The sequence below is a fragment of the Catharus ustulatus genome, chromosome 23 (genome assembly GCF_009819885.2).
Source record: "Catharus ustulatus isolate bCatUst1 chromosome 23, bCatUst1.pri.v2, whole genome shotgun sequence".
Taxonomy (NCBI): Eukaryota; Metazoa; Chordata; class Aves; order Passeriformes; family Turdidae; genus Catharus; species Catharus ustulatus.
Genome location: NC_046243.1, coordinates 1,668,945 through 1,798,296, shown reverse-complemented (window position 1 = coordinate 1,798,296; position 129,352 = coordinate 1,668,945). Strand labels below are relative to the sequence as shown.

The 129,352-nt window shown below is 52.7% G+C and overlaps 13 protein-coding genes across 13 annotated transcripts; 1 reads left to right on the top strand and 12 right to left on the bottom strand.

The window, feature by feature from the left end:
- Window positions 1–551: 551 nt before the first annotated feature.
- Window positions 552–8,608, bottom strand: THRA (thyroid hormone receptor alpha). Its single transcript, XM_033078893.2, has 9 exons — window positions 8,418–8,608; window positions 7,027–7,246; window positions 5,431–5,492; window positions 3,780–3,880; window positions 3,553–3,700; window positions 3,042–3,247; window positions 2,102–2,248; window positions 1,747–2,005; window positions 552–1,092 (listed from the first exon to the last, which is right to left on the bottom strand). Exons 2-9 carry the CDS (start codon window positions 7,077–7,079, stop codon window positions 842–844), a joined length of 1,227 nt encoding a protein of 408 aa, XP_032934784.1. The 5' UTR covers window positions 7,080–7,246; window positions 8,418–8,608; the 3' UTR covers window positions 552–841.
- A 9,931-nt stretch (window positions 8,609–18,539) lies between these two features.
- On the top strand, window positions 18,540–35,757 carry MED24 (mediator complex subunit 24). The gene is made up of 25 exons (XM_033079083.1): window positions 18,540–18,942; window positions 21,158–21,240; window positions 21,713–21,751; window positions 23,092–23,165; window positions 24,203–24,426; window positions 24,862–24,973; window positions 25,450–25,600; window positions 25,817–25,930; window positions 26,535–26,582; window positions 26,731–26,813; window positions 27,136–27,222; window positions 27,512–27,623; window positions 28,186–28,328; window positions 28,862–28,899; window positions 29,512–29,594; window positions 30,778–30,956; window positions 31,060–31,159; window positions 31,494–31,669; window positions 32,232–32,496; window positions 32,657–32,838; window positions 33,073–33,166; window positions 33,479–33,578; window positions 35,002–35,079; window positions 35,197–35,345; window positions 35,440–35,757. Exons 1-25 carry the CDS (start codon window positions 18,813–18,815, stop codon window positions 35,554–35,556), a joined length of 2,961 nt encoding a protein of 986 aa, XP_032934974.1. The 5' UTR covers window positions 18,540–18,812; the 3' UTR covers window positions 35,557–35,757.
- Window positions 35,758–38,694: 2,937 nt separating this feature from the next.
- On the bottom strand, window positions 38,695–40,447 carry CSF3 (colony stimulating factor 3). Its single transcript, XM_042779916.1, has 5 exons — window positions 40,432–40,447; window positions 39,864–40,024; window positions 39,401–39,508; window positions 39,122–39,268; window positions 38,695–38,874 (listed from the first exon to the last, which is right to left on the bottom strand). The coding sequence occupies exons 1-5, from the start codon at window positions 40,445–40,447 to the stop codon at window positions 38,695–38,697; spliced, it is 612 nt and encodes a 203-aa protein (XP_042635850.1).
- Window positions 40,448–42,716: 2,269 nt separating this feature from the next.
- Window positions 42,717–48,054, bottom strand: PSMD3 (proteasome 26S subunit, non-ATPase 3). The gene is made up of 12 exons (XM_033079239.2): window positions 47,865–48,054; window positions 46,804–46,994; window positions 45,938–46,075; window positions 45,620–45,756; window positions 45,349–45,539; window positions 45,066–45,169; window positions 44,287–44,401; window positions 43,947–44,066; window positions 43,768–43,871; window positions 43,408–43,563; window positions 43,264–43,314; window positions 42,717–43,168 (listed from the first exon to the last, which is right to left on the bottom strand). Exons 1-12 carry the CDS (start codon window positions 48,034–48,036, stop codon window positions 43,091–43,093), a joined length of 1,557 nt encoding a protein of 518 aa, XP_032935130.1. The 5' UTR covers window positions 48,037–48,054; the 3' UTR covers window positions 42,717–43,090.
- A 1,900-nt stretch (window positions 48,055–49,954) lies between these two features.
- LOC117006387 (gasdermin-A3-like) lies at window positions 49,955–53,443 on the bottom strand. The gene is made up of 9 exons (XM_033078797.2): window positions 53,218–53,443; window positions 52,867–53,062; window positions 52,445–52,610; window positions 52,279–52,372; window positions 51,848–51,901; window positions 51,450–51,604; window positions 51,109–51,259; window positions 50,328–50,401; window positions 49,955–50,188 (listed from the first exon to the last, which is right to left on the bottom strand). The coding sequence occupies exons 1-9, from the start codon at window positions 53,435–53,437 to the stop codon at window positions 49,955–49,957; spliced, it is 1,344 nt and encodes a 447-aa protein (XP_032934688.1). The 5' UTR covers window positions 53,438–53,443.
- Window positions 53,444–55,935: 2,492 nt separating this feature from the next.
- LOC117006389 (gasdermin-A3-like) lies at window positions 55,936–59,753 on the bottom strand. Its single transcript, XM_033078800.2, has 10 exons — window positions 59,519–59,753; window positions 59,186–59,381; window positions 58,767–58,932; window positions 58,601–58,694; window positions 58,086–58,119; window positions 57,970–57,989; window positions 57,576–57,730; window positions 57,234–57,381; window positions 56,453–56,526; window positions 55,936–56,315 (listed from the first exon to the last, which is right to left on the bottom strand). Exons 1-10 carry the CDS (start codon window positions 59,736–59,738, stop codon window positions 56,079–56,081), a joined length of 1,344 nt encoding a protein of 447 aa, XP_032934691.1. The 5' UTR covers window positions 59,739–59,753; the 3' UTR covers window positions 55,936–56,078.
- A 5,149-nt stretch (window positions 59,754–64,902) lies between these two features.
- On the bottom strand, window positions 64,903–68,461 carry LOC117006262 (gasdermin-A3-like). Its single transcript, XM_033078638.2, has 8 exons — window positions 68,195–68,461; window positions 67,845–68,040; window positions 67,428–67,593; window positions 67,262–67,355; window positions 66,436–66,590; window positions 66,091–66,241; window positions 65,311–65,384; window positions 64,903–65,175 (listed from the first exon to the last, which is right to left on the bottom strand). Exons 1-8 carry the CDS (start codon window positions 68,412–68,414, stop codon window positions 64,903–64,905), a joined length of 1,329 nt encoding a protein of 442 aa, XP_032934529.1. The 5' UTR covers window positions 68,415–68,461.
- Window positions 68,462–72,331: 3,870 nt separating this feature from the next.
- On the bottom strand, window positions 72,332–77,009 carry LOC117006261 (gasdermin-A-like). The gene is given in 11 exon segments (XM_033078637.2): window positions 72,332–72,568; window positions 72,707–72,780; window positions 73,488–73,638; window positions 74,924–75,105; window positions 75,285–75,335; window positions 75,717–75,810; window positions 75,883–76,048; window positions 76,295–76,490; window positions 76,642–76,896; window positions 76,899–76,979; window positions 76,982–77,009. Coding segments are annotated over 11 exon segments (1,515 nt in total).
- A 3,290-nt stretch (window positions 77,010–80,299) lies between these two features.
- Window positions 80,300–98,601, bottom strand: LOC117006260. The gene is made up of 27 exons (XM_033078636.1): window positions 98,367–98,601; window positions 98,015–98,210; window positions 97,599–97,764; window positions 97,430–97,523; window positions 97,000–97,053; window positions 96,621–96,775; window positions 96,271–96,421; window positions 95,622–95,695; window positions 95,252–95,484; window positions 91,090–91,193; window positions 90,740–90,935; window positions 90,329–90,494; window positions 90,163–90,256; window positions 89,729–89,782; window positions 89,331–89,485; window positions 88,986–89,136; window positions 88,199–88,272; window positions 87,829–88,091; window positions 83,668–83,771; window positions 83,317–83,512; window positions 82,900–83,065; window positions 82,734–82,827; window positions 82,300–82,353; window positions 81,902–82,056; window positions 81,557–81,707; window positions 80,774–80,847; window positions 80,300–80,636 (listed from the first exon to the last, which is right to left on the bottom strand). The coding sequence occupies exons 1-27, from the start codon at window positions 98,584–98,586 to the stop codon at window positions 80,400–80,402; spliced, it is 3,831 nt and encodes a 1,276-aa protein (XP_032934527.1). The 5' UTR covers window positions 98,587–98,601; the 3' UTR covers window positions 80,300–80,399.
- A 1,751-nt stretch (window positions 98,602–100,352) lies between these two features.
- On the bottom strand, window positions 100,353–105,530 carry LOC117006382 (gasdermin-A3-like). The gene is made up of 10 exons (XM_033078791.1): window positions 105,456–105,530; window positions 104,369–104,598; window positions 104,016–104,211; window positions 103,594–103,759; window positions 103,428–103,521; window positions 103,041–103,094; window positions 102,644–102,798; window positions 102,299–102,449; window positions 101,518–101,591; window positions 100,353–101,380 (listed from the first exon to the last, which is right to left on the bottom strand). The coding sequence occupies exons 2-10, from the start codon at window positions 104,586–104,588 to the stop codon at window positions 101,144–101,146; spliced, it is 1,347 nt and encodes a 448-aa protein (XP_032934682.1). The 5' UTR covers window positions 104,589–104,598; window positions 105,456–105,530; the 3' UTR covers window positions 100,353–101,143.
- Window positions 105,531–106,882: 1,352 nt separating this feature from the next.
- On the bottom strand, window positions 106,883–112,074 carry LOC117006259 (gasdermin-A-like). Its single transcript, XM_033078635.2, has 9 exons — window positions 111,840–112,074; window positions 111,494–111,689; window positions 109,796–109,961; window positions 109,632–109,725; window positions 109,138–109,185; window positions 108,744–108,898; window positions 108,399–108,549; window positions 107,619–107,692; window positions 106,883–107,484 (listed from the first exon to the last, which is right to left on the bottom strand). The coding sequence occupies exons 1-9, from the start codon at window positions 112,057–112,059 to the stop codon at window positions 107,212–107,214; spliced, it is 1,377 nt and encodes a 458-aa protein (XP_032934526.1). The 5' UTR covers window positions 112,060–112,074; the 3' UTR covers window positions 106,883–107,211.
- A 5,851-nt stretch (window positions 112,075–117,925) lies between these two features.
- On the bottom strand, window positions 117,926–121,635 carry LOC117006258 (gasdermin-A-like; the record flags this gene model as incomplete). Its single annotated transcript, XM_033078634.2, is given in 8 exon segments — window positions 117,926–118,277; window positions 118,413–118,486; window positions 119,193–119,343; window positions 119,536–119,690; window positions 120,362–120,455; window positions 120,528–120,693; window positions 120,946–121,141; window positions 121,296–121,635. Coding segments are annotated over 8 exon segments (1,449 nt in total), but the record flags the coding sequence as incomplete, so codon positions are not given.
- Window positions 121,636–125,417: 3,782 nt separating this feature from the next.
- On the bottom strand, window positions 125,418–129,000 carry LOC117006383 (gasdermin-A3-like). The gene is given in 11 exon segments (XM_033078792.2): window positions 125,418–125,654; window positions 125,792–125,865; window positions 126,573–126,723; window positions 126,916–127,068; window positions 127,284–127,327; window positions 127,708–127,801; window positions 127,874–128,039; window positions 128,286–128,481; window positions 128,633–128,887; window positions 128,890–128,970; window positions 128,973–129,000. Coding segments are annotated over 11 exon segments (1,479 nt in total).
- Window positions 129,001–129,352: the final 352 nt, after the last annotated feature.

Genomic DNA, 129,352 nt, shown 5'->3' with positions numbered 1-129,352 from the left:
GGAAAAGTTGGGGGGGTTTGGGGGGGGGGAGTGACCCCCCCCCAGTGTCCTGCAGCGCCCACCATCTGCGGCGCTTGGCACAAAATCGTCTCCTCTCAGCCCAAAAAAAGACAAGAGAACCCCCAAAACCCCAAATCTGGCCCCAAATTTGGGGATAAGGGGGGGAACACAGGGTGGTCACCCCAGCCGGGGCAGACCCAGTGGGCTGGGGGGGTTCCACCAGCCCTGCACCCCAACGGGCTGGGTCCCCCTCGCCACTGCTGTGCCCCCCTGTGCCCTCACCCTGCTGTGGGGGTGGGGGGCGTCCTGGCCCCCACTTTGCTATGGGGGGGTCCTGGCCCTCACCCCACTATGGGGGATGAGGGTCCCAGCCCCTGCCCTGCTATGGGAAGGGGGTCCTGGCCCCCACCCCAGCCCCCCAAATTGCTGCCCGGCCAAAAGTGCATATGGCCACGGCCCCCCAGCCGAGGCAGCCTCTCCCTGTGCAGCCCAGAGCCCCCTCCTCTCCTCCCTGCTCTTTCTCCTCCTCCTCCTCCTCCTCCTCCTCCTCCTTCCAAAGTGCAGTTAGTTTAATATTTTAGCCTCTCAGGGAGGGAAATAAATGCTTAAAAAATAATAATCTACGAAGAGAAGGACAATAAAGGGAACGCTCGACCTCGGGGCCCTTCCCTGTGCAAACAAACAAAATTCGTCAAGTCCTGGGGCGGGAGGGGTGGCTGTTGGGGGGCACAGCAGGACCCCCACCCTGGGCACAGCATCCCCTTGTCCTTACAGGGGGACGAGAAAGATTTGGGGGGGGCCAGAATGGGGTTGTGGGGGCACAGGGTGGGGGGTGTCAGCCCTACACCTCCTGGTCCTCGAAGACTTCGAGGAAGAGGGGGGGAAAGAGCTCGGTGGGACACTCCACCTTCATGTGCAGGAAGCGGCTGGCGTGGCAGGCGCCGATCATCCGCAGATCCGTCACCTTCATCAGCAGCTTGGGCCAGAAGTGGGGAATGTTGTGTTTGCGGTAGTTGATGTAGTGCTCAAAGGCCAGCAGATACGTCTCCTGGCACTTCTCGATCTTCTCCACGCAGATCAGCCCCGTCCGGTCTGCGGGAACCAGGGAATCATAGAATGGTTTGTGTGAAAAGCTCTCCCAGTTCCACCCCTGCCATGGCAGGGACACCTTCCCCCACCCCAGCTTGCTCCAAGCCCCCTCCAACCTGGCCTTGGACACTTCCAGGGATGCTGCTCTGGACACCCTATACCAGGACCTCACCACCCTCAGAGAGAGGAATTTCTTCCCGATATCCTATCACAATCTCCCTCTTTTAGTTTAAATCTGTGTTGTCCTGGCATTCTCTGTCCATGGAAGAGTCCCTCTCCCAGCCCAGCATTTGCAGGGATTCTCCCTCCCACAGGGCTGAGTGTTGGGGTGCCCACCCCACAGACCCACATCAGTCTGGCATGGGTCCCCAAGGGACCAAGAGCCAGGGTACCAGGGACTGGGGTGCCCACCTCACGCTCCTGGGACCCCTCCCAACCTGGCTCAGCTGCCTGAAGCTCTGGGAATTGGGGTGCCCACCCAAAATCCAGTTTCCCGCCCAATGCACCTTGAAGATGTTGGGGGGCTCTACCATCAGGGTGCCCACCCAACACCTCCCCAGGACAGTGAGAACTCCAAGCACTGAGGTGCCCACCCAACACACCCTCCGATTCTCTGTGCACTGGCGTGCCCACCCCATTCCACCCATCACCCATTACCTGAGGACATGAGCAGCACAGCCTGGAGCAGGGCCACCTCGGTGTCATCCAGGTTGAAGGCAGAGAGGGACTTGCCCAGGTCGAAGATGGCATCGGAGACGACGCCGAGGCCGCCGTTCTTGAGCTGCTCACGTTTCACTGCCATCTCCCCGCTCAGCGTCAGCGTCTCGCTCTCGGGGTCATAGCGCACGGCCGCCCGCAGCGACATGATCTCCATGCAGCACCCCTTCAGCAGGATGATCTGGTCCTCGCAAGGCAGCTGGGGGGACGTGGGGGAAGTTTTGGGGGGGTTTGGTATGATTCAGATCCTAGGCAGACCACACCAGACCTCCCCAAGTCCCCAGCCTGCTGTTACCTCTGAAAACATGGGCAGTTTTTTGGCAAAGTCGACCACGCGGGTGATGGCCGGGGTGATGATTTTTGTAAACTCGCTGAACGCCTCCAGGTCGACTTTGTCCCCGTCGGGCATGGAGGCCATGGGGGACTGGCCGATGTCCTCAGGCTGTGGGGGACATGGTGGAGGTTTGATGTCACCACATGCCCCCTGGGACCACCATGGTGGCACTGGGGAGTGTGGTGTGACCGTGTCACCCTTGGGACCCCCACAGCAGCTGGGGTGTGGTGTGACCGTGTCCCCCATGGTGGGCAGTGGGGTTTGAGGGTGCAGTGTGACCCCCATGGTAGGCAGTGACGTTGGCAGTGTGGTGTGACCATGTCCCACCCTGGGACACCCACGTTGGCATTGGGGGTGTGGTGTGACCATGTCCCACCTGTTGCCCCCACAGTGGACACTGGTGTTAGTTGGTGCAGAGCGATTCTTTTCCTCCCATGACCCCCACAGTGGACAGTGCGGTGTGACTGTGTCCCCACTCTGGGACCCCTATAGTGGGCAGTGGTGTTGGGGGTGTGGCGTGACCCTGTTCCCCCTTCCTGGAACTCTGAGGAACCCTGATGTGACCTTGCCCCACCCTGGGGCTCCCATGTCACCGGGAGCTGTCGTGGCAGGGCTGGTGCAGCAGCCAGGAGAGGGAGCTGCATGACAGGGACAGTGACAGGGCCAGTGGCAGGGCCAGGGCCATCTGCGGGCACAGCTGTCCCCTTCGGTCACTGCTCACCCCCGAACCCTTTGGGGGTGACTTGCTCAAGGACACTGAGCGATGTCCCAACCCCCCTCGACTGCCCAAGGACACCTGTGACATCCCAAACCCTGGCACTGCCACCACGTGTGTGCTGAGTGTGCGAGTGCTCAGCAGGGGCTGAGATGGTGACAGAGTCCCTCCACTGCATCCCCTCACCAGGAATTTCCGTTTCTGCTTCCAGTGGCTGCCCTGGGCATTGGTGCTGCGATGGGCTTCTGTCACAACGTGGATCAGCTCCCACTCCTCGGCGCTGGGGTTGGGGCGATGCTGCAGGGACTTGATCATCTCCTCCTTCCGCCGCCGCTCCCGGTTCTCCTCGATCAGCTTCCGCTTGGCTACCCGCTTGGAGTCATCCAGCACCACTGCCGGGACCCCCGGCATCAGCTGGGATTCCTCCATCCATGCACCCCACATTGACCCCCCAGCCTCCTCCTGTAGCTGTTCTGGGCACACCAACTCACCAACCCACCTCCCAAAACCCCCCCACCATCATCTGAGATCCCTCCAGTCAGTCAGACCCCACATTCCTGCATCCCACCCAACTGCTGCATCACTGCTGACATCCCAGCCTGCTCCTGCAGCTGATCTGGGTACCCCAATGTGCCCCATGGTGCTGGGACCCCAACCTGCCCCACCAGCCGAGCCCCTCCACGCCCCCCCAACTCACGGTCCATGGCCATGCCCACGGAGATGCACTTCTTGAAGCGGCAGAGCTGGCACTGGTTGCGGGTGATCTTGTCAATGACGCAGCACCCATCGTATTTGCAGGAGTAGGTGGGGTGCAGGTTCTTCTGGATGGTCCGACGGAAAAATCCCTGGGGAAGGCACAGGGGGTGACACAGTGAACCCTCCTGAGCTCCCCTGAGACCCCAAGCTCCCCCTGCCCCGGCTCACCTTGCAGCCCTCGCAGGTGATGCAGCGGTAGTGGTAGCCGGTGGCCTTGTCCCCGCACACCACACACTGTTCATCTTTGTCCAGGTAACTAGGGATGTACCCTGTGGGGACCCCCAAGTCAGGGACCCCCAGGGCACCCCAGGGCAGGGCCCCCCACAGCAGGGTACTTGTGGGTTGCTCCATGACAGGGATTCCCATTACAGAGACCCCCAGAGCACCCCATGACAGAAATTTCCATGTCGGGGGCCCCCAGGGCACCCCAAGTCAGGGATTCCTGGAGCCCCCTGTACCAATGACCCTCCCACACACCCCATATCAAGGACCCACCAGAAACCCTGAATCCCCCTGCACACCCCCAGAAACCCTGACTCAGTGTCCCCTCTGAACACCCCACATCAGAGACCCTTGGCACATGCAGCACCAGAGACCCCCTACACACCCCATGCCACAGATGCCCAGCATGCCCTCCCCACTCTGTGCCTCAGTTTCCCCTCTGTCTGCACCCACCACTGTCTGCCCCGGCATGGAAAGTGTTAATGCTGGGGGTGTGTGGGGGGTGCCCGAGCCCCCCGCACCAATAAAGCCCCCATTATCCCATTATCCGGCTGGGGACCGGCAGCGGGGGGGTCCCCGTCCCCCTGGCACACAAAGACCCACTGTCCCCGCCGTTGTCCGGGGTCCCCCTGCCTGGCAGCTCGGGATCAGTCCCCCACCAGAGTCCCCTCAGCCTCCCCACCACCACCGGCTCAGGGAAACTGAGGCACGGATCATCCATAATGCACGGATGGTTCCCATCCTGAGCCCCTTGCGTCCCTCCCTGGTATTTTGGGGGGCTGGAAGAGGAAATCCCCGAAGGGTGGGAGAGATGGGGAGGGGGCTGGATCCTGGATGTACAGAGCACCCATAATTCGGGGGGGCGTCCCCAGCACCCCGGAACCCCCGCATGCACCCGGGATCCCACAAACCCCGGCGTGGGGACCCCTCTGCAGGTGCTGTTTGTGGGGGTCCCCGGGTGTTCACTCCCTCAGGGAGCCAGGCGGGTGCAGGGGAGGGGCGGGAGCCGGACGCCCGGGTTCCCCCCGGCCCCCCCGCCAGGTCCCGCCGGCGCCGGCCGCTCCCCGCCGGGGAATGGGGCAGGGCGGGGGGCAGCGCCCGCGGGGCCCCCCTTATCGCCCACCCCAGGGCGCTGCCGCCCCGACAGCACCGCCCCGACGGGGCGCCCACGGGGACGGAGGGGACTGGGACCCCGGGAGACCCTGCAGGGATGTGGGGTGCGGGGGGGTGGACATGGGAGCGGGATTTTGGGGTGCCTGGGAGACGTGGGAACCTCGGGCTGACACACCGGGGGTGTCCGTGGGACCCTGGCAACGACATGGAGCTCGTGGGGTGCACACAGGGGACAAGGGGTGTCCGTGGGACACTGGGGTCCACAGACGTAGGAATCCTGGGGTGCCCATGTGGGGACAAGGCGTGTCCATAGATTTTGGGGGACCCAGGTGACACATGGGGTGTCCAGGGGCTCCCAGAGTGGCCACCAGGGATGCCTGCAGAACCCGGCGAGCACATGAGGTATTTGGGTGACCCGGGGGTGCCCAGCAGGGCCATGGGGTGCCCGGGGGGGGAGTTCAGCGGGTGCCGCGGGTCCCCGTACCTGACATGCTGCTCTTCACCAAACATTGGCTGCTCTTTCTTTTGCGCTTCCCATCCAGCCACCTGCGGGGGTGGGGGGGGGGACAGGCTGGGACAGTGCCCACGGATTCCCGCTGCCCCCCCAGATTTCCAGGAGCCCCCCAAAATCCCCCTCGGAACCCTTCTCAGCCCCCGCCCCGGGGTCCCAACGCGGCGATGTCACAGGTGGGGTCCGGGATGGGGGGGCAGCAGAGAGAGCCCTGGGGACCCCCCCACCCATAACGCCCCTCCTGGGACCCCCCCTCCGGGACACGGCACCGCCCCGGGGGGGCTGGGACCAGGCGAGGGGGGGGGAAGGAGGGGAAGGGAAAGGGTGGCGGATGGGGGAGGGGAAGGGAAAGGGTGGGGGGGTGGGGGTGGGGCGGGGGAAGGGTGGGGGAGGGGCGGGTGGGGGAGGGGCTCATTCACAGTCAAAGACAAAATGTCCTTTTGGCTGAGCGGGGAAGTGACGTCATCGGGGGCTCAGCCAATCGCGGGCGGCGGGGGTCCGCGCGCGCCCGTCCCCGCGGGGGGGGGGGGGATCGAGGCTCGCGGGGATCGGCACCTGCGGGGGGGGGGAGGGGGAGCCCCCCCGGGGACCCCCCCATCCTCCCAGGGGGGCTCCAGCCCAAGGTGACCCCCGGGCTGCCACCCCTCACCGGGGGCTCGAGATAGCCTGATGGTGGGGGGGGAATGAGGGGAGGGGGCGGCTGGGAGAGGCAGGAGTGGGGGGGACACCATGGGGGGGGCACGAGTGGGCACATGTGGGCGTGGGGACACAGGGACACCTGGGCATGGACACACCTGGTGACATGTGGGGTGCAGGAGGACACCCAGGACATTGTGGGGATACCCAGAAGGTGAGGGCACAGCGACACTTGGGGACATGTGGGGTACAGGGAGGACACCTGGGGTACGGGGATGCACGGGACATGGGGACACGCGGGTTTGGAACATGCATGGGGACGCGGTGGGCACAGGGACACAAGGGACACCCAGGACACAGGGACACGGACACACACGCAACCACAACGGGACACACAGGGACACATGGGACACAGACACATACACAACCACAGAGGGACACACAGGGACACAGGGGACACCCAGGGCACAGACATACATGGCCATGCAGGAACGCATGGCGACACACTGAGCATGAGGACAGCAGGGACACAGCAGGCACAGGGACACAAGGGACACCCAGGACACAGGGACACATGGGGCACGGACACATACATAACCACAACGGGACACACAGGGACACAGGGGACACCCAGGACACAGGGACACATGGGGCACAGACACATACACAACCACAATGGGACACACAGGGACACAGGGGACACCCAGGGCACAGACATACATGACCATGCAGTAACGCACGGCGACACACTGAGCATGAGGAGAGCAGGGACACACCAGGCACGGGGACACAAGGGACACAGCGAGCACAGGGGTGCCAGCAGGTATGGGGACACTCGGGCACAGAGGGCACAGCCAGCTGCAGGGCACGCAGGGATGTGTAGGGACACTCCAAGTGTCCCCCGCGTGTCCCTGTGCTGGGCTGGGGGCTCACCGGGTGTCCTCTGGCTCCGACAGCGGGTCCAGGGTGCTGGGCTTCTGTTCCATTCACCGCAATTCCATCAAGGAGCGCTCAGCACCGACCGAGGGGGCTCCGGCGCCACGCGGGGGCCACGGCGGGGCAGCCACGGCGAGGGGGCCACGGCGGGGGGCTACGCCGCGCACCCCATGGTGCCCCTCAGTGCTCAGCACCGCGCAGCATCCCGGGCCGGACCCTGCGGGACAGCGCTGTCAGCACTCCCGGGAGGGGACAAGGGGACCAGGGAGACACAGAGGGGAGCCCCAGCGAGGGGTGTGGAGCCATGGGGTACCCCCCCAGGAGCTGTGGCTACCGGGGAGGGCTGGGTGTGAGTGTGCAAGAACGTGTGAAGCGTGCAAGGGCGCCCAGGGCTGGGCAAGGGCATGAGGGACGTGCGAGAACACAAGGAGGGAGCGACGTGCAGGGTGTGTGCGACAGCACCGGGGCTGGGCCAGAGGGCACAGCGGGGTGAGAGTGTGCACAGGGGGGAGAAATGCACACGTGTGCAAGGCTGTGAGAGAATTAAAGGACTGAAAGAGTGTGCAGGGTTGTGGAAGAGCGTGCAGAGATGTATGAGATTATGCACAGGTGTGCAAGTGTGTGTACAGGTGTGCCACGCTGTGGGAGAGCATGCACAGGTGTGCAGGGCTGTGAGAGTGCGTGCACAGATGTGCAAGAATGTGTACAGGTGTGTGAGAGCATGTAGAGGTGTGTGCAGAGGTGTGCAAGGCTGTGTGAGCATGCACAGGTGTGTGAGAGCATGCAGAGGTGTGCAAGGCTGTGTGAGCATGCAGAGGTGTGTGCAGAGGTGTGCAAGGCTGTGTGAGCATGCATAGGTGTGTGAGAGCATGCAGAGGTGTGCAGGGCACATAAGAGTGTGTGCACGGGTGTGCAAGAACATGTACATGTGTGTGAGAACATGTAGAGGTGTGTGCAGCGGTGTGCAAGGTGGTGTGAGCATGCACAGTTGTGTGAGAGCATGCAGAGGTGTGTGCAGAAGTGTGCAGGGCTGTGTGAGCATGCAGAGGTGTGTGCAGAGGTGTGCAAAGCTGTGTGAGCGTGCACAGGTGTGGGTGGGTGTGCAAAAGAGTGCCCAGGGGTGCAAGGCTGTGTGAGAACATGCCCAGGGCTGTGAGCGTGCAGCAAAGCACAGGCACACAAAGCACAGCCCCCCACCTTTGGGGCAGGCCTGGGGGGGCCACCAAGAGGTGGGGATGGGGTGCAGAGGGCAGCCCCTCACCATCCAGGGAAGCCAGGCTGAGCCCTGACATGCTCATTGCACAGTTGAACGCCCCCAAATCTGCGGCTGGGGGTGACTTGGTGACCTATGGGGTAGGGAGTGACTTATGGGGTAGGTGGCGACTTACGGGGTGGGAGGCGCCGGGGGTCCAGGCGATCCCTCCTCTGCGAGCTCTGCTGTGGCAAAGACACGTTGTGGGGGGGTCACGGCACGGGCAGCACCGGGGGGCACCCCCCGACACCCCCGCGGCGCCCAGTGACGGGGACACTGAACCACGACAGCGGTGGCACCCCCGGCTCGCTGCTCGTGCCCAGCCCATTCCACATCCCACGGATAACCCAGCACCCATCCAGCAGCGGGGAAGGATGGGGGGCTCTGCTCACAACCCCCCCCCACCCCGTGACCCCCCGGTGACCCTCCCGGCGCGGAGGGGTGTGAGGGGCGCGGGGGGCCCGCAGCCCGCGCCGGGGGGCGGGGGGGCCGCGGCGGGCGCGGTGCCCAGCCCCGGGCTCCTCCGCTCCGCGCGGGGACAGCAGAAAGTAGGTCACGTTTGTCTTGGCCGCCACAGAAATTCCTCCGGCGGATTTAAAACGCGGCGGACGGGGCTGGAGGCCCCCCCCGACACCCCCACGCTACGGGGTGCTCCGGCTGGCCCCCCCCCCCTTGCTGCCTCCGCACTCCCCCAGCCGAGGACACCCCCGACCAGAGAAGGATGGGGGGCGAAGGATGCTGCACCCATGGGTGCACAAAGCACCCCGCGCCCACGGGGGGTTCGCACGAGGGGTCCCTCAGAACGCCTGAGGAGGGGGCGTAACCTGCACCAGCCTCTTCAGGGAAACTGAGGCACCGCGTTCCACAATGCCGGGGTACACTCCCCGCCCGCCTCGGGGGGCTCATGGAGCCTGGGCGCCCCTCGCCGCAGCCTCAGGCCGGGTTTGGGGCTGGCGGTACCTATAGAGCTAGGGGCTGCAGCAAATGTTTGTTCCATATGGGAACGGCGCGCGGAGAACTTCCAAGTATAGGCACTGGCAGGGATCCAGAGCTGCGCGGCCCCCGCCGGGCACCGGCCCCCCCGCCGCCCCCCGCCCCTCTCCCCCGGGACCCCGCGCGCCGGCAGAGCCCCGACACGCTCGGTGCATGTGTGGGGCTCGGGGTGCATCGACGTCGCGGTGAAAGCGCTGTGGGGTGGAAGATGGCGTGTCCCCAAAGCCATTGTGCGGTGGGTGGGCTCGGCCACCCCGCCTCAGTTTCCCCATTGAGGTTGCTTGGTGGGTGTAGCCCCAAACGAGAGAGGCTCAGGGCTAAAAGCCGGGGGACGGCGGCGTTAGGTCGGGGTTTGCCACCCCAGCGAGACCCCAGCAGGCCCCTGACACCCCCGGCATCACCGGCACCCTAGGATCACCCTGCGGAGCCTGCGGTGCCGCTCCAGGAACCGTCACTCGAGGAATCCCGGGCGCGCTGGGGCGGCCCAGACAGACAGACAGACACGGGAGGCGGCTCTTCTCCTCCTCCTCCTCCTCCTCTTCCTCCTCCTCCTCCAGCGGGACACGTGTGATGAGCGCAGTCAGGTCTCAGCCCACCCTGCGCCGCCGGCACCCAAACCTGCGCGTCCCACCTGCAGCACCAGGTGCTGGGTGGGTGCTGGGTGGGAGCGGGGTGGCAGCCAGCGGGAGCCCCCCCCGGCTCCCCCCGGCTCCCCCCCAGCCCAACCCCACGCCCAGGGGAGCGTTTCTGCTGAGTCGGGTGGTTGCAGGCGGCTGAAAACAACCCGGGGGCAAAGTCCGGGGCTGGGCCGACGGCGGGAGCCACCTCGCCCCAGCGGGGGCAACCAGCACCCCGCTCTCCATGGGCTCCACTCCCCGGGATCCCCGGAACGGGGACCCCAAGCAATGGGACGCCCCTCCACAAAGGCACTGACCGCCTCCATGCAGCCGGACATGGGTGCCGGATACCAGGCCCGCCCCACGGAGCCACTGCCGTGTCCCTGCCCCCCAGCACAGATGGGCTCCGGGGGTCCCAGCACCCCCCCAGCCCAGCTGCCAGCCGGGTCAGGGAGGTGAGGGCCTAAGCGCTTTAGCCACGGTGCCAATTAGTGTGATTAGCACGGGCTGGGGGCAGGGCAGACCCGCGGCCACTGGCCAGCGATGCCCGGCCATGTGGGCACCGGGGCATCACGGTGGGCACCAGGGCAGCGTCTCGGTGGGCACTGGGGCAGTGTCACAACAGGCACTGGGGCAGCATCACGGTGGGCACCAGGGTGGTACAGATCTGTCACTGCCTGAAGAGCCCTGGCTGCACCGGCTGGCAGGACTGTGCCGTGGGAGTGTGGCCAGGCACAGGGCACCTGCCGTGCCACGGCTGGCAGCACCCGGCACGCGCCGATGCCCGTGTGTGAGGCTGTGCCAAGTGCCACACGCGTGTCTGCATCTGCTGCTGTAAGCTCCTCACACACCTGTGCCAGTGCCCTGCACACCTTGCCCAGGTCCACGCAGTGCCCAGTGCTGCGGGCACGTGTGGCAGTGGGGACAGTGTGCTGTGCTGTGCCGTGCCGTGCTGTGCTGGGACGCTGCAGGAATCCCAGGCATGTGCAGCAGCTGGGCAGCCCGAGCAAGGGGATGCCACGGGCCTGACATCAGGGCAGCCCACCCAGTGCCACAGGAGCCCTGCATGGTGCCCCCTCCCCACACATGTGGGGTGTGGGCTGTGCTGTGGCACGGGATGGTTGAGCCTGGGTTCGTGTCCTTCCTGTGGCTCATAGCTCAGAGAAGTCACCACTCGTATGACAGCTGGTGACTGCAGGGCTGGTGACCTGTCCCAACACTGACTGGGCACCCAATGTTGTGGCCTTGAGCCCCTGACGGGTCCTGTGTCCAACGGGTCCTGCATCATCACAGTGGGGACCTGCACCACGACTTGCCCCCAGCCCCACACAGCCCCAACAAAGCCCACAGGACTCACACTAACACTACATCCAACCAAGGCCACACTGGCCGCTCCTTCCTGCAGCGTCTGAGCATTCAGCGGTGCCTCCTTTTCCCTGTCCCACCTCTGTTTCCCATCCCACCAGAGCTGCCTGGCAGAGGAAGAGCCTCACTCCCGTAACCCCAGCACCACGTCCCATGTGCCAGCACACAGGATGTGGCTCATCCCCATGTCACTGCTTGCCCAGGCCACTAAGGTCACCCAAGAGGGACCCCCGGAGCACCTGGTGTGTGCTGAGTGTGCCCAGTCTCAGCTCTTTGGGGTGGCTGTGGGCCCTGAGCCCCGCGGGGTGCCCCTGGCCCCAGGAGGTGTGCCGAGACGCCGGGAGCTATTCTCAGCCCTTGGCACGGCCTGGGACGTTTCTAAATCGGGGGCTCCGGTTCACGTGCACGGGGACGGGGGGGAGGCTCCTGGGTCCCTTCCCCGGGGCCCCTGCTTGAAGCGGGGAGGTGCCACCATGAGGTGCCCAGCGCAGGCACCGACGAGGGGACACAGGGACAGGCACCGGGACATGGGAACGGGCATCGGGACACGGCACCGAGACCGCCCGTGGAAGCCCGTCCCCCTGAGAAGAGGACACGAGGGACAGTCCTCGCAGTGTTCCTGCAGTCACCCGACCCTGTCCGAGGGTCTGCAGCGCGGGGGACATCCCGAACGGCACCGCCCCTGGGGGCCCGACCCCGCTGCGCCCCCCGCCCGCATCCAGCCTGAGCGGGGCCCTGGGAGCGCAGCCCGCGCCCGCCTTCGCCTACACCGCATCCCCCCTTCTCCTCCTCCTCTTCCCCCCCTAGTTCGGAGGGGGACCCAGGCGTCCGGCCCCGCCCCCACGCACCGGCGGCTGCGCGGGGTCCGGCGGGGCCGGGGGTCCGTGGGATGGGACCCCCGGGGCGGCCCTGCCGCTCTTTCGGTCTCTGCTGCCCCGGGAATGCGCTCGCGGGGCGAGAAGCGGAGCAGGGGGGTCCCGCTTCCTGCAGCCACCGCCCGTCAGGAGGGGTCTGGGGGTGCGTCCGCAGCCCCCCCGTTCTTGCTCCGCAGGGTGCGGGACACCGGGGGTTTGCAGCCCGCGCTCCCCTCGACGAGAACCCGTCCGCGGGGCGAGCACGCCGCAGCCCCCCGAAGGTCACGGCCGCGGGAGGGCAAGGGGTGCCGTGGAGAGCCCCCACGCGAGGATCCCGCTCCGCGGGGCGCGGGGCCCGCACCATTGCGGGGGGCACACGCAGCCGCACGGCACTGCCGGGGGAAGGGGGGGACGCGCCGCGCCCCCACCCTGCGCCAAGACCCCCGGGCAGGGGAGCCCCCCCAAACCGGTTCCACCGGGGTTTGCCCGTGCTCCACGGCGGCCCCAGCCCCCCTAGCGCTCCAGCGGAGCCGCGGGGGTCCCCGGTGCTGTCGGGGGTCAGGCGGGGTGAGGTGCAGCCCGGCCTCACGGTGCGGCTCCCGGTGTCGGTGCCGGTGGCAGTCCCGGGCGGGGGGGTCACGGCTGAAGGTCGCGGTCCCGGGGTGACCTTGGCCGTGGCGCCCGCCCGCCCATGCCTCAGTTTCCCCGCATCGCACAGTGGGGACACACCAGAGTCCGGTTGGGATCGCATCCCTAGCCCCGGCGGCGACACCGGACCGGGGGCAGGATCCGCCCCCCGGGGTTGGGGTGGGGGACACCCCGCGGGACCGCGGGGCGCCGTGCAGAGGGGAGCCCCCGCCACGCCCCGCGCCCCGCTCAAGGCAATGCCCGTGGTGCGGGGCTCGAGGCACCCCCCCCGCCCCGCCGCACCGGGGACGCCCCCCCGCTGCCCCCGCCCTAACCGGGAGCGGCCGAACCGCCCCCCCCCCCCCCGCGCTCTGCTCTCGGCGCAAAAAAAAATAATTAAAAAAATATTTTAAAATTCAAAAATTAAAAAAAAAATCGCAGCATTCCTGCCGTCCTGCGGAGTGGGTGCGGAGGAGCGGCCACAGGGGCCCCTAAAACCCTCACGGACACCCCACGGCGCCGTCACGGCCCGGCCGTCCACGGTTCCACCCCCCCCTCTCCGCCCGCCGCGACAGGGCCACGGCCTGCCCACGGCCCGGCCCCGCGACCTGCCCACGGCGCGGCCCCGCGCCCATCACCGCAGAGCCACGCCGCGGCCCGGACCCCGCCACGCCGCCACGCCACGACCACGGGGGGGCCGCGGGGCCGGGGGGCCACGGCCGGGGGGGGCTGCCCCCGTGGCGTGGCGTGGCGGACGGGGGGCAGCGCCGTGCCCCGCATGCAGCAGCGGCGGGTGCGGTGGGGGTGGGGGGCGCGGTGCCCCCCCCCCCTCGCCCCCACGGGGGAACGCGGCCCCCCCGCCCCACGCCAAACGCCCGGATTTTCCAAGAAAAAAATCTTTTCCCGTGTTTTTTCCTCGCGGTTCGCGGCCCCCGAGCTCTCCGCGGGTCCCGAGCCTCTCGACCCGATCGCCCCCTACCCCCCCATTCCACGCACCGAACTGCGCCCGTGCTCAGACCGGGGGGGCCCGGGGGGGCGGCGGTAAACAACCGAGGGACGGCGGGGCCGCTCGGGCCGGCGGGGCCGCTCGGGCCGTACCTGGTGGCGACGGCGGCGGGCGCGGAGCGGCGGTGCGGGGTGCGGAACGGGGCTCGGAGCGGCGGTGCGGGGCGCGGAGCGGAGCGGAGCGGGGCGCAGCGGCGGCGGCGGCGGCGGACGAACGGCGCTGGCTCCTCCCTCCCCCGGCCCCGCCGCCCGCCCGCTCCGCTCCGCCGCGGCCGCAGCCCCCTCCGCCGGCCGCAGCCGCTCCCTGCACCCGCCGCGCCCGGCCCCGCGTGGGGACCCACGGGGGAGCGGCGGGGTCCGGGCGTACCGTGGGAGGGTGACCCCGGGGTGGGGAGCGCGGGACACAGGGATCACGGGGTGGGGACGGTGGCCGTGGCTGGGTGTGTGATAGGAGCGCTGAATGTGCCCACGGGGATGTGACAGCGACAACGAGGACGGGGGGTGGTGAGCACAGGGTGGGGGGCTGTGTGAAGGAGGGGGGGGCTATGGGAGGTGCCCACGGGGGTTGGGGATGGCACACATAGGGAGCTGAGGACGGTGCCCACAGGGTCCCCGGGATGGTGCCCGTGGTGGGGTGAAGCTGGTGCCCGCAGGAGCTTGGAACGGGGCTCACGGGGATGTCCTGACAGTGACAACGGGAATGGGGGATGGAGACCACGGCGTGGGGGGCTCTACCGAAGGGGGCCGGAGACGGTGCCCAGGGAGGCCCAGGGGGATGCCCGTGGCAGGGTGGGGATGATGCCCACAGGGACTGGGAACAGCACCGACGAGGATGCTGTGACAGTGACAACCTGGTGTCCACGAGGGCAGGGGACAGCACCCGCAGGGCACTCTCGGGGATGCTGTGATAGTGACAGTGGGGACAGGGGAGGCTGCCCACAGGATTTGGGAACAGGAGGGGTTGGGACGGTGCCCTCGCTGGGGGGAGATGGGGTGGAGATGATGTTCATGGCGATCTGGGACGGTCCCCACGCGGGTTGGTGACACTGCCCACGGGGCAGAGGGCAACTCCACACCCCGAGGTGCCCAGCCCGGGGAGGGGCACACACCACACACGGGGATCCCACCCAGATCCGCACCGCCCCGGGCAGGATCCGGCCCCGCAGGACACCCGGCACGTCGGGGGGCCCTGCCCCTGCGCCCCCCGGGGGATGTGTGGGACTGGCGAGGACGGGGGCCGTACCCCGCTGTGGGGCCGGAGCCAGAACCGCTGTAGGGTCGGGAATGCCGGTGTGCACTGGGAGCATGGGGGGATCACTGGGGAGGGCGCTGAGGGTCGCCCCCCGGAGCCCCCCGACCCGCCCGTGCCACCCCACCCCCTTCCCAGCAGCCCCTGCTCCCAGCCCCCCCTTTTCCTCCCCGGACTACACGTCCCGTCATGCCCGGGCTTAAAGCGGCTCTGCCGCCCACCCCCGCCCCGCAGCCCGGCCCTGGGACCCCCGGGGGGGTTCAGCCTGGCCGCCCCCCACCCCCCAGCCCCGTGGGTACCCCCCTCCCTGGGCTGCACAGGCGGTGCGGTGACACCCAGGGGAGGAGGGGGATGGGGGTCTCCCGGGAATGAAGGCTTCTAGGAGAGGAGGGTCCCCAAAGGATGAAGGTTTCCTTGGGAGGGGTGTACCCTGGGGATGGTTTCCCATACTCGGGGAGGGCAGGCAACACCCAGGGAAGGGGGGGTCCCCAAGGGCCAGCGGCTCTCAGGGCACTCACGGTGCTGCTCAGAACGGGGACAACAAGGGGACAGGGCTACCTGGGGAAGGGTGATCCCCGGGGGATGGTGGTCCCCAGGTAATCAGAGTCCCCAGGGGATGGTGGTGCCCAGGAGATGGGGATACCCCGAACATGAAGGACAGTGACACCTGGGACTGCTGGTGGGTGCCCCACAGACCCCGACGGACCCCTGGACCTCCCGCTGCCCCTGGTCCCCACAGGCCTGTGGTCCCCATAGCCCCCATTAATCCCGCGGTCTCTGTATCACCCTGGGGCTCTCATTTGCACGTCTGGTGGCCCCAGCGTGGCGGGGCAGCAGCAGCGTGACGGCCCCCCCGTCCCTCCCCGCCTGTTCCGTACACTTTATCCTCAGCAAACACGGCACGGCCACGGCCCCCCGCAACAGTCTGCCCGCGATAAGGCTGTGGCCGAGCTTGCCTGCCCCCAGCCCATGGGGCTCGGCCATCTCAACACCACCTCATGTCCCCAGATCCCCCTGCCCAAGGCTGCCCGGCAGCCCCCACCCCAGTGGGGAAACTGAGGCAGGGCTGGAGCTTGCCTGTGGCCCCTGTGGAGCATGGACAGGCACCTCTCACACTCATCACCAGCTCCCTGTCTGCTGTGAGGTGTCCCCAGTGCCACCCCAGGTCTCTCTGCATTGCCCCAGCAGGGTAGGGACCCCGTGCCCCGTGGCAGACCCTGACTCGGGGGGATTTGGGGTTTAGAGGGGCTGTGCTGTTCTCGGGGTGCAGGCAGTCGGTTGGAACATGCTCATTAAAATTCATCCTGCTGCTCTGCGGCAGAGACACTAAATATAGCCCCAAGTCAGCAGTGATGCCCCCCGGACCCCCAAGAAGAAGGGGATGACACCAGGCACCTCCATCCCCAGCATTTCACACCCCCATGGGGCAGCACCCACCACTAGCCAGGAGATCCAGACGGCCCCACGGGGGTGTCCCCCCACCCCAGATCAGATCCTTCATCCCCCACCAAACACCAGCCACCAGCCATGTGCCCCCCAGCAGGATGCAGCACCAGAGGTCCCAGCCATCCCAGTGACCCCGTGGGAAGGGGAAGCCCCCCACGCTGGCCCCTGCTCGCCCCTCGCCTGCCCCCGGCGCTGGGAACGGCCCCAGCCCCTTCCGGCCCCCCCGGCCCCGGGCCGGAGGCAGCTGTGCCGGGGCGCCCTGCCAAGGCGCCGAGGCTTCGACGCCTTCCCCCCACCCGGCCGCCCCCACATCGCCCCGGGGAGCTGCGACCCCCCGAGCACACCCTGCACCCCACCAGGGCCAGCACCCCCTGCCCCCAAAGTTTGGGATTGCTGTGCCAGGGGGGTGTCACCTCCCAGCCCCTCCTGCCTGGGGACCCCCGTGGTGTCTGTTCCCCCGCCAGCTGTGGGAAGTGAGCCCCCCCTGCACAGGAAATCCCTCCTCATGGATAGGGCTCGCCCCCGGTGGGACCCCCCCCCTCGCTGCCGGGGTCTCCCCCCCGCTGCCGGGGCCTCTCGCCGGCTGGGCAGCCGCTTGCCCGCCTAATCCCGGCCCCGGCACGGGGGGATTTGCTGCGCCCCGGCCCCATGAATGATTAACCGGGGAATTAAGGGGCCGCCAAGGCCCCCCCGAGCAGTGGGGGCAGTGGGTGACTGAGCTCTCACCCCAGCCCCCCTGGGGGCCTCGCCCTGCTCTTGAACCTTGGGAGTTCCCCTGGGGTTCTCCCTGGGGAGTTCTGGGGGTGCTGAGAGTGTTGGGGTGCTGAGGGTTTGGGGGGCGCTGAGGATGTTCTGGGGGTGCTGAGGCTTGGGGGTTTTGGGGTTGCAGGTGGTTCTGGGGATGCTGGAGGTGTTGGGAGGTTGCTGGGGGCATTCTGGGGGGGTTGGTGTGCTGGAAGTACTGAGGGTGTTGGGGTTCTGGGGGGCTGGCTGTTGTGGGGGGGCTGCCCCCCAGCCCTGCTCCCCATCCTCCCATTGCCATGGCAACGGCTGGCACCATCCCTGGGGATATTTTTAGCTGCTGGTACTGCAGGGAGGGGGTGGGGGGCAGCCCGGGCCCATGGCTGTGACACGTGTGTGCACACGCGTGTCTGCAGCACACGGCCGTGCCCACCCGCGTGTGCCCACCCCTGCACGGGTACCTGTGTGCACACCTGCCCGGGGGTTCTGGTGTCTGCACACGTGTGCAGGAACACACACGTGCACAGATTCACACTCCTGTGCATCCACACGCATGCAGACACCTGCCTGTGTCACACACAGCCCTCAGTGCACACCTGTGGGTGCACACCTGTGGGTGCACACCCACACACGTGCACACCTCTGTGCTCACACACTCGTGTGCACACCTGTGCCCACGTGTGTGCGTGCATGAACACCTGTACATCTATGTACACACACGTGTACACACACAATCCCGTGTGCATGCACACGCTTGCACACCTGCACACGAACACAGACGTGCTGGAGACCCATGCTGCCACCCCAGAGCCTTTGCACACTCACCCTTTTGCACCATGCTTGTACATCCCTTTTTTTCACGCTCACCCCCCGTTTGTACATCCCGTTTTTACATTTACCCTGGTTTTACGCAACTCATTTTGACATATACACAATATTTACACCCTCCCCCGTGTTTGTACCCCCCCACCTTTCCACACCCCTGCTATTTGCACACCCTCCCCCGTTTGCACACCCCCGTGTTTGCAACCCCTCATTTTCACACCCTCCCTTGTTTGCACACCCCCCCTTATTTGCACACTCACCCCCGGTGTTTGCACAGCCAAGTCCTATTTCCACACTCAGCCCCGCGTTTCAACACAAACACAATCCCGTGTTAGTCCACTCTCCCCTGTTTGCTCACCCACACGGTGTTTGCACTCTCACCCCGGTGTTTGCACACTCGCCCCCCGTTTCCACCCACCCTTTGCACGCTCACTCCCGCCCCCGCCCGCCCCGGCCCCCCCGAACTACAACTCCCATCACCCCCCGCGCCCGCCGTGCCCCGCCGCCCAATCAGCGCGCTCCTTGTTGGCAGGTGCCGCAATGGCGGTGCCCAGGCGCTGAGGGCGGCGCCGGGCCGCGGTGAGGGGCGGTGGGATCCGGCGGGACCCGCGGGCACCGGACCTCAGGGGGCTGCGGGGGGCTCCGGGGATACTCCGAGCTCCCCCAGGCCTGGGGAGCAGGAAGAATCCCAGCTGCGCCCCTCCGAAGCCGCTGGGCCGCTTCCCCGCGCTGCCCGGCCCGCTGTGCCCCGCCCGGCCGGGTCAGGGCTCCGTCCCCCTCGCCTTGAGCTGTCCGTCCGCAGGGTGACCATGAAGGTGGTGAACCTGAAACAGGCCATCCTGCAGGCCTGGAAGGAGCGCTGGAGCGACTATCAATGGGCCATAAACATGAAGCGGTTCTTCCCCCGTGGAGCCACCTGGGACATCCTCAACTTGGCAGGTCGGGGGGAGGCAGGGGGTTCCCCCTCCTTGCTGGGCACATTGGGCTGTTTTGGGGGTCTCCACGCGGGTATTTGGGGCGCCAGTGTTGCCTCCTTTGGGGTGTAGACAGGGGTGTTATGGGGGTCCCTGTTGCATTTTGGTTCCCCCCTTCCCACACTGCTTTTAATGCCAAAATGCCCATTCCCAACCATGTCAGCCCATTCCCAACTGTTCCCTCGCCCCTTTCCCACCTTGCCAGCTCCGTTTTGGGATCATTCCCTCCTTTTTCCCCATGGGATGGTTCAAGGGTCAGCACAGCCTGGCTTTTGGGACAAGAGAAGCAGCTTCAAGTTGAGCCAGGAGAGAATTAGGTTGGAAATTAGGAAAAATTTCTTCATTGAAAGGGTGGTTAGATGTTGGAACAGGCTGTGGTGGAGTTACCATGTGGATGTGGCTCCTGGGGACTTGGGTTAGTGGTTAGATGCTCTTGGAGGTCTTTCCAGCCTTAATGATTTCCTGATTCTAGCTCTGCACAGGAGCCAGGTGCTGCTCCCAAGGCTGCTTCCCAGCCCAATTCAAGGGCATTTCACACAAATCCTGCCAAAGGCTAGGACTGGTTTAAAGATTTGCCAGGCTCACCTTCTAATTATAGAAACTTGGTGCTGGGATTTTCCCTGTGCAGCAAGTCCCTGGATAAATAAACAGAGCTGGGGGTTGCTGCTCCAGGGGCTTTAAAGGAACCAGTCCCACACAGACATCAGCTCTCACTCCTCTGAGCGTGGGGATCTTTCCCCTGTGGATGTTTTCCCTCTCTCTCCATCCTCCCATTGGATTTTCTGTCAGTGTCTGTTTTTTGTCACTGCTGAGCTGCCCCTGCTGGGTTTGTCATCTCCGAGGTGTGGCTGGAGGGGCCAAGTCGAGCTGTGGCCGTGGGGAGATGGATTTGCTCTGGATGGATTTGCTGGGGGTGGGGGTGGTTGGCTCGAGGGCCAGTCCTGCTGCTGCCCAGCTGGTCCCTGGAGCTCCCTGGTATCTGTTCCCACCCTGGTGGCACCGGCTCCTGCTCCACTGGCAGCAAGGCCTGCAGGGTGCTTGGCTTGGGCTCATCTGTGTATCCCCAAAAACAGACGCAGAGATGATAATTCCCTGTTATTTCTGCAGGAACGAGTTTCTCCTGGCCCACATTTAGCCAGGGCTCAGTGGCTTCTTTGGGGCAGCTCCTCTGCCAGGAGGGGAAGGAGCCATGTCCCCTTTTCCTTTTGGGAGCCACATGAGCAGGATACTGGCCCTAACTCTGTGCACACAGAGAGAGCTCGTTCCCAAAGTCCTGATGGCTGGAACAGCAGCTCCCTTCCTCACCACAGCCCCTGAAACTGTCTTTTCCCAAGCTCATGCCTTTCAGCTTGGAAGTACAAAGGAGGGAAAGCTGGCACGAGCTGCCAGGATCACGGCAGGGCCTGGCAGATCGCTGCTGACATGTCTGCAGCGGGGAGCAGCATGTGGCTGGCTCACGGTGACACTCTGGGATGGGCTGGGGAGGGGACGGCTGCCACCAGCCTTCTGTCCTCATCCCAGACGCTGTTGGCCCAGGATTCAGCCTTGGAGCGAGACCCAGGGAGTCTCCTGCTCCTGCACTCGGGATCTGGCAATGGCTCCTCCTCCTTGGCTTTGGGGCGACAACTTCCCACCCGGCTGCTGCTCCCCCTGTTACATCTGGGTGCTCTGACCTACTTGCAGCCCGCGCCGCAGCCCGGGGCCTGCTCGGGGAGGTGCTTCCTGCACTCTGCCATGGTTCAAATGGACAATTAAAGGCTTGGCTGAGCAGATGGGACGGGCAGAGCCCCTCAGGCCACTGAGGGCCAGACGGGCAGGGCTGCGCCCAGTGCAGGGGACTGGTGCCCCAAGCTCAGCCCCAGGTGCCTGGGCAAAAGGCACTCGGTGGAGGCTGCAGGAGCCTTCTGGCAAGAAGTGGGAGGGAGGAGAATGTGGAGAGCAGCAACAGCAGCAGTTTCGGGGCTGGAGCACCCAGAGAGAGCTATATTAGCAGGAGGCTGTGTGCTCTGCCTGAATTATTTACTGGTTTGTGCCCGTCAGGGATTAGAAAGTTGTGGGATTCAGTGAAGGAGTTGCTGTGGTTGGTGCAGTTGGACTTTGCCAGCTTCCCTGTGGGATGAGGGGAGAACAGTGTGTCTGTGTGTCCCTGTGTGCTGACCTGGGACCCTTTTTCCTTGCAGAGGCTCTTCTGGAGCAGGCCATGATTGGGCCGTCCCCAAACCCACTCATCTTGTCCTACCTGAAATATGCAATCAGTTCCCAGGTAAGGACTTGCTGGTGCTGCTGGGGGTCACCTTGCAGCTTCAGTGAGCTTGGGCAAAGCAACTGGGGGTGTTGGTGGTGGGCAGGCACCCCAAATCCCCCATCTGAACCTCTCCTGGGCTGGGGCAGGCAGTGCAGGGCTCAGCACGTGCCCTGGGCAGGAATGTTTCCATAAATAGCCTCTGCCATCGCCCAGGGTGGGAATTCTGCCCCCCGAGAGGCTCTGCGCTCGCTGTGAGCGCCACGCTTTCATATCCTGGCATTTAATATCGCCTAAAGTTTGTGTGAAACACATCAGCGATCACCTAAAAATGTCTGTTTGGATTTGTGCCGGGTCAGCGCCCCGGCCCCGGCCCTGTCTGTGGTGACAGGCAGTGGGGCCATGCCCTGACCTTGCCGTTCCTCAGCAACGAGCACGGTGCTGGCACCCAGCCCCCGTGACACCGCGCTTGTTTTGGCTTTCTGTGTTGTAGATGGTGTCTTATTCCACGGTGCTGACGGCCATCAGCAAGGTAGGGCTCTGCCAGGTGCTCTCAGAGGTTTCACTCTTTACCCACAACCCCGCGAATCCCTTTCCTTCCCACAACTCCCACCAAATATAGGTCAAGTGGAAAGCGACGTCCTGGGCTGAGTCAGCAGCGGGCAGCCAGCGCAGATTAGCGCCTGAGCCTTTCTGTGTCCCCCTGGGGATGGGCTGCCGCGGGTCCCAGAGGGTTTTTGGGGGTGTGAGTGCCTGGTCCCTCTGCCCTGGGGGGCCTGGCAGGCTCCCGGGCTGTGTGTAACCCCATCCCAACCGCCGGAAACCACATCCCGCTGCAGCCGGCGGTGCTGGCAGCGCTGTGGGGATCGGAGCTGCCCGTGGAGGAGCTGCCAGGGCCTGGGCCGTGCGGCTGCAGCCACACACCAAGCTCAGCTGTGGCTTCCCACGGCTGCTGTGTCCCTGTGCTGCTTAAGGGGGGACACTGAGCACCCTGCATGGCTGCCTGTGCTTGGTGTTGGGAAGCCCCTCATAGGCTATGACAGACACCCCACTCTCTTCCTTGTCAGGGTCACCTCAGGCACCCTACTCAGGGTGACCAAAAGAGAAATTACTTCAGGGAGAATGATTTCCCTTGTTGTTGTTATGGGGGATGGGAGAAGAACGCCGCTGGCATAAAATTTTGGGGGTCTGCAGGCTGAGCTCGGAGCTGTGCTGTGAAGCCCTGGCAAGGTGGGAACCCCTCCAGCGGTCCCAGCGCCGATGTCGGGGAGGACAGGGCAGAGCCCAGCCCAGCTCTGCTCCGAAGGGCTCGGGCTCGTTGCTGTTACCCGGTGCCGAGTCGCTGCCCGTTCGGAGGGGCGGGCACAGCGCTGACCTTGACAGCCGAGCCTTCCTCCTTCAGCGCAGCGTGGGTCCAGCGCGGAGCTGCGGGCAAGCTCCGGCCCGGCGGGGCTCCCCATCTGCTCCGGGAGGAGGCGGGGGAGCCGCGCTTCTGCTGCCCCCCGCCCCCAGCCCCGCGGCCGGCCGGGCTGCTGGCGCTGCCAGCCTCACCCAGCCGGGGGTGGGCAGGGGGCTGGCGTGCGGCCACCACCACCGAGCCAGGACAGCGCAGCCCCGGCCTGAGGCTGCGGAGAAAACCCAGCCCCGGCCCTGCTGCGGCGGCCTCACCGCCTTTCGCCACCCCGGGAGGGCACGACCTGGCCGACAGACAGTCCTGACCTACTTCTCATTCAAGTGGCTTCTGGGCAGCTGCCAGTGGGAGTGTCCTGCGGCCGCAGAGCCTGGCCCGGCCCTGGAGGAAGGGCTTGAGCTTGTGTCGGGAGCTGTCGGAGCAGCCCCCATCTGCAGTCTCTCTGTGTTCCCCTGCTCTAGTTCGATGACTTCTCCCGGGATTTGTGTGTCCAGTCGCTCTTGGAGATCATGGACATGTTCTGTGACCGCCTCAGGTACTGTGTGATGTTCCAGGGCTACCATCCCTGCCTGGCTGTGCCATGAGCAGAACCAGGAGCCAGTGGAGCCTAGGGGTCCTGTCTGATATCAGGATACTCAGGGTTCCCTCTCCAACTCTGTGTCCATTACCAAGTTGCTGCCACGTGAGTGCCAGCACAGGGACAGTAGAGGGAATCCAAACCCCACGAGCTTTGTGAGAAGCTGTCAGAAACCCCCCTATTCTGGGAGAAACCTCACTGTTGTTTTCCTGCCCACTTCAGGTGGATGGGGTGGATGTAAGACCCATGGTCTGAGGGTCTCTATTTCCTTTCCCTCTGCACCTTCCCAGGCCCTGGCTGCTGTGTCCCGTCTGGTCCTGCCTGTGCTGCCCCAGGCGCTGCCTTGTTTTTTCCCTTTATGCTCTTCCGCTGGTGTTGCAGGACCCAGGGGAGTCCAGACAATTCAGGCCACAAAAACTTTTTTAGAAAGCTCAGAAATCTTCCTGTTAACCCCTGACAGCCTCTTCTGGGAGGTGGGAGCATGTGGCAGGGACAGTGGGAGGAGAAGGAGGATGAGGAAGGCTCTTCAATGAGATGAAATGAAGCAGCAGCAATGAATATGCATCAGTGGCAGATGTTGACAAGGAGCTGTCGCTGGCCAACTGCAGAGCCAGTCCTTAATCCTCTCCTGCCTGCTCTGATCCTCTGCTTAATTTGATCAAAACTTCTGGCCCCGATGATTTGTGCATCAGGAGGGGAAAGCATTCACCTCTCACAGTGCACTGATCAATGCTGAGCCTCTCTTAGCAAGATAATTTGATTAAAAGCTTGGAAAGTTTCCCTGTAGTGGAGAGGCCAGCGAGGATGCTGTATGGTGGGGGGTGGGGGTGTCTCCTTCCCCCTGGCACTGCCGGTGGGATGAGCAGGTTGGGATCTGCAGCAGAGGAGTGGGCTGGGAGTGTGGCACCTGGTTTTGGGTTCCTCAGCCTACCCAGTGTCTGTGCCTCAGTTTCCACACACACAGTGAGCATATTCCCACTTCTCTCCTGTCCCAGCTGCCACGGCAAGGCTGAGGAGTGCATCAGCCTCTGCCGGGCGCTGCTGAGTGCCCTCACCTGGCTCCTGCGCTGCGCCGCCTTCTACGCTGAAAAGGTGAAGGAGCCCCTGGAGCAGGCGGCAGCAGAGAACCAGCTCAAGATGTGCCTGGAGCGGCTGGAGAAGATGCTCAGCAGCACCAAGAACCGTGCCCTGATCCACATTGCCAAGCTGGAAGAGACGTGTATGTCCCTGCCCTGTGTGCTGGCCCTGGAGAGATGCCATTGCCACCTCTCCCTTCCCCCTGCCCGGCTCCTGCCGCATTGTCCCTGCAGCTCCAAGCCTATCCATCTTCCAGCCCTGTTGCTGTAACTGTCTCCTCCCTGGCTCTGTGCCACTCTCTGCCCCCTCCCCTCTGTGCTGCCCTTGGAAGAGGAGCAGAATTAATGTGAAGGCTGCATGAGCTGTTCCTGGGTGCGTGGCAAGCCCTGTGCTCTGACAGCCTGGCACAGCCCCGTGCCTTCATCTGTGACTGTGGCTGGCCAGGAGGCTGTGCCAGGCTGGGCTTGGGGTGGGACCTGCTGGGAGTACACAGACCCCTGGGTCCAGCCTCTTCAACCCATCTTGGCTTCCCCATGTGCCACTGTCCCCTCACTGAATCCCAGCCTTCCCTCCCCAGCCTCCTGGAGCACTGTGGAGCAGTCCCTCGTCAAGCTGGGAGAGAACCTGAACAACCTTGGCAGCTCCCCGCTGCGGAGCAAGGCTGATGACTGCGTGTCCCTCATCAAGAGGTGGCTGTGTGCTGCTGCTCCTTGGGCTCAGGGGGCAAAATGGGTCTGAGCCCCACTCTGAATCCCCTAAATTTCCTGCTCTGAGGACTGAGAGGCTCCTGCTTCCCTGTCCCTTCCCAGCTCAGATCCCTGCTCCAGCAGGGGCTGCCCGTAAGGGAGAGGATAGGGCTAGTGGTGACCTGTTGCAGAAAAGTCTTACCCAGGTGTTGCTCCTCTGGTGACCCTGAGACCTTTTAGTATCCCTCAGCTGCTCTGGCCACACCAGAGCTGCTGTCCCTGCTCTACATTCCCCTGGAATTACTCCCAGGGCCCAAGGGCTTGTCTATGCCTTGGAACTCCCAGGCCCAGGTGTTCCAGTGTCCTACCCCGGGGCAGCAAAGGTCAGGGGTTTGGCCAGGGAATGGGAGTAGGACAGGAGGAGCAGGAATCTGTCCCTGCAGGGCTCCAGTGACCCTGGCCTGTCCTCTTCCACCCAGCATCCCCACCATGCTCTCAGTCCACTCAGAGCAGCTGAACAAGACAGGCTTCCCCACCGTGCACGCCGTGGTGCTGCTGGAGGGCACCATGAACCTCACAGGAGAGACCCAGCCACTGGTGGAGCAGCTGATGATGGTGAAGAGGATGCAGGTACAGAAGTGACAGTGTGCTCTGCTCAGGCAGCCTGGGGCTGTGGGGCCAGGCCACAGCTCTGTGCCATGGTGCTGGTCCAGGGGAGCAGTGCCATGGTGCTGGTCCAGGGGAGCAGCAGGAGCCCATCAACACCTCTGCAGGGGTTTGGCTGTGTGGGGGGATGTGCATTGCTGCCAGCCCAGCACTGGGAGGATTTGTGTTTGTGCCCCACAGCGCATCCCCTCCCCACTCTTCGTGCTGGAGATCTGGAAGGCCTGTTTTGTGGGCCTCATCGAGTGTCCTGAGGGCACAGAGGAGCTCAAGTGGACAGCCTTCACCTTCCTGAAGGTAGGGCTCAGCCCCAGCACTGAATCCCTCCCTGCTGCTGCCCTTTCCCTGCTGAGATCTGATTCCTGCTGAGCTCTGAGCTCTGCCAGAGCAATTAGCTCTTCTGTCTTGCAGTGTGCCCCTTGGGGTGCCCACACCACACAGAGAGGCCCCTCAAGGTGTCCCTCACCCCACAATGTGTTCCTTGGGATGCCTTCCAACCCCACAGCATACCCTTCACCCAGTGTGACCCTCAGGATGTCCCTTGGGATACCCCCACACCTCACACTGTGCCCCTTGGGGTCCCTCCTGAACCCACTGCAGCCATCCTGTCACCCACTGACCATCAGCTTTACTATCAGCTCATTTCAGCCCCATTCATGCATTTTGTTTGGCAGAGTGAGTTTTCCTGAGATGTTGTGGGGGAATGTGGCTCCAGGTGATGGTGGAAGAGCACCATGGAGGGGAACAGGGGCACAAAGTCCCCCTGCTCCAGAAATGCTGCTTTCCTGGGGCTGGGAGAGCAGCTGTGTGCAGCTGTGTTGGTGTGGGCTGGTGCTGCTGGGGGGTCCCAGCTGTGGAACAGGGTCTACCTTTGTGTCACTCTGTGCCCTGTGTCTTTCAGATGCCCCAAGTGCTGGTTAAACTCAAGAAGTATCCCCAAGGGGACAAGGTGAGATGGGAGGGCTGTCTGTGGGGTCTGTGTGTGCCAGGATGGTGCTGGTCCTAAGAACCTTCCCTGATGGAGCAGATGGGGGCAGAGGGAGGTGGGCCTGTGCCAGTAGCGTGGTGAGCTGAGTGCCTGGCTTTGTGTTCTTCAGGATTTCACTGAGGATGTGAACTGTGCCTTCGAGTTCCTGCTGAAGTTGACCCCTCTGCTCGACAAAGCCGACCAGCGCTGCAAGTGAGTGCTCACCATGGCCAGAACTGCCACAAGCACCCTGTCCTCAGTGTGGGGTGCTGGCACAGCTCCTGGCAGAGCTGGGTTAGTTTCTGATCCCATTTCTTCTTCCTGAGGACCTGCTGCTGCCACATAAGTGAGGCAGTGAGTGTGTGACAGCTGAGTCACGTGTGTGTGACACTCAGAGCTGCTCTGGACCCTGCAGCACCCTTGGAGGGGTGGTACAGGGTCAGGAGGGCAGCTCATGAGTCCCCCTGCGCTGTGGCACTGTCTGGGGGTGACAGGAATTCTGTCCTTGGGATTACAGCTCTCCTTTCTCTTCCAGCTGCAACTGCATGAGCCTGCTCCTGCAGGAGTGCAGCAAGCAGGGGCTGCTCTCTGAGGCCAACATGAACAACCTCATTGATAAACGGTACAGCCACACCAAAGCCTGGGAAACCCCCACATGTGGGGGTGGAGCACCTATTTTTGGGGGGAGCATGAGGGTGCAGCTGTGCTGACACTGGGGGACTGGGACATGGCAGCCTGGGGAGATGGGGTGCTGGTTTGGGACAGGTTGGGTACAGGCAGGGCCTGTCCCATCAGATAAGCAGCTGGTGGAGGCCTGAGGCAGTGACTGTCCCTTGAAGGTGTCAGTGGGTGGAGGGAGGGAGGCAAGGTGATGGATTCCTTCACACTGGCCCTTCTTTGGGGTCCCCCAGGGCTGCAGACAAGGAAAACTCTCCGTCCCTGAAATCGGCCGAGAACGCCAACATCCAGCCAAACCCTGGGCTCATCCTGAGGGCTGAGCCCACTGTCACCAACATCCTGAAGGTGAGTGCCCTTCTGCAGCCGTGCTGGACTGGCTGGGCTCAGGCCTGGAGCCCTTTGCCAGCAGCATTGGTCTAACCAGGCAGCCAGGGCGGCTGGGAGGTGCCGGATTTCCCCCTGCCCTGGGGTGGAGTAGTGGAGGAATCACTCGAGCCTTGCTGCTCCATTGTGGAGATTAGGAGCTCCCCTCCTCCTTCCCAGGAAGCTGGAGGAGCTGTCAGGTGACATCTCATCAGTGCCAGCAGCCTGAGCCCAGCCAGCTCTGCCCATCCTGCTCAGCTGCTCCCTGTGTGCATCTCCCCTGTTCCCTGGGGACTCCCCATGTCCCCGTGTCACTCTGCTTGTTTTGCTGCTACTGAGTGACAGGGAATGTTTTCCTGCTGCTGGCAGGGGCTCAGAGGTCTCTATCCCGCCTCTTCCAAATCCAGCAGGCCCCTGCTCCTCAAGGTCTTAGGGACAGCTCTTGCAGCTGGTCAACTCTGTACCCCAAAAGCTGGAGTTTGCTACTGCTCTGTAGCACACATTCCCCATGACTTCCCTTTCCTCTTTACTTTTTTGCTTGTAGACCATGGATGCAGATCACTCCAAGTCCCCAGAGGGTCTTTTGGGGGTCCTGGGTCACATGCTGTCTGGGAAGAGCCTGGACTTGCTGCTGGCAGCAGCAGCAGCCACTGGGAAGCTGAAATCCTTTGCTCGGAAGTTTGTCAAGTGAGTGTCCACCTGGGTGGTGCTGTGAGTGGTGACCACGGGGCTGGGGGGGACAGGCAGCCCCCTAAACTGCCCCCTAGATAGGGCTGGGTGTGGCTGGTTGGTCTGGGGGTGTTCAGAATACTGAAGGCTGTGGCAGAGCCCTGGATCCAGGGCAATGTGTCCCTGCCTTGTGCAGACACACGTGTCCTGGTTGGTGCACAAGCACCAGCACACACATGGGGCTATGTGATGGGCTCCCCCAAGGTGGCTTGGCCCAGCCTTGGGGTGCAGGGGAGCCTGTTTGGGGACCTGTGCTCCAAAACACCCACAGAGCTGGCTCTGGGGAGAGCCCATTGGTGTGGGGTGAGCAGCATGGCCACAGGGAGTGGAGACAGGGAGGAGGTGACTTGTCCCTGTGGTGTTGGAGAGCTGGGCCTTGCATCTCCTGCCCCTCTGTGATGGGATGGAGTTTGAGGGGGTGGTCTGCAGGCTGTCTCAGGGTTGGGAATTGTCTGGTTGGACTGACAATGCTTTGCTCTCTGTCCCTCCAGGCTGAATGAATTCACCAAGCAAATCACCGGAGAAATCTGTAAGTGCATGTGTGTCCATGCATGGGGTGGTTGGAGCTGTACCCCCCCTGCTGTCCGTGCTGGGATGCTCTGGGGCCTGGCTGCATTAAACTGGGACTGGCTGTGGCACTGGAGCAAGCTGAGCTGTGCTGGGCCCGACTGGGGGTGCTGGCAGGGAAGGGGCCATGTGCCAGCAGGGGTCTGGGCTCCTGGGGACACACTGCCTTCATGAGCGTGTCCATCCCAAATCTGGGGTGTTTCCCTCTCCCCAGCTGAGCCTGGGGGCCCCTCAGCTCCCTCCCTGGAAGGGGTGATGTGTCAGCACAGCCCAGATAAGGACTCTGACTCTGTGTGATGAAACTTGCGGAGTGTTCTGACCTTCCATGGTGACGGGGGCCCCACTTGGGCTGGGGCTGCCCAGAGGGAGTCCAGAGCTGCTCTGGGGGCTCAAACACAGGCAGATGGGGTGGGGAGAGGCACTTGCCACATCCCCTTGTTCACACAGAAGCACTTGGGGGGCTAGAAAAGCGGTGTGGGGGAAGCAGGGCCCTGGCCCCTGTGCTCGTGGGGTTCTGTTTCCCTCCCCCTGCTGAGGCCAGAGAGCCCCAAGGTTTTTATTTCTCCTCCCTCAGCCAAGAGTGGCCCAGTCCGGGCTCTGCTCTTTGACATCTCCTTCCTCATGCTGTGCCATGTGGCCCAGACCTATGGCTCAGAGGTAAGGATCCTCCGAGGGGATGAGAGGGTGGGACTGGATCCTGTGAGGGAGGGGAAGGATGAGGCTGGATTCCAAGAGTGGCTCTCACTCTGCCAGCTCAGCCCCTGCGCTGCTGCAGCCTATCAGCCTCCTCTAGTGGCCAGCCTGCCACTGTCACCGCTGTCCCTGCTGTCCCTGCAGCCACTTCATAGCCCAGGGCACAACACCCATTGCCTGCCACCTGGAAATCTGTCCCTGGGGCTCTCTGGGTGCCCGGTGATGGAGTGGGACTGGCTGTCCCCTCCCTGAGGACTTGGACTGTACTCCATTGATGGACAGTGGGATCAGTGGGAACGCTGCTTCCAATGGCCATGGAGCTCACCAGACTGCTCCCAGTTTGGCACTGGCTGTCTGGAGGGTTGCATGGCCAAGCAGTGTCAGCCCTCCCTGTCCAAGGAGGAACTCACAGCCCTGCTCAGGAAACAGCACTTTGGTTGCGTGAAAATTTTCCAGGTTTCGACATCTGTGTGTGTTGGGAGGCGAAACGATACCGAAACACTGGGAATGCAGGGAGGGGGAGAGAAGGGTCCTGCCCAGCCAGCCCTGGGAGCAGGGAGGGGGGACAAGGCAGGGACGGATGTGCCCAGGGCTGTCCAATGAGATCTCATCCCCCCCCCGCTCCCAGCTCGGCAACTTCCCTGCCCAGCTGCTGCTGAGCAGATGTGCAAAGCTTTTTTGGACAAAAATAGTGTCCCCTGGGTGACACAGGCTGAGGGGAGGAAGTGACGTGTGGGGTTCCCAGCTCATGGCCCCCACAGGACCCTCCCAGCTGGCCTGTGTGACTCCAGCCCCAGGGTTTCTATGCATGGCTCAACGGGGTGGGGGGACAAGGGACGTGTTTGAGCCAGACACAATGACCTTGTGGCCACACTCTCAGCTGACCTGGAATCCCTCCTCTGATCTGGGCTGTGTTCTGCTGGGGAGCCCCCTGGTTTTGGGGGAAACCACAACCCACAGATGGGATGCTCCAGGGTGCTGACCACAGCCCTGCTGGGGTCTGACCAGTGACTGTCTCTTCCTCCAGGCCACAGGGCGGCGCTGTTCCCACGGCCATGAGCACCCCAGGGTGGGGGGACAGGACCCAGGGTGAGGGTCCCCAGCAGGGTCACTGTGGGATGCAGACCCCATGCTGGTTCCTTTCCAGGTGATCCTGTCGGATTCCAACCCTCCAGGTGAGGTGCCCTTCTTTGAGACCTGGATGTTGACCTGCATGCCCGAGGAGGGGAAGATCCTCAACCCCGACCACCCCTGCTTCCGCCCAGATTCCACCAAAGTGGAGTCCCTGGTTGCCCTCCTCAACAATTCCTCTGAGATGAAGCTGGTGTAAGAGCCCACCCATTGCCCACCCTGCCAGGCCTGGGGGGAGCCCCCAGCCCAGCTCCTCTGGCCCTACAGCTGTGTCTGAGTCCCCATCTTGCTCCAACAGGCAGATGAAATGGCATGAAGTATGTCTGAGCATCTCAGCTGCCATACTGGAGATCCTCAATGCCTGGGAGAATGGAGTCCTCACCTTTGAGTCCATCCAGGTGGGGCTGGTGAGGGCAGAGGGGAGCTGTGCTGTGTTTTGAGGGACCAGGAGCCCAGAACATCTGGGGTACCCTGTTCTCCTGTCCTCTGACAGTTGCCTTGGAGCTTGCTGTGACTTGAAAGTGGGAAACTGATGTGCTGTGATGAAACTGATGTCCCCAGCCCTTTGTTCCTACTCCAAACTGTCCTGTGGGTGGCAGTGGGACTGGCAGGGACAGTGTCACCCATGGAGGAGAGAAGGGCTTGGATTCTGCAGTTGGGACCCACAGCCCTAGGAGGTGATGGCTGTGCATCCACCTGGCTGTGCTCATCCTCTGCTGTCTCCTCTCTTAGAAAATCACAGACAACATCAAGGGGAAGGTGTGCAGCATGGCAGTGTGTGCTGTGGCCTGGCTGGTGGCCCATGTCCGCATGCTGGGCCTGGATGAGCGGGAGAAATCCCTGCAGATGATCCGGCAGCTCGCCACCCCCCTGTACGGGGAGAACACGCTGCAGTTCTACAACGAGCGGTGAGCTTGGGGACATGGGCCTGTTCCTGCCCTGCTGCCACTTCCCAGTGCCACATCTCCCACCCTGCTTCCCCTTTTCCACTTCTGATGCTGTGCCCTCTCCTGCCCTGCATCTGCTTGCCAGTGCCATGGCCTCCTGCCCCACTTCCACTTCTGATCTCATGTCGTGTCCTGCTTTCACTTTCCAGTTCTCTGCTGCCTCCTGCCCTGTTTCCACATTCCAGTGCCATTGTCTCCTGCCTTTCTTGATCTTCCCAGTACCACACCATCTTCCCTGTTTCCATTTCCTGGTGCCATGCCATTTCCTGACCAGCTTACACCTCCCGTTCTCTGCCCTGCTGTCCCTTCCCTGTGCTGTGCCATTCTCTGCCCTGCTGTCCCTTCCTCGTGCTGTGCCATCTCCTTCCCTGCTGTCCCTTCCCAGTGCTGTGCCATTCTCTGCCCTGCTGTCCCCTCCTGGTGCCATGCCATTCTCTGCCCTGCTGTCCCTTCCCAGTGCTGTGCCATTCTCTGCCCTGCTGTCCCCTCCTGGTGCCTGCCTGACACCATCTCTCTGCTGCAGTGTGGTGATCATGAGCTCCATCCTGGAGCACATGTGTGCAGATGTCCTGCAGCAAACGGCCACGCAGATCAAATTCCCTTCCACTGGCATGGACACCATTCCCTACTGGAATCTTCTGCCCCCCAAGAAGCCCATCAAGGAGGTGCTGACCAGTGTGTTCACCAAGGTGCTGGAGAAGGGCTGGGTTGACAGTCGCTCCATCCACATCTTCGACACCCTGCTGCACATGGGGGGCGTCTACTGGTTCTGCAACAACCTGGTCAAGGTATGAGAGGGCAGGAGGGACCCCTAGTGCTGGCAGGGTGCTGAGGCCAGGCCTGGTGGGTGTAGTTCCCAATGTCCTGTGTGTCCCTGGGCTGGGTGTTGGGACAGTTGTGGTACTGGAGGGAAATGGGGCAGACCCACCTCTCCCCCCTGTCCTGCAGGAGCTGCTGAAGGAGACACGGAAGGAGCACACACTGAGGGCTGTGGAGCTGCTCTATGCCATCTTCTGCCTGGACATGCAGCAGTTGACACTGACACTGCTGGGCCACATCCTGCCCAACCTGCTGACAGACTCCTCCAAGTGGCACACCCTCATGGACCCCCCTGGGAAGGCCCTGGCCAAGTAAGACCCCAGACTAATGGAGACTCTCTCCTTTGAGGCCTGTTTGGGGAGATGGAGGGATGATCTGTGCTGGGATGAGGATCCCAGCTGCTCAAATCCCGCTCTGTCTTTGGCAGTGGCAGCAGTTCTGCTCCCCATTCCCTGCTGTGCCCCTCCGAGGAGGAAGCTGCTATGTCCCACACCCTATTGTCAGGTGGGCTGGCAGCACTGGCTGTGTCCCTGCTCTGTCCCCAGGCTCTCTGTTTGGTGTGCCCTGAGCTCCTACTCCTCCCACAGCAAGGTCCAGGCCTCGGCCCGGCAGAAGAAGAGGCACCGGGAAGACATCGAGGTGGGTCTGGATGGAGCAGGGGGCTCTCTGTGCCCAAAAGCAGTAGTGGCTGAGGAAGGTGAGGGTGGCAGGAGTAGGTGGGTAAAGCCAGACTCCCTACCCAGCTTTTCTGGGTTCTCTGAGTCCTTCCAACCTTAAAATTCAGAGTTCTCCCTTCTCTTTTCTGGGCAAGGGGCTGTAACGAGCTGGTCAGGGTTTTCTGAGTGAACAGAGATCAGATCCTTGGCCATGGGGCTGTGCAGAGCCCTGGGTGGGTCACCAGCCCTGTGCAGGATGAGGGGCTGGTGATGCTGACCCCACTCTCCCCCCCAGGATTACATCAGCCTGTTTCCTCTGGATGACACACAGCCCTCCAAGCTCATGAGGCTGCTGAGCTCCAACGAGGAGGATTCCAACATCCTCTCCAGCCCCAGTAAGTGCAGCAGGGGAGGGGGGATGGCTCCTCTGCCTCACTGTCCCTTTTGGGTGTGAAATGTGTATTTGCACAAAATCCCTTCCTTTCCCAAAGGGGGCTGGATGGGGATTTAGAGCTCTCAAGTGTTTTTTGAGTCATCTTGGAGTTTTTGCTTTTGGGAAAGATCAATTTCTTAATTCTTCTGATCAGAACAACTTAAAAGGATGACATTATACCTTCCTTTCATACCAGTGTCCCCCAGCCCAGCACCCCACACCCGAGGGACTCAGGGAGGCTTTGTGTCCCTCTGGCCACCCCCATGGGACCACAGCTGGAGGTGACATTCCTGGTGTCTGGGGCCAAATCCTGACATTCCAGTGCTGTTAGCAAGACCGAAGCAGAGCGGATGAGGCCCTTGTCCCTGCAGTGTCACGGGTTGCGACAGCTCCGGCGGGGATTTACTGGGGGGGGTCCATGTCCTGCCCAGTGGGTGCTGTCACAGTTCCCACTTATATTGTCCACACTCCTGAGCAGTGAGTCAGGACATTCTCAGGTCATTATTTCTCTCCTTATCCCAAATTACTTTCTGTATTATTTTTCGGCAATCCATTGACCTTCGGTTTCAGTTGGTTTCATTGCTGTTGAAATATGGGCTTTTCCCTTTATTTCACTTATCTTCTTTTACCTCCTGAGGCAGTCCCACCTCTTCCCAGTGACATTCAGGACTTTTTTGGGCTATTTGCTGCAGTGATGTGGAAATGCTGCTTCCTGCAGCCACCATCTAACTCATGTGATTCCATGAGAAAAGTGTGGGAGGGCTTTCTTTTTCTGGTGAGCATCCTCAGAGCAGCACAAGGTGGATCCTGCAGATTTGGGCAGGGGCTGTGGGGTGTGTACAAGAGCCTTCCCAAGGGTATTCCCATCCTGTTGGAGCAGACCTGACCCCGTTCTTCCCACAGGAATGCCCAGCAGTGCTTCACAGCTGTGGTCAACTCAATCCTCCTGGTCTGTCCCAGGATTTGCAGCTAGATTTGGATGATAGCTGGATTGTACCCTGACAGTGAGATGGAAGGGCTGCTGTGCAGCTGTTGAACATCTGGCTTGCACACAGGATGTGTAACGTGTGTAGCTGCTGTTCTCCTTCACTCCTGCTCGTGACACCACATATCACACCCCAGAAGGAGCTTGGGACACCTGCCTGGGCTCCCTGTGGGCTGGCAGAGGGGACAGGGATGGGACAGAGACCATCTGTGCTGTGTCTCTGGGGTGCCCTGCTGGCACAGACTCTCTTGGGTACAGGGGGCCTAAACCTCTACTGCTCCATATGGCAAAGCTCCTCCCAGGACTGGGTGACCTCGAGTGGGCAGAGCTGGCCAGCATGGGCACGTTGGCTCAGCCAAGGGGGCCATGGGGCAGTTCCTGACTCTGTTCCTGCCCACAGATCGCTCCATGAGCAGCTCACTCTCTGCCTCCCAGCTCCACACTGTCAGCATGAGGGACCCGCTGAACCGGGTGCTGGGTAAGGTGGGGATGGGTCCATGGGGTCACATCCAACCACTGGACACCAGTGGGGAGTTCAGGCCACCTGCAGCCTCCCAGAAGTGACCTGACTGTTGTTCTTTCCCTGCCCCCACAGCAAACCTCTTCCTGCTCATCTCTTCCATCCTGGGGGCCAAGACTGCTGGCACCCACACCCAGTTTGTCCAGTGGTTCATGGAGGAGTGTGTGGAGTGCTTGGAGCAGGGCAGCCGTGGGAGCATCCTCCAGTTCATGCCCTTCACCATGGTAGGTCCAGCAGCTTGGGACAGGGTCCCACAGGATGGGCACATCCCAGGCTCCTGGTGACACTCACCTGTGCTTCTCCTCTGTCCCTGGGCAGGTTTCAGAGCTGGTGAAGGTGTCCACCATGTCCAGTCCCAAAATTGTCCTTGCCATCACTGACCTCAGCCTGCCCCTGGGCCGCCGTGTCGCCGCCAAGGCCATTGCTGCGCTGTGAGTGGGGCTGCTCCGGCCAGGGGGGATCCCTGAGGAGCCCAGAGATCATCCCTGCATGGCTGGGATGGCCTCTGTCACTGAGCTGCTGGAGGGCTGCTCCTCTGCACACAGAGCCATCTCCCTGCTCTGCCTCATGGCACTTTTGAGACTGAGACACCCCTGAATTTTTTGTATTCTCTAAATCAATCTTTTTTTACAACCAGCTTTTGCCTCATCTACATTTGGGCTCCTGGGACTCCCCAAAACCTCGTGATTCTGGGGGTGATGGGGAGCCAGTGGCCAAGCCCTGGTGCTGGGCAGGAGGGGAAATCTCCCTCACCCTGTCCTGGACCTGAGAGTGGGTAATGGGCTGTCCGTGGAGCTCTGACTGGGAGTGGGTGCTGTGCTGTGTGGGGCAGGGATGCTTCTCTGCTGTGCTGTCAGCCACAAGTGGGGTCTTGTTGGGAATTCCGCCATGTGAGCGTGAGTTCTTGGAATTCTTTCCCATGAGTGTGAGTTTTTGTTGGAATTCCTCCCCATGAGTGTGAGTTTTTGTTGGAATTCCTCCCCATGAGTTCAGTCTGCGGTGAGCACGGCACGGGCACGGGTGAGTAACTGGTGCACGGGCACTGGCTGAGTAACTGTGGCCTCGCCAGCACCACGCTGGCCTCGTGCTGGGACACGCTCCCCTGGGACTGTCCCCACACCCTGTCAGCTGCTCCAGTGGTGAATCCTCCCGGAGCTGTCACGAACTCCTGTCCACCGAGGGGATGGCAGGGTCAGGGTGTCTGCATCTCTGCCCTTTCCACTGGTGTTGACTCACAAGAAAGGGGAAAGCGGGACCAGCGGGCACCAGCCCTTCCCTCAGGGCACCGTGACTCCGGAGCCACTCCTGGGGCTGGGCTGTGCCTCTGCCCTCTCAGCACCAGTGGGGTTCCCAGCCCTATTTTGGGAGGTTTTGAAGGGTCATGAGGCACAGGGGGGATCCTGGAGCGGTGCCACAGGGGTTGGGTGAGTGCTGGCCAGGGAAGAGGCAGTGGGACAGTGACTCAGGCTGGGCTGACCCCATCTGGTCCCAGGATGAGCTCAGCTCCTGGCAGCTCCCAGGCTTTGCTGGAGGGAGAGACCCCGATGTAGCTGCAGGTGTTGCTGATCCTTGACCTTCACACACAGAGCATCTTCCCCCTTCCCTCAGGCCCCAGGGGTCCAGCCCTGGTCCCAGCCTGGCCCAGCCAGAACCAGCTGTGGGGCTGGGTGGGGTGGATAACAGAGCAGTGGCACAAACTGGGATGGGCTGGGATGGCTTCACCGGGCCTGACACTGGTGTGAGTCCCAACCTGAGCTGGCACCGACCCATCCGGGCACCTCTGCTCACCCAGGGGCGGCTCTTTACCGTTAGCCCGGAGCAAAGAGCAGGAGCTGGCGTGGCCTTCCCGGCTCTGTCAATATTTGCCGAGGCAGCCCCATGCCTGGTGTTGGTACTGGAGCTTCCCCTTACAGGAAGGGGCTGGAGCAGAAGGGGTTTTCTGTAATCACCCATGAGGCAGGGGAGGAAGGAGGGAACTGCTGCCCGTGGGGTGTGTGCAGCCACATGCCCGTGGGCGAGGGCTTCCCCTGGAAGTTTGTGACCATGGGGCTCCAGCCTGTGCCAGTCCCAGGGCTAGACGCTGGGGGAGGCAGGAACTGGGAGCCCTGGCATGCCCCAGCGCTGTTCCTGTGTGGCTGGGATGAGTGTGGTGAGGGATGCTGGTGGTCATGGGATGTGAGCGTGGGCCCAGTGGCAGGAAATGGGGCTGGTGAAGCTGGGACAGCCCAGGGTGGGCAAACATCCAGTGGGAAGAGGCTGGGGGTGCCCTTAGGGGCTTTCTGGGGCAAGGGAGATGCCCAGGGCTCTCCTGACATTGCACAGCCACATTTGGGGCTGCCCCTTTTGTCCGTCCACTGTTCCTCACTGCTGGAAGCCTCCTCCCACCATGCCAGCTCTGGGAGGGCTCCTGGCACATCCCTGGGCAGCTCTGGGGCAGATTCCCTGTGTGACAACAGCAGCAGAAGGGTGGCTGGGGACCCTCAGTGCCACCAGGATGAGCCCACACACCAGCTCTGGGCATGGTGCCGGTGCCCTCAGCAGGCACTGCCAGCGCAGGCGGCTTCCGGAGCTTTCTAGGAATCGGCTCTTGCCCAAGCAGGATGCTGGGCAAGAGGAAGCAGCCGTCCCACTGTGCCTCCTGGCCCTCAGCAGGCTCAGGCTGTAGGGTGGGGGCACTGGGGGTCTGCATTTCATCTTTCTGAGCTGACACCAGCAGCCACAGCCCTGCCCCAAAGTCCCATTCCCTCGTCCCCCGTGTCTCTGTCCCTACATCCCCACATCCCGGCCACTCTGCCTCCCTCCCACGCAAGCAGGACACAGAGGAACAGAGAGAGAGTGCAAAAATAGAGTTTATTTCCATTTTTATCACATAGAAAAAAGCGGGTGTTTCTTAGGGCTCACCCAGCTGCAGCAATAAATACAGTACAAAATCCCCCACGCCCGGAGCTCCCACACAGCCACGGGACCAGGGCTGCGTCAGGCTCAGGAGGATGGAATGTGTCCAAGTGGCTCTTTCCGGCCAGGGATGGGCACAAATAAGTTAAACTGCAATAAGTACTCTGAATTTAGCAGGGAAAGGGGACAGAGCAGAGATGCAGCTCCCCAAAGTGCTGGGGCTCCCTGGAAAAGCTTCATTGTGGTAAGACTGCTGCATCCCTATGGTTCTTCCATCTTCCCTTCCATTCCTCCCTAACAGCTAATAAATATTAATTACTAGAAATAACACCCATCAGATGTGTCCCTGCAGGCTGCAGGCCAGACAGGGAGATGCTGCTCAGGAGCATCCTCATCCTTGGATGGAGATGTTTTCCCATGGGATGCTGCAGCAGCCCCAGCAGTGCGAGCTGTGGGGAAACTGAGGCTCAGCCCAGCTCCAGAACCTCATAGCAGAGATACGCTTGTGTTTAAATATTAAACAAGGGTGATGCTGCACAAGTACCTGTGCACGGATTCACCGTAGGATTCCCTGGCGCCTGCGCAGGGCTGCGGGCAGGGGAGCATCCCCAGACAGATAAATATTAAATAGCCATAAATATTAAATAAGCAGGAAAGGGGGTGCTCCCAGGACGTCCCTCAGGTGGGACAGAGGCTGGTGAGGTGCCGCAGTGCCCGGTATGCCGTCTCCAGGAACCGCTGGAAGTTGGCCAGGATGAAGAAGCCTCCGACTTGGTGATGGAAGTTGGAGGAGAAGGTGGGGAGGGGGTCCTGGTTCTCTGTGGGGTACGTCACTGTGGCCAGGCCCAGGTCCTCCATCTGCAGCCAAGCAGAGGCAGAGGAATCAGGTCCAGGCTTGGATATGCCCCTCTGCCCCAGTGTGCCCTTCCTGGGGATACAGCCCCCATCCTGCCCACCCATCCTGCCCACCCATCCCTGTCAATGCAGCCTCTGCCATGCCCACTCATCTCTTGGGATACATCCCCCATCCTGTCCATCCTTTCTTTGGGATGCAGCACCTGCTTTACCCACCCGTCTCCACAAAGTCTCCCCTTTACCCCCTCACCTGCTGCTGGATGTTGGAGGACAGGTTGGCCATGTCCAGCTGCAGAGTCTCCACCATCCTGGTGTGCCCGGGCAGCAGGGCCTGGATGGTGGCCAGAGAGCCGTGGTAGATGCGGAGCCCGGCACGGATCTGGCTGAAGCAGGTCTCCTGTGGTGGGCATGGTGTGGTCAGTGGGGTTGGGCGTGGTGGCCTGGCCACAACGACACGAGGGGCTCTGGGGTGCCCCGAGCCGTGACAGAGCTGACCAGCTCATGGTAGGGCTGGGCTGCCTGCACTCACTGCCTGGAAGGTGCGCTTGTGACACTGCTCCAGCGGCGCCTGGGCGATGTTCAGGTCCTGCCGCACCAGCACCAGCTCCTCCTCCTTGCACAGCTGGAGGGTGTCACACTGCAGACAAAGGGGACAGGGTCAGGACACCAGAGGACCCCAACACACCCAGCACCCCTCAATATCCCATCCCTGGGCTGTGGGACCCTGTGGAGCCCAGGCAGGAGGAGGGAGGGGATGGAGTGGAGCTGGTGCAATGGGGATGGAGTGTGGCTGCCCTGGCAAGTGTGTACCCAGGAAGGTCACCACGTGTCCCCAGTGGGTGCCCCAACACCCCGGGGCTGAGCCTTGGGCAGTGCAGGAGACACTGCTGGCTCCTGGCCCTGCGGGGCCGATAAGGGCAGGGAGGGAAAAGTCACCTTATCTGTGACCTCACAGTGGCCGCCATCCCCCTTCCACAGCATGTGGGACTCACCACCACGCGCTGCAGCGCAGCCACATCCCCACGGATCTTGCGGGTGAACTCGAGGTTCCTCTGCAGGAAGAGCTGGAAGTCCTGGTCCCCTGAGAGCTCGATCACTGGTGCCCCATGCAGCGCCCGCCACAGCAGCACACCCAGCAGCAGTGCCAGTCCACCTGCAGGAACAGCGGCTCAGCATCCACCAGACACCCCAGGGAGCCCCAACTCCTCAGCAGCCGGGACCACCCTGGGGATGGTGGCAGCAGCGTGGCCTGGGGAAGGGGCAGAGACCCCAAAAAAGGATCAGTTCCAGTGTTCCCTGAATCTGACCGGTGCCAAGGGCAGCAGCGGGCATCCAGAGTGTGTGGGTGCAGCAGGTGCTACAGGTAGGGTGGGTTTATGGGTGCTCTGGGTGTAGTGGGGACAGTGGGTGCTGCTGCTAGAGTGGGTGGTCTGGGGGCAGTGGGTCCTATGGGCAAAGTGGGTTTTAGGGGTGGTTTGGATGTAATGGGAGCAGCGGGGGAAGTGGGTGTAATAGGAGCAGTGGGAGATGGGGGTGCTGCAGTGGGTCCTGGGTACTCACGGGTGAGGAAGCACATGGTGGGTGCTCGGTTCGGTGTTTCCTCTTCTGTGCAGTGCGGCCCTGCCCAGCCCGGCCCGGCTCCTCTCGCTCCTGCCCTGCTGTGCTCATTGATCGGGGGCATTTATAGCGCACGGGCCTCGGGGATTCTCACCGATGAGGCAACAGCGCGATTGCTTCACTGCCTTAATCACAGCATGCAAATCTCGCGAACCGGGTGCTCGGCCGCCGCCACACCGTGGGGCTTTCCCGGGGCTGGTGGGCAGCGGTGCCCTCGGTGTGGCTGCAGTCGCCTGGAGGAGCCCAGGCCCTGAGGTGGGTACTGGGACAGGGCAGGTGGCGCCTTAGTGACTCATTAACCTGCTCGCAGGGATCCCACTACGTTGGCCAGGTGGGCCAGTGCCCAGCACAGCGGGGTCATGTGCAGGGTCACTCTCAGGGTTACTCGCAGGTGGCCGGCCAAGGGGATGGTGGCTTCTCGTTGCTGCTGTCACTCTGGGATTGTGCCCATCCCCAGCCCACATGGGCAGCACCCCCTGTCAGCTGCCCCAGACCCTCACCTCGGCATCAGGGCAGGTGCTGGTGGTGTGACCTTCATGGTGCGACCTTCATGGTGGTGGCACCAGCTGGAGGTGGCCAAGGTGTGACCCGGTCCAGGCACCTGCCCAGGGCTGTGGCTCCCCAGGGCAGCACCACCGGGCCAGATCCTGCCCTTCTGGGGGCTATGGGGCTGGGTTGTGCCCAGTGTCCCCCATGAGCAGCACCAAGCAATGGCCACATTGGGGTGACACCCCCCTCGGGGACCAGCCCCCCCCTGCCCCTAAGGGGAAGAGGCTTCCAGGGCAGCTCTTGGCAAGTCTGCTCCCGGCCCTGTTGCGCTGACGAGGGAACTTTGGCTCGTGCCGGTTCCCGCAAGTCCTTCCAGGATCTGTTGGGCCGGTGCCAGCTGGCCGGCTCCTGCCCGGCACGGGCTGGCCTGAGTGTGGGAGGCACCCGCTCCCCTCACAGCCCTGGACAGGGCAATTCCAGGGCAGCATTGGGCTGGGGAGGCTCATTCTGCACCCCTGGCTGGATCCCATTGCTGCCCTCCTGGAGGCTGTGTGGGCAGGGATGGGGACAGGGAACCTGATCTCTGCAGGTTGAAGATGTTGGTGGGCGCTGGGATGTGCCACACACCCATGGGGTAGTTTGTGGGGTATAGCCACAGCACCAGCCCCAGAATCTGGGAGTCCTGGAAGTTCCTGCCTTCAGCTGGGATATCAACCCCTTTCAGCTGCAGCCAAGCCTGGCACTGCCAGGTTAACTCTAAAACTTACTGATGACCTCTCTTCAAACCTGGCAGCACTAAACGTTCTACCCTTTGGATGCGTGAAAGAACCTTGGTGGTAGAGACTGTTCATGGGATTTTTGGGAGAAACAGCCCCCCCAAATGTGCCTGTCCCCTCCTTGGAGTGAGGGAGAGGCAGTGGCCATGGATGGAGGGGCTCAGCATGGTCCTCTCAGTCTGAGCACCCACGGGATCACCCCGCTTTGCCCTCTCAGCAGGATGGTGCTTTCAGGAATTGTGATTGGGGTGTGGGGGGCGTTGAATCAGCGCCCACAGGCCCTGTCAGCTTTCCAAGGAAGGAAGTGGTTTCAAATCTGAAACTGTGGGTGTTGGAGGGTGGGGGAAGGAGCTGGGCCAGCAATCCCCCCCACACCATGAGGCCAGAGCTGCTCGGTCCAGGGACTGTCCTGGGCACCCACGCCGTTGTTTCGGCCTCGTGGTCACCCTTCCTCTTCCAGCCCCATGCTGACATCTGCCACCACACCAGTGCTCCTGGGATGTCCCTGTGTCCCCAGTGCCAGCCTTAGCCCCCCTGGCTGGGCTCTTGCCTTTTTTGATCTCCCCCTGAGCGGGAATGGGCTGGGACAGCCCGGCTCTTGACCTGCAACCCTGGCCGCCATCCCGGCATGGGCGTGGCTGGGAGATTCCCAGATTTTCTCAGAGAGCTCATCCCAAATGCTGATGCTCCATGTCCCCTGTCCCCATCACACGCAGGGCTGCTGTTGTGGGACACAAGGGGGAGCTCTGTGCTTTTCCCAATGGAATCCTGCTGGGACACCATCCTGGAGCTGCTGGGGCCACTCCCAGCACCACTGAGACAAAGCTCCAGTTCCCCAGGATGGCCTGACCAGATCCAGCCCCATCACTGGTCTCTAGCCCCAGGGAGAGGCAGAGACCCCAAACCAGCCCTCTGCCCCCTCCCCATCCCAACAAACCCACAGCAGGAGCCCACTCAGGCTGGTGTTTTTCCATCTTTTATTTTAAAAGTCATAATTGAAGTTTAACAAAGTTTGACCCCAGTGTTATCATGGGAGCTGGGGGGGCACCAGTGGAGACCCCACCTCTGCTCCCTCCAGCCCCACTCCCCTTGCAGCCCCCCTGGCACGGGCTCTGATGTCACCACAAGGATCCTTTTAAGCATGTTTATTGGGGAGGGGGGGGTCCCACCACAAGTGCAGGTGGTCAGGGGGTGTGGGCCCAGGGAACCCCCCATGTCCCCTCCCACAGTACAGACATGCAGGGATTTATAAAAGGGGGTCTGGGGGGGGACGGAGGGCCCTGCTCAGCCACCATCTGTCCAAGGGACAAATAAAAAAGTACAGCCAGGGCCCAGGGTCACGGAAAACCATCATCATCATCCTCTGCCATCTCCTTGGCGAACTCCAGGTCCTGCTGCTCACGCTCCCGGCGCTCCTGGAAAGCAAAGGCCAAGGTTGGTGGCAGGTAGGGACAGAAGCCACATCCTTCCCGTGGCCACGGTGGCTGCAGAGACCCTGGTAAGATCTCACCTCTGCAGATTCCAAGTCCTTATTGTAAGATTTGGGTGGGAACCTCATGGCCTGGAGAAAAAAAGAGGAAGAGCTCAGAGCTGAGCCAGCCCTGAGCTGTGTCCTGCTGTCCCCAGCAGGGGCCTGGGGAGACGCTGTGCTCACCTTCACGGACATGTTGTGGATGTCGAGGCAGAAGGAGATGCGCTGGTGGAAGGCCAGCTGGGGCTCCCGTGTGGAGTAGATGTCAATCATCTCCTTGGACTGCACGTAGCCCTTCTCGTGGTTGATGCTGGCCTCGATGACGCCGTCCCGGATGGCCTGCGAGCCCAGGCATGGGGCAGGGCAAGGGGTGTCCCCAAGGGCTCACACAGAGCAGGGATGTGGTGCCCTCAGTGTCCCCAGTTTTCCCTGGACAAGCCTCAACCCAAACCCAGCAGTGCTGCAGGGAGGGGGAGTGGGGGAAGAGGGCAGGGTGGGGAGCTGTGGGCATCCCCAAAGGGATGGGAGTCCCTGTGCTGGTACCTTGGCAACGATGAACTCGGCGTCCTCGGGGCTGTCCAGCTGCAGCTTCTGGGCGATGTCGGCCAGGGAGATGCGGGAGTAGGAGAGGCTGATCATGCGGACACCTGCAGGGAGAAGGGAATGGGATGCAGCCCCCCAGGCCTGCCCAGCCTGGCAGGGCTCCCCAAACGCCCTCCTACCTGTCTTGATGACATTGTGCCTCAGCCGAATGATCAAAGTGTAGGTGCCATCAGCCTGGAACTTGTCCCCAAACTGGTCAAGGACTTGGTTGAACTTGGCCAGGTTCCCCGTCCTGACGGCTGGAGGGAAGAAGGTGGGAATGGGGGAAGGAGAAAGGCTGGGGAAAGCGAGTCAGGGCTGGCTGACTTCCTCCTTCTCCTCCTTCCCAAGTGGCATCTGCATCCAAGTCCCATCAAGGGGAGAGAAGAGAATTTCCACTGGGTCCCTTCCCACTCAGGATATTTCATGATTCTCTGAGATTGCAGGAAGGACAGAGACAGCAGGGGTGGGTCGCCGTACCCTGGGTCAGCAGGAAGTAGGGCATGAGGGAGCGCTTGAGCGAGGGCTGCCGGAACTGGAGCCTGTCCGGGATCTCCCCGAGGAGCAGCTCCACCACGATGAGCAGCTTGTGCACCTGGGGTAGAGCGAGACCTTGAGTGAATCCCCACAGGGCCTGAAACCATCCCTGTCCCTGTGCACTCCAAGACAGGGACTCCCTGTGTGGCCCACAAGATCCCAAACCCATTCCTGTCCCTGCAGGGCCTGGAAGGTCACAGATTTGTCCCTGGGAATTTACAAACCTGGGAGGTCCTGCACCTGTCATCCCTGCAGGGCCCAACATCCAGGGAGGTCCTGCACCTGTCATCCCTGCAGGGCCCAACATCCAGGGAGGTCCCAAACCTGTCCCCATGGGGCCTGACTCTGGGAGATCCCACACCCTGCAGAGCCCAACCCTGGGGGATACCAGATCTCATCCTGGAAGGTGCCAAACCTGGGAGGTCCCAGAACCATCCCCATAGAGCCCAACCCTGGGGAATCCTGGACCTGACTCTGTAAGTCTCAAATCCCAGGGGACCTGACCCCATGGGGTCTGACATCCAAGGAGGTCTCTAGGAGACCTGGGAGGTCCCAAATTAAACTCCATTGGACCTGACATCCCAGAAGCTCCTCAGCTTGGGAGTTCCCAAACCAAATTCCATGGGGCCTGACATCCCAGAAGGTCCCACAAGCCCTATGAGATCCCAACCCTGAGGGGTCTCAGACCCAACCCAGGGGAGTCCTGCCCTCTCCCCGCTCACCGTCTGCTTGAAGCCGACGGCCGTGTGCTGCGGGGCCTTGCGCAGGGCGTTGGTCATGGTCCGCCGCGCCTCCGAATATTCCAGCTGGATGGCCTTGATCCGCCCTGCGCCCACACAGGGCGGGTGGGGAAAGCCACCCAGTGAATCCAACCCGACCTACACGGATGGGGCTCCAAATCCTGCCTGGAAGCCCCACCTCCAGCTGCTCAAAGGGGTTCTCTCAGGAACTGGAGCCCTCAGTGTGGGATGGCAGGAGCCAGGGCAGGCAGCGAGCCCCGCTCACCTGTGTAGTACAGGTACCGAGCCCACTCGTTGTTGTTGGCCTGCTCGGGGAACACAGACTTGGAGACGAGTTTTTCAGCCTGGTCGTAGAGGTTGTAGTGGAGGTAATTCCTCAGGAGCAGGTTCAGGAGCGTGGCCTGGCCGTCGGCGTCGTGGCGCAGCGTGGCCGTGCGGAGCCGGGCGTGCAGGAAGCTGCAGGGTGGGACAGGGAGTCAGGGAGGAGGGAGGAAAACAGGGGGATCAAGTTCAGCCCCTCACAGGACCCATCCCACCTCCGGACCACATCGAGTTTGTTCAGGAATTCGTAGATGCGGGAGTGGTAATAGTAACACTTGGCCACCACCAGGTCCAGGGCCCGGCGGTTCTGGGAGCTGATCTTCTGCATCAGGTCATCGGACACTTTCTGAGCCTGCAGGAGGGGAAGGGAGGTCAGAGCAGGGGGATTGATCCCAGGAGGGGCAGAGACCACCTGGGCTGTGGGGCTGAGCCTGGGGGAGAACCGAACACCGCTGGGATGAGGGGATAGCAAGGGGCAGAGTCAGAGGATGCCTGGGGAGCAGAAGCGCTGTGGGGCAGCTCAGGGGTCTCACCTCAGGGTACCTCTTGCTGTTCATCAGGTAGATAACGAGCAGCAGCTGCAGGTAGGCCTCCACCTCTGGCAGGAGAGGGGCTGAGGCTGCTTTCCCTGTCCGTGGGCGGAACTGCAGCTCAGCTTCTGTGTCCATGGACTGAGGGGAGAGAGAAATTCTGGATCACTGTCCCTGTGTGGAGACAGGTCTGCTCCAGGTGTGACAGGAGCCAGCCCAGGACTGCAAGGACTTGCCCCTGCTCACATGTGTGTCTTAGCAGAGGGACTACTCATCCCCACTGCCCTATTCTAGAGGCTCCTTCGAGAGGGAAAGACTCGTGGAATCCTAGACTTATTAGGGTTGGAGGGGCCTTGAAGTTCATCCAGTCCCACTCACTGCCATGGGTAGGAACACATTCCACTAAACCAGGTTGCTCCAAGCCTCATCCAACCCAGTCATGGACACTTCCAGGGATGGGGCAGCCAAAACTGTCCTGGGAAATCTATTCCAGTGCTTCACTGCCCTCACAGGGAAGAATTTCTGGCCAATATCCCATCTAATCCCACCCTCTGCCTGTGGCAAGCCATTCCCTCTTGTCCTGTCACTCCAAGACCTTATAAATAGTCCCTCCCCTCTTTCATGTTGCTTCTTCAGATACTGGGAGGCCACAATTAGGTCACCCCTAAGTCTTCACTTCTTCAGGCTGAACAATCCCAATTCTCCCTGTCTTTCCTCACTGAGCTGAGTGAGCTGAGCTGCTCCATCACTTTGATTATCCTCTGGATCCACTCCTACAGCTCCACATCCTTCCCGTGCTGGGACCCCTGCACTGGGGCAGCTCAGTGAGGAGGTGAGGCCAGGCATCCCTTCCCCACTCCTGTCCCTACCTCCTCCAGGAATCCGAGCAGGAAGTCCCTGACAGTGCAGTTGGAGGTGAAGAAGCCGTGGATGGCCTTGTGCAGCACGTTGGGGTTGAGGCGGCGGGAGGTGGAGGGCAGAGCCCGCAGCGCCCGCAGGACGTAGCGCGGCTCCTTCCCCGACACCGCCTTCTCCAGCTGCTTCACGTGCTCCTTGATGTCTGCGGGGGCACACGGACACCCCTCACCCCAAATCCTCTGCCAGGAGCTCCCCAGAGCAAAGCCAGGGCTGCCCTCTCACCCTGTCCTGCTGTTCTGAGGTCTCTCTGCCCATGGCCTTGGTGTCCCCAGTGACCTGACCTGCCCTCAGGGCGGTCCCCGCTTGGAGCAGGGGGCTGGTGAGGCCCTTGCAGAGTCTTGTCCGTCCTCCTGAAGGGCTCCAGTATCTCTCTGCACCCCCGTGGGGTCCCACCACAGCAGGTCTGCAGCCACCCAGTCCCTCAGTCTGTCCCCAAAACACCCCCTCAGCCTCACAGAGCTGCCCCAATTCCCTCCCACAGTGATTCCCCAAAAACACGACTCCATCTCCCATTCTTCAGTGACTGCCCCCAAAACCAACTTCCCCCTTCCTTTCCCACTGCCCCAAATACCCTCCTCCAGTGTCTCCCCCACAGAAAACACACCTTCTGTCTCCATTTCCCTCTCTGTGCCCCTAAATCCCTTTTCCCACAGTGACATCCCCCCAGACACACCTCTCCCCTCTCCCCTTCCCCAAAGTGTTCCCCCACCCTAAACTCACCTCTCATTTCTCTTTCCCTCAGAGCCCCCTCCAAATGCCCCCACACTGATCCCGACATTCCCCTCCTCCAACACCTTTCCAGCCCCTTTCCCACTCCCCTCAGGTACCCGCACCCTGACCCCCTCCCCAACCCCCTCAGCGCTTCCTATCCCTCCCCCCAACCCCCTTCCTCCAACATCCCCCCCTCTCAGGGGTTCCCCCGATCTGCTCCAGGTCCCTTCTACCCCTCAGACCCCCCAGTTTCCCCCTCATCCCCACAGACACCCCCATTACAACAACACCCCCCCCTCACCCTCCAGCGTGATCGCGTCCAGCTCCCGCTGCGGCTGCCGCTCTCCGGCCGCCTCGGGAGCCACCGGCGCCGCCTCCTCGTGCATCTCGACGTCGGGGGGGGCGGGCGGGGGTCCCTCCGAGGGTGCCTTGGCCTTGTCGCCGCGGCGGCGGGACGCGCCGTCCTGCTTCATGGCGTGACACTGCACAACGGGCCGCCAGGCGCGACCAGCCGAGCGCCGAGCGACACACGATCGTCTCCTTCCGCCTCTCGCTCGGCCATTTCCGCCATCGCTCGGGTTGTTCCGGCTCACCTTCGGAGAGTTCCGTAGCGACCGCTCGTGGAGTTCCGTGACGCTCTCGGGTATTTCCGTCTTCGCTCGTAGATTTTCGCAGCATTCTCGGCCGTTTTGCCCGAGCCCTTTCGGAGGGTTCCGGAATCGATCGGCTTCTTTCGCCTCACTCCCTCGGGGATCTCCGTACAGCTTTCGGGCGTTTCCGCCGGGTGCTGATCTCTTTCCGCCTTTTGAGGGCGCGAGCGAGTCTTCGCTGAGGCGTTAGCGCGAGGTCCCGTGAGGGGCTGGCCTGTGATGGGGATCCCGTAAAAGGGTCCTGTGAGGTGCCGAGTTGGGGCTGGGGATCCCCTAAAAGGTCCCGTGAGGGTCCGATCTGCGACCGAAGATCCCGTGAAGGGTCCCATGAGGGGGTGCGCTGGGGCCAGTTCGGGGATCCCTTGAAGGGTCCTGTGAGGGGCTGCGCTGGGACCGGGGATTCTGTGAGGGGTCTCGTGAGGGGCTGTGCTGGGACCGGGGATTCTGTGAGGGGTCCCGTGAGGCGATCGATCCCGTGAAGGGTCCCATGAGGGCCGCGCTGGGAGCGGGGATTCTGTGAGGGGTCCCGTGAGGGGCCGTGCTGGGAACCAGGTCAGGGATCCCGTGAAGGGTCCAGTGAGGAGCCGGGCTGGGAGGGGGGATTCTGTGAGGGGTCCCGTGAGGAGGTGGGTTGGGGGCTGGGACCAGGGATTCTGTGAGGGGTCTCGTGAGGGGCTGCGCTGGGACCGGGGATTTGTGTGAGGGCTCCCGTGAGGGCATCGATCCCGTGAAGGGTCCCGTGAGGGGCCACGCTGGAACCAGTTCGGGGATCCCGTGAAGGGTACCGTGAGGGGCTGGGCTAGGAGGGGGGATTCTGTGAGGGCTCCCGTAAGGGGCCGTGCTGGATCCGAGGATTCTGTGAGGGCTCCCGTGAGAGCCGGGCTGGGACCGGGGATTGTGTGAGGGGTCCCGTGAGGGGATCGATCCCGTGAAGGGTCCCATGAGGGATGGGCTGGGACTGGGGATTCTGTGAGGGATCTCGTGAGGGGATCGAGCCCATGAAGGGTCCCATGAGGGCTGGGCTGGGACCGGAGATTCTGTAAAGGTTCTCCTGAGGAGGAGGGTTGGGGGCTAGGAGCGGGGGTTCCATGAGGGGCCAGGTTGAAGCTGGGGGTTCTGTGGGACTGGGGCTAAAGGGTGTCATGATGGTTCCAGGCTGGGGTCGGGCTCCCCTTCTAGCTGTTGCAAGGCAGAGCCTGGTCCCTGGTGCTGGAGGTCCTCCCAGAGCCATCAGTGCCCACACAGGTGAGCAGTGCTGCCCCTTGCTGCAGGCATCCCTGGCCTCCAGGGACCCTCCCAGGGGCCCATAGCCTGAGGGACCCCCAAACTTCTCCCCAGGGCTAAGTGCCTGTATTCTTCATACGGCATCCTGAGCTTGTCAGATGTGCTGAGGGACCAAAAACATACAAAATTAAGAAATTGACTTTAAGAACACCCAGTTGCAGAGCAAGAAGGTTCTCTTTATTTATAAAGTGATGATGAGGGTATGGTTGCTGTAAAATGCTGCCTGTGTTCCCTGAGCATCTCGGGGATGATGAGACCAGGGAGGTGTCGTTGAAACAAATCCACTTTGATATCCAACCTTTAATATCCATAATGAGTTTTCCTGCCTTAAATTTCTTTTTGCCAGAAAAGCAGCCTTGTTTATTAACAAGGATGATATTAGGAGAGAAAACTCTCTTGTCAGCAGAGATATCCCATGACTTTACAGAAGGTTTCACTGGGCAGGGCCTGGTGTGTCCTACTTGGAGCCACTCAGGAGGTTGAGGGCGTACAGGGCCACAAACAGGGCTGCCACGGCCTCAAAGGGTTCATCCCTAGGGACAGCTGATCCATCTTCCTGGAGCTGCACTCCACTCAGCTCCACCAGATCCATGGTTAACATCTGATCCTCCTTGTGTGGGAAGGAGAGCAGGCTGGCATCCACAAAGAAAATCTTCCCCTTATCCAGGTCATGTTTCAGGAGGTTTTCAACCTTCACAGCGACAGCAACAAAAAAATGGAAAATCATGGTTTCAATCAGTTGTCAAGTTGTGACATCACTATGGAGATGTTGTCAGAATTAAAATAGTTGTGCCCCCTTGAAAGGAGCCAAGTGTGATGTGTGTTCTCACCAGGTTCAGCTGTTGGGACAGAATCTTCCTCTCCCAGGATTCCAGCAGCAGCAGCAGCTGAGCATCCATTAACTCTGCAGAAATAAACTGGGTTTGGATCCAAAACCTCACCCCAAGGTTGGTAATGGGATGGGACTGGTGAGCAGGATGGGAGAGAGTAAAGAGGAGGGGAAGGGTGAACATTTCTTGTAAAAAGTGCCCATTTGGTTGAAAGTGCTTTTGATATTTGAATGGAACTGATTTGTGCAGCCTCACTGTGAGAATGATCTGGCTGTTACTCACAGAATCATGGAATATGGAGTTGGAAGGGACCTACAAGGATAATTGAAGTCCAGCTCCTGTCCCTGCACAGGACAACCCCAACAATCCCAGTTTGTGGCTGAGAGAGTTGTCCAAAGACTGCTGGAGCTCTGTCAGCCTTGGGGCTGTGACCATTCCCTGGGGAGTGTGTTCAGTGCCTGAGCACCCTCTGGGATAAGAAGCTTTCCCTGATATCCAATCTAACCCTCACAGACACAGCTCCAGCCATGTGCTTGGGTTGTGTCTCTGGTGAGCAGAGCAGAGATTGGAGCTGGTCCTTGGGCAGAAGCTGTGACTGCACTTTGAGGGAGCAGGGAGCCCTGTGTGGGTGTGGAGGGCATTTCTGTTCTCTCCCCTCCATGGGACATGGATGTAGATTGCACTTGAGGAGGAGGAGGAGTGAGAGAGGAAGGCAGAAGGGAATGGCAGGACTGGGAGTCATCTCTGCCTTGATTTTCCTCCTAAAGTCCCAAAGCCTCACCATGCAAAGCATCAAGGATGTAGGTGATTCCTTCTGCAATCAGAAGGAGACAGTCTATTGGACAGTGCTGTAAGATGCTGAACAGATCTTTTAAGTCTGGGCTCTCAGTTTTCAGCTCATACCCATCATTTTGCTCAGGAATATCTTCCATCTGTGGGAGCAAGGAAAGAAATGTCAGGATCTATGGACAGACACTGCTACTTGTCCAGTACAGCAACATGTGCTGAGAGTGGGAATTTTGAATGGACAGTGGCACAGGACAGGTGAGTCATGGGCCAAGAGGTGTGGTCCTGGATCTGTCTGTATTTATAAATTTTGTGAGTAAGGAAAGCTTCACTTACTTTCTGGCTGAGCTCTTGAAGGAGGTTCTTGTCTCTCATGACAGCTGTGATGGTGTTGAAGATGATGAGCAGCAGGTCAGGACACAATTCAGAGAAATTTCGGCAGGAGTATTGAACTTCACTCATCACTACTCTTAATTTTCCTTGTGTGGGACCTGCAAATCAAAAGGGGTCTTAATCTGTCACTTGAATTGTACAAGTTCATTAGCAGCTCTAAACCCAGAGATTGAAACACTTGTGTGAGTGTTTTTGAAGACAGCTTGAGTTTGGGCAGTTGTGATGTCTCAGGGAAGAGGCAAATTCATCACTCCGGGTGATTTGTTTTACACTGGGAGATTCAATCTTACCCAGAGCAGGTAGAAGTTGTGCTAGTGGAAGCAGTAAAATACATTACTTACCATCAGCTACGTATGCTGCTCTTCTCAGAGCTTCTACTGGGAAATAGTCCAGATCTGAAAGAGGATAAAAGGGAATCGTTTCTATACCAGCCTTCCCAGATTCCTCACTGGTTCTTCTGAGTAGGAAAGGAAAAGGAACACCAAAACTCTGCTCTGTGTGGCATTTATCACCAGGAGCTCTGCAGCTCCTGAAATGTAGATATGAGATTTCCTTCTTTCCTTTCCTTATTGACGCCCCAACGAAAGTGCATCTTTGCCCTTGCATGGGTTACCTGACCTCTCCCAGCTGATTTCTGTTCCTTACACTGCCACCACTTCTTTGCACACAAGCTGATGGTAGCTCAGGGGCCAAGTGATACTTCCTAAAATGTTCTTCCTCTTCTGCACTGTTTCTGGAGAGGAGGAGTTGGTCATTTCTGGAAGTTACTTACCCCATGCTCCATCTCTAATATGTAGAGGGATGGTTCTGAAGGCCAAAGTGCAGCCCTTGGGTATGACTATGGTTTGTTTGTCCTCACTGGTGCCCTGGTGAAAGCAAACAACCGGTTAGAGCATGTTGGTGCAGGTTTTGGGGAAGGAAGGAGATAGAAGCCAAACCTTTACACAGAGTGTGGCATGAAATTTGGCCTTGAAACCCCCGTCTTTCTTGGTGGCTTCCTTGTAGACAGTCTCCTCTGAGGCTTCGAGGATTTCAGTGACCACGTACAGATTGATGTCTGTTCTCTGTAGTTGTCGGATGAATGAATGATCCATGTTGATTTCTCTAAAAGAAGAAAAAAATAGGCATGGTTTAGAGCACAAGGATCAGCTGAGGCAGCTGGGGGTGATAACTCTGCAGAAGTGGAGGAGGCTCAGTAGGGACCTTGTCACTCCATTCCCTGTTTAATCAGGCCTAGTTAGGAGAAATTCCTGCCCTAAGGTCTTAATTTTGGTTTTAGGCTGTTGAAAACCCATTCTTAACCTGGCATGGGTTGGAGGAGGCTGACTGGAGCGTGTGTGCTCCCTTTGTCATTCCTTACCTTTCTTTTGTCAGTGCTTCCAGTGACTGCTGTGAAATGCTCTTCTTCTGTGGCTTGACAGAAAATGCCTTGGAGAAGGAGGCACCTCCTTGCAGATCTACACTTGCAGGGTCACAAGAAATGCTGAGACCTCCATCAGCTTGGTCTCTACTGGTTTTTGTGAGAGGAAATTGGCTGGAATCTTGAAGGAGGGGCTCTGAAATAATTCCATGTGTTATCTTGAGCAGGATTACACAGACTCAGCACAGTAAGTAAATGACACATAGGAAAGCTGATCCTGTTTAGCAAGAAATGGTTCAAAATATTATCTATGGTATTTCATAAATTCATATTGATGAATTTGGGCTTTACCTATGCTTTCACCATCTTTTCCAGGCAGCAGCACATCATGCAGTGTGAACCCTGTCCGCTGGTAGTAGGGAGCTGGGTGGAATATGGTTTTTGATTTTCTCTTTCTTATCAGTAGATAGAGAGGCCTGAAGTGCTCATTGTCTGCGATGCTCTCTACAGGGACGAATTCTTTGCGTGGATCCATTTGATTTATGATGTCTTTAGTGAGTTTTTTAAACATTCTGCTGTGGCTGCAAAGCACAAGAGGATTTGTGCCTTGGGAAAGAGGAAACACAAGATAAGGGAAATTACTTGACGTATTGGAGGACATTGTACCAAAACGTGATTTTAAGATTTTAAAATAATGACTCAAAATCCCCCTCATTGTCCTAGGACACAAATTTCCCAGGATTGTCTCAGAGAGTGTTTGGACAAGAAGTTGCAGGAGCTGTGGGTTTTCTGACCTTGTCTGCCTTTCCTGGAGAACCCCAGTTATGGTGCAGAGAGAACAGAGCTGGCACAGTCAGAGGATGCTGATTTTAGGGGCAAATGTGCCCCAATACAGAGAGAAATCAGCTCAGCCCAACCTCCTTTTTGTCTGCAGTGGAGAGCTGGTGTTTGGGGGCGGGAAAGAAATCCCTGTTTGTTTTCTGACACCGCTTACTTTTACCAAATGTTTCACTTTCACTTTTCTGATGTTTTGCGGAATACAGTTGTGGAGAGAAATCAGACCATCCAGACTGGTTTTGGGAAACTGGTTTTCCGTGGTGGGAAGGGACCTTAAGGCTCATCCCATTGCCCTCCCTGCTGTGGTCAGGTACAGCTTGCAGTCTCCCAGGCTGCTCCAAGCTCTGTACAGCCTTGTTATAGACACTTCCACAGATGGGGCAGCCACAGCTTCTCTGGACAATGTGTTCTGGGGCCTCAGCACCCTCAGAAGGAGGTATTCTTCCCCAAATCCCATCTAAGCCTGCCCTCTTTCAGTTTAAACCATTCCAAAGACAAATAGCCTTCTCTAAGAGAAGAAGAAAAACTAAGCAAGAACACTGACAGAGAGCTCCCACCCACCCTGTCCCGTACCCAAAGCTCTGGGATAATGCACTTGCCTGTTTGTGGGGCGCTGGGTGTGCAGAGCAGACCACGGAGCTGCTGAGGTGATGTGGGCTCTGGAGAGCAGCAGGACTGGGGAGAAGTTCTCTGGCTTCCCTTCTGCTCAGAGGTGGAAGTGTTTATGAAATACAGGAGCTTCCCCAGTCACACAGGAAGCTCTCACCACCAGAAACCCACAGCAAAGAGTAAATTGATTTCTCTTACCTTCCTGACAGTAGCTCCCCAAAGCAGCTCCTGGTCAGGGGCAGTGTTAGACCTGATCCTTGCTAGAAGATCTCTGGCTGTTGCAAGCAGCTTCTCTTGAGTTGTTACCAGCTGTGAGGTCACTTCAGCATATTTACATCCTCATTACCCATCTTCCAGTCCTACAAATTTTCTGTTGCTTGGGTAATACTTCCTTTTTAGTCTTTGTGCAGAATCTGTTACAGGGGCTGTGGGAAATCGCGGATTTTACAGATGTCGGAGATATAAGTCTATTGCTGGAAATTTCCCAGACCAAACAGAACAAGAAGGTGTCCCTGCCTATGGCAGTAGGTGTGATTGGATGGGGTTTAAGTCTCTTCATCCCAAACCACTCCATCATTGCATATTTCAACGTTATAGAGCCAGGTATTGCTGCTGTTCATTGACAGATGGAGAAATGGACTCAGGAGGAGATATTGGCAAGAAATTCCTCCCTATGAGGCTGGTCAGGCCCTGGAACTGGTTATCCAGAGAAGCTGTGGCTGTCCCTGTGAGTATCCAAGGCCCGGTTGGATGGGGTTTGGGGCAACCAGGGGTAGTGGAAGGTGTCCCTGCCCATGGCAGGGGCTGGAAGTGGATGAGTCGTAAGATGCCTTCCAACCCGAGCCATTCCATGTTTCCTGGATACATTGCCTTGCTTGTGTGACATCAAAAACCATCCATGTGAAGATTCCAGGAGTCAAGTGCATGTTTTTACATGAATACTTGATATTTATTACTGTCTCTTAGAATACTTTACAATAGAGTAATCAAAACCATCACACTTTATTTTAGAAAGTTCTCTGCATGAGACTGTTGTGTCATATCAAGGGTCCTTATTTCTGGTACAGCTTTAATCCTCAGATTGTTCGATGTGCCATGGGACCAAAACCACACAAAAATAAGAAATTGCCCTTGAAAACACCCAAATCTTTAGAAAGAATGTGCTCTTTATTTCTAAAGTGATAATGAGAGGATTTGTATTGTTGCTCTGAAGTGCTGCTGGTGTCATTGAGGCAAGTCAGGGAGATGGGACCAGGGAGGTGTCAGTGAAACCTCAGGGATTTCCCCACCTTCCTGTCACCAGCAGTTCATGGAGTCCCTGCTGAAGCAGAGAGGAACCCGGGTAAGTGAATCACAGCTCATGTTTTCCTTTGGCTTTCGTTTCCTTTGCATTTCCCTTTTTCCTCTGCATTTACCCTACCCTTCTCATTCCCTTTATCCTTCCCTTCCCTATTTAATGATTGCAGAAGCAGCAGCAGTATTTTGAGGGAAGCAAGATTACATGAGGCACTGGTGGCAGGCCTGGGATTCTTTGACCTTGTGGATTTTCCTGTTGCACCTCAGTATTCTTGGAGAGACAGACAGACATATTCACTTTGATATCCAGCCTATCATAGCGTGAATAATTTTCTAGCCTTAAATTTGCTTTTCCCAGCTAAAACTGCCTTGAGAATTAGCAAGGATGATATTGGGAGAGAAATGTGGTTGGTCAGCAGAGATTTCCTGATGCTTTACCGAGGGTTTCCATGGGCAGGGCCTGGTGTGTCCTACTTGGAGCCACTCAGGAGGTTGAGGGCATACAGGGCCACAAACAGGGCTGCCACGGCCTCGAAGGGTTGATCCAAAGAAACAGCTGATCCATCTTCCTGGAGCTGCACTCCACTCAGCTCCACCAGTTCCATGGTTAACAACTGATCCTCCTTGTGTGGGAAGGAGAGCAGCCTGGCATCCACATGGAAAATACACATCTTATCCTCCAGGTCATGTTCTAGCAGCTTTTCAACCTTCACAGCAACAACAAAGAAAAGCAACATCATGATTTCAATGAGTTGTCAAGTTGTGACATCACTATGGAGATGTTGCTACAATTAAAATAGTGTGTGACCTCTTAGAAGGAGTCAATTTTTATGTATGTTCTCACCAGTTTCAGCTGTTGGGACAGAATCTTCCTTTCCAAGGATTCCAGCAACAGCAGCAGCTGATCATCCATTAGCTCTGCAGAAATAAACTGGGTTTGGATTCCAAACCTCACCCCAAGTTTGGTAATGGGATGGGACTGGTGAACAGGATGGGAGAGAGTAAAGAGGAGGGGAAGGGTGATCATTTCTCATAAAAAGTGCCCATTTGGTTGGAAGTTCTTTTGATGTTTGAATGGAACTGGTTTGTGCAGCCTCACAGTGAGAGTGATCTGGCTGTTACTCACAGAATCATGGAATATGGAGTTGGAAGGGACCTACAAGGATAATTGAAGTCCAGCTGCTGTCCCTGCACAGGACAACCCCAGCAATCCCAGTTTGTGCCTGAGACAGTTGTCCAAAGACTGCTGGAGCTCTGTCAGCCTTGGGGCTGTGACCATTCCCTGGGGAGTGTGTTCAGTGCCTGAGCAGCCTCTGGGATGAGAAGCTTTCCCTGATATCCAATCTAACCCTCCCAGACACAGCTCCAGCCGTGTGCTTGGGTTGTGTCTCTGGTGAGCAGAGCAGAGATTGGAGCTGGTCCTTGGGCAGAAGCTGTGACTGCACTTTGAGGGAGCAGGGAGCCCTGTGTGGGTGTGGAGGGCATTTCTGTTCTCTGCCCTCCATGGGACATGGATGTAGATTGCACTTGAGGAGGAGGAGGAGTGAGAGAGGAAGGCAGGACGGAATGGCAGGACTGGGAGTCATCCCTGTCTTGATTTCCCTCTTAAAGTCCCAAAGCCTCACCATGCAAAGCATCAAGGATGTAGGTGATTTGTTGTGCAAACACACGACGCCATATTGCAGAATGCTGTAAGATGCTGAACAGGTCTTTTAAATCTGGGCTCTCAGTTTTCAGCTCATACCCATCATTTTGCTCAGGAATATCTTCCATCTGTAGGAACAAGGGAAAGAAATATCAGGATCTATGGACAGAGACTGCAGCTTGTCCAGTACAGCAAGATGTGCTGAGTGATGGAATTTTGGATGGACAGTTGTGGCACAGGACAGGTGAGTTGTGGGGTAAGAAGTGTCGTCTTGGATGTGTCTGTATTTTTAAATTTTGTGAGTGAGAATAGTTTCACTTACTTTCTGGCTGAGCTCTTGAAGGAGGTTCTTGTCTCTCATGACAGCTTTGATGGTGTTGAAGACAATGAGCAGGCGGTCAGGACACATCTTGGAGAAAATTTGACAGCGGTATTTAACTTCACTCACCACTACTCCTAATTTTTCTTGTGAGGCACCTGCAAGTCAAAAGGGATCCTAATCTGTCACTTCTGTACTTGGAGTGCTTTAGCAGCTCTAAACCCAGAGATTGAAGCACTTATGTGAGTGTTTTTTGAAGAGATCTGGAATTTGGGCAGTTGTGGTGTCCCAGAGAAGTGGCAAATCACTTGAGGTGATTTGTTTTACAGTGGGAGATTGCATTTTAGCCAAAGCAGTAAAAGTTGTTTAAATTGATACTCTAAAATGCAATACTTACCATCACTTACATAGATTTTCCTTGTCACAGGTATAGGACCTTGCGATATTGGAACTTCCGCACTTTGCAGTTCTGCAGATTTAAGACCTTGCCATACTGGAACTACAGAACTTTGCGGTCTCACAGGTCCCACTGGGAAATAATCCAGATCTGCAGCAGGATAAAAAGAACGTTTATGGTTTTCTATATCAACTTTCCCAGTGGTGGTCACCCACCCAGATTTGTCGATCGCTCTTCTGAGTAGGAAAGAAAAAGAAAAACCAAAACTCTGCTTTGTGTACCATTTATCAACAGGAGCTCTGTAGCTCCTGAAATACAGTCTGAGGCTTCCTTCTTCTTTCCTTCTTTCCTTCTTTCCTTCTTTCCTTCTTTCCTTCTTTCCTTCTTTCCTTCTTTCCTTCTTTCCTTTCTTTACTGAGACATCTCCCTCCCTTGCAACACCAAAAGAATATCTTTGACCTTGCAAGGGCTATCTGACTTTTCCCCGGTGATTTCTGTCCCTCACACTGCCTCCACTCATTGCAGACAAGCTGAGAGTGGCTCTGCGGTGCAGTGATACTTCCTAAAACCTTCTTTCTCTTTTGCACCTTTTCTGGAGAGGAGGAATTGGTCATTTCTGGAAGTTACTTACGCCAGTATCCATCTCTAATTTGTAGCTGGATGATCCTGAAGGCCAGGGTGCAGCCCTTGGGTATGACTATGCATTGGTTATTCTGTCTGGTGCCCTGGTGAAGGAAAACAACCAGTTAGAACACGTGGGTGGAAGTGTGGGGGAAGGAAGGAGATAGAAACCAAACCTTTGCAGAGAGTGTGGCATAAAATTTGGCCTTGAAGCCCCCGTGTGCCTTGGTGGATTCCTTGTAGACAGTCTCCTCTGAGGCTTCGAGGATTTCAGTGACCACGTATAGATTGATGTCTGTTCTCTGGAGTTGTTGGATGAATGAATGATCCATGTTGATTTTTCTAAAAGAGTAAAAGTTTAGGAAGGTTCTGGAGCACCAGGAGCAGCTGAGGCAGTTGGAGGCGATAAGCATGCAGAAGAGGAGACTCAGTGAGGACCTTGTGACTCCATTCCCTGTCTAATCTGGCCTAGTTAGGAGAAATTCATGCACTAAGGTCTTAATCTTGGTTTTAGGCTGTTGAAAACCCATTGTTAACCTGGCATGGGTTGGAGGAGGGTGACTGGAGTGTGTGTGCTCCCTTTGTCATTCCTTACCTTTCTTTTGTCAGTGCCTCCAGTGACTGCAGTGAAATGCTCTTCTTCTGTGGCTTGACAGAAAATGCCTCGGAGAAGGAGGCACCTCCTTGCAGATCTACACTTGCAGGGTCACAAGGAATGCTGAGACCTCCATCAGCTTGGTCTCTACTGGTTTTTGTGAGAGGAATTTGTCTGGAATCTTGAAGCAGGGGCTCTGAAATAATTCCATGTGTTATCTTAAGCAGGCTTAAGTATATCACACATAGGAAAGCTGGTACTGTTTAGCAAGAAATGGTTCAAAAAATTATCTATCGTATTTCATAAATTCATATTGATAAATTTGGTCTTTACCTGTGCTTTCACCATCTTCTCCAGGCAGCAGCACATCATGCAGTGTGAACCCTGTCCGCTGGTAGTAGGGAGCTCGGTGGAATATGGTTTGTGGTTTTCTCTTTTTTTTCAGTAGATAGAGAGGCCTGAAGTGCTCATTGTCTGCAATGCTCTCGACAGGGACCAATTCTTCACATGGATCCATTTGATTTACAATGAATTTGGTGAGTTTTTTAAACATTCTGCTGTGGCTGAGGTTTTGAAGCAAAGCCAAGTGAATTTGTGCCTTGGGAAAGAGGCAGTACAAGTTAAACCAAATTGCTTGAAATATTAGCACAGAGTCACAGAATTAACTGAGTTGGAAAAGGCCTTTGAGATCATGTACTCCAAACTGTGACCTAACATTCCTCCTGAACTAAGCCATGGCGCTGAGTGCCACATGCTGCTTGTTTTAGAAAACATCCAGGGATGATTACTCCAGCACCTCACTGGTGGTGGAGATGATTCCAGTGACCAATCACTCTTTCAGTGAAGGAATTTTTCCTGATGTCTTTGTTCAACTTCCTCTTGTGCAGCTTAAACAGGATGTTGTAACAATGTGTTACTTTAATTATTAAGAAGTTTTCAAAATAATGACTGTTATTACCCAGGGACAGAAGTTTCACAGGGTTGTTACCAGGAGTGTTTGGAGAGGAAGCAGCAGGGGCTGTGGGTTGTTTGGTCTTGTCCTCCTTTGCTGGTGAGCTCCAGTTATGGTGCAGAGATAGCACAGGTAGCACAATCTGAGGATACTGATTTTTAGGGGCGAATGTCCACCAGAATAGAGAGAAATCAGCCCAGTCCAACTCCTTGGGCAGACCCTGTTGATCTGCAGGGGAGAGCTGATACTTGAGGGTCAGAAAGAAATCCTTGTTTGTTTTCTGACACAACTTGTTTTTATGAAACAGTTTCAGTTTCGCTTTTGTGTTTTACAGGATGGATCTGGAGAGGGGAATTTCAGCAATGCAGAATGGTTTGGGTGGGAAGGGACCTTAAAGCTTGTCCCGTTCCTCTCCCTAACATGGTCAGGGACACCTTCCACTATCCCAGGTTGCTCCAAGCCCCGTCCAGCCTGGCCTTGGACACTACCAGGGATGTGGGCCGGCTGATGGCTGTGCCTGAGCACCCTCACACAGAGGAATTTTTTCACCATATCCCATCTAACTCTACTTTCATTCCATTTGAATCATTCTAAAGACAAAGAGTTTGGTGTGCTCAATGTTAGTAGCTCTTCCTGGTTCTTTCCCTTAGAAGCTTGCAAGAAGAGAGGAAAACTAAACGAGAACACTGACAGAGAGAGCTCCCACCAACCCTTGCCCATACCCAACACTCTGGGATAATGCACTTGCCTGTTTGTGGGGCGGTGGGTGTGCAGAGCAGACCACGGAACTGCTGAGGTGATGTGGCTTCTGGAGAGCAGCAGGAATGGGAGAAATTCTCTGGCTCTCTGCCAAAGGGGCGGAAGTGTTTGCTAAGTATCGGAGCTGTGAGTTTCACAGGAAGCTGGCACTCCCATAAACCCCGAGCAAAGAGTAAAATAATTTCTCTTACCTTGCTGACAATAGGCTCCCTGAAGCAGCACCTGGGCGGGAGCAGCATTAGATCCAATCATTGCTGGCAGATCTCTGACTGTTCACACCAGATTTAGTATTGCCTATTGTTATTTCCAACTTTTCTGTTTTACCATCATCCTCCACGGTGTTCAGTTCTCTCCAAATCTCCATTGTTTGTGGAAGTATTCCTTGAGCAGAGTTTATTATATGGACTTTGGATAATGCAAAATTCTGCAGATGTAGGAGATGTAAACCCATGCCTGGAAGTGTCCAACATTGGACTGGGCAGGAAGATGTCCCTGCCTCTGGCCACAGGTGGGACTAGATGGGCTTTAAGTCTCTTCAACCTAAACCATTCCACCATTGAATGATTCAATTTTATAGAGCCAGGTAATGTTGTACCATTTTTACAAGTGGAGAAATGGGCTCAGAAGGGGATGTTGGCAAGAAATTCCTCCCTGTGAGGCTGGTCAGGCTCTGGCACTGGTTGCCCAGTGAGAGAGTGGAAGGTGTCCCTGCCCATGGCAGAGGCAGAATGGATGAACCTTAAGGAGCCTTCCAGCACAAGGCATTCCATGTTTCCTGGATATATTACCATGCTTGTATGAGAGCAGAAGATACCTATATGAAGATTCCAGAACTCAAGTGCAACTTTTTACCTGAATATTTCACTTTTATTAGTCTCTCTTAGAATACTGCACAAAGGAGTAATAAAAATATTCACACTTTATTTAGAAAGTTCTCTACATGAGATTCTGTATCCACAGCAAAAAGAAGGCTGTAAGAAAAAAACCCTAAAACTTTGTACACAACATTCCTTTGAAAAACTCTCCCAACTGAGGGTTCAGCTGATTTAACTGATCTAAGGAGTATATGGACACACCAACACTCACATGCTTAAAAGATGTCCTAGGCAATGCTAAAGCAACATATGTCACAATATTAATGTGTTAACCCACTACTGTCCTCTCCTCGAGGGCCAGTACCGAGTTTCTAAAAACAACCCAAAACTGAACAGTGATTCAAACATAAAAGTACAGAAATTTCACAAAAATAAAACACACCCAGCGTATAAGGCGCACTTCTCGGTTTGGATCAAAATTTCAGTCAAAAAGGTGTGCCTTATACTTGTGAAATTGCTGTGCTTGAGAATGGGTACCCCTCCATTTAGTTTCTTCCAGAGGCTATTTCCTTGCAAGTGTTTGGACTGTTTACCAGGCTGGCAGGTCTGTGAAACGACTCCCAGGTCAGGATCCCTGACTGAGGAGCACCAGGCTGGGAGGACTTGCTGGTTTTCTGAGTGTCCTGGAGCAGGGGCTGCCGTACGCCGTGGATACGTGCGTGGTGCTGACAGTGGCTGAGGAGGCTTTGCCCAATGTGGAATGGGACAGGCTGCTGCCAGTTCCTGAGAAGGCTTCCAACCTTTCAAAAGCTTTTCTCTTTCATTGCAGAACAAACCATATAATCTTGAAATGCCTTCTTACCAGGATTTGTTTCTCCGTCACAGGAGATTTGAACTCTCCACGTAATGATTGCCCTCTTCATGATACAGGACAAGTGTGAGAGGAAATCTGTCAAGTGTGATGTGATCTGTCAGTGAAGAGAGGCCCTGGCGGCCGTGGGGCAGCACCGAACCAAGCCCGCAGGGCGCTGGTGGCAGGGCAGTGCTGAGCCAAGCCCACACAGCCCCAAGCCGAGCCAGGAAACCCTGTGATCCCGCGATTCTGTTACTAATTGGTAACTTTGTGAAAGTTGCATGTGGATCCTTGCTATGAACGAAAGTGCGGCTTATAATCCAGTGCGGCTAATATAGGAAAAAGAACGAAAAGTTACCGACACCTGGAAGTGCGGTTTATAATCAGGTGCGGTTTATACTTGTGAAATTACTGTAATGTGAAAAGGACTCACACTAACAACCTCCATCCACCCCGCCAATGTTGTCGTTTGTAGGGTCTTGAAGATCCAATAACAATTCTTCGGGTACGTACTGGTTTGAAAGCAAACCTGGTGACAGACTCCAAGTCAGAAATACAATTTAATAAGAATAAAAGAGAAAAATAAAAGACAGGGAATGGTACCCTAGAGAAACCACTGACAGAGTCAGCATACAACCTGACATCCTGCTTGTTAGGGTGGTGGGAGCAGTCCAGATGAAGTGGTCTTGTTAAAGTAGTGATTGTTTAGAAAGGTCTGGTAGCTCTTGTGCTCTGGAAAGCAGTGGGTAAGGGCTGCTTTGGTGTTCTAAATGTCAGTTTGTATCTAGGTGTGAAATGCTTGTCTCCTCCCCCTGGGTGGAACATCTCACAGAGGGATGATGTAATTTAATCTGTCATGCAGTAGGACTCAATGGCCCATGAGCAGAAGATATCTTCCTGGAGGATGGGTAGATCATGGGAAAGATAAAGAGCACTGCCCCATCTGTTTTTTAACAGATGTCCCCTTAGCAGAGGATATCTGCCATGGAGATAAGAATCACTGCCCCACCTGGTTTCAACAGTTCATGAAGATGGTGATAGATAGAATATGTACTTTTGGGCACATCTTCACATTGTAACCTAGGACAAGGTACCGACAGATATGGAGCACAGAAGATTATGGATTACCTCAGGCCTCTTAGGCATGGTCTAACTTCTGGAATGTGTTGCATGATTGGTGGATAACTTCACCTTCTACAGATGTAGAGGATGAAGTTCCCACTTTTCCCAGAACCCAGTGGGGAGCAGGACCTCCTCATGGTTTGGGTGTGACAAGCCATAGCACATCGTTGTTGCTACCTTGCTGCCTTTCACTGCAGTGTAGGATTTCTTGGAGCTGAAATTCAAGTGGCAGAATGGATGTAAAAAGCCAAGTAGGCTATACCACCAACTGCTAGAAGTCATGGAATCATAAATATTTTTTGTAGACCTGGAAGAAAACTACATCCTCTTAAAGATATGCCTTGCCTCAATTTGTGACCTCTTGAACAGCCTGAGTTGCATAGATATTTAAAAGCAATCCCAGCAGAGCTGTGAACATCTAAGGAAGCCTTTCACTGAGTGCATGGAAAAAGGTTTGAGTTAGTCAATAATTATTTTCTATCCTACCTCATTGTATGCATGAAGTGTGAGTGGATGAGAAAGTTGCTAAGTGCCCTTATTTCTGGTATGGATTCTATCCTGATTTTGTTGGTTGTGCCATGGGACCAAGACCACACAAAAATAAGAAATGTCCTTTGAAAACACCCAAATGCTTAGCAAAAATTTGCTCTTTATTTATTAAGTGATAATGAGAGTATTTGGAGTGTTGCTCTGAAGTGCTGCTGGTGTCATTCAAGCAAGTCAGGGAGATGGGACCAGGAAGATTTCAGTGAAACCTCTGGGATTTTCCCACCTTCCTGTCACCAGCATTTCATGGAGTCCCCGTTGAAGCGCAGAAAGACCAAGTAAAGTGAGTCACTGCTCCTTTTTTCCTTTGGCTTTTGTTTCCTTTGCATTTCCCCTTTTCCTCTGCATTTTCCCTACGCTTCCCATTCCCTTTATCCTTCCCTTTCCTATTTAATGATTGCAGAAGTATCATCAGCATTTTGAGGGAAGCAAGATTACATGAGTCACTGCTGGCAGGCCTGGGATTCTTTGAGCTTGTGGATTTTCCTGTTGCACCTCAGTATTCTTGGGGAGACAGACAGACAAATCCACATTGATATCCAACCTACAATAGCATCAAGCATTAATTTTCCCGCCTTAAATTTGCTTTTCCCAGCCAAAGCAACCTTGAGCATTAACAAGCTGATATTGGGAGAGAAAGGTGGTTGGTCTGCAGGGATTTCCTGATGCTTTATAGAGGATTTCCCTGGTCAGGGCCTGGTGTGTCATGCTTGGAGCCACTCAGGATGTTGAAGGCATACAGGGCCACAAACAGGGCTGCCACGGCCTCGAGGGGTTGATCCCAAGGGAGAGCTGATCCATCTTCCTGGAGCTGCACTCCACTCAGCTCTACCAGTTTCATGGTGAACAGCTGTTCCTCCTTGTGTTGGAAGGAGAGCAGGCTGGCATCCACTTGAAAATTACACATCTTATCCTCCAGGTCATATTTCAGTACCTGTGCAACCTTTAAACAATAATAAAAAAACCAAAATCGTGGTATCAATCAGTTGTCAAGTTGTGACATCACTATGGAGATTTTGCTAAAATTAAAATAGTTTTTGCCCCCTTGAAAGGAGCCAAGTGTGATGTGTGTTCTCACCAGGTTCAGCTGTTGGGACAGAATCTTCCTCTCCAAGGATTCCAGCAACAGCAGCAGCTGATCATCCATTAACTCTGCAGAAATAAACTGTGTTTGGATCCCAAACCTCACCCCAAGGTTGGTAATGGGATGGGACTGGTGAGCAGGAAGGGAGAGAGCCAAGAGGAGGGGAAGGGTGAACATTTCTTGTAAAAAGTGCCCATTGGATGGAAGTTCTTTGGATGTTTTGATGGAACTGGTTTGTGCAGCCTCACTGTGAGAGTGATCTGGCTGTTACTCACAGAATCATGGAATATGGAGTTGGAAGGGACCTACAAGGATAATTGAAGTCCAGCTGCTGTCTCTGCACAGGACAATGCCAACAATCCCAGTTTGTGGCCAAGAGAGTTGTCCAAAGACTGCTGGAACTCTGTCAGCCTTAGGGCTGTGACCATTCCCTGGGGAGTGTGTTCAGTGCCTGAGCATCCTCTGGGATGAGAAGCTTTCCCTGATATCCAATCTAACCCTCCCAGACACAGCTCCAGCCATGTGTCTGGGTCGTGTCTCTGGTGAGCAGAGCAGAGATTGGAGCTGGTCCTTGGGCAGAAGCTGTGACCGCACTTTGAGGGAGCAGGGAGCCCTGTGTGGGTGTGGAGGGGATTTCTGTTCTCTCCCCTCCATGGGACATGGATGTAGATTGCACTTGAGGAGGAGGAGGAGTGAGAGAGGAAGTCAGAAGGGAATGGCAGGACTGGGAGTCATCCCTGCCTTGATTTCCCTGCTAAAGTCTGAAAGCCTCACCATGCAAAGCATCAAGGATGTAGGTGATTCCTCCTGCCAGCTGAAGAAGGCAATCTCTTGGAGAATGCTGTAAGATGCTGAACAGATCTTTTAAGTCTGGGCTCTCAGTTTTCAGCTCATACCCATCCTTTTGCTCAGTTATATCTTCCATCTGTGGGAACAAGGGAAAGAAATGTCAGGATCTATGGACAGAGACTGCTGCTTGTCCAGTACATCAAGATGTGCTGAGAGAGGGAATTTTGGATGGACAGTTGTGGCACAGGACAGGTGAGTCATGGGGCAAGAGGTGTGGTCTTGGATCTGTCTGTATTTATAAATTTTGGGAGTAAGGAAAGCTTCACTTACTTTCTGTCTGAGGTCTTGAAGGAGGTTCTTGTCTCTCATGACAGCTTTGATGGTGTTGAAGACAATGAGCAGGCGGTCAGGAGACAAGCTGGAGAAAATTTGACAGTGGTATTCCACTTCTCTCACCACTTCTTCTAATTTTCCCATTGATTCATCTGTAAACCAGAGTGAGACCAAATCTGTCACTTGAGTTCTAGGAGTTCATTAGCAGCTCTAAAACCATAGTTTGAAACATTTGTGTGAGTTTTTATAAGAGATCTGGAATTTGGGCAGTTGTGATGTCTCTGGGAACAGGCAAATGCATCACTCGAGTTGATTTGTTTTACACTGGGAGATTCAATCTTACCCAGAGCAGGTTAAAGTTGTGCAAGTGCAAGCAGTAAAATACATTACTTACCACTATTTCCATATGATGCAATTGCCAAAGATCGTAGTAGGAAATATTTCAGATCTGAAAGAGGATAAAAGGCACAGTTTTCTATATCAGCCTTTCCAGATTCCTCACTTGGTTCTCACAATGAAAGGAAAAGATCCACTAAAACTCTGCTCTGTGTGCCATTTATCACCAGAAGCTCTGCAGCTCCTGAAATGTAGATCTGAGATTTCCTTCTTTCCTTTCCTTATTGACGCCCCAACGAAAGTGCATCTTTGGCCTTGCCTGGGTTATCTGACCTCTACCAGATGATTTCTGTTCCTTACACTGCCATCACCTATTTGCACACAAGCTGAAGGTAGCTCAGGGGCCAAGTGATACTTCCTAAAATGTTCTTCCTTTTCTGCACTGTTTCTGGAGAGGAGGAATTGCTCATTCCTGGAAATTACTTACGCCATGCTCCATCTTCAATGTGTAGAGGGATGGTTCTGAATGCCAAAGTGCAGCCCTTGGGTATGACTATGGTTTGTTTGTCCTCACTGGTGCCCTGGTGAAAGAAAACAACCAGTTAGAACATGTGGGTGGAGGTGTTGGGGAAGGAAAGAGAGAAAAGCCAAACCTTTACACAGAATGTGGCATAAAATTTGGCCATGAAGCCCCCGTCTGTCTTGGTGGATTCCTTGTAGACAGTCTCCTCTGAGGCTTCGAGGGTTTCAGTGACCACGTATAGATCCATGTCTGTTTTCTGTAGTTGTTGGATGAAGGAATGATCCATGTTGATTTCTCTATTAAAAAATAATTTGAAATGGTTTAGAACACAAGGATCAGCTGAGGCAGTTGGGGGTGAATAAGCCTGTGGAAGAGGAGACTCAGTGGGGACCTTGTCACTCCATTCCCTGTCAAACCTGGCCTAGTTAGGGGAAATTCATGCCCTAAGATCTTAATCTTGGTTTTAGGCTGTTGAAAACCCATTGTTAACCTGGCATGGGTTGGAGGAGGGTGACTGGAGTGTGTGTGCTTCCTTTGTCATTCTTACCTTTCTCTTCTCAGTGCCTCCAGTGATGGCATTGAAATGCTCTTCTTCTGTGGCATAATAGAAAACTCTTTGGAGAAGGAGGCACCTCCTTGCAGTCCTGCACTTGCAGGGTCAAATGAAATGCTGAGACCTCCATCAGCTTGGTCTTTGCTTGTTTTTGTGAGAGGAAATTGGCTGGAATCTTGAAGGAGGGGCTCTGAAATAATTCCATGTGTTATCTTGAGGAGGATTACACAGACTCAGCACAGTAAGTAAATGACACATAGGAAAGCTGATCATGTTTAGCAAGAAATGGTTCAAAAAATTATCTATCGTATTTCATAAATTCATATTGATAAATTGGTCTTTACCTATGCTTTCACCATCTTTTCCAGGCAGCAGCACATCATGCAGTGTGAACCCTGTCCGCTGGTAGTAAGGAGCTGGATGGAATATGGTTTTTGGCTTTCTCTTTTTTATCAGTAGATAGAGAGGCCTGAAGTGCTCATTGTCTGCAATGCTCTCGACAGGGACCAATTCTTTGCATGGATCCATTTGATTTACAATGAATTTGGTGAGTTTTTTAAACATTCTGCTGTAGCTGATGTTTTGAAGCCAAGCCAAGTGAATTTGTGCCTTGGGAAAGAGGAAACACAAGCTAAGGCAAATTACTTGTCATAATAGGAGGACATTGTACCAAAGCGTGACTTTAAGGTTTTAAAATAACGACTCAAAATCCCCCTCATTGTCCAAGGACGCAAGTTTCACAAGGTTTTCACAGAAAGTGTTTGGAGAGGAAGCAGCAGGAGCTGTGGGTTGTTTCTTCATTTCCACTTTTCCTGGAGAACCCCAGTTATGGTGAAGAGAGAACACAGCTGGCACCGTCTGAGGATGCTGATTTTAGGTGCAAGTGTGCCCCAGAGAGAAATCAGCCCTGCCCAACCTTGTTTTGGTCTGCAGTGGAGAGCTGGTGTTTGGGGGCCAGAAAGAAATCCCTGTTTGTTTTCTGACACAGCTTGTTTTGATCAAATGTTTCAGATGCGCTTCTCTGGTGTTTTATGGTATTGAACTGGGAGAGAAATCAGATAATCCTGGCTGGTTTTGGGAAACTGGTTTTCCCTGGTGGGAAAGGACCTTAAGGCTCATCCCATTGCCTTCCCTGCTGTGGTCAGGTACAGCTTGCAGTCTCCCAGGCTGCTCCAAGCCCTGCACAACCTGGTTATAGACACTTCCACAGATGGGGCAGCCACAGCATCTCTGGACAATGTGTTCTGGGGCCTCAGCACCCTCAGAGGGAGGATTTCTTCCCCAAATCCCATCTAAGCCTGCCCTCTTTGAGTTTAAACCATTCCAAAACTAAATATTCTTCTCCGCGTTTAGAATTAAAACCAAACAGGAACACTCACAGAGAACTCCCACCCACCCTGTCCCATACCCAAAGCTCTGGGATAATGCACTTGCCTGTTTGTGGGGCACTGGGTGTGCAGAGCAGACCACGGAGCTGCTGAGGTGATGTGGGCTCTGGAGAGCAGCAGGACTGGGGAGAAGTTCTCTGGCTTCCCTTCTGCTCAGAGGTGTGGAAATGTTTATGAAATATAGGAGCTTCCCCAGTCACACAGGAAGCTTGCACCACCAGAAACCCACAGCACAGAGTAAATTGATTTCTCTCACCTTGCTGACAGTAGCTTCTCAAAGCAGCTCCTGAGCAGGGGCAATGTTAGATCTGATCCTTGCTGGAATATCTCTGGCTGTTGCAAGCAGCTTGTCTTGAGTTATTTCCAGGTGTCAGGTCACTTCAGCATATTTGCATCCTCTTTACCCATCTTCCACTCCTAGAAATTTGCTGTTGCTTGTGTAAGACTTCCTTTTTAGTCTTTGTGCAGAGTCTGTTACAGGGGCTGTGGGAAATTGCGAATTTTACAGATGTAGGAGATATAAGTCTATTGCTGGAAGTCTCCCTGACCACACAGGACAGGAAGATGTCCCTGCCTATGGCACTAGATGGGAGTGGATGGGGTTTAAGTCTCTTCATCCCAAATCATTCCATGATTGCATATTTCAACGTTATAGAGCCAGGTATTGCTACTGTTCATGGACAGATGGAGAAATGAATTCAGGAGGAGATATTGGCAAGAAATTCCTCTCTATGAGGCTGGTCAGGGCCTGGAACTGGTTATCCAGAAAAGCTGTGGCTGTCCCTGGGTGTGTCCAAGACCAGGCTGGATGGGGCTTGGAGCAACCAGGTATAGTGGAAGGTGTCCCTGCCCATGGCAGGGGCTGGTAGTGGATGACTCATAAGGGGCCTTCCAACCCGAACCATTCCATGTTTCCTGGATACAACACCTTGCTTGTATGACATCAAAAATCATCCATGTGAAGATTCCAGGAGTTAAGTGCATGTTTCTACATGAATACTTGATATTTATTAGTGTCTCTTAGAATAATTTACAAAGGAGTGAGTAATCAAAACTTTCTCATTTAATTTTAGAAAATTCTTTAATCAGGATTGCTGTGACCACATCAGGGGCCCTTATTTCTGGTAGAGTTTCAATCCTGAGTTTGTTGGATGTGCCATGGGACCAAAAACATACCAAAATAAGAAATTTCCTTTGTAAGCACCGAATTAATTAGCTTGAATATGCTCTTTATTTATAAAGTGATAATGAGAATATTTGTAGTGTTGCTCTGAAGTGCTTCCCCATGTCCCTCCAGCAACTCAGGGAGATGGAACCTGGGAGGTTTCAGTGTAACCTCTGGGATTTCCCCACCTTCCTGGCACCAGCAGTTCATGGAGACCCCGCTGAAGCACAGAAAGACCAGGGTAAGTAAATCACTGCTCCTGTTTTCCTTTGTATTTCCCCTTTTCCTTTGAATTTCCCCTACCTTTCGCATTCCCTTTACCCTTCCTTTTCTCATTTATCAATTGCAGAAGCAGCAGCAGCATTTTGAGAGAAGCAGTGTTATAAGTGGATGACATATTATTGGCTTTTCGCAACTATTGGGATAAATGCTGTATGTATAATGTTAACATAGCTTTGTTGTATGAATATAGGTTTTCTCTTTTCTTCTAATAGCAAAAGTTAAACATAAATTTTTTAGAGATACTATGCTGAAACTACCCACCCAGTTGAGATAACAGCCCGTGAACGTGTGATGGGGTCCTGCAGCTGACACAACAATTATCAACACTCACTGGCTTCAAAAGTCCAGGACCACTACGCAAATTAAAAGATGATAAGAAGATGATTAAAACCACAAGCCAAGAAACATGCGTGATCTAAAAAGACGGACCCAAGGAGTGGCCATGCTAAACAGCTCCTAGAACATGTTATTAAACATGAGGGACGATGAATATGCAACAGGTTGATGTATTGTGAAGTGTATTTAAAGGGGCTTTCCCGAAGTAATGGAGTGCTCTTGGCAGCTTGCCAAGCATCCGACTGTTTTAACCCTTTGCTTTATGTGTGTCTCCTATTGTCTTTTTATGAAACCTTTTAAATTTTACCAGGACAGTGAAACGTGTTTTTCACAGCAGGATTACATGAGGCACCAGTGGCAGGCCTGGGATTCTTTGACCTTGTGGATTTTCCTGTTGCACCTCAGTATTCTTGGGGAGACAGACAGACAAATCCACACAGATATCCAGCCTATCAGAGCATCAAGAATTACAGTAATTGCACGATTACAAGCCGCACCTGATTGTAAGCCGCACCTCCGGGTGTCGGCAACCTTTAGGCCTTTGTCTATATATAAGCCATACCTAGTTATAAGCTGCACTGTCCTTTGCAGCGAGGATCCACGTGCAACAAAGTAATGAATTAGTAACTGAATTGCAGGATCACAGGGTTTATTGGCTCTGCTCGGGCCGGGGCGGGATCGGCCCACTCAGCGCTGCCAACAGGGCCAGGTGGCCCAGCTCGATGGTGCGGCTCGGCGGGGCAGTCCGGGGCTGGCCGCTGCCTGGCTTGCTCGCCCTGACTCGGCACTGCCCCGTGGCGGCAGGTGGAGACGGAGCCTGTCCGCTCCTGCGGCGGGAGCCCAACTGCACTCACGGCGCACGGAGCCCCCCGCCTTCCCGCACAGGTTGCGGGGTAGAAGGGAGCCCCCCGCCTCCCCCCCGAACCGCGCTGCCAGCACGGAGCCCGCCGTTACCCTCTGCGCAACTGAGTAACCAATTTGTAACAATCACACAATCCTGGGTTTTACAGGCAGGTGCTCGGCTCGGAACCTCGGCGAGCACTTCCAAGTTTGGAAATTTCACAACTTTTTTCACATACTGGCCGCTCCTGAGCGTAAGCCATATTTCTGGATTGAGATCAAAATTTTAGTCAAAATGGTGCGGCTTATAATTGTGAAATTACTGTAATTTTCCAGCCTTAAATTTGCTGTTCCCAGCTCAAGCTGCATTGAGAATTAACAAGGATGGTATTCGAAGAGAAACGTGGTTGGTCAGCAGGGATTTCCCGATGCTTTACAGTGGGTTTCCCTGGGCAAGGCCTGTGTGTGTCCTACTTGGAGCCACTCAGGAGCTTGAGGGCATACAGGGCCACAAACAGGGCTGCCATGGCCTCAAAGGGTTGATCCAAAGAAACAACTGTTCCATCTTCCTGGAGCTGCACTCCACTCATCTCCACCAGTTCCATAGTTAACATCTGTTCCTCCTTGTGTTGGAAGGAGAGGAGGCTGGCATCCACATGAAAATTACACATCTTATCCTCCAGGTCATGTTTCAGGAGGTGTTCAACCTTCACAGCAACAAAAAAAAAAAAGGAAACTCATGATTTTAATTAGTTGTCAAGTTGTGACATCACTATGAAGATGTTGCTAGAATTAATATAGTCTGTATCCCCTTGAAAGGAGCCAAGTGTGATGTGTGATCTCACCAGTTCCAGCTGTTGGGACAGAATCTTCCTTTCCAAGGATTCCAGCAACAGCAGCAGCTGTTCGTCCATTAACTCTGCAGAAATAAACTGGGTTTGGATCCCAAACTTCACCCCAAGTTTGATAATGGGATGGGACTGGTGAGCAGGAAGGGAGAGAGCCAAGAGGAGGGGAAGGGTGATAATTTCTCGTAAAAAGTGCTCATTTGGATGGAAGTTCTTTGGATGTTTGAATGGAACTGGTTTGTGCAGCCTCACAGTGAGAGTGATCTGGCTGTTACTCACAGAATCATGGAATATGGAGTTGGAAGGGACCTACAAGGATAATTGAAGTCCAGCTGCTGTCCCTGCACAGGTCAACCCCAACAATCCCAGTTTGTGCCTGGGACAGTTGTCCAAAGACTGCTGGAGCTCTGTCAGCCTTGGGGCTGTGACCATTCCCTGGGGAATGTGTTCAGTGCCTGAGCACCCTCTGGGATAAGAAGCTTTCCCTGATATCCAATCTAACCCTCCCAGACACAGCTCCAGCCATGTGCTTGGGTCGTGTCTCTGGTCAGCAGAGCTGAGATTGGAGCTGGTCCTTGGGCAGAAGCTGTGACTGCACTTTGAGGGAGCAGGGAGCCCTGTGTGGGTGTGGAGGGGATTTCTGTTCTCTCCCCTCCATGGGACATGGATGTAGATTTCACTTGAGGAGGAGGAGGAGTGAGAGAAGAAGACAGGAGGGAATGGCAGGACTGGGAGTCATCCCTGCCTTGATTTCCCTTCTGAAGTCCCAAAGCCTCACCATGCAAAGCATCAAGGATGTAGGTGATTCCTCCTGCCAGCTCAAGGAGACGCCATTCTGGAGAATGCTGTAAGATGCTGAACAGATCTTTTAAGTCTGGGCTCTCAGTTTTCAGCTCATACGCATCATTTAGCTCAAGAAATTCGTCCATCTGTGGGAAGCAGGAAAAGAAACATCAGAATCTATGGACAGGCTGCTGCTTGCCCTGTAGAGCAAGATGTGCTGAGTGAGGGAACTTTGGATGGACAGTTGTGGCACAGGACAGGTGAGTCATGGAGCAAGAGATGTCGTCCTTGATGTGTCTGTATTTATAAATTTTGGGACTACAGTAATTTCACGAATACAAGCCGCAGCAATTTGACAAAAATTTTGGTGGAAACCCGGAAGTGCGGCTAATAGTCCGGTGCGGCTAATATATTAATAATTTGCTGACATTTACAACCCCAGACGTGCCAGCCAGAGTGCCGAGCCAAGCACCGGCCAGTAAAAGCCGGCATTTCGCAATTGTTACAGTGTTACCATGTCGCCCTGGCTCCCTGCAGGCAGCACGGGGGGCGGGGAGAGAGGCGGGAGAGCTCTCTTTCCTCCTCTGCTGCAGCCCAGGGGAGGAGGAGGGGGGGGGGGGGGGCGCCGCCATTGCCGCGGCCCGGGGAGGAGAGGTGGGGTGGGGGGGGGAGGGGGCGCGCCGCCATTGCCGCGGCTCGGGGAGCCGACGGGGGGGGGCGCCGCCATTGCCGCGGCTCCGGGGAGCTGACGGGGGGGGGCAGCGCCGCCATTGCCGCGGCCCGGGGAGCTGACGGGGGGGGGCGCCGCCATTGCCGCGGCTCCGGGAGGACGCGGGGGGGCCGCGCCGCCATTGCCGCGGCCCCGGGAGCCGACGTGGCGGGGGCGCTGCCATTGCCGCGGCTCCGGGAGCCAACGGGAGCCCTGCGCAGCCATTGCCGCGGCCCGGGGAGGGGCGGGGAAGTGCGCGCCGCCATTGCCGCGGCTCGGGGAGGAGGCGGGGTGCTTTGTCCCTGCCCGCCGCCGGCGCCACGGGCGCGGGAAAGCTCCGTCCCCGCCCGCCGCCGCTGCCGTAGGAGCGGGGGAAGCTCCGTCCCTGCCTGCCACCGCGGGGCAGCGCCGACCCGGGGTGACCGAGCCCAGGGGCAGCAGCGGCCGGCCCCGAGTGGCAGCACTGGGCTGGGCCACCTGGCCCCGTCAGCGGCCCCTAGTGGGCCGAGCCTGCACAGACTTAGCTCAGCCAGTAAACCGCGCCCTCCCGCGGTTCTGTTACTAATTGCACGCGGGTCCTCGCTGCGAACGACAGAGCGGCTTATATTCGTGTGCGGCTTATCTATGGACAAAAACCGAAATATTTGCCAACACCCAGAGATGCGGCTTATACTCAGTGCGGCTTGTATTCGTGAATTTACTGTAATTAAATCTTCACTTACTTTCTGTCTGAGCTCTTGAAGGAGATTCTTGTCTCTCATGACAGCTTTGATGGTGTTGAAGGAAATGAGCAGGAGTTCAGGAGACAATTCAGGGAAATTTCCGCAGTAGTCTTTAACTTCCGACATCACTTCTTCTAATTTTTCGTCACTTGAGTTCTCGGAGTTCATTAGCAGCTCTAAATCTAGAGTTTGAAACACTTGTGTGAGTGTTTCTGAAGTGATCTGGAATTTGGGCAGTTGTGATGTATCAGGGAAGAGGCAAATGCATCACTGCAGGTGATTTGTTTTACAGTAGGAGATTCAATCTAAACCAAAGCAGGTAGAAGTTTCACAAGTGGAAGCAGTGAAATACATTACTTACCATCTATTCCGTCTGTTACTCTCACATTTTCTAGTGTGAAATATTCCAGATCTGAAAGAGGATAAAAGGGAAACATTTCTATACCAGCCTTCCCATATTCCTCACTGGTCTTCTGAGAAGGAAAGGAAAAGAAACACCAAAACTCTGCTTGCTCTGTGTGCCATTTCTCATCAGGAGCTCTGCTGCTCCTGAAATGTAGATCTGAGATTTCCTTCTTTCCTTTCCTTATTGACCCCCCCAACCAAAGTGCATCTTTGGCCTTGCATGGGTTACCTGACCTCTCCCAGTTGATTTCTGTTCCTTACACTGCCACCACTTCTTTGCACACAAGCTGATGGTAGCTCAGGGGCCAAGTGATACTTCCTAAAATGTTCTTCCTCTTCTGCACTGTTTCTGGAGAGGAGGAATTACTCTTTTCTGGAAGTTACTTACGCCATGCACCATCTTCAATGTGTAGAGGGATGGTTCTGAATGCCAGGGTGCAGCCCTTGGGTATGACTATGGTTTGTTTGACCTCTCTGGTGCCCTGGTGAAAGCAAACAACCAATTAGAACATGTGGGTGCAGGTGTTGGGGAAGAAAGGAGAGAGAAGCCAAACCTTTCCAGAGAGTGTGGCATAAAATTTGGCCTTGAAGCCCCCGTCTGCCTTGGTGGATTCCTTGTAGACAGTCTCCTCTGAGGCTTCGAGGATTTCAGTGACCACGTATAGACTGATGTGTGTTCTCTGGAGTTGTTGGATGAATGAATGATCCATGTTAATTTTTCTATTAGAAAATAATTAGAAATGGTTTAGAGCACAAGGATCAGCTGAGGCAGTTGGGGGTGATAACTCTGCAGAAGAGGAGGAGGCTCAGTAGGGACCTTGTCACTCCATTCCCTGTCTAACCTGGCCTAGTTAGGAGAAATTCAAGGTCTTAATTTTGGTTTTAGGCTGTTGAAAACCCGTTGTGAACCTGGCATTGGTTGGAGGAGGGGGACTGGAGTGTGTGTGCTCCCTTTGTCATTCTTACCTTTCTCTTCTCAGTTTCTCCAGTGATTCCAGTGGTACACTCTTGTTATGTGTCTTGATAACAATCTCCTTGGAGAAGGAGGCACCTCCTTGCAGATCTGCACTTGCAGGGTCACATGGAATACTGAGACCTCCATCAGCTTGGTCTTTGCTGATTTTTGTGAGAGTAAATTGGCTGGAGTCTTGAAGGAAGGGCTCTGAAATAATTCCATGTGTTAAACAGGATTACACAGACTCAGCACAGTAAGTGCATCATACATAAGAAAGCTGATGCTGTTCAGCCACAAATGGTTCAAAAATGTTATCTATGATATTTAATAAATTCCTATTGATAAGTGTGGGCTTTACCTGTGCTTTCACCATATTCTGCAGGCAGTAGCACATCATGCAGTGTGAACCCTGTCTGCTGGTAGTAAGGAGCTGGGTGGAATATGGTTTTGGATTTTCCTTTTCTTTTCAGTAGATAGAGAGGACTGAAGTGCTCATTGTCTGCAATGCTCTCAACAGGGACGAATTCTTCGCGTGGATTCGTTTGATTTACGATGAATTTGGTGAGTTTTTTAAACATTCTTCTGTGGCTGAGGTTTTGAAGCAATGCCAAGCCGAGTTGGGAAAGAGGCAGCACAAGCTAAGGCAAATTACTTGACATAATAGGAGGACATTGTACCAAAGCATGACTTTAACATTTTAAAATAATGACTCAAAATCCCCCTCATTGTCCTAGGACACAAGTTTCACAGGGTTGTCTCAGAGAGTGTTTGGAGAGGAAGCAGCAGGAGCTGTGGGTTGTTTGTCCTTGTCTCCCTTTCCTGGAGAACCCCAGTTATGGAGCAGAGAGAACAGAGCTGGCACACTCTGAGGATGCTGATTTTAGAGGGAAATGTGCCCCAATATAGAGAGAAATCAGCCCAGCCCAACCTCACTTGGCAGGCCGTTTTGGTCTTCAGTGGAGAACTGGTGTTTGAGGGCCAGAAAACAATCCCTGTTTGTTTTCTGACACAGCTTGTTTTGATCAAATGTTTCAGATTTGCTTTTATGGTGTTTTAAGGAATACAACTGTGGAGAGAAATCAGACAATCCAGACTGGTTTTGGTAAACTTGTTTTCCGTGGTGGGAAGGGACCTTAAGGTTCATCCCATTGCCCTCCCTGCTGTGGTCAGGTACAGCTTGCAGTCTCCCAGGCTGCTGCATCCCCTGTATAACCTGGTTATAGACACTTCCACAGATGGGGCAGCCACAGCTTCTCTGGACAATGTGTTCTGGGGCCTCAGCACCCTCAGAGGGAGGATTTCTTCCCCAAATCCCATCTAAACCTGCTCTCTTTGAGTTTAAACCATTCCAAGGACAAATAGCCTTCTCCAAGTGAAGAATTAAATCTAGAAAGGAACACTGACAGGGAGAGCTCCCACCCCTCCTGTCCCATACCCAAAGCTCTGGGATAATGCACTTGCCTGTTTGTGGGGCAGTGGGTGTGCAGAGCAGACCACGGAGCTGCTGAGGTGATGTGGGCTCTGGAGAGCAGCAGGACTGGGGAAAAGGTTTCTGGCTTCCCTTCTGCTCAGAGGTGTCAAGTGTTAATGAAATACAGGAGCTTCCCCAGTCACACAGGAAGCTCTCACCACCAGAAACCCACAGCAAAGAGTAAATTGATGTCTCTTACCTTGCTGACAGAGGCTCCCGGAAGCAGCTCCTGGGCAGGGGCTGTGTTAGATCTGATCCTTACTGGAAAATATCTGGCTGTTGCAAGCAGCTTGGGAGCTCTTCCCAGCTGTGAGGTCACTTCCTCATATTTACATTTTCATTACCAGTCATCCACTGACAAAAAAATTCTGTTGGTTGTATAATACTTTCTTTTTAGGATTTGTGCAGAGTCTGTTGCAGGTGCTGTGGGAAAGTGGGACTTCTACAGTGTAGGAGATCTAAGTCCATTGCTGGAAATTTCCCAGACCAAACAGGAGAGGAATGTGTCCCTGCCTGTGGCAGTAGGTGGGAGTGGATGGGCTTTAAGTCTCTTCAACCCAAACCATTCCATCATTGCATGATTCAACTTTACAGAGCCAGGTAATGCTGCAGTTCGTTGACCAATGGAGAAATGGGTTCAGGAGAGGATAATGACAGGAAATTCCTCTCTGTGAGGCTGGTCAGGCCCTGGAACTGGTTATCCAGAGAAGCTGTGGCTGTCCCTGGAGTTTGGGGCAAACAGGGATAGTGGAAGGTGTCCCTGCCCATGGCAGGGGCTGGAAGTGGATGAGTCATAAGGGGCCTTCCAACCTGAACCATTCCATGTTTCCTGGATACATTGCCTTGCTTGTATGACATCAAAAACCATCCATGTGAAGATTCCAGGAGTCAAGTGCATGTTTCTACATGAATACTTGACATTTATTAGTGTCTCTTGGAATACTTTACAAAGGAGTGAGTAATCAAAACTTTCACACTTTATTTTAAAAAGTTCTCTAGACAGGACTGCTGTGACTACATCAAGGGTCCTGATATATGGTACAGCTTCAATCCTGAGTTTGTTGGATGTGCCATAGGACTGAAAACACACGAAAAAAAGAATTTGGCTTTGAAAACACCCAAATGCTTAGCAAGACGATGCTCTATATTTATAAAGTGAAAATGAGAGTATTTGTAGTGTTGCTCTGAAGTGCTTCCCCATGTCCCTCAAGCAACTCAGGGAGATGGAACCTGGGAGGTTTCAGTGAAACCTCAGGGATTTCCCCACCTTCCTGCCACCAGCAGTTCATGAAGTCCACGCTGAAGCACAGAAAGAACGGTGTAAGTGAATCACAGCTCATGTTTTCCATTGTATTTCCCCATTTCCTTTGCATTTCCCCACCCCTTCCCATTCCCTTTACACTTCCCTTTCTCATTAATCGATTGCAGAAGCAGCAGCAGCATTTTGAGAGAAGCAGTGTTATAAGTGGATGACATATTATTAGCTTTTCGCAACTATTGGGATAAATGCTGTATGTATAATGTTAAAATAGCTTTTTTGTATGAATATAGGTTTTCTCTTTTCTTCTAAAAGCAAAAGTTAGACATAAGTTTTTTAGAGATACTATGCTGAAACTACCCGCCCAGTTGAGATAACAGCCCGTGAACGTGTGATGGGGCCCTGCAGCTGACACAACAATTATCAACTCTCACTGGCTTCAAAAGTCCAGGACCACTACGCAAATTAAAAGATGATAAGAAGATGATTAAAACCACAAGCCAAGAAACCTGCGTGATCTAAAAAGATGGACCCAAGGAGTAGCCATGCTAAACAGCTCCTAGAACATGTTACTAGAGATGACTATGAATATGCAACAGGTTGATATATTGTGAAGTGGCTTCCCCAAAGTAATGGTGTGCTCTTGGCAACTTGCCAAACACCCGGCTGTTTTAACCCTTTGCTTTATGTGTGTCTCCTATTGTCTTTTTATGAAACCTTTTGAATTTTACCAGGACAGTGAAATATGATTTTCACAACAGGATTACATGCCGCACTAGTGGCAGGCCTGGGATTCTTTGACCTTGTGGGTTTCCCTGTTGCACCTCAGAATTCTTGGGGAGACAGACAGACAAATCCACACAGATATCCAGCCTATCACAGCATCAAGAATTACAATAATTGCACGATTACAAGCCGCACCTGATTGTAAGCCGCACCTCTAGGTGTCGGCATCCGAACTGCGGGGCTGGCAGGAGGGAGCCCCTCGCCTCCCCCTCTAACCGCGCTGCCGGCACAGAGCCCGCCTCCACTCGCCACACAACAGAGTAACCGATTTGAAACAATCGCGCAATCCCGGGTTTTACCGGCAGGTGCTCGGGTCGGCACCCTGGCTGGCACTTCCGGGTTTGAAAATTTCAGAATTTTTTTGACATACTGGCCCGTCCGGAGTGTAAGCTGCATTTCCGGGTTGGGATTAAAATTTTAGTCAGAATGGTGCAGCTTATAATTGTGAAATTACTGTAATTTTCCAGCCTTAAATTTGCTTTTCCCAGCCAACGCTGCCTTGAGAATTAAGAAGGATGATATTCTAAGAGAAACGTGGTTGTTTAGCATGGATTTCGTGATGCTTTACCGAGACTTTCTCGGGACAAGGCCTGTGTGTGTCCTACTTGGAGCCACTCAGGAGGTTGAGGGCATACAGGGCCACAAACAGGGCTACCATGGCCACAAAGGGTTGATCCAAAGAAACAGCTGATCCATCTTCATGGAGCTGCACTCCACTCATCTCCACCAGTTCCATGGTTAACGTCTGATCCTCCTTGTGTTGGAAGGAGAGCAGCCTGGCATCCACATGGAAATGACACCTCTTATCCTCCAGGTCATGTTTCAGTAGGTTTTCAACCTTCACAGCAACAACAAAAAAAGGGAAAATCTTGATTTTAATTAGTTGTCAAGTTGTGACATCACTATGAAGATGTTGCTAGAATTAAAATAGTCTGTGTCCCCTTGAAAAGAGCGAAGTTTGATGCGTGATCTCACCAGTTCCAGCTGTTGGGACAGAATCTTCCTCTCCAAGGATTCCAGCAACAGCAGCAGCTGTTCATCCTTTAATTCTGCAGAAATAAACTGAGTTTGGATCCAAAACCTCACCCCAAGGTTGGTAATGGGATGGAACTGGTGAACAGGAAGGGAGAGAGTAAAGAGGAGGGGAAGGGTGATCATTTCTCGTAAAAAGTGCTCATTTTGTTGGAAGTCCTTTGTATGTTTGAATGGAACTGGTTTTGCAGCCTCACAGTGAGAGTGATCTGGCTGTTACTCACAGAATCATGGAATATGGAGTTGGAAGGGACCCATAAGGATAATTGAAGTCCAGCTGCTGTCCCTGCACAGGACAATGCCAACAATCCCAGTTTGTGGCTGAGACAGTTGTCCAAAGACTGCTGGAGCTCTGTCAGCCTTGGGGCTGTGACCATTCCCTGGGGAGTGTGTTCAGTGCCTGAGCATCCTCTGGGATAAGAAGCTTTCCCTGATATCCAATCTAACCCTCCCAGACACAGCTCCAGCCATGTGCCTGGGTCCTGTCTCTGGTGAGCAGAGCAGAGATTGGAGCTGGTCCTTGGGCAGAAGCTGTGACTGCACTTTGAGGGAGCAGGGAGCCCTGTGTGGGTGTGGAGGGGATTTCTGTTCTCTCCCCTCCATGGGACATGGATGTAGATTTCACTTGAGGAGGAGGAGGAGGAGTGAGAGAGAAAGGGAGGAGGGAATGGCAGGACTGGGAGTCATCCCTGCCTTGATTTCCCTCCTAAAGTCCCAAAGCCTCACCATGCAAAGCATCAAGGATGTAGGTGATTCCTTCTGCAATCAGAAGGAGACAGTCTCTTGGAGAATGCTGTAAGGTGCTGAACAGATCTTTTAAGTCTGGGCTCTCAGTTTTCAGCTCATACCCATCATTTTGCTCAGGAATATCTTCCATCTGTAGGAACAAGGGAAAGAAATGTCAGGATCTATGGACAGAGACTGCTACTTGTCCTGTACAGCAAGATGTGCTGAGTGAGGGAATTTTGGATGGACAGTTGTGGCACAGGACAGGTGAGTCATGGGGCAAGAGGTGTGGTCCTGGATCTGTCTGTATTTATAAATTTTGGGAGTAAGAAAAGCTTCACTTACTTTCTGTCTGAGCTCTTGAAGGAGGTTCTTGTCTCTCATGACAGCCTTGATGGTGTTGAAGACAATGAGCAGGCGGTCAGGAGACAATTCAGAGAAATTTCGGCAGGAGTATTGAACTTCACTCATCACTACTCCTAATTTTCCTTGTGTGGGACCTGCAAATCAAAAGGGGTCCTAATCTGTCGCCTGAGTTATAGAAGTTCATTAGCAGCTCTAAACTCAGAGATTGAAAAACTTGTGTGATTATTTTTGAAGAGGTCTGGAATTTGGGCAGTTGTGATGTCTCAGGGAAGAGGCAATTGCGTCACTCGAGGTGATTTGTTTTACACTGGGAGATTCAGTCTTAACCAAAGCGGGTAGAAGTTGTGCAAGTGGAAGCAGTAAAATACATTACTTACCATCAGCTACGTATGCTGCTCTTCTCAGAGCTTCTACTGGGAAATATTCCAGATCTGAAAGAGGATAAAAGTGAAACATTTCTATACCAGCCTTCCCAGATTCCTCACTGGTCTTCTGAGAAGGAAAGGAAAAGAAACACCAAAACTCTGCTTGCACTGTGTGCCATTTTTCATCAGGAGCTTTGCAGCTCCTGAAATGTAGATCTGAGATTTCCTTCTTTCCTTTCCTTATTGATCCCCCAACCAAAGTGCATCTTTGGCCTTGCATGGGTTACCTGACCTCTCCCAGTTGATTTCTGTTCCTTACACTGCCAGCACTTCTTTGCACACAAGCTGATGGTAGCTCAGGGGCCAAGTGATACTTCCTAAAATGTTCTTCCTCTTCTGCACTGTTTCTGGAGAGGAGGAATTGATCATTTCTGGAAGTTACTTACCCCATGCTCCATCTCTAATGTGTAGAGGGATGGCCCTGAAGGCCAGGGTGCAGCCCTTGGGTATGACTATGGTTTGTTTGTCCTCTCTGGTGCCCTGGTGAAAGCAAACAACCAGTTAGAGCATGTTGGTACAGGTGTTGGGGAAGGAAGGAGATAGAAGCCAAACCTTTCCAGAGAGTGTGGCATGAAATTTGGCCATGAGACCCCTATCTGCCTTGGTGGCTTCCTTGTAGACAGTCTCCTCTGAGGCTTCGAGGATTTCAGTGACCACGCTCAGATTGCTGTCTGTTCTCTGTTGTTGTTGGATGAAGGAATGATCCATGTTGATTTTTCTAAAAGAAAAAAATACAGGCATGGTGAAAGTAGCAGGATCAGCTGAGGCAGCTGGGGGGAATAAGCCTGTAGAAGAGGAGACTGAGTGGGGACATTGTCACTCCATTCCCTGTCTTATCTGGCCTAGTTAGGGGAAATTCCTGCCCTAAGGTTTTAATCTTGGCTTTAGGCTGTTGAAAACCCATTGTGAACCTGGCATTGGTTGGAGGAGGGTGACTGGAGTGTGTGTGCTCCCTTTGTCATTCCTTACCTTTCTCTTCTCAGTGCCTCCAGTGACTGCTGTGAAATGCTCTTCTTCTGTGGCTTGACAGAAAATTCTTCAGACAAGGAGGCACCTCCATGCACATCTACACTTGCAGGGTCAAATGAAATGCTGAGATCTCCTTGAGTTTGGTTTGCACTGGTTTTTGTGAGAGGAATTTGTCTGGAATCTTGAAGCAGGGGCTCTGAAATAATTCCATGTGTTAACTTAAGCTGGACTCCACACCCTCAGCACAGAAATTATATCACACGTAGGAAAATTAGTAGTGTTTGGCAACAAATGGTTAAAAAAATTATATATAGTATTTCATAAATTTGTATTGATAAATTTGGGCTTTACCTATGCTTTTACCATCTTCTTCAGGCAGCAGCACATCATGCAGTGTGAACCCTGTCCGCTGGTAGTAAGGAGCGGGGTGGAATACGGTTTTGAATTTTCTCTTTCTTTTCAGTAGACAGAGGAGTCTGAAATCCTCATTGTCTGCGATGCTCTCGACAGGGACGAATTCTTTGTGTGGATCCGTTTGATTTATGATGAATTTGGTGAGTTTTTTAAACATTCTGCTGTAGCTGATGTTTTGAAGCCCAGGCAAGTGAATTTGTGCCTTGGGAAAGCGGAAACACAAGCTAAGGCAAATTGCATGAAAAATAGGAGGACATTGTACCAAAGTGTGAATTTGAGATTTTAAAATAATGACTCAAAATCCCCCTCATTGTCCAAGGATGCAAGTTTCACAGGATTGAAACAGAGTGTTTGGAGAGGAAGCAGCAGGAGCGTTTGTCCTTGTCCACTTTTCCTGGAGAACCCCAGTTATGGTGCAGAGAGAACAGAGGTGGCACACTCTGAGGATGCTGATTTTAAGGGCAAATATGCCCCAATATAGAGAGAAAACATTCCAGCCCAACCTCCTTTTGGTCTGCAATGGAGAGCTGGTGTTTGAGTGCCAGAAAGAAGTCCCTGTTTGTTTTCTGACACAGTTTGTTTTTACCAAATGTTTCAGATGCGCTTTTCTGGTGTTTTACGGAATACAGCTGTGGAGAGAAATCAGACAATCCAGACTGGTTTTGGGAAACTGGTTTTCCGTGGTGGGAAGGGTCCTTAAGGTTCATCCCATTGCCCTCCCTGCTGTGGTCAGGTACAGCTTGCAGTCTCCCAGGCTGCTCCAAGCTCTGTACAGCCTTGTTATAGACACTTCCACAGATGTGGCAGCCACAGCTCTTCTGGACAATGTGTTCTGGGGCCTCAGCACCCTCAGAGGGAGGATTTCTTCCCCAAATCCCATCTGAGCCTGCCCTCTTTCAGTTTAAAACATTCCAAAGACAAATAGCCTTCTCCAAGTGAAGAAGAAAAATCAAACAGGAACACTGACAGAGAGCTCCCACCCCCCCTGTCCCATACCCAAAGCTCTGGGATAATGCACTTGCCTGTTTGTGGGGCGCTGGGTGTGCAGAGCAGACCACGGAGCTGCTGAGGTGATGTGGGCTCTGGAGAGCAGCAGGACTGGGGAGAAGTTCTCTGGCTTCCCTTCTGCTCAGAGGTGTGGAAGTGTTTATGAAATACAGGAGCTTCCCCAGTCACACAGGTAGCTCTCACCACCAGAAACGCACAGCAAAGAGTAAATTGATTTCTCTTACCTTGCTGACAGTAGCTCCTGGAAGCAGCTCCTGGGCAGGGGCTGTGTTAGATCTGATCCTTGCTAGGAGATATCTGGCTGTTGCAAGCAGCTTGTTGGGAGGTCTTCCAAGCTGTGAGGTCACTTCAGCGTATTTACGTTTTCATTACTCGTCATCCGCTCACAAAAAATTTCTGTTGCTTGTATAATACTTCCTTTCTGGTGATTGAGCAGAGTCTGTTACAGGGATTGTGGGAAACTGTGACATCTACAGATGTAGGAGATGTAAGTCCATTACTGGAAATTTATCAGTCCGAACAGGACAGGAAGGTGTCCCTGCCTATGGCACTAGATGGGAGTGGACGGGCTTTAAGTCTCTTCATCCCAAACCATTCCATCATTGCATGATTGAACTGTATAGAGCCAGGTATTGCTGCTGTTCATTGACAGATGGAGAAATGGATTCAGGAGGGGATATTGGCAGGAAATTCTTCTCTGTGAGACTGGTCAGGGCCTGGAACTGGTTATCCAGAAAAGCTGTGGCTGTCCCTGGACGGGGGGATGGGCTTGGAGCAACCAGGGGTAGTGGAAGGCGTCCCTGCCCATGGCAGGGGCTGGAAGTGGATGAGTCGTAAGGTGCCTTCCAACCTGAGCCATTCCATATTTCCTGGATACATTGTCTTGCTTGTATGACATCAAAAACCGTCCATGTGAAGATTCCAGGGGTCAAGTGCATGTTTTTACATGAATACTTGAATTTTATTAGTGTCTCTTAGAATACTTTATGAAAGAGTAATCAAAACTTTCATTCTTAATTTTAAAAAATTGTCTAGACAAGACTGCTGTGACCACATCAAGGGCTCTTATTTCTGGTAGAGTTTCAATCCTAATTCTGTTGGATATACCATAGGACCAAAACCATACAAAAATAAGAAATTTCCTTTGTAAACACCAAATTATTTAGCATGAATAAGCTCTTTATTTATAAAGTGATAATGAGAGTATTTGTAGTGTTGCTCTGAAGTGCTGCTGGTGTCCCTCAAGCAACTCAGGGAGATGGGACCAGGGAGGTGTCAGTGAAACCTCTGGGATTTCCCCACCTTTGTGGCACCAGCAGTTCACGGAGTCCACTCTGAAGCCCAGAAAGATCGGGGTAAGTGAATCACAGCTCATGTTTTCCATTGTATTTCCCCTTTTCCTTTGCATTTCCCCTACCTTTGTCATTCCCTTTACCCTTCCGTTTCTCATTTTTTGATTGCAGAAGCAGCAGCAGCATTTTGAGGGAAGCATTGTTATAAGTGGATGACATATTATTAGCTTTTTGCAACTATTTTGATAAATGCTATATGTATAATGTTAAAATAGCTTTTTTGTATGAATATAGGTTTTCTCTTTTCTTCTAATAGCAAAAGTTAGACATACATTTTTTAGAGATACTATGCTGAAACTACCCGCCCAGTTGAGATAACAGCCTGTGAACGTGTGATGGGGCCCTGCAGCTGACACAACAATTATCAGCTCTCACCAGCTACAAAAGTACAGGACCACTACAAAATTAAAAGATGATAAGTAGAGGATTAAAACCACAAGCCAAGAAACACGCATGTTCTGAAAAGGTGGACCCAAGGAGTAACCATGCTAAACAGTTCCTAGAACTTGTTATTAAACGTGAGGGACTCTGAAAATGCAACAGGCTGATGTATTGTGAAGTGTATTTAAAGGGGCTTTCCCGAAGTAATGGTGTGCTCTTGGCAGCTTCCCAAGCAGCCAGCTGTTTTAACCCTTTGCTTTATGTGTGTCTTCTATTGTCTTTCTATGAAACCTTTTAAATTTTAGCAGGACAGTGAAACATGTTTTTCACAGCAGGATTACATGAGGCACCAGTGGCAGGCCTGGGATTCTTTGACCTTGTGGATTTCCCTGTTGCACCTCAGAATTCTTGGGGAGACAGACAGACAAATCCACACAGATATCCAGCCTATCACAGCATCAAGAATTACAGTAATTGCACGATTACAAGCCGCACCTGATTGTAAGCCGCACCTCCTTGTGTCGGTAATGTTTAGGTCTTTGTCCATATATAAGCCACAGCTGGTTATAAGCCGCACTCTTGTTCGCAGTGAAGACCCGTGTGCAACAAAGTAATGAATTAGTAACTGAATTGCAGGATCACAGGGTTTATTGGCTCGGCTCGGGGCTTGGCGGGCTCAGCCAGCTCAGTGCTGCCGACGGGGCCAGCTGGCCCAGCTCGACGCTTTGGATCTTCGAGGCAGCTCAGGTCTGGCCGCCGCCACCTGGCTCTCCCGCCCCGGCCTGGCACTGCCCCATGGTGGCAGGTGGAGACGGAGCCTGTCCGCTCCCAAGGTGGGAGCCTGCCCGCACTTGCGGCGGCATGGAGCCCCCCACCTTCCTGCACAGGTTGCGGGGCAGGAGGGAGCCCCCTGCCTCTGCCCCGAGCTGCAGGACTGGCAGGAGGGAGCCCCCTGCCTCCCCCTGAACCGTGCTACAGGCACAGAGCCCGCCTCCACTCGCCACGCAACTGAGTAACCAATTTGAAACACTCGTGCAATCCTGGGTTTTACTGGCAGGTGCTCGGCTCGGCACCTCGGCGTGCACTTCCGGGTTTGGAAATTTCAGAACTTTTTTCACATACTGGCCGGTCCAGAGTGTAAGCTGCATTTCCTGGTTGGGATCAAAATTTTAGTCAAAATGGTACAGCTTATAATTGTGAAATTACTGTAATTTTCCAGCCTTAAATTTGCTTTTCCCAGCCAAAGCTGCCTTGAGAATTAAGAAGGATGATATTCTAAGAGAAACGTGGTTGTTTAGCATGGATTTCGTGATGATTTACCGAGAATTTCTCGGGACAAGGCCTAGGTGTGTCCTACTTGGAGCCACTGAGGAGGTTGAGGGCATACAGGGCCACAAACAGGGCTGCCACGGCCTCGAAGGGTTGATCCAAAGAAAGAGCTGATCCATCTTCGTGGAGCTGCACTCCACTCAGCTCCACCAGTTCCATGGTTAACATCTGATCCTCCTCGTGTGGGAAGGAGAGCAGCGTGGCATCCACATGGAAATGACACATCTTATCCTCCAGGTCATGTTTCAGGAGGTTTTCAACCTTCACAGCAACAAAAAAAAAAAGGAAAATCTTGATTTTAATTAGTTGTCAAGTTGTGACATCAGTATGAAGATGTTGCTAGAATTAAAATAGTCTGTGTCCCCTTGAAAAGAGCGAAGTGTGATGTATGATCTCACCAGTTCCAGCTGTTGGGACAGAATCTTCCTCTCCGAGGATTCCAGCAACAGCAGCAGCTGTTCATCCTTTAATTCTGCAGAAATAAATTGGGTTTGGATCCCAAACCTCACCCCAAGATTGGTAGTGGGATGGAACTGGTGAACAGGAAGGGAGAGAGTAAAGAGGAGGGGAAGGGTGATCATTTCTCGTAAAAAGTGCTCATTTTGTTGGAAGTTTTTTGGATGTTTGAATGGAACTGATTTGTGCAGCCTCACAGTGAGAGTGATCTGGCTGTTACTCACAGAATCATGGAATATGGAGTTGGAATGGACCTACAAGGATAATTGAAGTCCAGCTGCTGTCCCTGCACAGGACAACGCCAACAATCCCAGTTTGTGCCTGGGACAGTTGTCCAAAGACTGCTGGAGCTCTGTCAGCCTTGGGGCTGTGACCATTCCCTGGGGAGTGTGTTCAGTGCCTGAGCACCCTCTGGGATGAGAAGCTTTCCCTGATATCCAATCTAACCCTCCCAGACACAGCTCCAGCCATGTGCTTGGGTCGTGTCTCTGGTGAGCAGAGCAGAGATTGGAGCTGGTCCTTGGGCAGAAACTGTGACTGCACTTTGAGGGAGCAGGGAGCCCTGTGTGGGTGTGGAGGGGATTTCTGTCCTCACTTCTCCATGGGACATGGATGTAGATTGCACTTGAGGAGGAGGAGGAGGAGGAGTGAGAGAGGAAGGCAGGAGGGAATGGCAGGACTGGGAGTCATCCCTGCCTTGATTTCCCTGCTAAAGTCCCAAAGCCTCACCATGCAAAGCATCAAGGATGTAGGTGATTCCTTCTGCAATCAGAAGGAGACAGTCTATTGGACAGTGCTGTAAGATGCTGAACAGGTCTTTTAAATCTAGACTCTCAGTTTTCAGCTCATACCCATCATTTTGCTCAGGAATATCTTCCATCTGTAGGAACAAGGGAAAGAAATGTCAGGATGTATGGACAGACACTGCTACTTGTCCTGTACAGCAAGATGTGCTGAGTGAGGGAATTTTGGATGGACAGTTGTGGCACAGGACAGGTGAGTCATGGGGCAAGAGGTGTGGTCCTGGATCTGTATGTATTTATAAATTTTGGGAGTAAGAAAAGCTTCACTTACTTTCTGTCTGAGCTCTTGAAGGAGGTTCTTGTCTCTCATGACAGCTTTGATGGTGTTGAAGACAATGAGCAGGAGTTCAGGAGACAATTCAGAGAAATTTCGGCAGGAGTATTGAACTTCACTCATCACTACTCCTAATTTTCCTTGTGTGGGACCTGCAAATCAAAAGGGGTCCTAATCTGTCACTTGAGTTGTAGAAGTTCATTAGCAGCTCTAAACCCAGAGATTGAAAAACTTGTGTGAGTGTTTTTGAAGAGGTCTGGAATTTGGGCAGTTGTGGTGTCTCAGGGAAGAGGCAATTGCGTGACTCGAGGTGATTTGTTTTACACTGAGAGATTCAATCTTACCCAGAGCACGTAGAAGTTGTGCAAGTGGAAGCAGTAAAATACATTACTTACCATCAGCTACGTATGCTGCTCTTCTCAGAGCTTCTACTGGGAAATATTCCAGATCTGAAAGAGGATAAAAAGGAAACATTTCTATACCAGCCTTCCCAGATTCCTCACTGGTCTTCTGAGAAGGAAAGGAAAAGAAACACCAAAACTCTGCTTGCACTGTGTGCCATTTCTCATCAGGAGCTCTACTGCTCCTGAAATGTAGATCTGAGATTTCCTTCTTTCCTTTCCTTATTGACGCCCCAACCAAAGTGCATCTTTAGCCTTGCATGGGTTACCTGACCTCTCCCAGTTGATTTCTGTTCCTTACACTGCCAGCACTTCTTTGCACACAAGCTGATGGTAGCTCAGGGGCCAAGTGATACTTCCTAAAATGTTCTTCCTCTTCTGCACTGTTTCTGGAGAGGAGGAATTGGTCATTTCTGGAAGTTACTTACCCCATGCTCCATCTCTAATGTGTAGAGGGATGGTTCTGAATGCCAGGGTGCAGCCCTTGGGTATGACTATGGTTTGTTTGTCCTCACTGGTGCCCTGGTGAAAGCAAACAACCAGTTAGAGCATGTTGGTGCAGGTGTTGGGGAAGGAAGGAGATAGAAGCCAAACCTTTCCAGAGAGTGTGGCATGAAATTTGGCCATGAGACCCCTATCTGCCTTGGTGGCTTCCTTGTGGACAGTCTCCTCTGAGGCTTTGAGGATTTCAGTGACCACACTCAGATTGATGTCTGTTCTCTGTTGTTGTTGGATGAAGGAATGATCCATGTTGATTTTTCTAAAAGAAAAAAAACAGGCATGGTGAAAGTAGCAGGAGCAGCTGAGGCAGCTGGGGGGAATAAGCCTGTAGGAGGCTGAGTGGGGACATTGTCACTCCATTCCCTGTCTTATCTGGCCTAGTTAGGGGAAATTTCTGCCCTACAGTCTTAATATTTGCTTTAGGCTGTTGAAAACCCATTGTTAACCTGGCATGGGTTGGAGGTGGGTAACTGTAGCATGTGTGCTCCCTTTGTCATTCCTTACCTTTCTCTTCTCAGTGCCTCCAGTGACTGCTGTGAAATGCTCTTCTTCTGTGGCTTGACAGAAAATTCCTCAGACAAGGAGGCATCTCCATGCACATCTACACTTGCAGGGTCAAATGAAATGCTGAGATCTCCTTGAGTTTGGTTTGCACTGATTTTTGTGAGAGGAATTTGTCTGGAATCTTGAAGCAGGGGCTCTGAAATAATTCCGTGTGTTAACTTAAGCTGGACTCCACAGCCTCAGCACAGTAATTATATCACACGTAGGAAAATTAGTAGTGTTTGGCAACAAATGGTTAAAAATTTATATATAGTATTTCATAAATTTCTATTGATGAATTTGGGCTTTACCTATGCTTTCACCATCTTCTCCAGGCAGCAGCACATCCTGCAGTGTGAACCCTGTCCGCTGGTAGTAAGGAGCGGGGTGGAATATGGTTTTGAATTTTCTCTTTCTTTTCAGTAGACAGAGGAGTCTGAAATCCTCATTGTCTGCGATGCTCTCGACAGGGACGAATTCTTTGTGTGGATCCGTTTGATTTATGATGAATTTGGTGAGTTTTTTAAACATTCTACTGTGGCTGAGGTTTTGAAGCCCAGGCAAGTGGATTTGTGCCTTGGGAAAGAGGAAACACAAGCTAAGGCAAATTGCATGAAAAATAGGAGGACATTGTACCAAAGCGTGAATTTAAGATTTTAAAATAATGACTCAAAATCCTCCTCATTGTCCAAGGATGCAAGTTTCACAGGATTGAAACAGAGTGTTTGGAGAGGAAGCAGCAGGAGCTGTGGGTTGTTTGTCCTTGTGCACCTTTCCTGGAGAACCCCAGTTATGGTGCAGAGAGAACAGAGCTGAGGATGCTGATTTTAGGGGCAAATGTGCCCCAATATAGAGCGAAATCAGCTCAACCCAACCTCATTTTGTTCTGCAATGGAGAGCTGGTGTTTGAGCACCAGAAATAGATCCCTGTTTGTTTTCTGACACAGCTTGTTTTTACCAAATATTTCAGTATTGCTTTTCTGGTGTTTTACGGAATACAGCTGCGGAGAGAAATCAGACCATCCAGACTGGTTTTGGTAAACTGGTTTTCCGTGGTGGGAAGGGACCTTAAGGCTCATCCCATTGCCCTCCCTGCTGTGGTCAGGTACAGCTTGCAGTCTCCCAGGCTGCTGCAAGCTCTGTACAGCCTTGTTATAGACACTTCCACAGATGGGGCAGCCACAGCTCTTCTGGACAATGTGTTCTGGGGCCTCAGCACACTCAGAGGGAGGATTTCTTCCCCAAATCCCATCTGAGCCTGCCCTCTTTCAGTTTAAATCATTCCAAAGACAAATAGCCTTCTCCAAGTGAAGAAGAAAAATCAAACAGGAACACTCACAGAGAGCTCCCACCCACCCTGTCCCGTACCCAAAGCTCTGGGATAATGCACTTGCCTGTTTGTGGGGCACTGGGTGTGAGAGCAGACCACGGAGCTGCTGAGGTGATGTGGGCTCTGGAGAGCAGCAGGACTGGGGAGAAGTTCTCTGGCTTCCCTTCTGCTCAGAGGTGTGGAAGTGTTTATGAAATACAGGAGCTTCCCCAGTCACACAGGTAGCTCTCACCACCAGAAACGCACAGCAAAGAGTAAATTGATTTCTCTTACCTTGCTGACAGTAGCTCCTGGAAGCAGCTCCTGGGCAGGGGCTGTGTTAGATCTGATCCTTGCTAGGAGATATCTGGCTGTTGCAAGCAGCTTGTTGGGAGGTCTTCCAAGCTGTGAGGTCACTTCAGCGTATTTACGTTTTCATTACTCGTCATCTGCTCACAACAAATTTCTGTTGCTTGTATAATACTTCCTTTCTAGTGATTGAGCAGAGTCTGTTACAGGGGCTGTGGGATACTGTGACATCTACAGAATGTAGGAGATGTAAGTCCATTACTGGAAATTTATCAGTCCGAACAGGACAGGAAGGTGTCCCTGCCTTTGGCACTAGATGGGAGTGGACGGGCTTTAAGTCTCTTCATCCCAAACCGTTCCATGATTGCATGATTGAACTGTATAGAGCCAGGTATTGCTGCTGTTCATTGAGAGATGGAGAAATGGATTCAGGAGGGGATATTGGCAGGAAATTCTACTCTGTGAGACTGGTCAGGGCCTGGAACTGGTTATCCAGAAAAGCTGTGGCTGTTCCTGGACGGGTTGGATGGGCTTTGGGGCAACCAGGGATAGTGGAAGGCGTCCCTGCCCATGGCAGGGGCTGGAAGTGGATGAGTCGTAAGGTGCCTTCCAACCTGAGCCATTCCATGTTTCCTGGATATATTGTCTTGCTTGTATGACATAAAAAACCATCCATGTGAAGATTCCAGGGGTCAAGTGCATGTTTCTACATGAATACTTGAATTTTATTAGTGTCTCTTAGAATACTTTATGAAAGAGTAATCAAAACTTTCATTCTTTATTTTAGAAAATTGTCTAGACAAGACTGCTGTGACCACATCAAGGGCTCTTATTTCTGGTAGAGTTTCAATCCTAATTCTGTTGGATATGCCATAGGACCAAAACCATACAAAAATAAGAAATTTCCTTTGTAAACACCAAATTATTTAGCATGAATAAGCTCTTTATTTATAAAGTGATAATGAGAGTATTTGTAGTGTTGCTCTGAAGTGCTGCTGGTGTCCCTCAAGCAACTCAGGGAGATGGGACCAGGGAGGTGTCAGTGAAACCTCTGGGATTTCCCCACCTTTGTGGCACCAGCAGTTCACGGAGTCCACGCTGAAGCCCAGAAAGATCGGGGTAAGTGAATCACAGCTCATGTTTTCCATTGTATTTCCCCTTTTCCTTTGCATTTCCCCTACCTTTGTCATTCCCTTTACCCTTCCGTTTCTCATTTTTTGATTGCAGAAGCAGCAGCAGCATTTTGAGGGAAGCAGTGTTATAAGTGGATGACATATTATTAGCTTTTTGCAACTATTTTGATAAATGCTATATGTATAATGTTAAAATAGCTTTTTTGTATGAATATAGGTTTTCTCTTTTCTTCTAATAGCAAAAGTTAGACATAAGTTTTTTAGAGATACTATGCTGAAACTACCTGCCCAGTTGAGATAACAGCCCGTGAACGTGTGATGGGGCCCTGCAGCTGACACAACAATTATCAACACTCACTGGCTTCAAAAGTCCAGCACCACTACAAAATTAAAAGATGATAAGAAGAGGATTAAAACCACAAGCCAAGAAACACGCATGTTCTGAAAAGGCGGACCCAAGGAGTAGCCATGCTAAACAGTTCCTAGAACTTGTTATTAAACATGAGGGACGATGAATATGCAACAGGTTGATGTATTGTGAAGTGTCTTTAAAGGGGCTTTCCTGAAGTAATGGTGTGCTCTTGGCAGCTTCCCAAGCAACCAGCTGTTTTAACCCTTTGCTTTATGTGTGTCTTCTATTGTCTTTTTATGAAACCTTTTAAATTTTACCAGGACACTGAAACATGTTTTTCACAGCAGGATTACATGAGGCACCAGTGGCAGGCCTGGGATTCTTTGACCTTGTGGATTTTCCTGTTGCACCTCAGAATTCTTGGGGAGACAGACAGACAAATCCACACAGATATCCAGCCTATCACAGCATCAAGAATTACAGTAATTGCACGATTACAAGCCGCACCTGATTGTAAGCCGCACCTCCGGCTATCGGCAATGTTTAGGTCTTTGTCCATATATAAGCCGCACCTGATTCTAAGCCGCACTCTCGTTCGCAGTGAGGACCCGCGTGCAACAAAGTAATGAATTAGTAACTGAATTGCAGGATCGCGGGGTTTACTGGCTCGGCTTGGGGCCGGGCGGGCTCAGCCCGCTCAGTGCTGCCGACGGGGCCAGCTGGCCCAGCTCGATGCTTTGGCTCTTCGAGGCAGCTCAGGTCTGGCCACCGCCACCTGGCTCGCCCGACCCGGCCCGGCACTGCCCCGTGGCAGCAGGTGGAGACGGAGCCTGTCCGCTCCCACGGCGGGAACCCGCCCGCACTCGTGGCGGCATGGAGCCCCCCGCCTTCCTGCACAGGTTGCGGGGCAGTAGGGAGCCCCCCGCCTCTGCCCTGAGCTGTGGGGCTGGCAGGAGGGAGCCCCCCGCCTCCCCCCTGAACCGTGCTGCCGGCACAGAGCCCGCCTCCACTCGCCACGCAACTGAGTAACCAATTTGAAACACTCGTGCAATCCTGGGTTTTACAGGCAGGTGCTCGGCTCGGCACCTCGGCGAGCACTTCCGGGTTTGGAAATTTCAGAACTTTTTTCACATACTGGCCGGTCCAGAGTGTAAGCTGCATTTCCTGGTTGGGATCAAAATTTTAGTCAAAATGGTACAGCTTATAATTGTGAAATTACTGTAATTTTCCAGCCTTAAATTTGCTTTTCCCAGCCAAAGCTGCCTTGAGAATTAACAAGGATGGTATTCAAAGAGAAAGGTGATTGGTTAGCAGGGATTTTCTGATCCTTCACCGAGAATTTCCTGGGACAAGGCCTAGGTGTGTCCTACTTGGAGCCACTGAGGAGGTTGAGGGCATACAGGGCCACAAACAGGGCTGCCACGGCCTCGAAGGGTTGATCCAAAGAAACAGCTGATCCATCTTCCTGGAGCTGCACTCCACTCATCTCCACCAGTTCCATGGTTAACGTCTGGTCCTCCTCGTGTGGGAAGGAGAGCAGCGTGGCATCCACATGGAAATTACACATCTTATCCTCCAGGTCATGTTTAAGGAGGTGTTCAACCTTCACAGCAACAACAAAAAAAAGGAAACTCATGATTTTAATCAGTTGTCAAGTTGTGACATCACTACAGAGATGTTCCTAGAATTAAAATAGTTTGTGCCCTCTTGAAAGGAGGCAAGCGTGATGTGTGATCTCACCAGGTTCAGCTGTTGGGATAGAATCTTCCTCTCCAAGGATTCCAGCAACAGCAGCAGCTGATCGTCCATTAGCTCTGCAGAAATAAACTGTGTTTGGATCCAAAAGCTCACTCCAAGATTGGTAATGGGATGGGACTGGTGAGCAGGAAGGGAGAGAGTAAAGAGGAGGGGAAGGGTGATCATTTATCTTAAAAAGTGCTCATTTTGTTGGAAGTGCTTTTGATGTTTTAATGGAACTGGTTTGTGCAGCCTCACTGTGAGAGTGATCTGGCTGTTACTCACAGAATCATGGAATATGGAGTTGGAAGGGATATATAAGAATAATTGAAGTCCAGCTCCTGTCCCTGCATAGGACAATGCCAACAATCCCAGTTTGTGACTGAGACAGTTGTCCAAAGACTGCTGGAGCTCTGTCAGCCTTGGGGCTGTGACCATTCCCTGTGGAATGTGTTCAGTACCTGAGCACCCTCTGGGATAAGAAGCTTTCCCTGATATCCAATCTAACCCTCCCAGACACAGCCCCAGCCATGTGCTTGGATTTTGATTCCTTGCGGAGGAGGAGGAGGAGTGACAGAAGAAGGCAGGAGGGCATGGCTGGACTGGGAGTTATCCCTGCCTTGATTTCCCTCCTAAAGTCCCAAAGCCTCACCATGCAAAGCATCAAGGATGTAGGTGATTCCTTCTGCCAGCTGAAGGAGACGGTCTCTTTCCAAATGCTCTAAGGTGCTGAACAGGTCTTTTAAGTCTGTGTTCTCAGTTTTAAACTCATAACCGTCATTTTGCTCAGGAATATCTTCCATCTGTGGGAGACAGGAAAAGAAACATCAGGATCTGAGGGAAGAGGCTGCTTCTTGTCCAGCACAGCAAGATGTGCTGTGTGAGGGAATTTTGGATGGACAGTTGTGGCACAGGACAGGTGAGTCACGGGGCAGGAGGTTTGGTCCTGGTTGTGTCTGCATTTATAAATTTTGGGAGTAAGAAAAGCTTGACTTCACTTACTTTCTGTCTGAGCTCTTGAAGGAGGTTCTTGTCTCTCATGACAGCCTTGATGGTGTTGAAGACAATGAGCAGGTGGTCAGGAGACAATTCAGGGAAAATTCGGCAGGAGTATTGAACTTCACTCATCACTACTCCAAATTTTCCTTGTGTGGGATCTGCAGATCAAAAGGGATCCTAATCTGTCACTTGAGTTGTAGAAGTTCATTAGCAGCTCTAAACCCAGAGATTGAAAAACTTGTGTGAGTGTTTTTGAAGTGATCTGGAATTTGGGCAGAGGCAAATTCATCATTGCAGGTGATTTGTTTTACACTGGGATCTCCAATCTTACACAAAGCAGATAAAAGTTATGCAAGTGGAAGCAGTAAAATATATTACTTACCAATAGTTACGTCGGCTGCATTTCTCACAGCATTTAGTGGGAAATATTCCACATCTGAAAGAGGATAAAAGGAATCGTTTCTATACCAGCCTTCCCATATTCCTCACTGGCTCTTCTGAGTAGGAAAGGAAAAGGAACACCAAAACTCTGCTCTGTGTACCATTTATCACCAGGAGCTCTGCAGCTCCTGAAATGTAGATCTGAGATTTCCTTCTTTCCTTTTTTCACTGTCCCCCAAACCAAAGTGCATCTTTAGCCTTGCCTGGGTTACCTGACCTCTCCCAGCTGATTTCTGTTCCTTACACTGTCACCACTTTTTTGCACACAAGCTGATGGTAGCTCAGGGGCCAAGTGATACTTCCTAAAATGTTCTTCCTCTTCTGCACTGTTTCTGGAGAGGAGGAATTGGTCATTTCTGGAAGCTACTTACCCCATGCTTCATCTCCAATGTGTAGAGGGATGGTTCTGAAGGCCAGGGTGCAGCCCTTGGGTATGACTATGGTTTGTTTGTCCTCACTGGTGCTCTGGATAAAGAGAACGACTCGTTAGAATGTGTAGGTGCACATGTTGCAGAGGAAGGAAGGAGAGAGAAGCCAAACCTTTGCAAAGAATGTGGCATAAAATTTGGCCTTGAAGCCCCCGTCTGCCTTGGCGGCTTCCTTGTAGACAGTCTCCTCTGAGGCTTCGAGGGTTTCAGTGACCACGTATAGATTGATGTCTGTTCTCTGGAGTTGTCGAATGAAGGAATGATCCATGTTGATTTCTCTATTAGAAAATAATTAGGAGTTGTTTAGAGCACAAGAATCAGCTGAGGCAGCTGGGGGAATAAGCCTGTGGAAGAGAAGGCTTAGTGGGGACCTTGTGACTCCATTCCCTGTCAAACCTGGCCTAGTTAGGGGAAATTCATGCCTTAAGGTCTTAATCTTTGTTTCAGGATGTTGAAAACCCATTGTGAATCTGGCATGGATTGGAGGAGGGTGTCTGGAGTGTGTGTGCTCCCTTTGTCATTCCTTACCTTTCTCTTCTCAGTGCCTCCAGTGATTCCAGTGAAATGCTCTTCTTCTGTGGCGTAATGGAAATCTCCTTGGAGAAGGAGGCACCTCCTTGCAGATCTGCACTTGCAGGGTCAAATGAAATGCTGAGACATCCATCAGCTTGGTCTTTGCTGTTTTTTGTGAGAGGAAATTGGCTGGAATCTTGAAGGAGGGGCTCTGAAATAAGTCCATGTGTTATCTTAAGCAGTGTTACACAGACTATGCTCAGTAAGTAAATGACACATATGAAAGCTGTTACTGTTAAGCAATAAATTGTTCAGAAATATTATCTATATTATTTCATAAATTCATATTGATAAATTTGAGCTTTACCTATGCTTTCATCATCTTCTCCAGGCAGCAACACATCATGCAGTGTGAACCCTGTCCGCTGGTAGTAAGGCGCTGGATGGAATATGGTTTTTGGCTTCCTCTTTTTTATCAGTAGATAGAGAGGCCTGAAATGCTCATTGTCTGCAATGCTCTCAACAGGTACCAATTCTTCACATGGATCCATTTGTTTTACAATGAATTTGGTGAGCTTTTTAAACATTCTGCTGTGCCTGCAGTTTTGAAGCCAAGCCAAGTGGATTTGTGCCTTGGGAAAGCGGAAACACAAGATAAGGTAAATTACTTGTCATAATAAGAGGACATTGTACCAAAGCGTGACTTTAAGGTTTTAAAATAATGACTCAAAATCCCCCTCATTGTCCAATGATGCAAGTTTCACAGGATTGAAACAGAGTGTTTGGAGAGGAAGCAGCAGGAGCTGTGGGTTGTTTGTCCTTGTGCACCTTTCCTGGAGAACCCCAGTTATGGTGCAGAGAGAACACAGCTGGCACAGTCAGAGGATGCTGATTTTAAGGGTAAGTGTGCCCCAGAGAGAAATCAGCCCTGCCCAACCTCCTTTTGGTCTGCAGTGGAGAGGTGGTGTTTGAGGGCGAGACAGAAATCCCTGTTTGTTTTCTGACACAGTATGTTTTTACCAAGTATTTCAGATACGCTTTTCTGGTGTTTTAAGGAATACAGCTGTGGAGAGAAATCAGACAATCCAGACTGGTTTTGATAAACTGGTTTTCCATGGTGGGGAGGGTCCTTAAGGCTCATCCCATTGCCCTCCCTGCTGTGGTCAGGTACAGCTTGCAGTCTCCCAGACTGCTCCAAGCCCTGCACAACCTGGTTATTGACACTTCCACAGATGGGGCAGCCACAGCTTCTCTGGACAATGGGTCCTGGGGTTTCAGCACCCTCAGAGGGAGGATTTCTTCCCCAAATCCCATCTAAGCCTGCCTTCTTTGAGTTTAAACCGTTCCAAAGACAAATAGCCTTCTCCAAGAGACGTAGAAAACTAAACAAGAACCCTCACAGCTAGCTCCCACCCCCCCTGTCCCGTACCCAAAGCTCTGGGATAATGCACTTGCCTGTTTGTGGGGCGCTGGGTGTGCAGAGCAGACCACGGAGCTGCTGAGGTGATGAGGGCTCTGGAGAGCAGCAGGACTGGGGAGAAGTTCTCTGGCTTCCCTTCTGCTCAGAGGTGGAAGTGTTTATGAAATACAGGAGCTTCCCCAGTACACAAGTATCTCTACCACCAGAAACGCACAGCAAAGAGTAAATTGATTTCTCTTACCTTGCTGACAGTAGGTCACCAAAGCAGCTTCTGGGCAGGGGCAGTGTTAGACCTGATCCTTGCCTGGAAGATCTCTGGCTGTTACCAGTAACTTGTCAGGAGCTGTTCCAAGCTGTGAGGTCACTCAGCATATTTACATCCTCATTAGCAGTCTTCCACTCCTACAAATTTAATGTTGTTTGCGTGACGCTTCCTTTTTAGTCATTGTGCAGAGTCTGTTATAGGGGCTGTGGGAAACTGGGACTTCTACAGATGTAGGAGATGTAAGTCCATTACTGAAAATCTCCCAGAGAAAACAGGACAGGAAGGTGTCCCTGCCTATGGCAGTAGGTGGGAGTGAACGGGCTTTAAGTCTCTTCATCCCAAACCATTTCATCATTGCATGATTGAACTGTATAGAGCCAGGTATTGCTGCTGTTCATTGACAGATGGAGAAATGGATTCAGGAGGGGATATTGGCAGGAAATTCCTGCCTGAGGCTTGGAGCAACCAGGGGTAGTGGAAGGTGTCCTTGCCCATGGCAGGGGCTGAAAGTGGATGAGTTATAAGGTGCCTTCCAACCCGAGCCATTCCATGTTTCCTGGATACATTGCCTTGCTTGTATGACATCAAAAACCATCCATGTGAAGATTCCAGGACTCAAGTGCACATTTTTATTTGAATACTTGACATTTATTAGTGTCTTTCAGGATACTTTACAAAGGAGTAATCAAAACTTTCATTGTAAATTTTAGAGTATTCTCTAGACAAGGCTGCTGTGACCACATCAAGGGCCCTTATTTCTTGTGCAGTTTCAATCCTGATTCTCTTGGATTTGCCATGGGACCGAAAAGACATGAAAATAAGAAATTGCCCTTTAAAACACCCAAATGCTTAGCAAGAACGTGCTATTTATTTAAAAAGTGATAATGGGGGTATTTGTAGTGTTGCTCTGAAGTGCTGCTGGTGTCTGTCAAGCAACTCAGAGAGATGGGACCAGGGAGGTGTCAGTGAAACCTCTGGGATTTCCCCACCTTTGTGGCACCAGCAGTTCATGGAGTCCCTGCTGAAGCTCAGAAAGACCAGGGTAAGTGAAGCACGGCTCATGTTTTCCTGTGCATTTCCCCTTTTCCTTTGTATTTCTCCTTTTCCTTTGCATTTCCCTCTCTTCCCATTCCCTTTATCATTCCCTTTCCCATTTAATAATTGCAGAAGCAGCATTTTGAGGGAAGCAGGATTACACCACGCACTGGTGGCAGGCCTGAGATTCTTTGAGCTTGTGGATTCCCCTGTTACACCTCAGTATTCTTGGGGAGACAGACAGACAAATCCACATTGATATCCATCCTATCATAGCATCAAGAATTAATTATCCAGCCCTCAATTTGCTTTTCCCAGCCAAAGCAGCATTAGCAAGTATGATATTGGGAGAGAAACGTGCTTGGTCATCAGAGATTTTCTGGTGCTTTTACAGAGGGTTTCCCTGGGCAGGGCCTGGTGTGTCCTAGTTGGAGCCGCTCAGGAGTTTGAGGGCGTACAGGGCCACAAACAGGGCTGCCACGGCCTCGAAGGGTTGATCCAAAGAAACAGCTGATCCATCTTCCTGGAGCTGCACTCCACTCAGCTCTACCAGTTCCATGGTTAACATCTGTTCCTCCTTGTGTGGGAAGGAGAGCAGGCTGGCATCCACATGGAAATTACACATCTTATCCTCCAGGTCATGTTCCAGGAGGTTTTCAACCTTCATAGCAACAACAAAGAAAGGGAAAATCATGATTTTAACCAGTTGTCAAATTGTGACATCACTATGGAGATGTTGCTAGAATTAAAATAGTCTGTGCCCCCTTGAAAGGAGCCAAGTGTGATGTGTGTTCTCACCAGTTTCAGCTGTTGGGACAGAATCTTCCTTTCCAAGGATTCCAGCAGCAGCAGCAGCTGATCATCCATTAGCTCTGCAGAAATAAACTGTGTTTGGATCCCAAACCTCACCCCAAGGTTGGTAATGGGATGGGACTGGTGAGCAGGAAGGGAGAGAGTAAAGAGGAGGGGAAGGGTGATCATTTATCTTAAAAAGTGCCCATTTGGATGGAAGTGCTTTTGATGTTTGAATGGAACTGATTTGTGCAGTCTCACTGTGAGAGTGATCTGGCTGTTACTCACAGAATCATGGAATATGGAGTTGGAAGGGACCTACAAGGATAACTGAAGTCCAGCTCCTGTCCCTGCACAGGACAACCCCAACAATCCCAGTTTGTGGCTGAGACAGTTGTCCAAAGACTGCTGGAGCTCTGTCAGCCTTGGGGCTGTGACCATTCCCTGGGGAGTGTGTTCAGTGCCTGAGCACCCTCTGGGATGAGAAGCTTTCCCTGATATCCAATCTAACCCTCCCAGACACAGCTCCAGCCATGTGCTTGGGTCGTGTCTCTGGTCAGCAGAGCAGAGATTCGAGCTGGTCCTTGGGCAGAAGCTGTGACCACACTTTGAGGGAGCAGGGAGCCCTGTGTGGGTGTGGAGGGGATTTCTGTTCTCTCCCCTCCATGGGACATGGATGTAGATTGCACTTGAGGAGGAGGAGGAGGGAGAGAGTAAGGGAGGAGGGAATGGCAGGACTGGGGGTGATCCCTGCCTTGATTTCCCTCCTAAAGTCCCAAAGCCTCACCATGCAAAGCATCAAGGATGTAGATGATTCCTTCAGCCAGCTTAATGAGGCAATCTCTTGCAGAATGCTGTAAGATGCAGAACAGGTCTTTTAAGTCTGGGCTCTCAGTTTTCAGCTCATACCCATCCTTTTGCTCAGGAATATCTTCCATCTGTGGGAAAATGGGAAAGAAATGTCAGGATCTATGGACAGAGACTGCAGCTTGTCCAGTACATCAAGATGTGCTGAGAGAGGGAATTTTGGATGGACAGTTGTGGCACAGGACAGGTGAGTCATGGGGCAAGAGGTGTGGTCTTGGATCTGTCTGTATTTATAAATTTTGGGAGTAAGAAAATCTTCACTTACTTTCTGGTTGAGCTCTTGAAGGAGGTTCTTGTCTCTCATGGCAGCTTTGATGGTGTTGAAGACAATGAGCAGGCGGTCAGGAGACAAGCTGGAGAAAATTTGACAGCGGTATTCCACTTCTCCAACCACTTCTTCTAATTTTCCCATTGATTCATCTGCAAACCAGAGTGAGACCAAATCTGTCACTTGAGTTCTAGGAGTTCATTAGCAGCTCTAAAACCATAGTTTGAAACATTTGTATGAGTTTTTATAAGAGATCTGGGATTTGGGCAGTTGTGATGTCTCTGGGAACAGGCAAATGCATCAGTCGAGTTGATTTGTTTTACACTGAGAGATTAAATCTTACCCAGAGCAGGTAGAAGTTGTGCAAGTGGAAGCAGTAAAATACATTACTTACCACAAGTTCCATATATTACAATTTCCTCAGAGTATAGTAGGAAATAGTCCAGATCTGAAAGAGGATAAAAGGCACAGTTTTCTATACCAGCCTTTCCAGATTCCTCACTGGCTCTTCTGAGCATGAAAGGAAAAGAAACACCAAAACTTTGCTCTGTGTGCCATTTATCACCCGGAGCTCTGCAGCTCCTGAAATGTAGATCTGAGATTTCCTTCTTTCCTTTCCTTATTTGCCCCCCAACCATAGTGCATCTTGGCCTCTCTGCCACCACTTCTTTGCACACAAGCTGATGGTCGCTCAGGGGCCAAGTGATACTTCCTAAAATGTTCTTCCTCTTCTGCACTGTTTCTGGAGAGGAGGAATTGCTCATTCCTGGAAGTTACTTACGCCATGCTCCATCTCTAATGTGTAGAGGGATGGTTCTGAAGGCCAGAGTGCAGCCCTTGGGTATGACTATGGTTTGTTTGTCCTCACTGGTGCCCTGGTGAAAGCAAACAACCAGTTAGAACATGTGGGTGGAGGTGTTGGGGAAGGAAGGAGATAGAAGCCAAACCTTTGCAAAGAGTGTGGCATAAAATTTGGCCTTGAAGCCCCCGTCTGCCTTGGTGGATTCCTTGTAGACAGTCTCCTCTGAGGCTACAAGGTTTTCAGTGACCAGGTATAGCTTGATGTTTGTTCTCTGGAGTTGGCGGATGAATGAATGATCCATGTTGATTTTTCTATTAGAAAAAAAATTAGGCATGGTTTAGAGCACAAGGATCAGCTGAGGCAGTTGGGGGTGATAAATCTGCAGAAGTGGAGGAGGCTCAGTAGGGACCTTGTCACTGTATTCCATGTCTAACCTGACCTAGTTAGGAGAAATTCATGGCTTAACGTCTTAGTCTTGGTTTTAGGCTGTTGAAAACCCATTGTGAACCTGGCATGGGTTGGAGGAGGGTGATGGGGAGTGTGTGTGCTCCCTTTGTCATTCCTTACCTTTCTTTTGTCAGTTTCTGCAGTGATTCCTGTGGTACACTCTTATTATGTGTCTTGATATCAATCTCCTTGGAGAAGGAGGCACCTCCTTGCAGGTCTCCACTTGCAGGGTCACATGAAATACTGAGACCTCCATCAGCTTGGTCTTTGCTGATTTTTGTGAGAGTAAATTGGCTGGAATCTTGAAGGAGGGGCTCTGAAATAATTCCATGTGTTAATCTTAAACAGGATTACAGAGACTCATTACAGTAAGTGCCTCATACATAAGAAAGCTGATGCTGTTCAGCCACAAATCGTTCAAAAATGTTATCTATGATATTTAATAAATTCCTATTGATAAATGTGGGCTTTACCTGTGCTTTCACCATCTTCTGCAGGCAGCAGCACATCATGCAGTTTGAACCCTGTCCGCTGGTAGTAAGGAGCTGGGTGGAATATGGTTTTTGATTTTCTCTTTCTTATCAGTAGATAGAGAGGCCTGAAGTGCTCATTGCCTGAAATGCTCTCGACAGGGACGAATTCTTCGCGTGGATTCGTTTGATTTACGATGAATTTGGTGAGTTTTTTAAACATTCTGCTGTAGCTGAGGTTTTGAAGCAAAGCCAAGCCGAGTTGGGAAAGAGGAAACACAAGCTAAGGGAAATTACTTGTCATAATTGGAGGACATTGTACAAAAGCGTGACTTTAGGATTTTAAAATAATGACTCAAAATCCCCCTCATTGTCCAAGGACACAAATTTCCCATGGCTGAAACAGAGTGTTGGGAGAGGAAGCAGCAGGAGCTGTGGGTTGTTTGTCCTTGTGCACCTTTCCTGGAGAGCCCCAGTTATGGTACAGAGAGAACAGAGCTGGCACACTCTGAGGATGCTGATTTTAGGGGCAAATGTCCACCGGAATAGAGAGAAAACATTCCAGCCCAACCTCCTTTTGGTCTGCAATGGAGAGCTGGTGTTTGAGGGCCAGAAAGAAATCCCTGTTTGTTTTCTGACACAGCTTGTTTTTACCAAATGTTTCACTTTCACTTTTCTGATGTTTTATGGAATACAGCTGAGGAGAGAAATCAGACAATCCAGACTGGTTTTGGGAAACTGGTTTTACCTGTTGGGAAGGGCCCTTAAGGCTCATCCCATTGCCCTCCCTGCTGCGGTCAGGTACAGCTTGCAGTCTCCCAGGCTGCTCCAAGCCCTGCACAACCTGGTTATAGACACTTCTACAGATGGGGCAGCCACAGCTTCTCTGGACAATGTGTTCTGGGGCCTCAGCACCCTCAGAAGGAGGTATTCTTCCCCAAATCCCGTCTAAGCCTGCCTTCTTTGAGTTTAAACCATTCCAAAGACAAATAGCCTTCTCCAAGTGAAGAAGAAAAATCAAACAGGAACACTGACAGAGAGCTCCCACCCCCCCTGTCCCATACCCAAAGCTCTGGGATAATGCACTTGCCTGTTTGTGGGGCGCTGGGTGTGCAGAGCAGACCACGGAGCTGCTGAGGTGATGTGGGCTCTGGAGAGCAGCAGGACTGGGGAAAAGTTCTCTGGCTTCCCTTCTGCTCAGAGGTGGAAGTGTTTATGAAATACAGGAGCTTCCCCAGTCACACAGGAAGCTCTCACCACCAGAAACCCACAGCAAAGAGCAAATTGATTTCTCTTACCTTCCTGACAGAGGCTCCCCGAAGCAGCTCCGGGGCAGGGGCTGTGTTAGATCTGGTCCTTGCTGGAAGATCTCTGGCTGTTGCAAGCAGCTTGTCAGGAGATATTACCAGCTGTGAGGTCACTTCAGCATATTTACATCCTCGTTACCAGTCTTCTACTTCCACCAATTGTCTGTTGCTTGAGTGACACTTCCTTTTTAGTGATTGAGCAGAGTTTGCTATAGGGGCTGTGGGAAACTGGGACTTCTACAGATGTAGGAGATCTAAGTCCGTTGCTGGAAATTTCCCAGACCAGACAGGACAGGAAGGTGTCCCTGCCTTTGGCACTAGATGGGAGTGGACGGGCTTTAAGTCTCTTCAACCCAAATCATTCCATCATTGCATGATTGAACTGTATAGAGCCAGGTATTGCTGCTGTTCTTTGACAGATGGAGAAACAGACTCAGGAGGGGATATTGGCAGGAAATTCTTCTCTGTGAGGCTGGTCAGGCCCTGGAACTGGTTATCCAGAGAAGCTGTGCCTGTCCCTGGACGCGTTGGATGGGCCTTGGAGCAACCAGGGATAGTGGAAGGTGTCCCTGCCCATGGCAGGGGCTGGAAGTAGATGAGTCGTAAGGTGCCTTCCAACCTGAGCCATTCCATGTTTCCTGGATACAACACCTTGCTTGTATGACATAAAAAACCATCCATGTGAAGATTCCAGGAGTCAAGTGCATGTTTTTACAGGAATACTTGAATTTTATTAGTGTCTCTTAGAATACTTTACAAATGAGAAATGAAAACTTTCACACTTAATTTTAGAAAATTCTGTAGACAAGACTGCTGTGTCCACAGCAAAGGTCCTTATTTTTGGTACAGCTGCAATACTGAGTTTGTTGGATGTGCCATGGGACCAAAAACATAAAAAAATAAGAAATTGCCTTTGAAAACACCGAATTAATTAGCAAGAAATTGCTTTTTATTTATAAAGTGATAATGAGAGTATTTGTAGTGTTGATCTGAAGTGCTTCCCCATGTCCCTCAAGCAACTCAGGGCGATGGGACCAGGGAGGTTTCAGTGAAACCTGTGGGATTTCCCCACCTTCCTGACACCGGCAGTTCACGGAGTCCCTGCTGAAGCACAGAGAACCAGGGTAAGTGAATCACTGCTCTTGTTTTCCTTTGGTTTTCATTTTCTTTGCATTTCCCCTTTTCCTTTGCATTTCCACTTTTCCTTTGAATTTCCCCTGCCCTTCCCATTCCCTTTATCCTTCCCTTCTCCATTTATTGATTGCAGAAGCAGCAGCAGCATTTTGAGGGAAGCAGAATTACTTGAAGCACTGCTGGCAGGCCTGGGATTCATTGAACTTGTGGATTTTCCTGTTGCACCTTGGTAATCTTGGGGAGACAGACAGACAGAAAAATCCACATTGATATCCAGCCTATGATAGCATCAAGAATTAATTGTCCAGCCTTAAATTTGCTTATGTGAGCCTAAGCAGCCTTGAGCATTAGCAACAATCATATTGGGAGAGAAAGATGGTTGTTCAGCAGAGGTTTCCTGATGCTTTACAGAGGGTTTCCCTGGGCAGGGCCTGGTGTGTCCTGCTTGGAGCCACTCAGGAGGTTGAGGGCGTACAGGGCCACAAACAGGGCTGCCACGGCCTCGAGGGGTTGATCCCTAGGGACAGCTGATCCATCTTCCTGGAGCTGCACTCCACTCATCTCTACCAGTTCCATGGTTAACATCTGATCCTCCTTGTGTTGGAAGGAGAGCAGCCTGGCATCCACATGGAAATGACACATCTTATCCTCCAGGTCATGTTTCAGTAGCTGTGCAACCTTTGAACAATAGTAAAAAAGCATCATCATAATTTTAATCAGTTGCCAAGTTGTGACATCACTATGGAGATGTTGCTGGAATTAAAATAGTCTGTGCCCCCTTGAAAGGAGCCAAGTGTGATGCGTGTTCTCACCAGGTTCAGCTGTTGGGACAGAATCTTCCTTTCCAAGGATTCCAGCAGCCGCAGCAGCTGATCGTCCATTAACTCTGCAGAAATAAACTGGGTTTGGATCCCAAACCACACCCCAAGGTTGGTAATGGGATGGGACTGGTGAGCAGGAAGGGAGACAGTAAAGAGGAGGGGAAGGGTGATCATTTATCATAAAAAGTGCCCATTTGGTTGGAAGTTCTTTGGATGTTTGAATGGAACTGGTTTGTGCAGCCTCACTGTGAGAGTGATCTGGCTGTTACTCACAGAATCATGGAATATGGAGTTGGAATGGACCTACAAGGATAATTGAAGTCCAGCTGCTGTCTCTGCACAGGACAATGCCAACAATCCCAGTTGGTGGCTGAGACAGTTGTCCAAAGACTGCTGGAGCTCTGTCAGCCTTGGGGCTGTGACCATTCCCTGGGGAGTGTGTTCAGTGCCTGAGCACCCTCTGGGATGAGAAGCTTTCCCTGATATCCAATCTAACCCTCCCAGACACAGCTCCAGCCATGTGCTTGGGTCGTGTCTCTGGTGAGCAGAGCAGAGATTGGAGCTGGTCCTTGGGCAGAAGGTGTGACCACACTTTGAGGGAGCAGGGAACCTTGGATGGATGTGGAGGGGATTTCTGTCCTGTCCCCTCTATGGGACATGTAGATTGCACTTGAGGAGGAGGAGGAGAAGTGAGAGAGGAAGGCAGGAGGGAATGGCAGGACTGGGAGTCATCCCTGCCTTGATTTCCCTCCTCAAGTCCCAATGCCTCACCATGCAAAGCATCAAGGATGTAGGTGATTCCGTCAGCCAGGTGAAGGAGACAACGTCTTGAACTATGCTGTAAGATGCTGAACAGGTCTTTAAAGTCTGGGCTTTCAGTTTTCATCTCATGACCATCATTTTGCTCAGGAATATCTTCCATCTGTGGCAATACGAGAAAGAAATATCAAGATCCGTGGGCAGAGGCTGCTGCTTGTCCAGTAGAGCAAGATGTGCTGAGAGAGGGAATTTTGGATGGACAGTTGTGGCACAGGACAGGTGAGTCAAGGGGCAGGAGGTGTGGTCTTGGATCTGTCTGTATTTATAAATTTTGGGAGTAAGGAAAGCTTCACTTACTTTCTGGCTGAGCTCTTGAAGGAGGTTCTTGTCTCTCATGACAGCTGTGATGGTGTTGAAGACAATGAGCAGGCGGTCAGGAGACAAGCTGGAGAAAATTTGACAGTGGTATTCTACTTCTCTCACCACTTCTTCTAATTCTCCAGTTGATTCATCTGCAAACCAGAATGAGACTAAATATATCACTTGGTTTCTAGGAGTTGATTCACAGCTGTGAACTCAAAGTTTGACACGCTTATAGTAGTGTTTTTTAACTGATGTGGAATTTGGGCAGTTGTGATGTCTCAGAGTAGAATCATACCAGGTGATTTGTTTTATCTGGGATATGCAATCTTACCCAAAGCAAGTAAACGTTCTGCAAGTGAAAGCTCTAAAACACATTACTTATGCTCACCTTTCAGATTTAGGCTTCTCATGCCTTCTGTTGGCTCGTGAACCACTTCTGAAAGAGAATAAAAAGGACCGTTTATGGTGTTGTATACCAACCTTCCCAATGGTGGTCACCCACCCTCTTTTCTCCTTGTCTCTCTTCTTCTGAAAAAGAAAAGGGCAGTGAAAAGAGCAAAGAAAAGAGAAAAGAAAGAAACTGAACTCTGATCTCTGTGTCATTTATGAATGGGAATTCTGCAGCTCCTGAAGTACAGACCTGAGGCTTCATTCTTTCCTTTCTCTACTGACCCCTAATGAAAGTGCATCTTTCCCCTGTAGCTCTTTGACCTTGCATGGGTTAGCTGACCTCTACCAGGTGATTTCTGTCTCTCACACTTTCTCATCTCCTTGCACACCAGCTGAGGGCAGAGCAGGGTTGAGTGATACTTCCTAAAATGTTCTTCCTCTTCTGCACTGTTCCTGGAGAGGAGGAATCGGTCATTTCTGGAAGTTACTTACCCCATTCTCCATCTCTAATGCGTATTGGGACGGTCCTGAAGGCCAGAGTGCAGCCCTTGGGTATGACTATGTCTTGGTTCTTGTCTCTGTTGCCCTGGTGAAGGAAAACAGCCAGTGAGAACAGAATGGTGCAGGTTGAGCAAGTAAGGAGGGAAAAGCCAAACCTTTGCATAGAGTGTGGCATAACAACTGGCCATGAAGCCCCCGTCTGCCTTGGTGGATTCCTTGTAGACAGTCTCCTCTGAGGCTTCGAGGATTTCAATGACCATGTATAGATTGACGTCTGTACTCTGTAGTTGCCGGATTAATGAATGATCCATGTTGATTTTTCTTTAAGAGAAAAAGGTTAGGAAGGTTCTGCAGCACCAGGAGCAGCTGATGCAGCTGGGGGGTTGTGTTGGTTTTCCATGGCCTGGTGTTTGGTAGCAAGGGGCCACAGAGGTGGCTTCTGTGAGAAGCTGCCAGAAGCTTCCTCCATGTCTGGCAAAGCCAATCCTTGATGGCTTTGAAGATGGACATGGTGCTGGCCAAGCCTGGGCTAATTAGAGATGTTGGTAACACCTCTGTGATAACATACTTAAGAAGAAAACCAAAGCAAATATGTACGTAGTGTTTTCCTAGCAAGAGAAGAGGAGGAGATGAGAACATGTGAAGGAAACAACATGGAGACACCAGGATCAGTGGAGAAGGAGGGGCAGGAAATGCTCCAGGCACCAGAGCTGAGATTCCTCTGCAGGCGGTGGTGAATCCCACAGTGAAGCAACTGTGCCCCTGCAGCCCATGGGGATCTGCAAGGTTGCAGAGATCCACCCACAGTCCCTGCGGATACATGGGGAATGCAGAGATCCACTAATAGCCCATGGGGATCCATGAGGAATGCAGTGATCCATCCACAGCCCCTGGAGATCCATGGGGATGCAGAGATTTACCCACAGCCTATCAGGATCCATGGGGGATGCAGAGATCCACCCACAGCCCCTGGGGAGGTGCCCATGCCAGAGCAGGTGGATGCCTGGAGCAGGCTGTGATCCACTGGGAGACCCAGTGCAGAGGGGGCCTCTGCTCCCAAGCTGGAACAGCCTCTCCTTGGAGGACTGCAGCCCGTGCTGGGGTGCAGGACTGCACCTCTTGGAGGACTGGGAAAATGACCCACACCACAGCAGTTTTGGGAGGATTGTTGACCATGGGAAGGACTCCTGTTGCAGCAGTTTTGGCAGAATTGCTGCTCATGAGATTAGAAACTACACTGGAGGAGTTCATGGAGAACTGTCTGTCATGGGAAGGGACCCCCACAGCTTAATAGGGGAAGGACTCATCTCCTTGAGCAGCAGAAGAAAACCTTGGGTGACAAACTGACCAAAACCTCCCTGCCCTTTACCTAGTGCTTGTGGTGGGAAGGATGGAGGAGCTGGGGGACCAAAAGGTATTTTTAAAGGCTTAGTTAGTTTCTAATTATCCTTTGATTTTGTTAGAAATAAACTCACTTTGTAGCTCTAAGTTGAGCCTCCTTGGAACTTTGAGTGTTTTCTCAAGGCCCTTATCTCAACTCATGAGCTCTTTGTATAATTTTTTCCCTCTCTCTTCTGACCAGCTGTAGCAGGGGAGAGAGAGTGGGGAGGTCTTTTGTCAGTGCCTGGCATTTGGCCAGGGTTGAAACACAGTCAGGATAGGCCTATAGAAGAGCAATGTCAGTGGGGAACTTGTCATTGCATTCCCTGTCAACCTGGCCTAGTTAGGGGAAATTCATGCACTAAGGTCTTAATCTTGGTTTTAGGCTGTTGAAAACCCATTGCTAACCTGGCATGGGTTGGAGGCTGGAGGAGGCTGACTGGAGCATGTGTGCTGCCTTTCTCATTCCTTACCTTTTTTTTGTCAGTGTCTCCAGTGACTGCTGTGATAACTTCTTCTTCTGTGGCTTGACAGAAAATACCTTGGACAAGGAGGCACCTCCTTGCAGATCTACTCTTGCAGGGTCAAATGAAATGCTGAGACCTCCATCAGTTTCGTCATTGCAGGTTTTTGTGAGAGTAAATTGGGTGGAATCTTGAAGGAGGGACTCTGAAATAATTCCATGTGTTATCTTAAGCAGGATTACACAGACTCAGCACAGTAAGTAAATCACACATAGGAAAATTGGTAGTGTTTGGCAACAAATGTTTAAAAAATACTATCTATTGTATTTCATGAATTCATATTGATAAATTTTACCTATGCTTTCACCATCTTCTCCGGGCAGCAGCACATCCTGCAGTGTGAACCCTGTCCACTGGTAGTAGGGAGCCGGGTGGAATATGGTTTTTGGTTTGTTTTTTTTTTTCAGTAGACAGAGTGGCCTGAAATGCTCATTGTCTGCGATGCTCTCAACAGGGACCAGGTCCTTGCTCGGATCCATTTGATTTACGATGAATTTGGTGAGTTTTTTAAACATTCTTCTGTGGCTGAGGTTTTGAAGCAAAGCCGAAGGGGATTTGTGCCTTGGGAAAGAGGCAACACAAATTAAGCCAACTTGCTTGAAATAATAGCACAAATAGAATAGAATGGAATAGAATAGAATAGAATAGAATAGAATAGAACAGAATGGAATAGAAAAATAATAGAACGAACTAGGTTGGAAAAGGCCTTAGAGATCACCTACTCCAGCCTATGACCTAATATTCCTCATCAACTCAAGTGTATCGCTGAGTGCCACATCCTCTCTTTTTTTACACATGTGCATTGATACTCCAGCACCTCTCTGGTGGTGGAGACGATTCCAGTGACCGATCACTCTTTCAGTGAAGAAGTTTTTCCTGATGTCTATGCTAAACTTCCCTTTGTGCAGCTTAAGCCAGATGCTATAACAAAGTGTTACTTTGTTTATTAAGAAGTTTTCAAAATAATGGCTGATATTACCCAGGGACTCAAGTTTCACAAGGTTGTTACTGGGAGTGTATGGAGAAGATGCAGCAGGGGCTGTGGGTTGTTTGGCCTCGTCCTCGTCCTCCTTTGCTGGTGAACTCCAGTTATGGTGCAGAGATAGCACAAGTAGCACACTCTGAGGATACTGGTTTTAGGGGCAAATGTCCACCAGAATAGAGAGAAATCATCCCAGTCCAACTCCTTGGGCAGACCCTGTTGACCTGCAGGTGAGATCTGGTTTTTGAGGGTCAGAAAGAAATCCCTATTTGTTTTCTGACACAGCTACTTTTATCAAAGTAGCTTTTTTTTTTTTTTTTAATGGGATGGAGCTGGAGAGGGGAAATTCAGCAATCCAGAATGGCTCAGGTGGGAAGGGATCTTAAAGTTCATCCCATTCCTCTTCTTAATATGATCAGGGACACCTTCCACTATTCCAGGTTGCTCCAAGCCCTGTCCAGCCTGGCCTTGGACACTGCCTGGGATGTGGACTAACTGGTGGTAGTGCCTGAGAACCCTCACACAGAGGAATTTCTTCTTAATATCCCATCTAACCCTACTTTCATTCCATTAGAATAATTCTGAAGACAAACAGCTTGGTGTCCTCAATGTCAGTAGCACTTCAGGGTTTTTTCCTTGGGATCTCCAAGAAGAGGGCAAAACTAAACCAGAGCACTGACAGAGCTCTCACCAACTCTTCCCCGTACCCAACACTCTGGGATAAAGCACTTGCCTTTTTGTGGGGCGGTAGGTGTCCAGAGCAGACCACGGTGCTGTCAAGGTGATGTTCTGGAGAGCAGCAAGACTGGGAGTTTTCTGGCTCTCTGCCAAATGGGTAGAAGTGTTTGACTGCAGGAATTTCCAGAGCCTCCTCTCTTGATTCTAGGCTAGCTCAGTACCAGGAGGAGATCTTGTTCCTGCAGGAACGAGATAAAAGATCAAAAGAGGCTCTTCTTCCCGGGATAATCCAAGCTTTATTCCTGAAATGGTCCAGGGAAAGAGAGAGGGAAGCATTAGAAGTGCAGGACTTTTCAATCCTCCGTAAGGGGCAGAGGAACTCCGGGTCACAGCCAATCTGGTTCAGCTGGGCAAAAGGAGTGAGGGGGAAGGGGTTAAACCATGTGACAGACTACAGAGGGGCCCAGGGAAAAACCATTTCAGTGCAAAATATAAACCAAACTAGTGAAATACAACACTTGCTAAGTATGGGAGCAGTGAATTTCACAAGAAGCTGGCACACCACAAACCCAGAGTGAAATAAATCTCAGTTTCTAGATTGGGCATTTACCAAAACCTTAAGGTGCCCCTACCCCAAAGGAAAATTACAGACAGGCAGCACAACTACTAAAAAACTGAAACTTATTTGGCCCTTTTGAAATTATAGTTTGAATTGCTTGACCAAAATTCTAAGGTGTCCCTACCCAAACTTAAGAAATTACAGATGGGCAACACAACCAAATTTTGTTTGGCTTATGTCCCAGAAGGGCTTGCCATTACCGCTTACCCCTCCCTACACCCCTCTGGTTTGAGCTCCTAGTTGGTTGGTGCGTGCGACTCACACAACACTTACGCCTCTGCACACCCAGAGACACCTAAGGTAGTGCGTGCCACTCTCACTCTAATTTCCTCCACATGCCTGGAGAAGGTGGCCCTCTCTATCCCCCTAGGAAACGCCTCAAATGTTCACTAGGCCTTGGTAGGCCTCACTCGCTTCCCCCTGTTCCCGGCCGGCCCCCTCGCGGGGGTCCGGAACCGCGGTACTGAGGGGTCCACATTCGCTTCGGGAGTCCGAGCTGCCAGATCCCGTCTCAGTCACACACCACTCGCTTGCCTCCTATTCCCACCACCAGCCATACTTACCGGTGCTCCTCTGGCCCGTCGTCCCAGGCTGATCTTCCAGTCCCTGAGGGGTCACACACACCACTGCTGCTCCCAATGGACAAGCCAGAGAAGCAGAAGCACAGCTTTGCCTTCTAGGCAGAGCTAGAACAAATTTTGACTCGTAGTCAGCGGGTGGTCATGTTGTTAGAGTGCTGTTCAGGTCATGGCAATGGAACAAAGCAGCTTGGGATGATAAATTTGTGTTCTGTGCTGTTTTCCCAAACTGAGAACACTATTCTCAGCTCCAGATGTCATTTGAGCTCATTGTTTTAACGGGTTTTTAACTGAATATTGTCCCATTTCATTTGCATATACCTTAATGACGTCACCCTCCTCACAGGCTCTTAGAGTAGCCGCAGAGGCATTACGCAATGAAAGACTGGTCAGGTTTTGGCACTGGTTCCCCAGTGGGAGAGTGGAAGGTGTCCCCGCCCATGGCAGAGGCAGGAATGGATGAGCCTTAAGGAGCCCTCCAGCACAAGGCATTCCATGTTTCCTGGATATGTTACCATGCTTGTATGAGAGCAAAAGATTTCCATGTGAAGATTCCAGGGCTCAAGTGCAACTTTTTACCTGAATACTTCACTTTTATTAGTCTCTCTTAGAATACTGTACAAAGGAGTAATAAAAATATTCACACTTTATTTTAGAAAGTTCTCTACATGAGACTCCTGTATCCACAGCAAAAAGAAGGCTAAAGCCCTAGAACTTTGTACACAACATTCCTTTAAAAAAAAATGCAACTAATTCAGCTGATTCAACTGATCCAAGGAAGATATGGACACATCAACACACACATGTTTAAAGGTATCCTAGGCAACGCTAAAACAACATAAGTCACAAGGAGGATTAATATTTAACCCACTGCTGTCCCCTCCTCAAGGGCCAGTACCGAGTTTCTTAAAATAACCTAACATTGAACAGTGATTCAAACATAAAAGTACTTGAGAATGAGTAGCCCTCCATTTAGTTTCTTCCAGAGGATTTTTCCTGCAAGGGTTTGGACTGTTTGCCAGCCTGGTAGCTCTGTAAAACAACTCCCAGGTCAGGATCCCTGACTGAGGAGCACCAGGCTGGGAGGACTTGCTGGTTTTCTGAGTGTCCTGGAGCAGGGGCTGCCGTACGCCGTGGATACGTGTGTGGTGCTGACAGTGGCTGAGGAGGCTTTGCCCAATGTGGAATGGGACAGGCTGCTGCCAGTTCCTGAGAAGGCTTCCAACCTTTCAAAAACTTTTCTCTTTCATTGCAGAACAAATCAGAAAATCTTGAAATGCCTTCTTATCAGGATTTGTTTCTCCGTCACAGGAGATTTGAACTCTCCACGTAATGATTGCCCTCTTCATGATACAGGACAAGTGTGAGAGGAAATCTGTCAAGTGTGATGTGATCTGTCAGTGAAGAGAGGCCCTGGCGGCAGTGGGGCAGTGCCGAACCAAGCCCTCACGGTGCTGGTGGCAGGGCAGTGCTGAGCCAAGCCCACACAGCCCTGAGCCGAGCCAGGAAACCCTGTGATCCCGTGATTCTGTTACTAATTGGTAACTTTGTGAAAGTTGCATGTGGATCCTTGCTGTGAACAAAAGTGTGGTTTATAATCTAATGCAGCTAATATATGGAAAAAGAACGAAAAGTTACCGACACCTGGAAGTGCAATTTATACTTGTGAAATTACTGTAATTTCAAAAGGACTCACACTAACAACCTCCATCCACCCCCACAATGTTCTCATTTGTAGGGTCTTGAAGATCCAATAACAATTCTTCGGGTACGTATTGGCTTGAAAGCAAACCCGGTGAGAGACTCCAAGTAAGAAATACAATTTAATAAGAATAAAAGAGAAAAATAAAAGACAGGGAATGGTACCCTAGAGAAACCACTGACAGAGTCAACATACAACCTGACATCCTGCTTGTTAGGGTGGTGAAAACAGTCCAGATGAAGTGGTCTTGTTGAAGTAGTGATTGTGTAGAAAGGTCTGGTAGCTTTTGTGCTCTGGAAAGCAGTGGGTAAGGGCTGCTTTGGTGTTCCAAAAGTCAGTTTGTATCTAGGTGTGAAATGCTTGTCTCCTCCCACTGGGTGGAGCATCTCACAGAGGGATGATGTAATTTTATCAGTCATGCAGTGGGACTCAATGGCCCATGAGCAGAAGATATCTTCCTGGAGGAAGGATGGATCATGGGAAAGATAAAGAACACTGCCCCACCTGTTTTTTAACAGATGTCCCATTAGCAGAGGATATCTGCCATGGAGATAAGAATCACTGCCCCACCTGGTTTCAACAGTTCATGAAGATGGTGATAGATAGAATATGTACTTTTGGGCACATCTTCACATTGTGACCTAGGACAAGGTGCAGACAGATATGGAGCACAAGAAGATTATGGATTACCCCAGGCCACTTAGGCACGGTCTAACTTCTGGAATGTGTTGCAGGATTGGTGGATAACTTGACCTTCTACAGATGTAGAGGATGAAGTCCCCACCCTCCCCAGCACCCAGTGGGGAGCTGGGCCACCTCATGGTTTGGGTGTGACAAGCCATAGCACATCGTTGTTGCTACCTTGCTGCCTTTCACTGCAGTGTAGGATTTCTTGGAGCTGAAATTCAAGTGGCAGAATGGATGTAAAAAGCCAAGTAGGCTATACCACCAACTGCTAGAAGTCATGGAATCATAAATATTTTTTTGTAGACCTGGAAGAAAACTACATCCTCTTAAAGATATGCCTTGCCTCAACGTGTGACCTCTTGAACAGCCTGAGTTGCGTAGATGTTTAAAAGCAATCCCAGCAGAGCTGTGAACATCTAAGGAAGCCTTTCATTGAGTGCATGGAAAAAGGTGTGAGTTAGTCAATAATTATTTTCTATCCGACCTCATTGTATGCATGAAGTGTGAGTGGATGAGAAAGTTGCTAAGTGCCCTTATTTCTGGTATGGATTCTATCCTGATTTTGTCGGTTGTGCCATGGGACCAAGACCACACAAAAATAAGAAATGTCCTTTGAAAACACCCAAATGCTTAGCAAAAATGTGCTCTTTATTTATTAAGTGATAATGAGAGTATTTGGAGTGTTGCTCTGAAGTGCTGCTGGTGTCATTCAAGCAAGTCAGGGAGATGGGACCAGGAAGATTTCAGTGAAACCTCTGGGATTTTCCCACCTTCCTGTCACCAGCATTTCATGGAGTCCCCGTTGAAGCGCAGAAAGACCAAGTAAAGTGAGTCACTGCTCCTTTTTTCCTTTGGCTTTTGTTTCCTTTGCATTTCCCCTTTTCCTCTGCATTTTCCCTACGCTTCCCATTCCCTTTATCCTTCCGTTTCCTATTTAATGATTGCAGAAGCAGCATCAGCATTTTGAGGGAAGCAAGATTACATGAGTCACTGCTGGCAGGCCTGGGATTCTTTGAGCTTGTGGATTTTCCTGTTGCACCTCAGTATTCTTGGGGAGACAGACAGACAAATTCACTTTGATATCCAACCTACAATAGCATCAAGCATTAATTTTCCCGCCTTAAATTTGCTTTTCCCAGCCAAAGCAACCTTGAGCATTAACAAGCTGATATTGGGAGAGAAAGGTGGTTGGTCTGCAGGGATTTCCTGATGCTTTATAGAGGATTTCCCTGGGCAGGGCCTGGTGTGTCCTGCTTGGAGCCACTCAGGATGTTGAAGGCGTACAGGGCCACAAACAGGGCTGCCACGGCCTCGAGGGGTTGATCCCTAGGGACAGCTGATCCATCTTCCTGGAGCTGCACTCCACTCATCTCCACCAGTTTCATGGTGAACACCTGTTCCTCCTTGTGTTGGAAGGAGAGCAGGCTGGCATCCACTTGGAAATTACACATCTTATCCTCCAGGTCATATTTCAGTACCTGTGCAACCTTTAAACAATAATAAAAAAACCAAAATCATGGTTTCAATCAGTTGTCAAGTTGTGACATCACTATGGAGATTTTGCTAAAATTAAAATAGTTCGAGCCCGCTTGAAAGGAGCCTAGTGTGATGTGTGATCTCACCAGGTTCAGCTGTTGGGACAGAATCTTCCTCTCCCAGGATTCCAGCAGCAGCAGCAGCTGATCATCCATTAACTCTGCAGAAATAAACTGGGTTTGGATCCCAAACCTCACCCCAAGGTTGGTAATGGGATGGGACTGGTGAACAGGAAGGGAGAGAGTAAAGAGGAGGGGAAGGGTGATAATTTCTCGTAAAAAGTGCCCATTGGATGGAAGTTCTTTGGATGTTTTGATGGAACTGGTTTCTGCAGCCTCTCTGTCAGAGTGATCTAGCTGTTACTCACAGAATCATGGAATATGGAGTTGGAATGGACCTACAAGGATAATTGAAGTCCAGCTGCTGTCCCTGCACAGGACAACGGCAACAATCCCAGTTTGTGCCTGAGACAGTTGTCCAAAGACTGCTGGAGCTCTGTCAGCCTTGGGGCTGTGACCATTCCCTGGGGAGTGTGTTCAGTGCCTGAGCACCCTCTGGGATGAGAAGCTTTCCCTGATATCCAATCTAACCCTCCCAGACACAGCTCCAGCCATGTGCCTGGGTCGTGTCTCTGGTGAGCAGAGCAGAGATTGGAGCTGGTCCTTGGGCAGAAGCTGTGACTGCACTTTGAGGGAGCAGGGAGCCCTGGGTGGGTGTGGAGGGGATTTCTGTTCTCTCCCCTCCATGGGACATGGATGTAGATTGCACTTGAGGAGGAGGAGGAGTGAGAGAGGAAGTCAGAAGGGAATGGCAGCACTGGGAGTCATCCCTGTCTTGATTTCCCTGCTAAAGTCTAAAAGCCTCACCATGCAAAGCATCAAGGATGTAGGTGATTCCTCCTGCCAGCTGAAGGAGGCAATCTCTTGGAGAATGCTGTAAGATGCTGAACAGATCTTTTAAGTCTGGGCTCTCAGTTTTCAGCTCATACCCATCCTTTTGCTCAGTTATATCTTCCATCTGTGGGAACAAGGGAAAGAAATGTCAGGATCTATGGACAGGCTGCTGCTTGTCCAGTACAGCAAGATGTGCTGAGAGAGGGAATTTTGGATGGACAGTTGTGGCACAGGACAGGTGAGTCATGGGGCAAGAGGTGTGGTCTTGGATCTGTCTGTATTCATAAATTTTGGGAGTAAGGAAAGCTTCACTTACTTTCTGTCTGAGCTCTTGAAGGAGGTTCTTGTCTCTCATGACAGCTTTGATGGTGTTGAAGACAATGAGCAGGTGGTCAGGAGACAAGCTGGAGAAAATTTGACAGTGGTATTCCACTTCTCTCACCACTTCTTCTAATTTTCCCATTGATTCATCTGTAAACCAGAGTGAGACCAAATCTGTCACTTGAGTTCTAGGAGTTCATTAGCAGCTCTAAAACCATAGTTTGAAACATTTGTGTGAGTTTTTATAAGAGATCTGGGATTTGGGCAGTTGTGATGTCTCTGGGAACAGGCAAATGCATCACTCGAGTTGATTTGTTTTACACTGGGAGATTAAATGTTACCCAGAGCAGGTTAAAGTTGTGCAAGTGCAAGCAGTAAATTGCATTACTTACCACTATTTCCGTATGATGTAATTGCCACAGATCGTAGTAGGAAATATTTCAGATCTGAAAGAGGATAAAAGGCACAGTTTTCTATACCAGCCTTTCCAGATTCCTCACTTGGTTCTCATCATGAAAGGAAAAGATCCACTAAAACTCTGCTCTGTGTGCCATTTATCACCAGGAGCTCTGCAGCTCCTGAAATGTAGATCTGAGATTTCCTTCTTTCCTTTCCTTATTGACGCCCCAACCAAAGTGCATCTTTGGCCTTGCCTGGGTTATCTGACCTCTACCAGGTGATTTCTGTTCCTTACACTGCCAGCACCTATTTGCACACAAGCTGATGGTAGCTCAGGGGCCAAGTGATACTTCCTAAAATGTTCTTCCTCTTCTGCACTGTTTCTGGAGAGGAGGAATCGGTCATTTCTGGAAATTACTTACACCATGCACCATCTTCAATGTGTAGAGGCATGGTTCTGAATGCCAGGGTGCAGCCCTTGGGTATGACTATGGTTTGTTTGTCCTCCCTGGTACCCTGGTGAAAGCAAACAACCAGTTAGAACATGTGGGTGGAGGTGTTGGGGAAGGAAAGAGAGAGAAGCCAAACCTTTGCAGAGAATGTGGCATAAAATTTGGCCATGAAGCCCCCGTCTGCCTTGGTGGATTCCTTGTAGACAGTCTCCTCTGAGGCTTCGAGGGTTTCAGTGACCATGTATACATCCACGTCTGTTTTCTGTAGTTGTTGGATGAAGGAATGATCCATGTTGATTTCTCTATTAAAAAATAGTTAGCCATGGTTTAGAGCACAAGGATCAGCTGAGGCAGCTGGGGTGGTATAAGCCTGTAGAAGAGGAGACTCAGTGGGGACCTTGTCACTCCATTCCCTCTCAAACCTGGCCTAGTTAGGGGAAATTCATGCCCTAACGTCTTAATCTTGGTTTTAGGCTGCTGAAAACCCATTGTGAATCTGGCATGGGTTGGAGGAGGGTGACTGGAGTGTGTGTGCTTCCTTTGTCATTCCTTACCTTTCTCTTCTCAGTGCCTCCAGTGATGGCATTGAAATGCTCTTCTTCTGTGGCATAATGGAAAACTCTTTGGAGAAGGAGGCACCTCCTTGCAGTCCTGCACTTGCAGGGTCAAATGAAATGCTGAGACCTCCATCAGCTTGGTCTGTGCTTTTTTTTGTGAGAGGAAATTGGCTGGAATCTTGAAGGAGGGGATCTGAAATAATTCCATGTGTTATCTTGAGCGGGATTACACAGACTCAGCACAGTAAGTAAATGACACATAGGAAAGCTGATCCTGTTTAGCAAGAAATGGTTCAAAAAATTATCTATGGTATTTCATAAATTCATATTGATAAATTGGTCTTTACCTATGCTTTCACCATCTTTTCCAGGCAGCAGCACATCATGCAGTGTGAACCCTGTCCGCTGGTAGTAAGGAGCTGGATGGAATATGGTTTTTGGTTTTCTCTTTTTTATCAGTAGATAGAGAGGCCTGAAGTGCTCATTGTCTGCAATGCTCTCGACAGGGACCAATTCTTTGCATGGATCCATTTGATTTACAATGAATTTGGTGAGCTTTTTAAACATTCTGCTGTAGCTGATGTTTTGAAGCCAAGCCAAGTGAATTTGTGCTTTGGGAAAGAGGAAACACAAGCTAAGGCAAATTACTTGTCATACTAGGAGGACATTGTACCAAAGCGTGACTTTAAGGTTTTAAAATAACGACTCAAAATCCCCCTCATTGTCCAAGGACGCAAGTATCACAAGGTTTTCACAGAAAGTGTTTGGAGAGGAAGCAGCAGGAGCTGTGGGTTGTTTCTTCATTTCCACTTTTCCTGGAGAACCCCAGTTATGGTGAAGAGAGAACACAGCTGGCACACTCTGAGGATGCTGATTTTAGGGGCAAGTGTGCCCCAGAGAGAAATCAGCCCTGCCCAACCTTGTTTTGGTCTGCAGTGGAGAGCTGGTGTTTGGGGGCGCGAAAGAAATCCCTGTTTGTTTTCTGACACAGCTTGTTTTGATCAAATGTTTCAGATAGGCTTTTCTGGTGTTTTATGGAATTGAACTGGGAGAGAAATCAGATAATCCTGATTGGTTTTGGGAAACTGGTTTTCCCTGGTGGGAAAGGACCTTAAGGCTCATCCCATTGCCCTCCCTGCTGTGGTCAGGTACAGCTTGCAGTCTCCCAGGCTGCTCCAAGCCCTGCACAACCTGGTTATAGACACTTCCACAGATGTGGCAGCCACAGCTCTTCTGGACAATGTGTTCTGGGGCCTCAGCACCCTCAGAGGGAGGATTTCTTCCCCAAATCCTATCTAAGCCTGCCCTCTTTCAGTTTAAACCATTCCAAAACTAAATATTCTTCTCCGCGTTTAGAATTAAAACCAAACAAGAACACTCACAGAGAACTCCCACCCACCCTGCCCCGTACCCAAAGCTCTGGGATAATGCACTTGCCTGTTTGTGGGGCGCTGGGTGTGCGGAGCAGACCACGGAGCTGCTGAGGTGCTGTGGGCTCTGGAGAGCAGCAGGACTGGGGAGAAGTTCTCTGGCTTCCCTTCTGCTCAGAGGTGTGGAAATGTTTATGAAATACAGGAGCTTCCCCAGTCACACAGGAAGCTTGCACCACCAGAAACCCACAGCAAAGAGTAAATTGATTTCTCTTACCTCGCTGACAGAGGCTCCCCAAAGCAGCTCCTGAACAGGGGCAATGTTAGACCTGATCCTTGCTGGAATATCTCTGGCTGTTGCAAGCAGCTTGTCTGGAGTTATTTCCAGGTGTGAGGTCACTTCAGCATATTTACATCCTCTTTACCCATCTTCCACTCCTAGAAATTTGCTGTTGCTTGGGTAATACTTCCTTTTTAGTGTTTGTGCAGAGTCTGTTACAAGGGCTGTGGGAAACCGCGAATTTTACAGATGTAGGAGATGTAAGTCTATTGCTGGAAGTCTCCCTGACCACACAGGACAGGACGGTGTCCCTGCCTATGGCAGTAGGTGGGAGTGGATGGGTTTTAAGTCTCTTCATCCCAAATCATTCCATGATTGCATATTTCAACGTTATAGAGCCAGGTATTGCTGCTGTTCTTTGACAGATGGAGAAATGGACTCAGGAGGAGATATTGGCAAGAAATTCCTCTCTATGGGGCTGGTCAGGGCCTGGAACTGGTTATCCAGCGAAGCTGTGGCTGTCCCTGGGTGTGTCCAAGGCCAGGCTGGATGGGGCTTGGAGCAACCAGGGATAGTGGAAGGTGTCCCTGCCCATGGCAGGGGCTGGAAGTGGATGAGTCATAAGGGGCCTTCCAACCCGAGCCATTCCATGTTTCCTGGATACATTGCCTTGCTTGTGTGACATCAAAAACCATCCATGTGAAGATTCCAGGAGTCAAGTGCATGTTTTTACATGAATACTTGATATTTATTAGTGTCTCTTAGAATACTTTACAAAGGAGTGAGTAATCAAAACTTTCTCATTTAATTTTAGAAAATTCTTTAATCTGGATTGCTGTGACCACATCAGGGGCCCTTATTTCTGGTAGAGTTTCAATCCTGAGTTTGTTGGATGTGCCATGGGACCAAAAACATACCAAAATAAGAAATTTCCTTTGTAAACACCGAATTAATTAGCTTGAATATGCTCTTTATTTATAAAGTGATAATGAGAATATTTGTAGTGTTGCTCTGAAGTGCTTCCCCATGTCCCTCAAGCAACTCAGGGAGATGGAACCTGGGAGGTTTCAGTGTAACCTCAGGGATTTCCCCACCTTCCTGGCACCAGCAGTTCGTGGAGACCCCGCTGAAGCACAGAAAGACCAGGGTAAGTAAATCACCGCTCATGTTTTCCTTTGTATTTCCCCTTTTCCTTTGAATTTCCCCTACCTTTCGCATTCCCTTTACCCTTCCTTTTCTCATTTATCGATTGCAGAAGCAGCAGCAGCATTTTGAGAGAAGCAGTGTTATAAGTGGATGACATATTATTGGCTTTTCACAACTATTGGGATAAATGCTGTATGTATAATGTTAACATAGCTTTGTTGTATGAATATAGGTTTTCTCTTTTCTTCTAATAGCAAAAGTTAGACATAAATTTTTTAGAGATACTATGCTGAAACTACCCACCCAGTTGAGATAACAGCCCGTGAACGTGTGATGGGGCCCTGCAGCTGACACAACAATTATCAACTCTCACTGGCTTCAAAAGTCCAGGACCACTACGCAAATTAAAAGATGATAAGAAGATGATTAAAACCACAAGCCAAGAAACCTGCGTGATCTAAAAAGATGGACCCAAGGAGTAGCCATGCTAAACAGCTCCTAGAACATGTTACTAGAGATGACTATGAATATGCAACAGGTTGATATATTGTGAAGTGGCTTCCCCAAAGTAATGGTGTGCTCTTGGCAACTTGCCAAACACCCGGCTGTTTTAACCCTTTGCTTTATGTGTGTCTCCTATTGTCTTTTTATGAAACCTTTCGAATTTTACCAGGACAGTGAAATATGTTTTTCACAACAGGATTACATGAGGCACTAGTGGCAGGCCTGGGATTCTTTGACCTTGTGGATTTCCCTGTTGCACCTCAGAATTCTTGGGGATACAGACAGAAAAATCCATTTTGATATCCAGCCTATCAGAGCATCAAGAATTACAATAATTTCACGATTACAAGCCGCACCTGATTGTAAGTCGCACCTCTGGGTGTCGGTAATGTTTAGGTCTTTGTCCATATATAAGCCGCACCTGATTCTAAGCCGCACTCTTGTTCGCAGCGAGGACCCGCCTGCAACAAAGTAATGAATTAGTAACTGAATTGCAGGATCGCGGGGTTTACTGGCTCGGCTTGGGGCCGGGCGGGCTCGGCCCACTCGGGGCTGCCAACAGGGCCAGCTGGCCCAGCTCGACGGTGCGGCTCGGTGGGGCAGTCCGGGGCTGGCCGCTGCCTGGCTTGCTCGCCCTGACTTGGCACTGCCCCGTGGCGGCAGGTGGAGACGGAGCCTGTCCACTCCTGCGGCGGGAGCCCAACTGCACTCACGGCGGCACGGAGCCCCCCGCCTTCCCGCACAGGTTGCGGGGTAGGAGGGAGCCCCCTCCTCCCCCCCGAACCGCGCTGCCAGCACGGAGCCCGCCGCTACCCTCTGCGCAACTGAGTAACCAATTTGTAACAATCACACAATCCTGGGTTTTACAGGCAGGTGCTCGGCTCCGCACCTCGGCGAACACTTCCAGGTTTGGAAATTTCATAACTTTTTTCACATACTGGCCGCTCCTGAGCGTAAGCCGCATTTCTGGATTGAGATCAAAATTTTATTCAAATTGGTGCGGCTTTTAATTGTGAAATTACTGTAATTTTCCAGCCTTAAATTTGCTTTTCCCAGCTAAAGCTGCATTGAGAATTAACAAGCATGGTATTCGAAGAGAAACGTGGTTGGTCAGCAGGGATTTCCTGATGCTTTACAGAGGGTTTCCCTGGGCAAGACCTGTGTGTGTCCTACTTGGAGCCACTGAGGAGGTTGAGGGCATACAGGGCCACAAACAGGGCTGCCATGGCCTCAAAGGGTTGATCCAAAGAAACAGCTGATCCATCTTCCTGGAGCTGCACTCCACTCATCTCCACCAGTTCCATAGTTAACATCTGTTCCTCCTTGTGTGGGAAGGAGAGCAGGCTGGCATCCACATGGAAATTACACATCTTATCCTCCAGGTCATGTTTCAGGAGGTGTTCAACCTTCACAGCAACAAAAAAAAAAAGGAAACTCATGATTTTAATTAGTTGTCAAGTTGTGACATCACTATGAAGATGTTGCTAGAATTAAAATAGTCTGTGCCCCCTTGAAAGGAGCCAAGTGTGATGTGTGTTCTCACCAGGTTCAGCTGTTGGGACAGAATCTTCCTTTCCAAGGATTCCAGCAACAACAGCAGCTGATCATCCATTAACTCTGCAGAAATAAACTGGGTTTGGATCCCAAACCTCACCCCAAGGTTGGTAATGGGATGGGACTGGTGAGCAGGAAGGGAGAGAGTAAAGAGGAGGGGAAGGGTGATCATTTATCTTAAAAAGTGCTCATTTTGTTGGAAGTTCTTTGGATGTTTTAAAAGAACTGGTTTGTGCAGCCTCACTGTGAGAGTGATCTGGCTGTTACTCACAGACTCATGGAATATGGAGTTGGAAGGGACCTACATGGATAATTGAAGTCCCGCTGATGTCCCTGCACAGGACAACGGCAACAATCCCAGTTTGTGCCTGAGACAGTTGTCCAAAGACTGCTGGAGCTCTGTCAGCCTTGGGGCTGTGACCATTCCCTGGGGAATGTGTTCAGTGCCTGAGCACCCTCTGGGATAAAAAACTTTCCCTGATATCCAATCTAACCCTCCCAGACACAACTCCAGCCATGTGCTTGGGTCGTGCCTCTGGTCAGGAGAGCAGAGATTGGAGCTGGTCCTTGGGCAGAAGCTGTGACAGCACTTTGAGGGAGCAGGGAGCCCTGTGTAGGTGTGGAGGGGATTTCTGTCCTCTGTCCTCCATGGGACATGGATGTAGATTGCACTTGAGGAAGAGGAGAAGTGAGAGAAGAAGGCAGGAGGGAATGGCAGGACTGGGAGTCATCCCTGCCTTGATTTCCCTTCTGAAGTCCCAAAGCCTCACCATGCAAAGCATCAAGGATGTAGGTGATTCCTCCTGCCAGCTCAAGGAGACGCCATTCTGGAGAATGCCGTAAGATGCTGAACAGATCTTTTAAGTCTGGGCTCTCAGTTTTCAGCTCATACGCATCATTTAGCTCAAGAAATTCGTCCATCTGTGGGAAGCAGGAAAAGAAACATCAGAATCTATGGACAGGCTGCTGCTTGCCCTGTAGAGCAAGATGTGCTGAGTGAGGGAACTTTGGATGGACAGTTGTGGCACAGGACAGGTGAGTCACGGGGCAGGAGGTGTCGTCCTTGATGTGTCTGTATTTATAAATTTTGGGAGTAATTAAATCTTCACTTACTTTCTGTCTGAGCTCTTGAAGGAGATTCTTGTCTCTCATGACAGCTTTGATGGTGTTGAAGGAAATGAGCAGGCGGTCAGGAGACAATTCAGGGAAATTTCCGCAGTAGTCTTTAACTTCCGACATCACTTCTTCTAATTTTTCGTCACTTGAGTTCTCGGAGTTCATTAGCAGCTCTAAATCTAGAGTTTGAAACACTTGTGTGAGTGTTTTTGAAGTGATCTGGAATTTGGGCAGTTGTGATGTCTCAGGGAAGAGGCAAATGCATCACTGCAGGTCATTTGTTTTACACTGGGAGATTCAATCTAAACCAAAGCAGGTAGAAGTTTCACAAGTGGAAGCAGTGAAATACATTACTTACCATCTATTCCGTCTGTTACTCTCACATTTTCTAGTGTGAAATATTCCAGATCTGAAAGAGGATAAAAGGGAAACATTTCTATACCAGCCTTCCCAGATTCCTCACTGGTCTTCTGAGAAGGAAAGGAAAAGAAACACCAAAACTCTGCTTGCACTGTGTGCCATTTCTCATCAGGAGATCTGCTGCTCCTGAAATGTAGATCTGAGATTTCCTTCTTTCCTTTCCTTATTGATCCCCCAACCAAAGTGCATCTTTGGCCTTGCATGGGTTACCTGACCTCTCCCAGTTGATTTCTGTTCCTTACACTGCCACCACCTATTTGCACACAAGCTGATGGTAGCTCAGGGGCCAAGTGATACTTCCTAAAATGTTCTTCCCCTTCTGCACTGTTTCTGGAGAGGAGGAATTACTCTTTTCTGGAAGTTACTTACCCCATGCTCCATCTCTAATGTGTAGAGGGATGGTTCTGAAGGCCAGGGTGCAGCCCTTGGGTATGACTATGGTTTGTTTGACCTCTCTGGTGCCCTGGTGAAAGCAAACAACCAGTTAGAACATGTGAGTGCAGGTGTTGGGGAAGGAAGGAGATAGAAGCCAAACCTTTCCAGAGAGTGTGGCATAAAATTTGGCCTTGAAGCCCCCGTCTGCCTTGGTGGATTCCTTGTAGACAGTCTCCTCTGAGGCTTCGAGGATTTCAGTGACCACGTATAGACTGATGTGTGTTCTCTGGAGTTGTTGGATGAATGAATGATCCATGTTAATTTTTCTATTAGAAAATAATTAGAAATGGTTTAGAGCACAAGGATCAGCTGAGGCAGTTGGGGGTGATAACTCTGCAGAAGAGGAGGAGGCTCAGTAGGGACCTTGTCACTCCATTCCCTGTCTAACCTGGCCTAGTTAGGAGAAATTCAAGGTCTTAATTTTGGTTTTAGGCTGTTGAAAACCCATTGTGAACCTGGCATTGGTTGGAGGAGGGTGACTGGAGTGTGTGTGCTCCCTTTGTCATTCTTACCTTTCTCTTCTCAGTTTCTCCAGTGATTCCAGTGGTACACTCTTGTTATGTGTCTTGATAACAATCTCCTTGGAGAAGGAGGCACCTCCTTGCAGATCTGCACTTGCAGGGTCACATGGAATACTGAGACCTCCATCAGCTTGGTCTTTGCTGATTTTTGTGAGAGTAAATTGGCTGGAGTCTTGAAGGAAGGGCTCTGAAATAATTCCATGTGTTAAACAGGATTACACAGACTCAGCACAGTAAGTGAATCATATATAAGAAAGCTGATGCTGTTCAGCCACAAATGGTTCAAAAATGTTATCTATGATATTTAATAAATTCCTATTGATAAGTGTGGGCTTTACCTGTGCTTTCACCATATTCTGCAGGCAGTAGCACATCATGCAGTGTGAACCTTGTCTGCTGGTAGTAAGGAGCTGGGTGGAATATGGTTTTGGATTTTCCTTTTCTTTTCAGTAGATAGAGAGGCCTGAAGTGCTCATTGTCTGCAATGCTCTCAACAGGGACGAATTCTTCGCGTGGATTCGTTTGATTTACGATGAATTTGGTGAGTTTTTTAAACATTCTTCTGTGGCTGAGGTTTTGAAGCAAAGCCAAGCCGAGCTGGGAAAGAGGCAGCACAAGCTAAGGCAAATTACTTGACATAATAGGAGGACATTGTACCAAAGCATGACTTTAACATTTTAAAATAATGACTCAAAATCCCCCTCATTGTCCTAGGACACAAGTTTCACAGGGTTGTCTGAGAGAGTGTTTGGAGAGGAAGCAGCAGGAGCTGTGGGTTGTTTGTCCTTGTCTCCCTTTCCTGGAGAACCCCAGTTATGGAGCAGAGAGAACAGAGCTGGCACACTCTGAGGATGCTGATTTTAGGGGGAATTGTGCCCCAATATAGAGCGAAATCAGCCCAGCCCAACCTCACTTGGCAGGCCGTTTTGGTCTTCAGTGGAGAACTGGTGTTTGAGGGCCAGAAAACAATCCCTGTTTGTTTTCTGACACAGCTTGTTTTGATCAAATGTTTCAGATTTGCTTTTATGGTGTTTTAAGGAATACAGCTGTGGAGAGAA

Coding starts and splice junctions, on each gene's coding strand:
- LOC117006260 (XM_033078636.1), bottom strand. CDS start 98,586: ATGTTTAAAAAGCTCACCAAATTCATTGTAAAACAAATGGATCCATGT. Junction 89,486..89,728: donor AGCAGCATACGTAGCTGATG/GTAAGTAATGTA, acceptor TTTGATTTGCAG/GTCCCACACAAGGAAAATTA. Junction 83,772..87,828: donor AACCTCCTCAGTGGCTCCAA/GTAGGACACACC, acceptor TCTACTGAAAAG/AAAGAGAAAATTCAAAACCG.
- LOC117006262 (XM_033078638.2), bottom strand. CDS start 68,414: ATGTTTAAAAAACTCACCAAATTCATTGTAAATCAAATGGATCCATGC. Junction 68,041..68,194: donor AAAAGATGGTGAAAGCATAG/GTAAAGACCAAT, acceptor GAATTATTTCAG/AGCCCCTCCTTCAAGATTCC. Junction 67,356..67,427: donor ATGCCACATTCTGTGTAAAG/GTTTGGCTTTTC, acceptor TTCTTTCACCAG/GGCACCAGTGAGGACAAACA.
- PSMD3 (XM_033079239.2), bottom strand. CDS start 48,036: ATGAAGCAGGACGGCGCGTCCCGCCGCCGCGGCGACAAGGCCAAGGCA. Junction 46,076..46,803: donor TGCTCGGATTCCTGGAGGAG/GTAGGGACAGGA, acceptor CTCTCCCCTCAG/TCCATGGACACAGAAGCTGA. Junction 44,402..45,065: donor CCGTCGGCTTCAAGCAGACG/GTGAGCGGGGAG, acceptor GCTCTACCCCAG/GTGCACAAGCTGCTCATCGT.
- CSF3 (XM_042779916.1), bottom strand. Junction 39,509..39,863: donor CTGCGCTGCAGCGCGTGGTG/GTGAGTCCCACA, acceptor CTTTGTCTGCAG/TGTGACACCCTCCAGCTGTG. Junction 38,875..39,121: donor CCTCCAACATCCAGCAGCAG/GTGAGGGGGTAA, acceptor GCTTGGCTGCAG/ATGGAGGACCTGGGCCTGGC.
- LOC117006382 (XM_033078791.1), bottom strand. CDS start 104,588: ATGTTTAAAAAACTCACCAAATTCATCGTAAATCAAACGAATCCACGC. Junction 102,799..103,040: donor TGTAATATATGGAACTTGTG/GTAAGTAATGTA, acceptor TCTGGTTTGCAG/ATGAATCAATGGGAAAATTA. Junction 102,450..102,643: donor TTCAAGAGCTCAACCAGAAA/GTAAGTGAAGAT, acceptor ATTTTCCCACAG/ATGGAAGATATTCCTGAGCA.
- LOC117006259 (XM_033078635.2), bottom strand. CDS start 112,059: ATGTTTAAAAAACTCACCAAATTCATCGTAAATCAAATGGATCCGAGC. Junction 109,726..109,795: donor ATGCCACACTCTATGCAAAG/GTTTGGCTTTTC, acceptor TTCCTTCACCAG/GGCAACAGAGACAAGAACCA. Junction 108,550..108,743: donor TTCAAGAGCTCAGCCAGAAA/GTAAGTGAAGCT, acceptor GTATTGCCACAG/ATGGAAGATATTCCTGAGCA.
- LOC117006389 (XM_033078800.2), bottom strand. CDS start 59,738: ATGTTTAAAAAACTCACCAAATTCATTGTAAATCAAATGGATCCATGT. Junction 58,120..58,600: donor AATTAGAGATGGATACTGGC/GTAAGTAACTTC, acceptor ATCCTGCTGCAG/ATCTGGATTATTTCCCAGTG. Junction 56,527..57,233: donor CATCCTTGATGCTTTGCATG/GTGAGGCTTTGG, acceptor TTATTTCTGCAG/AGCTAATGGATGATCAGCTG.
- LOC117006387 (XM_033078797.2), bottom strand. CDS start 53,437: ATGTTTAAAAAACTCACTAAAGACATCATAAATCAAATGGATCCACGC. Junction 53,063..53,217: donor AAAAGATGGTGAAAGCATAG/GTAAAGCCCAAA, acceptor GAATTATTTCAG/AGCCCCTCCTTCAAGATTCC. Junction 51,260..51,449: donor TTCAAGAGCTCAGCCAGAAA/GTAAGTGAAGCT, acceptor TTGCTCCCACAG/ATGGAAGATATTCCTGAGCA.
- MED24 (XM_033079083.1), top strand. CDS start 18,813: ATGAAGGTGGTGAACCTGAAACAGGCCATCCTGCAGGCCTGGAAGGAG. Junction 24,974..25,449: donor TGCGTGTCCCTCATCAAGAG/GTGGCTGTGTGC, acceptor TCTTCCACCCAG/CATCCCCACCATGCTCTCAG. Junction 30,957..31,059: donor TCCTCTGAGATGAAGCTGGT/GTAAGAGCCCAC, acceptor TTGCTCCAACAG/GCAGATGAAATGGCATGAAG.
- THRA (XM_033078893.2), bottom strand. CDS start 7,079: ATGGAACAGAAGCCCAGCACCCTGGACCCGCTGTCGGAGCCAGAGGAC. Junction 5,493..7,026: donor TCGGAGCCAGAGGACACCCG/GTGAGCCCCCAG, acceptor CCACCCCCGCAG/GTGGCTGGATGGGAAGCGCA. Junction 3,881..5,430: donor GGTGAAGAGCAGCATGTCAG/GTACGGGGACCC, acceptor GGGTCCCCACAG/GGTACATCCCTAGTTACCTG.